The sequence below is a fragment of the Hibiscus syriacus genome, unplaced genomic scaffold (genome assembly GCF_006381635.1).
Source record: "Hibiscus syriacus cultivar Baekdansim isolate YM2019G1 unplaced genomic scaffold, ASM638163v2 tig00111835_pilon, whole genome shotgun sequence".
NCBI classification, from domain to species: domain Eukaryota; kingdom Viridiplantae; phylum Streptophyta; class Magnoliopsida; order Malvales; family Malvaceae; genus Hibiscus; species Hibiscus syriacus.
Genome location: NW_024063193.1, coordinates 608,735 through 752,913, shown reverse-complemented (window position 1 = coordinate 752,913; position 144,179 = coordinate 608,735). Strand labels below are relative to the sequence as shown.

The 144,179-nt window shown below is 34.8% G+C and overlaps 5 protein-coding genes and 4 pseudogenes across 6 annotated transcripts; 2 read left to right on the top strand and 7 right to left on the bottom strand.

The window, feature by feature from the left end:
- Positions 1–9,962: 9,962 nt before the first annotated feature.
- LOC120171731 (AP-1 complex subunit sigma-2-like) lies at positions 9,963–17,685 on the top strand. Of its 2 annotated transcripts, XM_039179384.1 has the most exons (7): positions 9,963–10,014; positions 15,873–15,959; positions 16,150–16,241; positions 16,335–16,443; positions 16,527–16,562; positions 17,262–17,348; positions 17,441–17,685. In XM_039179384.1, exons 1-7 carry the CDS (start codon positions 10,012–10,014, stop codon positions 17,444–17,446), a joined length of 420 nt encoding a protein of 139 aa, XP_039035315.1. In that variant the 5' UTR covers positions 9,963–10,011; the 3' UTR covers positions 17,447–17,685. The 2 variants fall into 2 exon arrangements, with proteins under 2 accessions (XP_039035315.1, XP_039035314.1); XM_039179383.1 differs by lacking the exons at positions 17,262–17,348; positions 17,441–17,685 and having other exon boundaries at positions 16,527–16,886.
- Positions 17,686–43,283: 25,598 nt separating this feature from the next.
- On the top strand, positions 43,284–45,441 carry LOC120171728. The gene is made up of 8 exons (XM_039179381.1): positions 43,284–43,701; positions 43,784–43,871; positions 43,968–44,053; positions 44,288–44,366; positions 44,661–44,720; positions 44,817–44,938; positions 45,023–45,094; positions 45,203–45,441. Exons 1-8 carry the CDS (start codon positions 43,358–43,360, stop codon positions 45,303–45,305), a joined length of 954 nt encoding a protein of 317 aa, XP_039035312.1. The 5' UTR covers positions 43,284–43,357; the 3' UTR covers positions 45,306–45,441.
- A 484-nt stretch (positions 45,442–45,925) lies between these two features.
- Positions 45,926–46,775, bottom strand: LOC120171700. Its single transcript, XM_039179367.1, has 4 exons — positions 46,647–46,775; positions 46,348–46,433; positions 46,116–46,207; positions 45,926–46,002 (listed from the first exon to the last, which is right to left on the bottom strand). Exons 1-4 carry the CDS (start codon positions 46,737–46,739, stop codon positions 45,926–45,928), a joined length of 348 nt encoding a protein of 115 aa, XP_039035298.1. The 5' UTR covers positions 46,740–46,775.
- Positions 46,776–54,569: 7,794 nt separating this feature from the next.
- LOC120171681 lies at positions 54,570–68,104 on the bottom strand (annotated as a pseudogene).
- Positions 68,105–82,535: 14,431 nt separating this feature from the next.
- On the bottom strand, positions 82,536–85,136 carry LOC120171732 (annotated as a pseudogene).
- A 2,998-nt stretch (positions 85,137–88,134) lies between these two features.
- Positions 88,135–119,329, bottom strand: LOC120171724 (annotated as a pseudogene).
- Positions 119,330–120,053: 724 nt separating this feature from the next.
- LOC120171699 lies at positions 120,054–121,348 on the bottom strand (annotated as a pseudogene).
- A 43-nt stretch (positions 121,349–121,391) lies between these two features.
- LOC120171698 lies at positions 121,392–127,903 on the bottom strand. Its single transcript, XM_039179366.1, has 7 exons — positions 127,873–127,903; positions 126,168–126,724; positions 125,949–126,047; positions 125,176–125,353; positions 124,763–124,860; positions 121,672–121,733; positions 121,392–121,539 (listed from the first exon to the last, which is right to left on the bottom strand). Exons 1-7 carry the CDS (start codon positions 127,901–127,903, stop codon positions 121,416–121,418), a joined length of 1,149 nt encoding a protein of 382 aa, XP_039035297.1. The 3' UTR covers positions 121,392–121,415.
- Positions 127,904–128,855: 952 nt separating this feature from the next.
- On the bottom strand, positions 128,856–129,667 carry LOC120171697 (succinate--CoA ligase [ADP-forming] subunit beta, mitochondrial-like; the record flags this gene model as incomplete). Its single annotated transcript, XM_039179364.1, has 4 exons — positions 128,856–128,864; positions 128,958–129,119; positions 129,256–129,390; positions 129,521–129,667. Coding segments are annotated over 4 exons (453 nt in total), but the record flags the coding sequence as incomplete, so codon positions are not given.
- Between the last annotated feature and the right edge of the window lie 14,512 nt (positions 129,668–144,179).

The window sequence follows — 144,179 nt, the reverse complement described above, 5'->3', positions numbered from 1 at the left end:
CCTATCTTGTCAACCATAGTAGTACTTGCAACGTTAGTACAACTACCACTATCAATAATCATAACACATACCTTATCATTTACAAGACATCTTGTATGAAAGATGTTCTCTCGTTGTTGCTCATCTTGAATCTATTATGCATTCAAACTTCTCTTAATCACAAGTGCTTCACTTGTTGCACAAGTCTGTAATTGGTCATTATCTTCATAATCATCCACTAAAGGGGTGTCTTGCTCATCATCTTCAGATTCAGACTCTATATCCCCATTCACATGCATCAACATTGTCTTTCGGTTAGGACACTAACTTGTAACATGCCCTCTGCCAAGGCATTTGAAACATTGGACATCTCTTGTGCGTTCTGGTTGCATATGTTCCTTTCCATGTCTAACTTCAAAAATGGGAGGCTTTGGACTACTTGCTTATGTTCTTTCCTTAATCTTAAGCGGTGTTTGCTTCCTGGCAATGTTAGGAGTGAATAATGGATTAGAGAAAACTTTAGAATGAGTATTACCTCGGTAAGAAGATTTTCTACGTTGCTGCCTTTCTATTTTGATCGCCATATGCACCATGTCATCCAACTCGACATAATGCTGCAACTCAACAACGTTAGTAACTTTAAAATTCAAACCTGCAAGAAAACATGCCATAGTTGCTTCTCTATCTTCCTCAATATTTGCACGCATCATGGCCATTTCCATCTCCTTGAAGTAATATTCAACACTTCGATTACCCTGTTTCAAGTTTTGTAACTTGTGAAATAAATCACGATGATAATAAGATGGAACAAATCGTTTTCTCATGACTCACTTTATTTCTTCCCACGTGTTCACTAGACCCTCACTGGTTCTTCGTCTACTAATCAACAATTGATCCCACCAAATGAGAGCGTAATCAACAAACTCCATGGCTGCCAAACAAACCTTCTTTTGTTCTAAGTAATTATAACACTCAAAAACGTGATCAACTTTACTCTCCCATGCCAAATATACATCAGGATCTATTTGTCCCTGAAAAGATAATATTACAACTTTTATGTTAGCCAAATTATCATCAAATGCACGCCCATGTCTCTGATTCAGTCTCAAAGGCTGATCAATTTCATTTTCATCATTAATCTATTCATTATGATGAGATTGTGATCCTCCATCGATTTTATCAATTCTAGAATGTAAAGCCTCAAGTTCTCCCTTAACATCCTCTGTATCTCACGGATAATGGCTTGCATTTGCAAGTTTGGTGGGTGATCACTCGGGTTGTTATCACTAGAACCTGTCATATTAGTAAAAAACAAGACAACACAAAATAATTAATGTATATAGGACCTCACAACACACACAGACAAAGATTCTCACAATTTCACTCCAAAGAATCAGAATTGGCACTAAATCACTCAACACTCGTGTTTCACTCGGGAGAAACTTTTAATGGCTCTTTTTTGTCTCCCATTCTGATCTCACATGCTCAATATGCCTTTTCCACTCGTTCCCTCATAATCAGTTCTTTTACGAACTAATTTCAATCTTTCAGAATCTGTCAAATGTGTCAGCTAAAGGAAACAAAAAAGGTTAATGGAAATTGGAAAATAATGAAAGGAAAGGCTAAAATTTAAAGGAAAAAACAAAGAAAGAATGGATGAAAAAGAAATCAGTAAAACTTACTACAAAGAAAAGCTTACAACGAGACTGTCAACAAAATAATCAAAGATGTTGCATTTTGGGTTGAATCAAAGCATTTCAATTTTGAAGAAGACAAGATCATTGCACTTTTCTTCATCTTTTCATTTCTCAAAATCAGAACTTTTCTTTTCTTTTAAATTTTCAGAATTTTGTTTTTTTAATTTTTGGATTTTTTTTTACTTTCAAGATGAATTTCTTACTTGGTTCTAACCTTTTCTCTGATACCACATGATTCGAGGCAGCCTATTGATTGAGGACCTCTTCGATTGTAATGGATATAGAACGAAGTAAGTAATTCATTTGAAGCAAACTTACTAAAACTAAGGATGATGGTGTTGGTGGTTTAGATAAGGCTATGGACGAAAATGTCTAAGAAAGGATAAAGAAAAGAAGGAATTAGGTTGTTGGAAATTTAGAAGATTGAAAGGTGGAAGATGAGTGCTCGGAGAAGATGACAATGGTGAAAGAACAAATCTGGAAATTTTTTTTAACAAAACAAATAACAAGGAAGAACCTATACTAAAAAGTAATAACCCAAACCTTATATGTTCAATGTTCAAAGGACTTGGACCCGTTAGATAGCAATCTAAGAACCCAAAGTATCACAAGCTTGACACAACAAGATCAGACTTAAAATGTCAAGAAAATAGTTCTAAGAAGAACCAACATTAAGAGAAAACCTCACAAAAAATTTATTTATCAAAATGTGTTCTTACAAATGAAATAGGAAAGCCTAGTTATAGAGTTTTGAAGGGGTATGGCCGAATGGGTATATGGTGATTTGGCCAGCCCTTGTGTCCCTCTAAAATGAAATGATTAATTAATAAATTACATGAAAACATAGGTGTTGATTCGGTTGAATAGAGGAAGCATGTATCATGGCTGAATATTGCTTGAATCCCTTCAAGTTGGTACTAATTGGAATCACACGCCTTGCACATGGTTTGTTGGTCATATGGCACGCACATGGGTGTTCTAGAGAACCTTGTAGTGCAGTGTTGTGAACAGGATGAATTCTTGGCCATGTGCAACATCTTGGGCATGCATGGGTCTTCCTCCAAGCTTGCTTGAGTGGGTAGCTAGTTGGCAAGCAAGGGTTGGTTCGGTTGTGAGCTGTATATGTCTTCCAAATGCTCCACTATGATGTTTGTGAGTTGTATATGTCTTCCAAATGCTCCACTAAATTGTTTCAAAATGTGTGACATGCTCCAATGAGTTGTATGTGCAAGGAAAACAAGGTAATTTAATGACATTGAACTTATATGAGCTAAATACTTTGCTTTTGTGCATGATTATATTCTTGTGAGGTATGGTTGCATGTTATGAGCTACAAATATCATATAATATGTATAAGCTAATGTTTAAAGTCTAAGAGCTAAAATGAATGCATATAGCTAACAAAATGAATGATAAATATGCCATTATATAAATGTGATGAATCATTCTTAATATGAATGCAAGACTATTATAACATGCTTAACATATTTAAATAACAATGTGCACCAAATAATATAAAGATATAGATATATGTTGTATGCATGAATATCATTTAACATGGTAATCCTAATAAATAATAAATGGAAACATGTAATAATAATATCCCAAGAAATTATATCTATTCATAGCATAGATTTGAATGATATGAAAAACATGATGAACTAAACATAGGATGGTATAAATGATATGATAATTTACACTAACATGTGAATGCATGATTATGATGGAATATAATGTATAAATGATATAATATAAGATAAAGAAAGAAAGAACTCCCTTAGAATCAGCTTTGAATAACATCCATGGTGTGTTCAAGTCATGGAGATAGTTGGAGCTAGTTTGGATCGTATCATCTTCTCTTAGAAATATCTTTAATTTTGTCGTATATATCTCATGCATATAGACTAAAAATATCAAAGAAGGATTAAAAGAAGAATCTTGGATATTGGTTATGCAAGATGAATAAAATCATTTTGAGAGGAGTCAAGTATGAACATTAGTTGAAAGACCTGGTGACAAATCTACTATATATACAATATGGGTGTTTAGGAATAAATTAGATGAAAGTGGTAACTTAGTGAGGAACAAGGCTAGACTTTTTGCTCAAGGGTATACTCAAGCAGAAGGAATAGATTTTGATGAAACTATGCTCTGATAGCTATGACGAAGGCAATTACGATGTTATTAGCATTTGCATGCTTTCATGGTTTTAGTTTTTATCAAATGGATGTTAAAAGTGATTTTTTAAGCGAATTTATAAAATAAGAAGTGTATGTGGAAAACCTCCTAGTTTTGAAGATTCAAAATTTCCAAATCATGTTTTCAAGTTAAAAAAGCTTTGTATTGTTTAAAACAAGCTCCTAGAGCTTGATAAGAAATGTTGTCAAATTTTCTTGTTGAAAAAAGGTTTTTAAAAGGGAAGGTTGACACTACTTTATTTATAAAAAGAAAATGTTAGGATTTGTTAGTAGTACAAGTTTATGTTGATGACATTATTTTTGAATCTACTAATAATAATCTTTTCCAAGAATTTGTTAATTTACTGCAAGGTGAGTTTGAGATGAGTATGATGGGGGAGCTCTTATTTTTCTTGGGACTCCAAATCAAGCAAATGAAAGATGTCATATTCATCAATCAAGCAAAGTACATCAAAGATATGCTCAAGAAGTTTGGATTAGAGGATGTGAAACCTCAAGCCACTCCTATGAGCTCATCTACAAATCTTGAAAAGAATGAGGAAAGTAAGTGTGTGGATGTTAAAATTTATAGGTCTATGATTGGATCATTACCTTATCTTACCTCAAGTAGACTGGACATTATGTTTAGTGTTTTCTTATGTGCTAGATTTCAATCATGTCTTAAGGAATCACATTTACAAGACACTAAGAGAATTTTTAGATACCTTAGAGACACTCCCAGTATAGGCCTTTGGTATCTTAGAGAATCTAACTATAGCTTGTATGCCTTCTCGGATGTGGATTATGGAGGTTGTAAATTAGATAGGAAAAGCACCTCCAGTACTTGCCAATTCCTAGGTAGTATGTTGATTTCATGGTTTTCAAAGAAACAATATAGTGTAGCATTATCAACCACCAAGGCGGAATACATTTCGGTTGATAGTTGTTGTGCTCAAGTTTTATGGATGAAACAACAACTAATAGAGTATGGAATTGATGTAGGTATTATTCCTATCAAGTGTGACAAGACCAGTTCTATTTGCCTCACCAAAAATCTCATCTAACACTCTAGAACTAAGTATATTGAAATTAAATACCATTTCATTAGAGATCCTATCTTAAAGAAATATATAGTTATAGAGTATTTAGACACTTTGCATCAAGTAGTGAGTATCTTTACAAAGATAAGTAAAACATTCGGGCACTTAGAAGAGAATTAGGTTTGACAAATATACCTTGACTTTGTGTTTAAATATTTTATGCACTTTTATGTTTTTATGAAACAATATGTTAAATGACTTCTTTCTTGCCTACTATGCAATTAGTTAGGGGGAATTTAGGATTTTAAATTAAAATTGATAAAGTGTTCAAAGTATGCTTAAATATTTATTTGTTTGATTGAACATGTTTTCCTTGTCAATTCAGAGTTACCAATACCATTTTTAATGGCCTAAAGTATGCATTATGAATTTTTACCATTTAGTGCACTTTAACTTGAATTTCATGCAACTCTATAATTCATAGGTGTCTTTTTTGTTAAATCTTGTATGAGTGAATGAATGCTTGTATCTTTGTCATAATTTTATGTCTCAAATGGTCATACATGTTGAATGTACTTGATGTATGATAAAATAGCATCTTAGGACTAATTTGCTATAATTTTTTATCATTTCGTGCATATAGTATCAATATTATTTATAAAGTAATGATATTGTTCTTCGTTAGTATCGATACTCTTCGAAAAGTATCGATACTATCATTATAGTATCATAAGAAGTATCAATACTATGATTATAGTATCGTTAGAAGTATCTATACTCTGTATTGATACTATCTATTTCTGCGTAAGAGTACCCATATTAATTTAAATGAGTACTGATACTCAGGGTTTTGAACACTCTATATCTCTCAAAATTCCCATAGTTTCTTCATTTTTTTAAACCCTAATTGTCATTCATCAAACCCCTTCTCTTCTCTATCAAATCGTCATTGATTTACTTCGCTTTTGGGGCAGTTTTGGGCGGTTTTTCACACTCATTGCATGTCTTTCATCTAAATCGAGCTACGTTGCTTCGTTTACTCCTCAAATCGTAAAATCAAGGTATTATGTTAAACCCTAACTTATCTCATTTTTAAATTTAGGCTAAATTCGTGATAGTTTAGGTTAAATCAGTGAATGAGTATTACTTATAAATCATTTTCGCATCATAATCTACCAATTTTCACTAACAATTTTCAATTTTTTAAACTTCATACTAATTATGAATTATTAAAAAAGTGTCTCATTTTTTATATTGTTTTATATATTGTTATACATACACATGTGTGTGTGTATGTAGATTTATATTGTTTACATTTTTTATGCATATATATATGCATACATACTCTTCTACATACATATATATAAATATAACACATTAAATCCTTTGCTTTTTAATTTTTAAAATACCTTGAATATTGCGAACTCTTTTGAGTTTTGGGAAGTGGTGTTAGAATATTTGTACATTTTTTGCAGGTTTCCCTATCCCGAATTTATCCTTAAAATGTCTAAACAAGCCCGTTCTTCCCGATCCAATCCTTCTCCCCGAGCACCTCTTCCTCTTAATCCTATTCCTAACCCCGTTGTTAATCCCAATGAGCTTATCATTCAAATTCATGTTTTAATGAACATGGTCACCAAAACATTTTGCATTGATACTCTGAGTATTTTGAGACCTTACCCCTTATAAGTGAGAACATGCCCTCTCTCTGCCATGACCAAGCTTAATTTCAAATACCTTTCGTAATTATTCTCTTGAAAGCTAGACAATACCTTTAAGATCAAATTGGTTATCTTTCAACAACTTATTCATATTTTCTACTCTAATGTTGTTTGTGTTGTTGACGACGCTCTCAATTTCACTGTTAGTATTCACTCTTATCTCATGAGGCAATTCATCCAAATTGATGTCGCTTATATAGCTAGAGATTTAGGGCTAGAGGTTAAGGGTATAGATAGCGAATGTGATTTTGTTAAACGTCAGGAGGTAAATTTTCCACCCTAGATATTCATGATCCCTTCCTACACCTCATTATCACCCTAGACATTCATGAGCACTTCCTACACCTCATTATCACTTGGTGGTTTTGACCATTAGGAGGTAAATTTTCCACCTTTCGTACTGTAGATATTTGGTGGATCCATTGATTTCAAACCTCTAAAAAATCAACTTTCCCCAAATCATCTTTGACGAGCTTTTCGATGTTATAAATAACTTTCAATCTAAGAAATTTGATACCCTTATTTATGGTTGCTTTCTTAGCCATATCTTTACCAAAGTCGGTATAAAAGTCTCTCTAGATCCTGCTATTCCTCTATCCTCCTACATTGATGTTAAATCTCTTGAGAATTCGGGATGGGAAAAGATTATAACCACGTAGACAAGAAAAGGGAAGCAAACCTAGGCTCTACCTCTGCTACTGCTCCGCCTCCAAATGATGATCCGATTTGTGACGTCGATGATCCAGTGAACCACAATCCTTTCGATCCCTCTCAAGTTGGCGATGACAATGCAAGTGTGATTTCGTCGTACTTTTAGTCATTCATGGAATCGATGGATATAAGGTTTGCCACCATAGAGTCTCACTTCATAGCTTTGGGGACTCGGATTTCTGAGATTGGTGCTAGATAGTTATCCTTGGAGACAATGTATGTGGAGTCCCAACGTGACTTTCATGCAAGATTCAACACCGTTACGGATGGGATCGACGCTCTTTCTCACGATTTTGCTTTCTTTCACTCTCCGTCTTCGGATTACAATCCTCCTCCGTCAGATGCCTGATCGCTTGTCCTTGTTTGATTGTTGCTATTTGCTCATGTTCGACCTTGTAATTTGGCTATTTGGTTTATTTTGGAATTCGGATGTTATTTTACTTTGCTTGTGTTTTTTGCTATTTTATGCACATGAATGCTTTTATTTCATATTTATGTTAGTTTGGATGCTTATTATGATTTTAATGTGATATTTGAGACATTTTACTTTATGATCATTATAATGTTTAAGCATATTATTTATGTTTACTAACCTTGTTTGGTGTAATTGATCATCACAACTTCTCTTTTATATCTTTTTTAAGGCTTTTTGACTTAATATAAAAGGGGAGAAATGTTAGATTAATGGGAGTATCAAAATAAATCTTAAAAGTTTTCAAAAAGATTTGTTATATCAAAAAGGAGATATTGTTGAATCATGCTTTGAGATTTTGATATAACAAAATAATTTTAAAGAAATTTCAAGATTAATTTTAATACAATTTTCAAGTTTATATTCGATTCAACCATTCGAATATAAAATTTTCTTTTAAAGTCAAAAACTCCATTTTTACTTTTTACTATTTTGAAAAACTCAAGTCATTTAATGAAAATAATTTTCAAAGTTTTGTACAAAGAGTTTTGAATCATAATCGAGTCAAAAATCATTTTTTCATAATAGAGTATCGATATTGCAAGAACAGTACCAATATTATTCATGTAGTACCGATACGGGTACCGATACGGGTACTGATACGGGTACCGATACTAATGTGTAAAAATACACTGCAGTACTAATAGTCCCTTTACATTTTTGACAAAACAAATTACAGTATGCTATTTTCGTATCGATTCTCTATTAGAATCAAGACGGGTATCGATACTCTAGGTGTAGTACTGATACTTTGCTATTCTCAACGGTTAGAATTTTGTAATTAATGTAGGAAGTATTGATACTCAAAGTCCGAGTACCGCTACTCAAGGCGTATGGGTTGTATTTATTGAGGAAAAAATTCATCCCAACGGCTCTATTAACTCCCACAATAACCCAAACGGCTATAATTGAATAAAGGAGTATAAAACAAGATTTCAAGTCATATGTGAAGAAAAGAGAATAGAGAAAGTCAAAGCATAGACTTCATTGAGGAAGTTGAACCACTCTAAAATTGCTTGTTTCCAATTTTTCATTTTCTTGCAAAAAGTTTCCAACAATTTTTTATTCGTCAATTCACCCCCTCTTGGATATTCAATTGGTTTGATTGACTCAACAAATTACTTCATTCAAGCTCCTCAAATGGTAAGTATCTTAAAGGCAAACCACAGGTAGGATCCTAACATCTTAAAGGCAAAAAGCTTATTCTTCATGATGTGTGATCGTTCTCATGTGTACGGTTCGGTATGGATTCTAGGGCATTTTCCTGATTATGCTGAAAGTGTGGTAAGGTTGGGTGATGGACATGTCTGTAATATTGCTGTATGCTTGTTGGGATATTGCTATTTAGCTGCATTTTCGGATCATCTTTAGAGAAATAAGAGCAGTTTTGTCCAATCCAGATTAACAGGCAGTTTATGGCTTATTCTGGCTAAGGCGCATGTTTGGTTATTGCATTTGATGAAGGGATCAACTGAATTGGGTTTCATTTCTTTGGTCTGATGGTTCCCTGCATCGTATAGGTTGTTGCAGAAAGTTGGATAGTGCTGGTTCTACTCTTTGGTTAGGTTGCAACTGTCCTCTCGAATATCTGAGGTGGGTTAATTCTATGTGTTTTTGTTCGATGTGCAGCAGCTTGAGTTTCAGAGGTCGGTTAATGGGTTCTTGTCTACATCTTTCCTTCTCATTTTATCAGAGTATCACTGTGTAGTCCAGTTGTACATATTTGGCGCATTCGTCGTGTAATCTCGGTTTCAGCAGCGGTACGAGCACTCTTTTTCCTCTATTTACGTTTCTTTATTAAAAAGAATTGATTTATTTAGGTAGAAATACGTAGACTAAATTAAATAATTTTTTAAATTTTATAAAATTTATATATTTTTATTTTAAATTTAAAAAAAAATTATATACTAATTAAACTAAAAATAAATAAATTCAAGCACTTAAATAAAAAAAACCCATAAACGTTAAATTGAATCAAAAGTCATGTTATTTTAACCCCAAAAAAATCCTATTTGAACAAAGTAATTTAGGTATCAAATTGAACATTTAAGTGTAGTCTTCTACTAAATATATATATTTACCCTTTCTTAATGACGGAATAAAATAAAATTGTTCAAATATAAATACAAAATCGCAGCGCAGCAGCACCAGAAATTCGAATCTGGGAGAATCCAGATTTGCATTTTTGACATTTTCTTTTGGCTATTATCAAGGATGGTAACTAACTAACGCTGTTTAGGCTTTTGATTCTATGAATCAGGAATTTTATTACTATTTTATGATCTTGATATTTCTCTTCATGCCCTTGTTGATTGAATTTAAACTTTGCGCCTTCTCGTTTCTCTTCGGATCTGCGACTTGATTCTGCCGAGATTTTGTTTTTGTTTCTTTTAATATCATTTTTTTTGGATAAGTAAATTATATTCCATCCAAAAAAAAGAATGCAGCTCAGCTGCAACAATACAAAGCAAGTATCAGCACTATAACAGACCCCAACTTATGCACATACGCCTATTAACATCATCGATCCTATGTATGCAATGACTATACAATTTGGTTTTAACAGACTCTCTGATTCTATTTATAATACTATCAACAGAACGAGAAAAACCTCTGAAACTTCTGTAGTTGCGTTCCTCCCAAATATAATACAGGTAGTCAGTCCAAGCAAGTTTGAGAATCCGCACACGGAGGGAATTGCCCCTCAAGTTATCAATCAGCCAGTTGAGGCGATCATCCCAGTTAAACAAGTCAGATCGCAGTCCACAAGAAATAAGAACAGCATTCCATACATCCCTGACAAAAGGACAGTCTGCAAACAAATGGTCTCGGGACTCCAAACCAGTCCCACACACAACACATCCAGCTTCCATAGTCAAACCAAACTGAACCAGCCTATCCTTGGTAGGCAGTCTATCAAGGATGGCCATCCAGGAAATGAGAGAAAATTTAGAAATATGGATAGGGAACCAAATAATCCTGTGCCATCTGACATTTTCCTTGCAAATCCGAACCCTTTCCCAAATCCACTTGCCTCTAACCAGGCTCAAGTCGGAAAAAGGCAAAAACATACTCTTAGCTACCTCTCTAAGCTTCAAAAGCTTCTTTAAAATCCAACTAAAGTGGGCTCAAATTTCAACCTCCCAAAAGCTCATTATTTTAAAACAGTATTCCTGGATCCAGGCAATCCAAAGAGAACCTTCGTTTGCCAAAATGTTTCTAATGAGCAACAGGTTTTACTCCACAGGGCAAGGTCCCTAAGACGAAGGCCACCCTCGGATTTTAAAGAACAAACCTGATTCCAGCCTACACGAGCACCTCTAGCAGGGGCATCACAGCCTTTCCAAAAAAATCTCATGCAAAGTCTCTCAATGTCATTGATGATACCCTTAGGGAGGATGAGTTGTCTGCTCCAATAGTTAAAAATGCTAAATAAAACAGTTTTAACCAATTGCAGCCTACCCCCAAAACTTAAATTCTTGCTAGATCATTATCTCAATTTGCCTTTAACCCTCTCCAACAAGGCAAAACAGTCCCTCCCTGTCAGCTTACGAGTAACAAGGGGTACCCCAAGGTACCTGACAGGGAGATGAGCCAGCCTAAACCCAGTAGCTGACTGAATCAGATCCAGAGCATTATCCTTCAAGCCACAGGCAAAAAACTCAGTTTTCATAGCATTCAGCTTGAGTCCTGATATATCATAGAAGAGCTCTAAAGTACTTAGCACACCCAGCATAGAGTCAAGAGACCCATGGCAGAAAACTAATAAGTCATCAGAAAAACTAAGATGAGTGAAGGGGATTCTTTTACATTTAGGGTGATATCTGAAGATCCCATGCCTGGCAGCAGCATTCAGCAGAGAAGATAACACATTCATCACAATGACAAAAAGGTAAGGGGATAGGGGATCCCCCTGCCTAATCCCCCTAGCCCCCCTAAAATTCCCCACCAAACTACCATTCAGACAAACAGAAAACATGGGAGTAGTGACACAGGCCTTAACCCAATTACAACAAATATCAGGAATCCCCATAGCCCCAAGCATAGAAAGCAGAAATTCCCAATTAACTGAATCAAAGGCCTTCTGTAAATCAATTTTGACTGCACATCTAAGAGAAAGGATCTTCCTAGAGTAACCTTTCACAATCTCCTGGGCTAAGAGTGTTATCAACAATATTCCTCCCCTTAACAAAAGCATACTGATTATGGGAAATCATATCAGGGAAGTAAGGAGTAAGCCTATTAACCAGTACTCTAGTGATAGTTTTGTAGACTACTGAACAGCAGAAAATAGGTCTAAATTCCTTGGCAAAGCAAGCATTAAGGGACTTAGGGATCAAGACCAAGGCAGTGGCATTAAAGGCAGACAGTAAACAAGAGGAGTGAAAGAAATACCTCACATCTGAAGTGAAATCACTGCCAATAATGTCCCAGGCAACTTTGAAGAAACCAGCAGTGAAACCATTAGGACCAGGGCTCTTGTCCTTCCCTTTCCTAAGAAGGGCATCTTTGATCTCCTTATCACTTACCTTCTTAGTGAGAGAGGAGGCAACACCATCAGGGAGGGTGTAATTTAGCAAATCCCTCAAAGTTTCAACAGAACAGCCTTTAACAAAAGGATCAGGGGAACCAATGAGACTAGTAAAAAATCCTACTCGTTCAGCTGAAATTCCTTCGAAAGATTCATGAATCTGTCCATCCTCACCTCTAATGACCCTTATAGTGTTCTTCTTTTTATTAGCTTATAACTTTTGATAGAAGAACTTGGTGTTCAAGTCATCCTCTCTAAGCCAGGACACCTTAGCATGCTGCCTATAAAAATCAGATTCTACAACTTCCAAGTCAATAAGCTCAGCATGGATCCTTCTCTCATCATCAATCCTCCTCTGGCTTGAATGAGCGAGGTTAAAAATCTGAATATACTCCAGTTCAGCCCTTTTAAGTCTTACTCTACCAGAAATGTCAGAGAAAAACAGCCTATTAAATCCCCTAAGCAAAGGCTTAAGCCTCTTTATCTTATTGAACAAGCAGTTCATTGCAGAACCTCCACACTACTGCTGCCATGAATCCCTAACAGTAGCCAAGAAGTGTTCATAATTAGTCCAGCAGTTGAAGAACTTAAAAGGCTTGGGTTTCCTAGTCATAGCAAGCTTATGAGTCCACATCAGTCCAAGGCAGTGATCAGATTCCCCCTATGCTTTGAATTCCACGAAAGAATATGGAAAATCCAGAAGCCATTAGTCATTTACTAAGATTCTATCAAGCTTCTTGGCCAGGTAAGAGACTTCTTGTTTATTTGACCAGGTGAATAAGGGACCAAAAAAAGGGTGATCCATGAGATCAAGCCCCTCCAAACAATCCTGGAAGTCCTTCATATCAGATGTGCAATGAATACCCAAGATGTCAAAATCAGAACTCTCCTCAGACTTGGCAATGATATTGAAATCCCCACTAACCAACCAAGAGGAGGGACCAATATCCTTCCCAACAGTACTTAAATGCTCCCATAAACCCCTTCTAACAACACCATTGTTACTGCCATAAATACCAGTAATGGCAATACTATGACCATCAGCAGCCCCATTAATAGTAATAACTTGATCAAAACTTCTAAAAATATAAAACATCAGATGATTCCTCCAAAAGATCCAAATTCTTCCACCTTCAACAAACTCATAATTCTCAGCAAACTTCCAATCATCAGACAAGGCAACAATGAATATGTCAGAATTATCACTTTTAATTCGAGTTTACATCAAACATATGACATCAGTACCACAAGAGATAAGTCTCCTAAATACCTTCAACTATTTAAGGGGATTGTTGATCCCCCTAACATTCCAGAAAAAGACTAGCATCACAAAGAGGGGAGAGGGGAAGCACTACTGCCTGTGCTCAAACCAACGACATTACCTCTAGCTTTATCGAGATGATCCTTCTTTTTAGATTTCATTTCATTGAGAATCATAGCCACACCCATGGAAGTCACACGAGCTTTCCTCGGACCATCAGCCACAGTCTCCAATTTACTATAGGAACCAACAACATCTTTTTTCCTACCCTTCGGTTTCTTCTTCAAAGAGTCTTGAATAGATGGGAAATCCCCATGAACAGCTACCTGAGGACAAGCAGTAGTTGTATCATCCTGGATCACAACAGTAGCACGATCCTGGGAAGAATTAGAAGTAGCAAGAGCCTGAGGGGAACTATCAGAGAAACTCTTAACATCCTCCATATTAGGCACAGAGGGTTCTTGCAAATCTAGAACTGTTGTCATCGTAGCCGAGCCAACTTGTAAGTCCAGCCTTTAATCTTAACAGAATTGATAAAAGGGAGATTGTAGCTCGTGTCCTTGGATGGGTTAGCAGGATCAGCCAGCCCCAAGAAAACAGAGGCAGTTTTTGGCAGAGGGTTTTTACTAACAGAAGCTACAATATTACTATCTTTTTTCCTCCAAACTTGCACCTCTTTATGTTTCTGAGCAGGAAGCCTAGCCTCAGAACAAGCATGAACATGGTGCCCAAATGTCTTGCACTTATCACAGCATTTGGGAGTCCAAGGCACATACACCTTAATAGCCACAGTGGAACCATCCTTTAAAACAACATGGACAAAATTTGGAATAACAGTTCCAGCTTCAACTTCTACGTAAATTTTAGCAAATTCCAATCGCTCTCTTCAAGCCGTAGTAGAGTCCATGTACAAATGGCAACCTAAGGCATTAGAAATGTAGCTCAAACCCTTCTGAGAGTAGAGTTCTAATGGAACATTATAAAATTAAACCCAAATTGGCATAAAGGACAGATCGAAGCTAAGCTTATGCATACCAGGCGTCCAGATCCTCAGCACTAATGGTTTGTTATAAACATGCCAAGGTCCATAATCCAAGACCCAATCCCTCAACCCAACATCAAGAAATGTAAACACAAAGAGATTAAGGTCGGCAAGACTGACCTTGACTCGCGAAGAATTCCCCTAAATTGTTTCAACAATGCGTTGCATAGATCCAAAATTTGGGGCTCAGCCAATGAACTGACCCATTAAAGCGAGGTTCCAATCGGCAATTCCTTCATCAATCACCTCGGTTGGGGGAATGACAATAGTCACTCCATCGCGGAGCTCAGGGGGAAAGAAGTCAAGAGAATGCTTCTTTGAACCCACAAAGAGCTTCTTCCAGTCCAGATTCAAGGAGTCAGGATCCATACAAAAAACGAGAGAACAACCTAGATAAACTCCAGAAAGAAAAGACGAGAAGAAATCAGAAGCAAGGAAGAAGAAATGAGAGAACATTAGACCCGCTAACGTGCGCCCAGAGAACCTCCATTGCCCAACAATGATACGAGGATGCTTATTTTGATAGTTATATTTACCATAAATGATTCATTTTGATAGTTCCTCTGATGTATTGTTAGATCCAATTTTCTTCTGATTTTTTATCATATTTCGTCATACTTAAACATTTTTATTTAATGCTTATTTTTCATTTTGGAATATTTGAGTTTGACTACATAATTTTGGTGATTTTTATAATTTTATGTCTAATAAAACCTTGTTGTTTTAATGGTTTCACTTTCTCAGTGAGTCATTTATCGTATTGTTTCTCCTTGGGTGGAAATTTTAAGGTTCTTGTTGATATGGAGGAAATGCCATTCCTTATACTTAAGCTGTTGAATTTTTTCCATGAAGAAGCATGCTAACAGGATGGCCAAAATGACATGTTACTAGTTGTGTGATATAACTAGAAATTCACATAGATAACATTAGGTGCTTGAAGTTTTGGCTTCTTGAGGATCAACTTTGCCTGCAAGGATCTAATGTTAATTTATCTTACACTTTATATAAACTGACTCTTGGCCCTCATAGTGGGAGCAAAGAAAAGAATTTGTGTTAATTTTTGGATCTGATTATCACAGTGATATATATATATATATATATATATACATATTTTGTTCTAGCTTTACTCTGCTATAATAGATTGATTTCACTTTAGAAACCTAAAAGCGAGCTTCATTTTCAGGTTGTTGACTTATTTTATTGCTTGTATATGTAGCATATGAGTCTCTTTTGTGATTCAGATTCACTTTGTACTTTTAATTAGCCGACAAGGGAAAGTTAGGTTGACAAAATGGTATTCTCCTCATTCTCAGAAGGAAAGAACAAAGGTATGACCTGACTATCACATTTGATTATCTGCAATGGTTATTTTTGTAAAGTTTGCACTTAACGCAAAAAATCTTTGTAATTATAAGATTCTGGTTCATTTTTCCTTATCTTTAATACTTTATTGGTGCTCTTTTTGAAGTCGGTCTTGCCTTCATTATATTAAGGCTTTATGGAATCTGTTTTGAGAAGGTTATCCGTGAGCTTGGTGGAGTAATTCTCAGAAGAGGGCCCAAACTCTGTAATTTTGTGGATTGGAGAGGATTTAAAGTTGTTTACAAAAGGTAATACTTCCATAAGTTAGTGAGACCTTTTTTATTAGGAATCTATTTTACCATTTCAGACATTTATCAACTTTGTTGGGATAAATTACGCAGATATGCTAGTCTTTACTTCTGCATGTGCATTGACCAGGATGACAATGAGTTAGAGGTTCTAGAGATCATTCATCACTTTGTTGAGATACTTGATCGATACTTTGGCAGTGTGAGTGAACTTAAACTTTTCTCTTCATTGAATTATTGATGTTCTATTGTGTTTTATCTGATTGTGAATTAATTTATATCCAGGTCTGTGAATTGGACTTGATCTTCAACTTCCATAAGGTACAACTGTTATGCTTGTCATGCACGTGTTGTTTGGGTTCTGTTTCCTGTTCTTTTCAGAGCAGTTTACATCTAAATCCTTGTGTTTTATGTAAACTGTGCTCTCATTCATTTAATCATTAGCAACAGTTATCCTCCAACTCTATAACCAATCCATTCTTCTCATTCCTTAACATACCATCCATATCCTCCTTTTGTATTTATTTGAATTATAAACTTTAAATCTCCATGCTTCCATACCAGTGTGTCCCTTGATTTTGTCTAGTCTCAACTCAAGTATCATTAAGAAGCACTTAGCGTTCATCGTCTGAAATGATGCCAGTCAATTGAGAGATGTGCTTTCTTCCCGTATGAATCATAATTGTTTTTTCTACTTTCCATATAAATCCCCAAACAGTGTTAAATCTTGTGGTGGGATGTTAACGATGTTGTTGAGGAAAGGAATTATATAGTTGAGAATTGATGAAAATCAGATCTCTAAGAAAAGCTTTTCTTCCCCCAAAATTTTAGTACTTCTCAAATTATGAAATCTCATGATTCAAAGGCCTAGCATTTACATAAGAGTTCTTTTGGTTTTCTATGGAAGGTGCTCATTCCAAAGGTATTTGGACGTAAATAGCATTGTTGTCAAAGATTATAAATCATTTATCATAATAAAGGGTCTTTTCTTTAGCTCTTTGCTGCTATTTGACATTGAAGGCCTATTATGAATTGGATGAACTCTTGCTTGCTGGTGACCTTCAAGAATCGAGCAAGAAAACTGTTGCACGTTTAATAGCTGCACAGGTAGAATTTTTACCTTGCATCGTTAAAAAATTCTTGCAAGTTGTGTGTCATAATTTCCAATTTTCTGAGAGAACTGCTTCGTTGAGCCGTAGGATTAACTGGTGGAGACGGCGAAAGAGCAGACTAGTTCCATTAGCAACATAATTGCACAGGCCACAAAGTAGTTTATGACCAGATCCATTGCGGATTTGCCATTTGTGTTCGGGTTGATTTTGGCGTGTCATCTGTTCTAAACTCTTTATTCTTTCTTTCTGAATTTTAGAACTTAATTGCCATGTTTATGAATGTAGATTTTGGGTCTTTGTAGAATTGATGTCATATAATCATGTATTATGTATACGGTCATGTATCTGGGCTATTACCGTTCATTTGTTGGCTATAACCTGCAACAGGCATCTTTAATATTTTTAAGGTAAAGTACACAAACAACACTAAATTATGTTGAAATGATTTATTTGATCACTGAAATTTTAGAAATTACAAAATGTATGATAATATAGTGTAACCCCTAGACCTGGCCTATACGAAACGATAAGATCTAGCGGATTACAAATAAAAAAATATTTTCAAAACATTTTCAACACTTTAAGAAAAAAATCAAAACCTCTTTCAAAACATACTTATAATCGAAAAACCCAAAACAAGTAATATAAAATATGAAATATCACTCGTGAACCAAATTACCCATAACCAGTGACAAGATTAACACATCTATCAGAGGTGATAGGAAAATAGGCCATAAAATAAGTGTATCAAAATAATAGGCTCATGTCTCCAATAAAGGCAGTTCGGAAGATTAAAATATTACAACAAAATATAATGTATGAAATGTGTTGATCCTCCAAATGTCGATCTGGGTGACTGTCCAAAATATTTGAAAAGGGAAAGATGGGGAGTGAGCTAGAGAGCTCAGTGTGTTCCAACAGTGCAATGTAAAACATACGAATAATTTTTTAAAAAAAATAATTTAGCAGAGTATCATAAGAATACTAGTGAGGTTTTTATTTCAAAAACAGATAATTACCCTCCAACCGAACACCAAATACAGTCCCACATAATTGCATTCATAAGGACTTACCTTAGGCCCAAAAGAACTAAGAGTCAACCTAAGGGAACACCTTGGATCCATAAGGACTTACCCTAGGCGAAGCGTAGGAACCACCTGATGGGAGAGCCCTAAGGTCCATAAGGACTTACCACAATGCACAAAGCAAATGAGCCACGCTATGGAAGTGTCATAGGATCCATAAGGTCTTACCACTAGGTCCATTGGGACCCATGAGCCCACCCAAGGATCGTCTTAGGTTCATAAAGAATTATCAGCTTAATCGAAGTTGAACCAACAAAGTTTCCATTGTTCATCCCGAAATTCCAGTGAAAACGATTTCATACAGTACGAATAAATCAGGATAATCATAGGCCAGACATATCTCAGTAAACAATAACCAGAGAACATGTATCAGTCAATTCGGAATTTAAAACCAGTAAAAAGGATATCAGGGAATCCATGAAATCAGTAAACTAGAATCAGGCTTTTCAATTATTTAAATAGGTTATATTTCAATTCAGTTAAAATATTCATGTGCACATGACAATTCAGACATGTAGTTAAAAACAAATATGTAGCACACCAAGAACACACCTCGCAAAATGGGTCGGTTTGAGAGATCTATTGAACACTGGTCTCACTATGAACAAAAACAGTACACGATCCTGAATCGGATTAGATCAGTGCTATTATCAGAATAATATACTGAACAGAGTATTTAACAGTGTTACGGAATTACACGAGTAATCACGACTCACGCGGTCAGGCGGAACGAGAGGAGATAGGTCGAGCAAACAACATGTCAGGAGAATCACAAGTACCTAACATAACCAAAGTCATAAACCAGTCCTTGCCTTTTCCTTATTTTTCCCTAAACAACTTAATAAAATTAATTATGTCAGCTCGAGTTTGGAGGTTAATTTAGAAGTTTTTGGGGTAAAATTTGGTAAAACGAACATCGGATTCAAACTCAAGATGCAAATAAAAAAAAAATAATTTTTCAAAAATTTTAATTTTTTTATCAAAGTAAACGATCAACGAGTCTGGTCAACAATCCAGGTCAACAGATTGAGTCGATCGAGTTGACTCATTCCAAAAACTTCAACAAGAAACAATACCCACGTGCGATGGTGTCGCGTGTAGCGGGTGACGGGGACGAGGATGATGGCCAATTAGTCCCGCAGCAGCCAAGCCGAGACTCATCCTTCACGGAGGTCGACGGAGGCGATGCTTGTGAGATGAAAAAACCGACTGGGGTTTGATCGAAAATGTCTGATGAACCTAACGGCATCTGCTGTAAGGTTAGCAAGGGTCGAGATCGATGCGAAAACGACAAAACAGTGATGGCGATGAGGGTTCTTTGACGAAGCTTCGTCGATTGATTTGTGAGGAACGACAACCCCAAATATGACGGGCTGATTGGGTTTTGCTCGGCGTGGGACGATGGTCACGTTGGTGATGCGACGCGACGCGACCTGTGTTCACCCGTGGCAGACGGAATTGCAAGGAGAACAATGGTGGGTTTTAGGTTTTTCGACGAAACTTCACCGGGTTCTCCATGTCGATCGATGTCGATTTACGGGGAATTAACAGAGGGGTTTTGACCAGGAGACGAGGGGGAATGACGAGGGGGCGGTGATGCACACCACCGCTGGTCGAAAGTAGTCGAACGTGGACAGGTGAGATTAGGTCGGGTTTTGCTCAGAATTTTGGAAGCTTTTGTAAAAAGGATTCTAAGTTGGGAAATTAAAATTGGGAATTAAGGGAAATGGGTAATTTCTCATTTTAAGTCCTTGAACAAAAGAAAGTTTGTAGAACATATCTCAAATCTCTAAAATTTCACAAATTGATACCTCGAAAGAAAGGTAAAAATTATCAGTCCAAAATTTTCAAGCTGTACATTAGAGATTTTATAGGAAATTTTGACTAAAAATATTCAACTGCCAGCTCATATAAACCATATATTTGTCGTTAAGGCAAATGCAATCAATTTTTTTTCACTTCTCGAATTGATTTTCAAAACATTTACTTAAAATTAATAAATTCTATTCAAAATATTTTATTGTTAAGTAAAAGTGACAAATGGACATTTTATAAATTAAAATAAATACATAACATAAAAATACAATACACAAAAGCATGTGATGGTTAAAAAACATATATAAATGTATATACATACATATAACACAAAATAATATACATTCATGAAGTATAAAAACATAATGCGAAAATCAAACACCATATTAAAGTTTATAAAAAAAACTAAATAATTACAAAATGCTTAATAGATACATTAATATTTAATATACATATATGTAAATTAGAACAATGGCTAATGTATACGAAGTGGGAATTAAAAATTCAAACTAAACACATATCTCGCATTAATCTTAAAGGACTAAAATGAAGAGTAAAATAAATACACTGACATATATGCGAAATTAACAAAATCAAAATAAGGATCGGATAGAGAATTAATAAATACAGAGTGATTGATAAAAATAACCTAAACCATGATTAAGATTAACAATCCAAAAACTAGATACTCAAATCGAAAATATCGACAAAATAATGAAATAAAACCAATTTAGGACTAAGTCATAAGAACAACAATCTCACTAACACAAATGTAAACATAGCAAAACCCATGGTGCAGCATGCAAATCTTATACAGTATGAGCATTAGAAACACAATAAATCCATAAATAGCATTTGGGACTAAAATGGTATATGTCAGAAATATGGAGGGATAATTACAAGATTTATCAAAATGCATCCATATAAGAAGTGACCGAAATAAAAAAAACGTAAACTTCATGGTCAGAATAAAAAATAAGCAAACATAGTATAATCTATCAAAATGGTGACTTAAACGTGAACATTTAAAGATAAAGGCTCAAAATGAGATAATATAACTTTTCATTTAATGACTAAAACAGAATGATACAAATACACGGGGACCTATAGTGCTATTAGACCTTTTTTACATAACACGCAGCCCCTTCTTTCTACCAAACAGCGTCGTTTTGGGTCTATTATAACACAAAATAAGGGTTTCGAAACCCTTGCTTTTCTCATTCTCAGCCGCATCCCAAAACCAAAGAGGAGAGAACTCTCTTCCTCCCAAACTGTTCTTCCCGTTTCCTCTTCTCCTTTTCTTCTCTTCTCACCGACGAAGAACACGCAACCCCGGCCATCGTAGATCGGTGGCCATGGGGGTTTCACACACCACACAGCCTCACCTAAAACCCAACCTAAAAAACTAGACCCTCTTCACCACAACCAAAAATTAAAAACCCCAAGCCCCAAAGATAAGAACCTTACCTCCTAAAATAGAGTCCAACCGCTCCGATGAAGCAGCTGTGGCCGGATCAGTTAAGGGTAAATCTCTTCCTTCTTTCTCTATTTTCTTTTAGTTTTCTGTTTTTTTTTAATTTGGGGCTCGAATCGTTCACCCTCCCTCTCTTGATTTTTTTCCAATGTTCTTCTCTCGGTTTCCCCCTATTTTTCTCTCGTTTTTCCTTGAAAACCCAAATGGTTCCCAACGGTTCTCTCTGCCTTCTTTTTATCTTATTTATAATTGATTTGGTGATAATGATGAACTCCACATGGTAGGGGCATGGCTCTCTGACTTGGTAGGATTAAATCCCGATTTTTTTGGGATTTAATTTGGTTTTTTAAATGGGTTTTTATATTTGATGGATTTGCTCTGATTTGGTTGCTGTTTTCTGTTGCTTGTCATTGTTGGATTGATTTGTTCAAATCGGCTCTGACGGCGGCGAGGGGAAGCTCGACTGGGAAGCTGGTGTTAACGGCGGCGTCTGGGAGCTGGAAGACCAAGCGGCTGAACTTTGGTTTAGGGTTTTAAAAACCCTAAAATTGTTGGGTTGTCACATGCTGGGCTCGGGTCGGATCACTGCTAGTGGTGGGTTGGCTTAGTTGGATTAGCCTGGCGTTGGGCTTGTAATCTGGGTTCCTGTTTTGTGGGCTGCCAGTGGGTCTCAGTTGGGCCTCGGGTTGTAAAGCCTGTAAAACAAAATATGTAAAATTAATTAATAATAATAATATCAATATAGATAATAATAAATAATAATTAATACTTTTTTGATCCGAGTGTCTAAGATGACAGTAAACTTTTGAAGTGTCACGTGCCTTTATAAAAGGAAATGAAAGATCTTTCCTTGTAACAAGGTAATTTGGTCAATAAAATTTGCATATAGGAAGCAGCCATACGTTGGTAAATTCAAATATTCCCAAACAGTGAGTTAAATGTGCAACTTTGAAAAATATGTATTTTTATGGGTTTAATAATTGTGCTATAAATTGAAGTGAGATATTTGATTTATTATTACTTTACTTTGCTCGCATGCACATATTTGAACTTTGGGTTCATCAGTTATGTTTCGAGAATTAATTTATTAAATTTTCGTTGTTTAATAGAAATTGATTCTGTTTTGGGTTTTATTCCCACTGCCCAACAAAATTTGTTTTTTTTTTCGGATTTTAGTTTTAAATCCTGACATTTAACGGATTCAACAAAATAGTGTTGATTGTATATTTCTGTTTCGAGTTTTAGTTTTACTAAATTCTCGATGTTTAACATAAATTACTTAATTGTTGGATTTTAGTTTTGACTAAAATTTGTTGCGATAAATAAGGTACCGAACGGAATTATGATATGTTTGTAAACAAAAATCGGGCTTATAATTCTGTTTCAAAGTTTTAATCATGTTGTTCAACAAAATTTATTTTATTTACTGTTGATAACAAAAATCGGGCTTATAATTCTGTTTCAAAGTTTTAATCATGTTGTTCAACAAAATTTATTTTATTTACTGTTGATAACAAAAATCGTTTGGAGGTAACAACATTGTTATAAGTTTTGTTTTAGAATTTTAATTTCTAATTAAATTTTGTTGTTTAACATAAACAAATGGTAAAATAAATTGAATTAACTTTCAATTTATTGTTAGAATATTTACAAATTATGGTTACTTGTTTTAAACGAAACAAAGGTAACCCCACTGATTCACCTAACTCATGATTTGAAATGTTGATTCCTACTTTGAATAAAATTCAATGATGCCAGTGGTCATGAGCCACAACGAAAAGCATGTGAAATTCATGGATAGAATTTCAAGACATAACGATATAAGATGTTATATTTAATCATGTTGAATATGGTCAGATATAGAATGATCTTCCTATTCATAGAGAGGATGAGATAGACATTGTTGTCATTAAAGCTTAAAAGCATTCTAAGTTTCTATTAGAATTACATCATGAATGGATTGTCAGATACACTATATGAAGTGTATAATGTCCATAAAATTGCTAAAGAATTATGAATCACATTTGGCCATGTTCTGAGTTGTCACAGAACATGTGGAGGAAGCTATTTTATAAGCAAATTACCTTTAAATAATATAACTTACAAGAAAATAGATGAGACACCATATGAGTTATGGAAATGTAAAAAATTTTCCTACAACTACATCAAAGTGTGGGGGTGCCTTGTATAAGTATAATGGTAAGTCGAGACACATACGTCGTCGACATAATATCATTAAACAATTGATCTCAACTAGAGTTATCTATATTGATTTTGTAAGATCAAAAGATAACATTGTGGATTCGCTAAACAATGAGTTGAATCGAGATCAAGTTGATAAACATCGCAAGGAATATGACTAAATCTCATTAATATTTAAGGCGCTATGTGAAGGAAAACCCAACTTAGTTGACTGGAGATACCAAGATTTAAGTTCAATGGGACAACCTACTTGCATAGACCTTGTGAGGTCACTGTGGGGGTTCTTATCCCCAAGTTCATTCCTATGATGAAAACAATGACTAAAATGTGGAAAATGTTAACCAATGCTTTTAATGACCACTATGTGTTTCGGTGAGCCGAACAACATAAGTCACCTATGTGATAGTGAAGTGGAGCCGCTTCAAAGAGACTATTGGGGCATAGTTCTCTAAACTCTTGCAAAATCAGGGGATGTCCACGATTATATGGGCATAACCATGAGAACCAAATTCTTTTCAGTGAGATATTGGTGTGAGGTATGTCATCGCTTACACTAATGACAGGACAGTTCAAGGACATCACATCTACTGGACATCCAGTAAGGTAAACATATTTTCACAAGGGAAGGTTCAAAGGGGGACACCTACCTATTCTATACAAATATCGAACGTAGAATCTATCACCATATCGAGTCAGTGTTTGAATCATCAAGTTCATTAATGTGGGGGATTATTGGAAAAATTTGAATGAACTGATGTTATTTATAACTAATTAATTATAAGTCATGTCACTTGGTGAATGAACTTAATTTTTAATTTAAAGTTGCATATATTCAATCATACCTATTCAACAATTCTCTTCATGAAAAGATTAAATTCTTTTATGAAATGGTTAAGCCCTTTCATCAAAAGGAGAAGTTTTTTAATCAAAAGGTTTAGTCCTTTCATAGAAAGGTTTTAACTTCTCAATCCATTTCCTCTCCCTATATATAGTCTAATTTAGGCACAATAACACACAAGTTACAAGTTACACAAGTTTAGAACTTTGGAATAGGAAAAACACTTAGAAAATTCCTTCCAAACTCATTATTTCCAGTGATAGAGAAAGACAAGATTGTGTTCGACTGATCACTACGGTTGTGCTTACTGTTGTGATCGTTTGTTGTTGTATCTTAGGAGACCGGCGTCCAAAGTTACTCAAAGCACCGATGAGATGACGAATCTATCTTAAGGAAACTGTTCATACTGGCCTCAACAAAATTCTTCTTTAATTTATGTTACTTTACTCATTCGATTCAGTGTCTAAATATGAGTAAACCAATTTCTTGCCTCTACTTTAAGTTTTATTTATTTTGTTTCAATTTATAATTATTATTATTTTATCTCAAATTAACATTATTCTAACAATCTTAAGAAATATTCTTTTCTATTTTTTAATCCGAGATGAAGTCAGTATTTTTCTAATTAAAATCATACGAAAATGGAGGTTGAATTTTACAACTCATTCTGAATTGTTGTATACAAGCCTTATAAAGTGAACCAATTTTTGAGAACTAAGGGAAGTATGACTCCTACTGAAATGCTTTCCCTCCCTCAAAAGTGCACAGTCCATGAAGCAATTGCGTACGTCATGTACAATACAAAATTATGGCAGTAACCTTTTGAAGCGTCACATGCCTTTACAAAAGGAAATAAAAGATATTTCTTTTAACAAGGTAATTTGGTCAATAAAATTTGCATATGGGAAGCAGTTATACGTTGGTAATTTCAAATATTCCCGAACGGAGAGTTAAATGCGCAAGTTTGAAAAATATGTATTTTTTATGGGTTTACTAATTGTGCTAGAAATTGAAGTGAGACATTTGATTATTATTACTTTACTTTGCTCACCTGCACATATTTGAACTTTGGGTTTATCGGTTATGTTTCGAGAATTAATTTATTAAATTCTCGTCGTTTAACAGAAATTGATTCTGTTTTGGGTTTTATTCCCGTTGTCCAAAAGAAGTTGGTTTTATTTCGGATTTTAGTTTTAAATCCTGACATTTAACGGATTCAACAAAATAGTGTTGATTGTACATTTTTGTTTCGGGTTTTAGTTTTACTAAATTCCCGCCGGTTAACAAAAATTACTTAATTGTTGGATTTTAGTTTTGACTAAAATTCGTTGCGATAAATAAGGTACCGAATGGAATTATAATATGTCTATAAATAAAAATTGGGCATATAATTCTGTTTCAGGGTTTTAATACTGTTGTTCAATAAAAAGTATTTTATTTACTGTCGATAACATAAATCGTTTGGAGGTAACAAAATTATTACAAATTTTGTTTTAGAATTTTAATTTCTAATTAAATTTTGTTGTTTAACATAAACAAATGGTAAAATGAATTAAATTAACTTTTAATTTATTGTTGGAATATTTACAAATTTTGGTTACGTGTTTTAAACGAAACAATGGTAACCCCATTGATTCACCTAACTCGTGATTTGAAATGTTGATTCTTATTTAGACTTTGAATAAAATTCAACGATGTCGGTGATCGTGAGCCACAATGAGAAACATGTGAAATCCATGGATAGAATTTCAAGACATAACGACATAAGATGGTATATTTAGTTATGCTGAATATGGTCAAATATAGAATGATCCTCCTATTCATTGAGAGGATTAGATAGATATTGTTTTCATTAAAGCTTTAAAGCATTCTAAGTTTCTATGCCAGAATTACATCTTGAATGGATTGTCAGATACACTATATGAAGTGTATAATGTCCATAAGATTGCTAAAGAGTTATGAATGACATTTGGCCATGTTCTGAGTTGTCAACGAACATATGGAGGAATCTATTTTATTAGAAAATTACCTTTAAATAAGGTAACTTACAAGAAAATAAGTGAGACACCATATGAGTTATGGAAATGTAGAAAATGTTCCTACAACTACATCAAAGTGTGGGGTACCTTGTATAAGTATAATGGTAAGTTGAGACATATACGTCGTCGACTTAATATCATTAAACAATTGATCTCAACTAGAGTTATCTATATTGATTTTGTAAGATCAAAAGATAACATTGTGGATCCGCTAAACAATGAGTTGAATCGAGATCAAGTTGATAAACATCAAAAGGAATGTGACTAAAGCCCATTAATATTTAAGGCGCTATGTGAAGAAAAATCCAACATAGTTGACTGGAGATCCCAATATTTAAGTTCAATGGGACAACCTACTTACATACACCTTGTGAGATCACTGTGGGGGTTCTTATCCCTAAGTCTATTCCTACGATGAAAACAGTGACTAAAATGTGGAAAAGGTTAAGCAATGCTTTTAATGACCACTATGTGTTTCGGTGAGCCGAACAACATAAGTCACCTATGTGAGAGTGAAGTGAAGTTGCTTCAAAGAGATTATTAGGGCATAGTTCTCTAAACTGTTGTAGAACCAGGAGATGTCCATGGTTATATGGACATAACCATGATAACCAAATTCTTTTCAGTGAGATATTTGTGTGAGGTATGTCATCGCTTACACTAACGACAGGACAGTTCAAGGACATCACGACTACTGGACAACCAGTAAGGTAAACATATTTTCACAAGGGAAGGTTCAAAGGGGAATGCCTACCTATCCTATGCAAATATCGAACGTTGAATCTATCTCCATATCGAGTTAGTGTTTGAATCATCAAGTTCATTCATGTGGGGGATTATTGGAAAAATTGAATGAATTGATGATATTTATAACTAATTAATTATAAGTCATGTCACTTGGTGAATGAACTTAATTTTTTGTTTAAAGTTGCATCCATTCAATCATACATATTCAATAATTCTCTTCATGAAAAGATTAATTCCTTTTATGCAATGGTTAAGTCCTTTCATCAAAAGGAGAAGACTTTTAATCAAAAGGTTATGTCCTTTCATCGAAAGGTCTTAACCTCTCAGTCCATTTCGTCTCCCTATATATAGTCTAGTTTAGGCACAATAACACACAAGTTACAAGTTACACAAGTTTAGAACTTTGGAATAGGAAAAACACTTAGAAAATTCCTTCCAAATTTGTTCTTTCCGGTGATATAGAATGGCAAGATTGTGTTCGACTGATCACTACGGTTGTACTTACTGTTGTGATCATTTATTGTTGTATTCTGGGAGACCGACGTCCAACGTTACTCAAAGCATCGAGGAGATTACGAATTTGTCTTAAGGAAACTGTTCATACAGGCCTCAACAAAATTCTTCTTCGATTTATGTTACTCTACTCATCCGATTCAGTGTCTAAATATGAGTAAATCAATTTATTGCCTCTACTTTAAGTTTTATTTATTTTGTTTCGTTCAATTATATAATAATATTTATAATTATTATTATTTTATCTCGTATTAACATTTATTCTAACAATTGGTTGAAATGATAAGTAACTTGATATTGCTTAAGCAAGGTCTTGAGTTCGAGTCGTTGTGTATGCAGAAAATCTCTGTTGGGAGACTCACCCACCAAAACTAGGAGCTTGTTATCTTTTCATGGGACAAACATTTTTTCTAACATTTTTTTTCTAAAAAAATGTAGCGGTCTTATATCAAGTAAAATCATAACGACCCTTTAACTATCCTATATCATGTTGAACATGTTAGTGAATGTGATAATTATATTGGACAATGATAACACGTGACGAAGGTACCACGAGATCGTAAGAAAATATCATATTTTAGATCAAAGTCATTCCAGACATTTTCGGGACCCAAGAAACTAAAAATATATCTTTATACAATGAAAGTATATTTAAATACTTTGAACAATTAATTTAACATTACATAAATAAATCATTGAAAAATGATTAATTATTGTGAAAATATATTATTTTTGTCATTTTATTAAGAAAACACCTTAAATACAACTAAAAGAGAATAAATATAAATAATGAGTGCATGTATGGTACATAGTTTGATTTTGAAGAAGACTAAATATTAAAGAATATTTGATGAATTGAAGACTAAGATTTGAAAAAAAAGAGAAAAAATTAAATTTAATTCAAAATTGAAAATAAGAAAAATGAAAAAGGAGGGTAAAAACTAAATATTTTATAAAATTATAAAGATTAGTGCTCTCATTATAAATATAAAAAGATTAGTTAAGTTTAATTCAAAATTAGATGAATTAATAAAAGAAATAAAAAAAGTGAAAAAAATAAAAAATTATGAAATAATAAAAATTAAAGGTCCTAATTATATATAAAAAAATTGAGAATCATAATTATAAAAAAAATTGAGAATCATAATTATAAATAAAAAAATTAAATACTCTGAGCGAATACTCAGGATACTCCCTTAGAGCCGATCTTTTCTTAGATAGATGAGAGGCATATCTCACATAAAACTAAAAGGATATATATAGAATTTACAAACGATAATGTTATACATCCCACTAAATATATCTTTTGAGAAGAAATAATCACATAATTTATATATTAAATCATTATTATAATCATACAAGAGTATACTAATAAATAAAAAAAGTATATTAATAAATAAATAATGATACATTATAAAAATTAAGATAGGAGGTTTTGGCCTAATATGGCACACGAGTTTTTTATTTAGCTCATTAGGGCACAGTTTTTTTATTTTTTAGAATACGACAAATGTTACAGTGATGTTGGAACTCGTTATCTCGAGGTGACGAGTTCGATGAGATATAATATTTTAATGAATCTGGATTATGGATGGCAACGAGCTAGATATGGATCGGATCCAGCTAGATCGAGACCCATACCTATTTTCACATATTTAATACAGATCCGCCCCGGGTCCATGAGTTTAGAAAATTGGGAACCATATCCATATCAAACGAATCTCACGGATCCGGGTCAAAAACAGATCCAAAACGGGTCTATTAGATAAACGACCATTCGATCTATTTTTAACATAATAAAACTGTTACTGACTAATTTCACAACATATCTCCAATGGAAGAAAGATTAATTTTAATACAACTAGTAACATAATAAAAAACGATAAATTAAAGTATCAAAAAAACTCCCAACACAATTACACAAATGTCTTTTGAATAACGTAAACATTAAAAAATGTAGATAAGGAAACATTCTATTGTTGCAAGCCAAGAACCACACTTCTACCTCCTTAGAGTGCTACTCTTCATCACTACTTAAATCTTCGTGTAGACAGTGTGCTTCCTCGGTCAATCTTCGTTATGTTTCTCACGCAAATCAATTTTATGAAGCATGTCCATATCTCATATTTACGTACAAATCGGTTGATCAGACGTAAACTGTCGTAACACTCTATCAACAGCATACATCTCAACAATCGAAAATGTAATACAGGAGTCATGACACACCATAAATTAGACCCATCAAAAAATCTCGGTGGCAATAATCGATAGATCTCTTCGTCGCAATACGGAAGCCAAAAAAACTATAAATATTAATTATAAAAGTTAGTATATATAAAGTTAAACAATTTCAAAAAAAATAATAAAAGAACTAATATTTACCGTATATCGACCAACGATGTCGATCCTCGTCCGTTTATCATTTTTAGTAGAACCTGACAACTTCGTATCGATTATTTTATGGTTCCATCTAAAGCATATAAAAATAAAAATAAATGATTAAAAACAGATAAAAAAATAATCAAATAAATATATTAAAAAATAGTTAAAAAAGTAAAGTTAAAAAATTATATTCCAGTTAGAGAAAACTCAATCGAGGTTGTTGTTATTGACGTAAAAAAATGTTAACTGATACCAAGCCCATGACTGTAGCAATATTAGACAACCTACTACATCGAGTTTTCGACCCCAATAGAATGATTGCAACATTGCAAAGATGTAACACCCCAACCCGTACCCGACCCGGATACGAATCTGAGGTGTCACATTGACTTTTCAAAACATTTACTTGTACAAAATAGTGAATAATTTTAAAGCTTTCACTAAAAACAACTGAATAATTTACATAAAATACAATTATATGATTTTACAAAACCGATTAGAGCATATCAGATTCAAATCTTTATTTACATGCCAACCATAATCAGTATTACAAAATACATACTATTAAATTCTTTTCTGATCTGATCTTTGGAAAGGAGAAACTGACCTGTCTTGCTTAACTTTACTCATTCTTCTTCTCTGAACCTACGTGTGAAACAATCACACGCTAAATCGTTGACTTAGTGAGGCATATAAAGCATATAATAGAAACCATAAAACATTTCATATAACAAAATGCATACATGCACATATGCCATCATTATCAACATCATTATCATGATCTTTATCATTATCATTAACCCATTTAAAATATATCATCTAGTACTTAACCTTTGTAACATGTCATCTTGTACTTAACATTTGTAACATACCATATAATACATTTCACCAAGCAATACCCACAGTATCGCATATAAATCTTAATATATTTCACATAACAAAGCATATACATCACATTCAGTGTATTTATATTATCTCTTTAATAGTATATGTACTAGCCCATGTACACTTGTGAGAACTAAAGATATGTGAGTGCATTGAGGTTGTGCATAAATGCTGTCAACACAGCTCGTATAAATTGCACTGAGTGCCATGTAAAATATCCCGAAGGATCTCTTGTATATGTCCCAAAGGACAACTCCTTAAGAATCACATATATATTCCAAATGACCAAATATGTGTCCCGAAGAACCGCATATATGTTCCAAAGGATTACATATATATATCCCGAAGGACCACATAGAACTCTTTACTCTTGTTTATCCCGAAGGACCTCGCATATGTCCCGAAGAACGACATGTATGTCTCGAATGACCTCGTATATGTCCCAAATGACAACTAGTATGTCCCGAATGACCACTCCTTAAGAATCACATATATATTCCAAAGGACCAAATATGTGTCCCGAAGAACCGCATACATGTTCCAAAAGATTACATATATATCCCGAAGGACCACATAGAACCCCTGACACTTGGCAGGCCAACTATACCCCTAGCTCTCATATCACATAACATGGGCATTATCATTTATTACTGTTCACATCACTTGTATCATTATTGTATGATCTCATAGATCATTGTATAACATTCTTGTATGATCACATAGATCCTTGTCATATGACCCATATCACATAGGTTCATATCATATAATATATATCACATGTGCAGGTAATCATGTAGTTCATTTTCACACATCTTGTCACATATAAATGTATTCACACCAATCATGATCACATAGAATAACATGTGACACATATTGTCATTTTCATGTACTCATGCATACATAAGAATCATATAAATCATATGCTTGTACTTATGAAATTGATAAGATGCATATTAACCATACATTCTATTATATTTTCCTCATATTTGAATAACTAAAATTGCTTAAATAATGGATTTTGATTATATTTCGTATTTTGTGGATTAGATTGAAGATTTGGATTAAACAAGTTCAAAATCCAATGAATAGAATGATCTTCACGAAATCCCCAAATTAAGGAGGAAAAATCAAAATTCAAGAAGTTGGCAAGACCAAAAGGGGTTTTCGCATAAGGCGTCGGTACGGCTTATTCATTGTGAGCTATCGCAAAAGAGGTCTTCAATTAAGGCGTGGGCACGCCTTACTAGTCAATATAAAACATTTTAGGAGTCACTTCTTACCATAGTAACTCTGTCACTGGCTCAACACAAGCCAATGTTTGTTCTATAACATAAATACAAATTAAACTTGCACTCACCTTGACACTTTATAATCCAAAACATGTTCTTCACTATAATCGACAACAACCTTTTTATACTTGACTTGTCTTGTCTTATTCACAAATCAATCACGATCTGTACAAATCACAATTTCATAACAATACATATATTAGTATTGTACTAACATAAACACATCTCCAAAATAAAATCCATAATATACTTGAAACTCATTTTCTATCAAAATACTTAACACTTAATAATTCCTTTTAATATTGGCACCAACTTTTCCAATTTACTCAAAATGGTCTTTCACCATTTTATCACTTAAATTTTAAATACCAAAAATTTCAATACTGAAATTATTACCAACCACTTACTTTTACAAAGGTACAATTACATTTAAGCAACCCAACTATGTAAATTTTGCACTTAAATCACCAATCATTTCAAACTTCCAAAATGGTCATATTTCACATCTAAATGCCCATTTCAATTCCAAAACAACAATTTCCAACATAATACTTCAACTTTTAAACAATTATAGAACCATTCATCACTTTTCCAAAATTATTAAATTGGTCCCCTAACTTTTCAAAAATTACAAAATGGTCCCTGAATTTTCTAAGGCTTTTAGAATACTTCCTACATCATTTCCATACCTTATATAATTTTCCATAATTTTGCTCACTCTAATAACCCATGGTCGAATACTTTAACACTTAAAACCATGTTTTCTTGATTTTGCTCGATTTTGATTCGATTCAAGCATGAAATCAACTTTCATTCAACCTTATAACATCTCTACAATCAAATCCCTAACCAACTCTCATCAGAACACAAAGTTCTACAATTTCCTCTTTTGGCCGAATTTAAAGAATAATTTCTAGAGAGATTGAACATGTTTTAACCATAATGAATCTACAACCTCTAAATCATCAAGATTTATCATCAATTTCATGAATCCTATAATGAACATAAACCCTTATATTTGGGATCTTTGAATTCCAGCAAGATTTGAAAGAAATATTGGTTCTAAATGATAGCGTTTTTCGCGTAGATCACTTTCCTATTTCACGACATAACTCGAATTCCAAAGGAATTGGCTCAAAAATTGAAAACAAAATGTTTTTTACCTTTAGAAGAAACTCACGGCAATGAAGAAGAGATGAACAACTTTGGAATGAAATTTCAGATATTTTTCATGCTTATCTACCTTTCAATTATCATTTAATGAATATTAAATTCATTAAATTGGGAAAATATTAATTTACCCTTAATAAAACTTCATAATTACCTTTAAACCTATACACCTCAACCTTATCATCTTCCAAAAAGAGACATCTAATCCTTATCATCTTCCAATAGTCAAAGATGAACAAAATATTTTCCCACTTTACCATTTTGCCCTTGAAATTTCTAAAAATTACAATCATGCCACTTTAATCCAAAGGTCCAAATTAAACATGAAATTAAACCAATAAATATTATTTTCTAACATTTTAAAAATGTGAAAACAATATATTTATTTTCTTATTTTCGAAACCAATTGTAATTTTTTAAATTATCATTTTGGTCCCTAAAATTTTCTAAAGTTTATACTTTGATCACCAAACTTTAAAATATATAATTTGGTCACTCACTAAATCCATTTATGGAATAAAATTCTTTTTGGGAAAATTACCTATTAATTCCTTAAACCTTTCCCAATTTTTCTAAATTGAACACAAAGTTTCAAAATCTTACAATTTGATCATTAACCTGATTTTTGGGATGTTACAAATCTCCCCCTTAAGAAAATTCATCCTCGAATTTTCACTACACAAAGAGATGGGAAACTGTCTACTCATATCTTATTTGAATTTCCCTATTATACTATAGATCCACATCTTTTAAAGATCTCATAAGGTCCAATGAATGTATGTCCAACGAAAAAAATCTTTTTTTTCCAAGGCGATACTTTAAGAAAAACTTTATCGTCTTCATGAAAATCAATCTCTTTCCGCTTCAAGTCTACATAATACTTCTACTGATAAGATGTCATCTTGGGATTATCTTGAATTATCTTTATTTTATCCTCAACCTCTTTTAATAAATACTAACAAAAAAAAAATTCGGTCTTTTACCTTGAACCAAATAATGGTGTTCGGCATTTTCTCCCATATAACACTTCATACAAAGTCATCTTAATGCTCGATTGATAGTTGTTATTGTAAACAAATTCTATTAAAGGCAAATACTTTTCCCATGATTCCTTGAACTCAATTATACATATCCTTTTTAAAGCCTGAATAATCTGTTTAAACTCACTATCTATCTATGCAAAGATATCAATACTACAATTAATTTGAATTCCTGAGACTTTTTTTTAAAGATTTCCACAACTTTGAGGTTCCCTAAAATCTTCATCAGATATAACTGAGATATATACTTCACAAAATCAAACAATCTTTTCATATAACCGTACTTACTTATCCAAGAAATATTTATCTCATTATGATAAAGGATGTTAACTTAATCAATTTCTTCATAAACATCCAAATTTAGTCTCCACATAAATTCTGATATAAAATTCATATCAACTCTTTATCGTTTCCACTTAGAATTGAAAATTTCTTACTTCTATACCAAACTTATACTTTATACCTCATCATAACCCTTGTCGTACTTAAGCTTTTAAACTCCATCATTTAATTTCCTTAGCTCTTTATTCCTTCACAAATCAAAATCTCCTTGCAACCTATGTCATATCTTTTTCTTCATATTTCATTACTATTCTCATATCAATATGAGAAACATCATCATAACACTTATACTCATATTTGATTACAAAAAAAATATCACTTCTTCATATCCTTGATAGTCAATACTACTTGCACATAACTTTATTCTTTATCATTTCTTATACTTGCATTATTTCCACTTGATTCATCAAGTATCAGATTCAAATACTCACCTAATCTATTTACAATACTTTCTCTACTTCAATTTACATCACGCAATCGAACAATCTCTCTAATATACAGTTCAACATATTTTTCCATAGAAATCAGCTCGAACAAAAATGAAATGTACTGACTTAATCAATCGATCAACTATCACCCAAATCGAATCTCTTTTATTCGGAGTTAGAGGTAACCCCGTCACAAAGTCCATCATTACATTCTCTCATTTCCATTGAGGAATAGAGATTGGTTGCAACAATCCTGAAGGAACTTGACGTTCAGCTTTAACTTGCTGACATGTCCAACATTTAGACACAAATTCTGTAATGTCTCTTTTTATTCCCGGCCACCAATACCGACTCTTAAGATCCAGATACATCTTGTTCTCACTTGTATTCATAGTCAACGGACTACAATGGCCTTCCGTTAACAAATCATTTTTCAATTCCTCATCCTCAAGAATCACAAGTCTTCCTTTATAATACAGATTTCCATCAGGCTTAACCTCAAAAGCTTTACTTTCTTTACTCTTTACTTGCTCCATTTTCTTCAAACATTTTCCATCTTTGCCCTGCAACTCTTTGATTCGATCCAACAACATGGACTTAATTTTTAATTCTGCACATAAAGCTCCATCTCCCTTCAATGACAATTTTGCATCTAAAGCTGGTAAGACTGAGAATGTTTTCCTACTTAGTGCATCAGCTACCACATTTGTTTTTCCAGGATGGAAATCAATTATCACATCGTAATTCTTTAGGAATTCAACCCATCTTCTCTGCCTCAAATTTAACTCTTTCTGAGTCATTAAATACTTTAAACCCTTATGATCCGTATAAATGTAACAACGTTCACCATATAAATAATGACGCCATATCTTAAGAGAAAATACTATTGCAGTCAATTCCAAATCATGAGTCGGATAATTCTTTTCATACGGCTTTAATTGCCTCGAAGCATATGCCACTACTTTACCTTCTTGCATCAACACACATCCCAATCCATTATGAGACACATCATTGTAAACCACGTAGTTCTTACCAGATTCAGGTTGAACCAATATTGGAGCTTCTATCAAAATTCTCTTTAATGCTTCAAAACTCTCTTGACATCCAAAAGTCCAAACAAATGGTAATTTTTTCCTCACTAACTTAGTCAAAGGCAAAGCTCTCATCGAAAAGTTATTAACAAACCTTCTATAATAACTCGCAAGACCCAGAAAACTCTACACTTCAGACACATTCATTGGAGTTTCCCATTCTAAAATGGCTTTTATCTTTTGGGGATCAACTTGAATTCCCTCTGCAGAAATCACATGCCCAAGAAATGTCACTTTATTTAACCAAAAATCAAATTTAGACAATTTGGCATATAGCTTCTTATCTCTTAGAGTTTGCAAAACTACCCTCAAATGTGCACTATGTTCTTCATTGGACTTTGAATACACTAATATATCATCAATGAAAACGACTACGAACATATCCAAATAGGTTGAAATATTTTATTCATCATATCCATAAATGCAGTAGGTGCATTCGTTACCCCTAACGACATAACAATGAACTCATAATGACAATATCTCGTTTTAAAAGCCGTTTTCAAAATATCTTTTTTTCCTAAACCTTCAATTGATGATAACCAGAGCACAAATTGATCTTAGAAAAGACCAAAGCTCCCTTTAACTGATCAAATAAATCATCAATTCTCAGAAGTGGATATTTATTCTTTATCAATTAAACATTTTTAACTCCTTATTTAATCTTCCATCACCAGAAATTACTAACTGAGTTTGTCTGACTCTCATTGGATTGGATTTTTTGGCAGAGAATGCAACTAATTCATATATTGTATAAAGTTGAAAACCAGAATCTCTACTTCTCTTTGACGGTGCTGAACTTTATGAAGCACTAATTCTCTTAATCATCTAAGATTTTGCTCTCCAAACCTTTCATTCTGAGCTCTCTCTAGAGCTTGAGCGCGATTAATCATTTCTTAAAACGAGAACAAATTCAAAACCAAAAACACTCTTTTAATTTAAGGCATAAGCCCTAAACATCCAATCACATGAATTCTTTTCAATCGAAATTAACTCAACAGCAAATCTGCTTAGCTTATTAAACTTACATTCATACCCATACAAGGTATAATTCCCTTGTTTCAAACTCATATATTCTAGCTTCATTTGTCTTATAAACTGGTTATCAATGTACTTATTCTTGAACTCTTCTACAAATAATAACCAATTCACTAGACTTTTAACATTATCATGGTGACATTTGTCCACCATACTCTATCTTGCCCACTTAGTAACGAAACTACTCAATTTAACTTCTCCACTTTAGAGAAATAAAAACCTTCTAACATTATCTGCATATCATTTAACCAAAGGTCTGTAACAATAGAACCTTCTTCAAATTCACCCTTGAACTTGGGTGCTCTTAACCCTTTTAACTCTTTCGATACTTTTATATTATGAATTAAAGGATCAGAAGATCGAAAACACATCAGAATATCATTCAACATCAAGAAAAACATTCCCTAATCTTATATAGGCACTCCCTGAGGTGTTCACTCTTCACCCTTCCTGGCCATGGTAGGTGAATTACTATTACCTTCAGGTCTATCGCCTTCCGCTTCACTTTGGAAGCTCTCATGATCAAACATTTAATATAACATAGCAATTTAACTATATTAACAAGACAACACACTCCTTACACTATCAGATCATAAATTTTTTCACATTGTGTTGACATGTATACTTTTTAAAACACTTTTAACTTTGGTTTAAGCCTAGAATCGGCTAAACCATAGCTCTGATACCATTACATGTAACACCCCTAACCCGTACCCGACCCAGATATGAATTTGATGTGTCACATTGACTTTTCAAAATATTTACTTGTACACAATAGTGAATAATTTTAAAACTTTCACTAAATACAACTGAATAATTTACATAAAATACAATTATATGATTTTACAAAACTGATTAGAGCATATCGGATTCAAATCTTTACTTACATGCCAACCACAATCAGTATTACAAAATACATACTATTAAATTCTTTTCTGATTTGATCTTTGGAAAGGAGAAACTGACCTGTCTTGCTTAACTTTACTCCTTCTTCTTTGAACCAACTTGTGAAACAATCACACGCTAAGTCCTTGACTTAGTGAGACATATAAAGCATATAATAGAAACCATAAAACATTACATACAACAAAATGCATACATGCACATATGCCATCATTATCAACATCAACATCAACATCATTATCATGCCATCTTGTACTTAACATTTGTAACATATCATATAATACATTTCACCAAGTAATACCTATAGTATCACATATAAATCTTATAATATATTTCACATAACAAAGCATATACATCACATGCAGTGTATTTATATTATCTCTTTAATAACCCATATACTAGCCCATGTACACTTGTGGGAACTAAAGATATGTGAGTGCATTGAGGTTGTGCACAAATGTTGTCACCACAGCTCGTATAAATTGCACTGAGTGCCATGTAAAATATCTCGAAGGATCTCTTGTATATGTCCCAAATGACCACTCCTTAAGAATCACATATATATTCCAAATGACCAAATATGTGTCCCGAAGAACCGCATATATATTCCAAAGAATTACATATATATCCCGAAGGACCACATAGAACACTTTACTCTTGTATGTCCCGAAAGACCTCGTATATGTCCCGAAGGACGACATGTATGTCCCGAAGGACCTCGTATATGTCCCAAAGGACCACTTGTATGTCTCGAAGAACCACTTGTATATCCCGAATGACCACTCCTTAAGGATCACATATATATATTCCAAATGACCAAATATGTGTCCCGAAGAATCGCATATATGTTCCAAAAGATTACATATATATTCTGAAGGACCACATAGAACCAACGACTCTTGGCATGCCAACTATACCCCTAGCTCTCATATCATAGAACATGGGCATTATCATTTATTACTGTTCACATCACTTGTATCATTCTTGTATGATCTCATAGATCATAGTATAACATTCTTGTATGATCTCATAGATTCTTGTCATATAACCCATATCACATAGGTTTATATCATATAACATATATCACATGTGTATGTAATCATGTAGTTCATTTTCACATATCTTGTCACATATGAATGTATTCATACCAATCATGATCACATAGAATAACATGTGACACGTATTCTCATTTTAATGTACTCAAGCATACATAAGAATCATATCAATCATATGTTTGTACTTATGAAATTGATAAGATGCATATTAGCCATACATTTTATTATATTTTCCTCATATTTGAATAACTAAAATTGTTTAAATCATGGATTTTGATTATATTTCATATTTTGTGGATTAGGTTGAAGATTTGGATTAAACAAGGTCAAAATCCAATGAATAGAATGATCTTCACAAAATCCCCAAATTAAGGAGGAAAATCCAGAATTCAAGAAGTTGGCAAGACCATAAGAGTTTTTAGCATAAGGCGTGGGCACGACATATTCATTCTGAGCTATCGCAGAAGAGGCCTCCAGTTAAGGCGTGGGCACGCCTTACTAGTCCGTATAAAATATTTTAGGAGTCACTTCTTACCATAATAACTCCGTCACTGGCTCATCGCAAGCCAATGTTTGTTCTATAATATAAGTACAAATTAAACTTGCACTCACATTGACACTTTATATATCCAAAACATGTTCTTCACTATAAGCCACAACAACCCTTTTATACTTGACTTGTCTTAGTCACAAATCAATCACGATCTGTACAAATCACAATTTCATAACAATACATATATTAGTATTGTACTAACATAAACACATCTCCAAAACAAAATCCATAATATACTTGAAACTCATTTTCTATCAAAATACTTAACACTTAATAATTCCTTTTAATATTGGCACCAATTTTTCCAATTTACTCAAAATGGTCATTCACCATTTTATCACTTAAATTTTAAATACCAAAAATTTCAATACTGAAGTTATTACCAACCACTTACTTTTACAAAGGTACAATTGCATTTAAGCAACCCAACTATGTAAATTTTGCACTTAAATCACCAATCTTTTCAAACTTCTAAAATGGTCATATTTCACATCTAAACGTTCATTTCAATTCTAAAACAGTAATTTACAGCATAATACTTCAAATTTTAAACAATTATACAACCATTCATAACTTTTCCAAAATTATTGAATTGGTCCCCCAACTTTTCAAAAATTATAAAATGGTCCCTAAATTTTTCTAAGGCTTTTAGAATACTTCCTACATCATTTCCAGACCTTATATAATTTTCCCACAAAGTTCTCACTCCATGGCCGAATACTTTAACACTTAAAACCATGTTTTCTTGTTTTTACTCGATTTTGATTCGATTCAAGCATGAAATCAACTTTCAATCAACCTTATAACATCTCTACAATCAAATCCCTAATCAACTCTCATCAGAACACAAAGTTCTACAATTTCCTCTTTTGGTCGAATTTAAAGAATAATTTCTAGAAAGATTAAACATGTTTTGACCATAAATCAAGCTTGAAAATGAATCTACAACCTCTAAATCATCAAGATTTATCATCAATTTCATGAATCCTATCATGAACATAAACCCTTAGATTTGAGATCTTTGAATTCCAGCAATATTAGAAAGAAATATTGGTACCAAATGATAGCGTTTTTCACGTAGATCACTTTCCTATTTCACGACATAACTCGAATTCCAAAGGAACTGGCTCAAAAATTGAAAACAAAATGTTTTCTTACCTTTGGAAGAAACTCACGGAAATGAAGAAGATATGCACAACATTGGAATGAAATTTCAGATAGTTTTCATGCTTATCTACCTTTAAATTATCATTTAATGAATATTAAATTCATTAAATTGGGAAAATACTAATTTACCCTTAATAAAACTTCATAATTACCTTTAAACCTATACACCTCAACCTTATCATCTTCCAAAAAGAGACATCTCAGCCTTATCATCTTTCAATAGTCAAATATGAACAAAATATTTTTCCACTTTACCATTTTTCCTTGAAATTTCCAAAAATTACAATCCTGCCACTTTAATCCAAAGGTCCAAATTAAACATGAAATTAAACCATTAAATATTATTTTCCAACATTTTAAATTGTGAAAATAATATATTTATTTTCTTATTTTTGAAACCAATTATATTTTTTTTAAATTACCATTTTGGTCCCTAAACATTTCCAAAGTTTATACTTTGATCATTAAACTTTAAAATTTATAATTTGGTCACTCACTAAATCCATTTATGGAATAAAATTCTTTTTGGGAAAATTATCACTTAATTCCTTAAACCTTTTCCAATTTTTCTAAATTAAACACAAAGTTTCAAAATCTTACAATTTGGTCACTAACCTGATTTTTGGGATGTTACAAAAGCTCCCAGTACAAAGAGACTGAAATCATTGATCCCTAACTGGTTTTACGATAATCATTGAAATTATTTAATATAGGCAAATATTGAGTGTGCGTCAAATTACTGGATTTATCCGGTAACAATATCCCTCAGATCAGTTGGAGAATATATGCTCGGGATGCAAAAATAACTTGCTCCTCGGTAGAGTCATCCGTCACTTGAAATTTGGACTCCAACCATGTCATTTGTATCCAATAACTGTCCATGACCTCGGATGGTGGCAGCCTTCCCAAAACTTTATGGACCTTAGCGATGGGGTTGTCATCGTTCTGCCTAACGATGATGGCACAATTCAGAAGAAGATCGAGTTGGTAAATATCATCTTCCAAAGTAATCGTCGCTTCACCACTCGATAAATGGAAAGTGTGTGTCTCGATCCTCCAACGTTCAATCAAAATTGAAATCAATGTTGGGTACACCTTAAAGTCATGTACAAATATGGATTGATATAGACCGAATTGCTAAAGATATATCATCATTCGCTTATGCGGATATCTTGATGTCATACTGCGCTGAGGAATGCTCCGTTCTTCTTCTGGGTGGAGTTCGATCGACGAAATATGAACATTATCGAGATGTAACATTTCATCTCGGGAAGCCATTTTTCGAGATTTCTTTAAGAAGTATGATTTTTGCTCAAATTTGTTCAAAACAAAGTATGGTAAAAAACCTAAACCCCAAACCCTTATTTATAGTACCAATCCCAACAACTATAATTCAAAAATCCGGCGGAACTCGTCACCTCGATGTGATGAATTCCATAGGGACCGTTACCCAAGTGACCATTGTTGTTGCCCCTTGACCAACGACTATAAACAACTACTTTTTTTTTAATTCAAAGGTGTCGAGTTATGATATTTTTTTATTTTAAGTTTTATATTTAAATTATTTTTACAAATTTTTTAAAAATATTTTTTAAATGGACTCATCACCTCTATGTGACGAGTCGTATTAATTACAATAAATTAAATGGCCCATGTGAGGTCCACTCATCACAGTCCATTAAAATATTATATCTCATCGAACTTATCACCTCGATGTGATAAGTTCCAGCATCACTGTAGTATTTTTCGTATTCTCAAAAATTAAAAACTGGGTGCCTTAATGGGCTATATAAAAAACCCAAGTGCCCTATTGGGCTCAAAAAAGGGGTTCGTCTTGGGCTTTAAGTCTATGTATAAATGGAATGTTATATGAAAGCCCGAAAAACTTTCCATTATCCTCGACTCGAATGATCAAACACAGAGGGAAAGCAACGGTGAATGAAAGATAATCATGGCGGTGAAAGGATTTTCTTGCAATCCAAATGCAAGTATAACTGAAACCCATCATCTTCTTTTTCGCCAGAATTTACCAGTAGCATCCAGGCAGCTATTTCCCAATCCTTTTTTTGCTTCATATCCGATTCTAAACAGCAACCACAACAAAAAGAAGACACCGATTCTACGAATCCGAGCTGCAGCTGCAGCTGAAGAAAGCAATTCGACTGTTAATGTTTCTAGCACAAGCGATGTTAAAGGGTCAGGGACGACAGCCAGAGGGAGGAGACTTCTCAAGATACGTGAGGAGAAAAGGAAGCGAGAATTCGACAGGCTTCACAATTATCCGTCATGGGCCAAGTACTTAACTATCGACTATACTTCTTCTTTGTATGTGTACCATGCGTTCTACCTGTTCGACTTATTGCCTCTTTGAAAACAGAGTCCTAGAAGACGCCTGCAAAGACGATGAGGAGCTACGAGCGGTTCTTGGCGATAGCATTGGCGATCCTGAGCAAATGAGGAAACGAGTCCGTTAACACCCTTTTTTCTATTTCCTTACCTGAAATCAACTTTATAGCTCATAATCTGGTATTCCAACGAGTTTTTTTCATAATGCTTTGTAGATTGAAGAGCGTGTTCGTAAAAAGGGCAGAGATTTTAACAAGAAAAAGACTGGCTCTGTGCTTTCTTTTAAAGTCAGCTTCCGAGAGTACGGCTTCTATTCCCTCAATCAAAAACTAGTAATACAATTAGTCGTCCATGGTAGTAATTGGTTGCCATGTTTAGTATTGAGGGTAACACTGTTACCTTTACTGAACAAGAAGCGAACTTTTGCTGCATGACGAAACTAATTTATCAACCCCTTGGTTTTATAGTTGTATGAAGTAGCTGATGTTTCTCGAGCTTTCAACTTTTATAATCTTTGTTTATTTTGTCTGTCCAGTTTTAATCCACTTGATTCCTACATATGGTTCGAGTTATATGGATCGCCTTCTGATCGAGAAGTCAATCTCATTGGAAGTGTATGTAGTCTCACCTTCCTTCCGATTCCTTCTGTTAGCAATTTGGTGCTGATGTTGGAGAACCCTTTTCTTATTTGCTCTCGTTTTCTTGAAAAAGAGCAATCATTTCTAGTTTCATCTTCCATTTTCGAGTGAAATTGAAAGTACTGTGTAACTTGGGGGTGACGTCGGTCGTTTTCTGATTACAACGACTAGGGCTAAATCGCATTTTATTATTACTTGTCAGTGCAAACTTCCTGTTTTGCAGTAGAAATTATCCTACATTTATATTCATTCAATTCGATATATGTGCAGGTTATTCAGTCCTGGTATGTCATGGGAAGATTGGGAGCCTTTAATTCATCTAATTTGCAGGTTTGTTCATGGTTCTTTTTGCTCCATTTTCTTAGCCTTTATCAGTGGATCTTGCTGTGAAAGGAAAATAAGCTTATTAATTCATATTGATGACAGTTGGCAACTGCCTCAATGGAGTATGATCCCCTCTATGATGCAGATAAGGGTTTTAATGTGATGCCATCATCTTTTCACGATATTAGTGATGTCGAGTTTCAGGACAACTGGGGCCGTGTTTGGTATGATCTGCAGTTTTCATTTTGGTGCCACATTAGTCTGTTTTCTAATTACTCTCTCTGGAATATAAATGTTGACATTTATAGGGTAGATCTTGGTACTTCGGATTTTTTCCCCATTGATGTCCTTCTCAACTGCATGACAGTATTAAGTGCAGATTAAGTTTTAACTGATTCTAATATGTTAAAAAAAAAGAACAAAAATAGAAACAACTGTGTCATCGAATTTCATGGTGGATACATTTACATTGTTCCTTTTTTTGCCAGTTATTTGGGCATTCAACAGATAGTTTTTGGTGGTCGCCGGATGGGTGATTGGGAAGAAGGTATGACAAACCCCGACTATGGCTACAAATACTTCAAAATCTGAACCAAACGTCGATCCAGATGCAACTGCAATCTAGAAGGTTAGTTAGGTCGCAACTTGTGTATACAACTGATGGACTCTAGAGATGGCCCATCAATGGGGATCCTTACTGTTCCTTATCTGAATTTGAAAGTTCGGATTCCTACTTTTTGTTCCCTACTTTTTCAAACTTTTAAAGTGATTCCACATGAAACTCAGACTGCTGCTATCAGTGAACGATTGTAGATCGATAGAAAGCTATTACAATCGATAGAAAGGTATTGTTCAACTTCGACCGCAATGTTCTTCACCTAAACGGAAACCAAAGACCAAAGACCATTGTTACTGAACCAAGACTAGTGGTTAAACAAAACTGTAAAGCAGACTTTATTGTTATAAAAAAAAGCCTAAAATGCAGATGACTGCCAATTCTTAATCAACCTCGGTTGAAGTAAAGTTTTATATGCAAACCCTTCCCTTATTCTGAAACCGTTGTGACCATGACCTCGGGTTAACGTCAGTTATTTTGCGGCTGGCGAGATATAAAGAAGTCAAAATCATGGTTCTGGAATTGAAGTTGTCTCAACCAGGAAACAGCATCAGTTTGTTGGCATATAATGGTGTCCTTTTCTGATGTTTCGGGGTTAATCCATAATATTCAAAACATCTTGTAAGCAACCGCTGCAAAAGGAGGGAGCGAAACCTCTTCTTTCTTTGCTGCCTGCCCAAATGAAAAATGTCACAGCATACAAGATTGAGTTTACCATAACATTGGATTGTGATGGAATGGCTGTAAAAGTTATATATAATTTATACCAGTTGCTTTGATTATACCTTGAGGTAGAAATGGCAATGGATGGTAGGTGAGGAAACATGCCGACAGTTCTTTCACTTCCCTTGCCAGTGGGATTTGATAGACAGGATACCTAATAAAATATTAATGGACCATCTTCAGACTTGAAAAATACCTTATTTTTATATTAATATTTGTCTAAATATATGACGGACGTGGTTGCTTTCAGATAACATGTATAGAAAATGATGATATTAATGAAATAAGACATACCAAGCTATTGCCATCCAACTATAAGGTGAAACATCTGCGCTGCCGAGGTCAAATAAACAAGGATAATGCTTGCTCAACTCATTAATCTGTTCAAAACAAGCTCACATTAAGCCAACATATACGAAACTCTTAATTCTATCAAAAAATTCAATTTCTTTTTTGGAAAAGAACACGAAATCGTGAAAAAAAAATGCTAGGATAATTAAAAACACATTTTATATAGTGTCTAAATTGATAGCTGAACCACGAAATATGAACTAGAAAATGGTTATTGATTGATAAAGAAACTTTTAACTGACCTTTTCTAGAAGGGGAACTCGATCGTAAGGACTAGCCGTCTCATTGTATTGGTAGTACAAGTAGCCACATTGATCAATTGTTTGAGTAAACATAGTAGAATCATCGTCCCAAGTGATCTCCGAACTCAAACATGAATTGTAAAGTCAAGGGGGCACCGCCTAATGCACAAACAAATTCAACCAACAATTGTTGAAATTGTTGATGATTAAATGCATTTAATCAGTGGGCAATTTGGAAGAAGATCCATTCGGTGCAATTGTCAAAAATTGGGTGCATAAAATGTTGATTTTTGGAAATGGTTAAATCATACATTTAGCCATTGTATTTTAGGGTAATTACAAGATTAGTCCCTAAGTTTCAACTATAAATACCCTAGCCCATTTAGCTTTAAAATCATCCCAAAATCTTCCAGTTCTCTCTCAAGTTTGTTTTGTAAACACCTGTAATTTTTTCTCTTTAGTAAAAGATCTGCAGCAGTCTGGAGACGTAACCATAATTGACTGAACTCCGTTATCAATTTTTCGGGTATTATTTTTTCCGCTTTTATTTTGTATTTTCACTAATCTGGCTATAGGGAAATTACTTGTTACTCGTTTATTTCCCAACAACTGGTAATTAGAGCTTTTGGGTTGTGAATTTTGTCAATTTTTTGCGAGGTTACTATTCATTACTATTAACGTGAATAGTAAATTTCGTGAATAGTGAAATTTTGTCGGCGATACAAATTTTTCGACGGAGGTGTTATAATACACGGTGGTTCGCACAAATTGTCAGAAACGATCCGAAGAAGCCAGATTCGAGAGGGAACGATGGCTGTAGACGAAGGGAATGTGAAAATTGAAAAGTTTGATGGTGCGGACTTTGGCTTTTGGAAGATGCAGATCGAAGATTTTCTGTACCAGAAAAATCTATATCAACCCCTCTCAGGAAAGCAACCAGAGGGCATGAAGAATGAAGACTGGGCTCTTCTCGACCAACAAGCCCTCGGAGTTATCCGACTGACGTTATCCCGAAATGTTGCTTTCAACATAGCAAAGGAAAAGACCACGGCGGGTCTTATGGCGGCTCTCTCCAGTATGTATGAGAAGCCATCGGCCTCAAACAAAGTTCATTTGATGAGGCGATTATTCAATTTGCGAATGACGGAATGGGCATCAGTGGCTCAACACCTGAATGAACTCAACACAATCACAACCCAGTTGAGTTCTGTGGAAATTGAATTCGATGATGAAGTTCGAGATTTAATTCTCTTATCATCTCTACCAGACAGTTAGAATACTATTGTTACAGTAGTTAGCAGCTCGTCGGGAAATAGTAAATTGAAATTCGACGATATTCGAGATCTGGTACTGAGCGAAGAAATTTGACGGAGAGAATCGGGTGAAGCATCAACCTCCTCAGCCTTGAACACGGAGTCCAGAGGGAGAACTTCAGAAAGAAATTCAAATCGTGGCAGATCAAAATCCAGACGGGGAAAATCAAGAACGGGAAAGAAAGATTTTACCTGTTATAATTGTGGCAAGAAGGGTCACTTTAAAAGGGATTGCCGAGCATTGAAGAAAGATACCGGCGTACAGGAATCTGCAAACATGACAGAGGAGACAGGTGATGCCATGATTCTAAGCTTCAACAGTCTGATTGAATCCTGGATCTTGGATTCAGGGGCATCTTTCCACTCCACCCCATGCTGAGAAATCATGGAGAACTATGTCAGTGGTAATTTTGGGAAAGTTTATCTAGCCGATGATGAAACCTTAAAGATCGTCGGAAAAGGAGACATCCGATTAAAGTTGCCAAACCAGACCACCTGGACGCTGAAAGGAGTGAGACATATTCCTGGCCTCAAAAGAAATTTGATTTCTGTAGGACAGCTTTATGGTGAAGGATTTAGCACAACCTTTTCAGGCTGTGAATGAAATATTACTAAAGGAGCACTCGTCATTGCTCGTGGTAAGAAAACTGGTACTCTCTATATAACCTCAAATTTAGAGAATATCATTGCAGTAGCAGATGCTGATTGAAAATCAAACCTATGGCACCAAAGGCTTGGTCATATGAGCGAGAAAGGGATGAAGACACTTTTGTCAAAGGGGAAGTTGCTGGATCTAAAGAATGTAGATGTCGGACTATGCGAGGATTGCATCTTTGGAAAACAAAAGAAAGTCAGCTTTGCAAAGATTGGCAAGACTCCCAAGGCAGAAAGGTTAGAATTGGTTCATACTGATGTATGGGGACCATCCCCAGTTCCATCTCTTGCAGGCTCACTATATTATGTCACCTTCATCGATGATTCAACAAGGAAGGTGTGAGTTTATTTTCTGAAGAAGAAATCAGAAGTCTTTGATACCTTCAGAAAATGGAAGGCCATGGTGGAAAATGAGACTGGTCTGAAAGTCAAGCGGTTGAGGTCTGACAATGGAGGAGAGTACAAAAATAGGAGATTCAGAGATTTCTGTGCAAGCAATGGGATAAAGATGGAGACAACAGTTCCCATGACACCGTAGCATAATGGCGTAGCAGAGCGCATGAGCAGAACTCTGAATGAACGTGCCAGAAGCATGAGGATACATGCCAGATTACCCAAATTTCTATGGACTGAAGCTATCAACACTGCAGCTTACCTGATCAACCGTGGGCCCTCAGTTCCTTTGGATGGCAGAATATCAGAGGAAGTTTGGAGCAAGAAAGAAATAAACCTTTCACACTTAAGAGTGTTTGGTTGTATTTCTTATGTACACATAGACTCTGCTGAAAGAAGTAAACTTGATGCTAAGTCCAACAAATGTGCCTTTGTTGGTTATGGCGGTGATGAGTTCGGTTACCAGTTTTGGGACTATGAAAATCGAAAGATCATCAGAAACAGAGATGTCATTTTCAATGAGAATGTGATGTATAAAGACAGGTTAACTGTAGAATCAAGTAGCTCAAATACCAAAGCTGAAACAAAGAAATTTGCTGAGTTCGAGGAGATTTCTAGAAATGATGTTCAGATCAATCCTGAAGCAGTTCAAGAAGAACCAGGCACACCGGAATTAAGACGCTCCTCCAGAATTCCTAAACCAACCCAACGGTATTCTCCTTCTTTGCACTACTTGTTGCTAACTGACAATGGTGAACCAGAGTACTATGATAAAGCAATGCAAGTGGAGGATTCAGTCAAGTGGGAGTCTTCCATGAAAGATGAGATGGACTCGCTTATGTCAAATCAAACGTGAGAATTAGTTGAATTACCACCAGGCAAGAAAGCGCTTCACAACAAGTGGATTTACAGGATCAAAGAAGAGCACGATGGGAGCAAACGTTACAAAGCGAGATTGGTTGTCAGAGGTTTTCAGCAAAAAGAAGGTATTGACTACAATGAAATTTTCTCTCCAGTCGTGAAACTGCCTACTATCAGACTGGTGTTGAAAATTGTAGCTGCAGAGAATTTACATCTTGAGCAGTTAGATGTAAAGACAACTTTCCTTCATGGTGATTTGGAGGAAGAAATCTATATGAGGCAGCCAGAAGGCTTCATAGAGGCAGGCAAGAAAAACCTGGTATGCAGGTTGAAGAAGAGCTTGTATGGTTTAAAACAAGCTCCTAGACAATGGTACAAGAAGTTTGATAGCTTCATGAGTAGCAGTGGTTTTACCAGATGCCAAGAAGATCATTGTTGCTACATCAAAAGGTTCGACAACAGCTTCATTATTTTATTATTGTACGTTGATGACATGCTCGTTGCAGGCTCAGACATGCAAGAGATTATAAACTTGAAGCAAAAATTGTCGAAGCAGTTTGCTATGAAGGATCTGGGTGCTGCAAAGCAGATTCTTGGGATGAGGATCAAGAGAGACACAAAGTCGGGGACTTTGATGTTATCACAGGCTGAGTACATCAACAAAGTACTCTCCAGGTTAACATGCAAGATGCTAAACCAGTAACTACACCTTTAGGTGTTCATTTCAGACTCTCCAAAGAACAGTCACCAAAGACGGAGGAAGAACGAGCACACATGGTTAAGGTGCCGTATGCCTCAGCAATTGGAAGTCTTATGTATGCCATGGTTTGTACTAGACCAGATATTGCTCATGCAGTGGGAGCTGTTAGCAGGTACATGAATAATCCAGGCAAGGTACATTGGAAGCAGTCAAATGGATCCTCAGATATCTGCGGGGTACCACAAACAAAGCACTTTGTTTCAAAGGTGGAGATACGATACTAACAGGCTATGTAGATGCTAACTTAGCTGGAAATGTCGACATCAGAAGAAGCACTACAGGGTATGTCTATACTCTCGGAAGAATTGCAGTGAGTTGGGTTTCTAAACTACAGAAGATAGTTGCTCTCTCCACAACTAAAGCAGAATATGTCGCTATTACGGAAGCCAGCAAGGAGATGGTTTGGCTCCAAAGTTTCTTGGAAGAGTTAGGCAAGAAACATGAAAACAATGTCTTGTATTGCGACAGTCAAAGTGCTATCCATCTAGCAAAGAATCCGTCTTTTCATTCCAGGACGAAGCACATACAATTACGGTATCATTTTATCTGGTTTCTTCTAGAAGATGGGATTTTGAAGCTTGAAAAGATTAGTGGAGCTCAAAATCCAGCAGACATGTTGTCAAAGACGGTAACCACGGGCAAAATGAAGTTGTGTTCAGCTTCAGTTGGCATGCTAGAGTAACAAGACCAGAAATACTGCTGCATTGATCGAGGTGTGAAGACAGATTAAAATCAGTCTTCAAGTGGGAGATTGTAAAGTCGAGGGGGCACCGCCTAATGCACAAACAAATTCAGCCAACAATTGTTGAAATTGTTGATGATTAAATGCATTTAATCAGTGGGCAATTTGGAAGAAGATCCATTCGGTGCAATTGTCAAAAATTGGGTGCAGAAAATGTTGATTTTTGGAAATGGTTAAATCACACATTTAGCCATTGTATTTTAGGGTAATTACAAGATTAGTCCCTAAGTTTCAACTATAAATACCCTAGCCCATTTAGCTTTAAAATCATCCCAAAATCTTCCAGTTCTCTCTCAAGTGTGTTTTGTAAACACCTGTAATTTTTTCTCTCTCAAGTGTGTTTTGTAAACACCTGTAATTTTTTCTCTTTAGTAAAAGATCTGCTGCAGTCCGGAGACGTAAGCACAATTGGCTGAACTCCGTTATCAATTTTTCGGGTATTATTTTTTCTGCTTTTATTTTGTATTCTCACTAATCTGACTATAGGAAAATTACTTGTTACTCGTTTATTTCCAAACATAAACATAGTAGAATCATCGTCCCAAGTGATCTCCGAACTCAAACATGAGCCATTGCTTGAAGAAGAAGAAGAGGTGCAAATTTCGTGACTGCTGCCATGATCATTACTACAAGAGCCGATTTCAGGGTTTTCCATGCTTCCCAATGGACTACAGTCAGCTAAAAGTGACAATAACCCAAATTAGAGAAAGGGAAAATAAAAATAACAGAAATTACAAAAAAAAATCTATCTACTGTACAATTTAATTTGATCATGTTTTCTCCTGTGTTTTTTTTTCAAAATGTGTATTTTCAATAGGAAGTCCAACCCTTTTTATGATTTGATTATACAAAAAATATCAAAATATATATGTTATGTTATCATATGGAGTATATTTTTTTTAAAAGAAACATGTCCAATCATTCGATAGGATCAATACAAAAATTTAGTCTCGTACCTGAAAAAACACTTTTCACAAAATTAAAATTAGAAGGAACAAAGAGATTGAAGTAATCAAAAGCATATAATACATGGACCACCTATAAAATTTAACCGGAAAACAGAGAGACCTGAATGAGGAAGAAAAGGGCTTGTTTGTATATATTTGCAAAGCTGATAAGGAAGGTGAATAATGATGCACGACGGCGCTGCCATTGTTCAACACAATAGGGACAGCAACGCCATAAGCACTCCACTCGGTATAAGAGTGCCGCAGATCACCCAAAGTGATGCCTTCGATAGTATCATTATCCTTCTCAATATTTTGCGAGTATCCATTTGAAATTTGATTAAATTCCTGTCGATTACAAAAATATAGATTATTTTTTGGATAAATGCATAAAAAATATGGAGTATATCATATGCATTAAAACTCACCTCCCTACTTAGCATCAATATTGTAAAAGACAGCGTTAATGAATGAAACGATCAAATTATGCACTTTCGATTCAATTGATTAAACTGTCAGCTTAATTATATAATATTAGCAATTAAAAAAACAGCATAAATTCTGAATTTTAGGTAATGAATAAGGGACAAAATCACACACAAAAATCAAGTAGAAACTAAAAATATATCTTAAAACCGATTAAAATTGGTTTTAGCCAAAAGAAAATCTGATTTTTTTCTAGTTCGATCTAATTCTGAATTTACTAAATAATATACCAAAAAAATCTGAAAAATAAATCAAACGTTGTTTAAAAGGGTTTTTTATAAAGCAAAAAGGTCGTTATTATATTTTTTTTCTTGAACTCAGTAGAAATCAAATTACATGAATTGTGAAATCTTTAAATCGTACAAAGGAGGAAATGAGACAACAATAAATGGAAATGAAAAGTATTACCTTTGGCAGCAATCTGAAAGGAACAACGGGAGTAACGCAACGAAGAAAGCATTGAAGATTCGAGTGATTTGAAGCAGACGGCATCGGCAAATCCCTGGGAGAGAACACCGACACTATCGAATCGACGATGATATGCACTAGCTTACTTATAGCAAATAGCAGGTACGTTATTGCAGAACACCAGCTGTTTGTATAAATGGCGACTCGTTATATCATCTTTTATAATACTATAACATCTCAATTCATATCAACATCCGTGAAGATGATAATCATGAAAAATACATAAAAACCAATCTGATACTTTTGAATTTAAGATATCCATATCCATTCACATATATATAATCTCCATCTTTAAAAATTAAAGAAAAAACCCTCATCATAATCAATTGTCATTGTCTCTAGGTGTTTGGATCAAGCTGGTATCGAAGCTTTAATGGATGCAAACAAAATTGAGCTATAAGAGGCGACTCGAAACCTACTCTGTTTTAGAATTTTGCAATCGGACGAACTCACTGTTAAATTGTTAGTATATTAAGAAAATAGTATAACATTTTCAGAAAGAAAAAAAGTAATTTAAAAGGGAAAAAATAAATTTATTAAATTGTTTATTTGAATTAAGAACAAATTGTTAAATTGTATAAACTCCGACATTGAAACTGTTATTATATTAGACCTCATTATTTGATCTAATATTTAATTACCAATGATATATTTATAATAATTAAGTTACTTGGGCATATTTAACCCCTTCTGTAATTAAGGATTTTTAGGGTGTTTATTTTTTATCGAATTTACCAACCAAATAAAATTAATTCAGTCAATGAACAATTTATATTTTTATAATATACAATTAACGATTAATTAGGTTCAAAACCAATTAACTGAAAAAATTAGCTGAAATTAATTAACAAAGTTAACGATTAAATATTAAATATATTATGTATATTAAATGCATATTTAAGCTCAAACCCATTAAGAATTAAAACCCAATTATTTTTTAACCACACTAGACTCATTAAATTATCAATACCTAATTAAATTTTAACCCAAATAAAAAAAATACTTCTAATTATATTCAAATTAATCTAATTAAAAAATAATTAAAAAACTTCAGTTAATTCAATTAACCAACCAAAATAACCTAACTCTAATAGGTTTGGTTAAAATATTTTAAAAATTGATTAATTCAATTAATAAAAATTCAATTCGATCTTAACACCCCTATTAAGGATAAGATATACACAAAGCATTTACTCTAATTAAGCAAAACAAGTAACAACCCAACTTCTGCTGCACCAATAGAAGCTTTCAATTTGCTCCATTTCAGGTTTCTCAATATGAATTCACATCACCCAAATATCACCAGTCCCATCTTTTGGACACGTGTATATTCATATATAAAATATATATATATTTTACATACGAGCCCAAAGGTACAATTTAATGTTCAACATATTGGGTTAGTGTGTAGCAATAAGTGGTTGGCAAAGATATCATCTTGAATAAACTTACTAAAAACCAACACAATTAGCCTTCACGTCTTTCACTCATCAAATCAATGCAAGTAGAATCAGCTTACCGGTTAAGAGATCTCCACTCAGGCCTAGAATTAAAATATGTACAAGATGCAGCATTTCGACTTGGCAGGACGATATGCATCGAACTAGTCGTTGCTGCTCAACCGGCGTGTAAGTGCCGAATCATGCTCTCACCAGGGGTAACGTACAGAATTTGATCATTAAAAAGCATGGAATAAGTTAGTGCATACAATTGGTACGTTGATTTCAATCACGATACTTCTTGTAGTGCGAGGTTCAATTCCTGGGCGGATTTCGAAGCCGACCCCCCTCTTCTATTGGGAAAAAGAAAAGGAATTAGAACAGTTGCATATGATTGAACCCTGCAGTGATTATACAGGTTTATATGGCCACCATAATCACCTGGTAAGAGAGGGCAGACAGCGTTTTACTTTCTCGAGTTCTATAAAGCAGAGGTTGCAACGCTCAAACCTAGGACAATCAGAAGAATGAAATTCTGGATAATAGTCTGATAATTGAATATTTGAATGTTATATATGAAGCTACGAAGCAAGAGAAGACACCTTTGCTCTGCCTCGATGTCTACGCCAACGGGTGTTGAAGCTGATATGGTTGAATATATCATGGAGCCGAATATCCTCACCAGCTTAAGCAGCATGTCTAGACAGATGCTCAAATGCCTGCAAAAAACTAGCAGTTAAACTTTATCGGTAGATGCAACTAAACCAAACAGATCCTAAGTGCTTCAATACCGTATCACATTAACCACCTTAAGCTTATCAAAGTTTGAAATTCACCAAGAATGTAAGGCAAATAACTACCGAAACCAATTGATCTTTCCATAACAAAAGGAGAACAACAATCCAAGCCTAATCACTACAAAAATGCAAGATTATGAACACTGTACTTACCTATCCATGTCACTTCCAAGGAGACCAGACAGGAGTGGCAGAAGACAAGTGCAAATGTCCAATGTGACGATGTCCATTTTCTCAAAAACAATGCTCATGACATCAGCAAGCACCTAAAATTTCCATCATGAAATGAAAAAAAAAAACAGAAGCGACTTAAATATGTTCGATTTACACGGATGTTCAAACTGTGATGGGTGTGTTAACAAACATAAACTGCTTACAGCATAATCAGCCATCTTTTCGATTGCAGATATTGCCCCCTTGATGTCATTTCTTTCCCAATACCGATGAACAGCCTATAACCAATAAAAGCAAGGCTCAGCAATCTTCTAAGAAAGCTTGGACATTGTAGACGTTTTATTATTAAGCGAACAACAAAAGCATCCCAAAAAAACTCGTTTCTGTCAGTCACCTGTAACTTGGCAAAACGAGATTGCATGGAACTAATAAATTGGTCATGCTGCTCCAGCAAATCTGCAACAGCATCCTCATCACTGGCAGAAGGCATTTCTTTTTCCACAGATGCAGAGTATCCTCTTTGTTTATACTTCAAAAGATAACAGCATGCATACATAAATTAGCACTGATAACGACTTGATAACATATTAGAAAAGGGAAAACAGTTAACACAATATGGAACCAAAGTGAATACAAGATTCTGTTTATACCGCATTGAAGGAGGACATGTTTGCCATTGATACATTCCTCGGAGAGATACTCATAGTTGGTCCATCAAAATTAGAAGATCTCCCCCTTTTCTCCAAATTTAAGACTACAGAACGTGTTCTTCCTGAAGAATTGACCAAGTACAATGAGTTCAGACCTTCATAGAGTAGTTTATCATACTAGCAGCTATCAAGAGCTATACCTCCTCCTAGGCTTTCTAAAGGATTTGCATCTCTATGTATTTTTTTTTTTTTTTTTGCACTTGTGCATCTGAGAGAGATCCCTCTTAAATGGTAAAGTCTTTAATCAAAATCATTCGGCTGGAACTTCTAAAACATCACCTAATGGTTACTTTACATATTAAATTTTCTTATTCTCCTTCACTGGCAGCTCACTGTTCTTACCATCTCACTCATTAGTTGGTTCTCATAAATCTTAAGAAAACTGATGATTGCTATTTGAGCAAAGCCCTTAACTAAGAGCATTTCAATAGAAATATTTCCAGTCATAATCTAAATGACAGACTATTGATAAAATTGTCAAGGTCAGAATCAAACACTACAGAAAATCATGAGTTCAAGAATAATACGATTTTCATCCCGGTAGCTAGAAGGCAACTCTACCACTGAATTTGGATCACTCTTGCCAGAGCCAATGCACCTATCTTCCCTCATATTCCTTTCGGCAGCAGACATTCCTTGAATATGGCCTTTAACAACAACAAAATTACTCCTGTCCAGGACACTGTTGAATTCAGCAGCCTTAGAACCTGTAGTTTCAGATGTAGCAGAGATATCTGGCCTGTCCATGTCTTCCTTGAAATTTTGGAACTTTCGGAAACTACTTGTCTTTGACTGCAAAGCAAATGGCATGGTTCTTCCAACAATACCAAGTTCTTTTCTAGAATCAGCTCCCTGCTCCAAAGTTCTTCCAATTATCCCAGCTTCTTTCCTTGATTCAGCAGCCGGCAGGCTTGGCTCCAAACTTCTCCCAGCGATTCCAATTTCTTTTCTTGACTCGGCAACCTGTTCCAAATTTCTCCCAGATATTCCAACTTCTTTTCTTGATTCAGCGGCCTGCTCCAAACTTCTCCCAGATGTTACAACTTCCTTCCTTGATTCAGCGGCTTGCTCCGACCTCAGATCATTTCTAGGCACAATCACAGGAATGACCTCCGACTTGCTAAAACTTGGAACACTGATGCCTGAACTAGCCCTTGTAGAACTCCTTTTTGGAGCTGCTACAGTAGGAACTGTTACGGAATTTGGTGGTGTTGTCTTTGGAACCATATTTATATTGGCCCTCTGGGGGTAACCAGGTACATTTTCTGGGGCTTTAACCATAATGCAGAAATAAGAATAAGAGCCATAAATACATAAGAGTTACAGGTGCCCCCCACTATACTTCCAGATGTTTCGTAACATTTTAAAGTACTATGTTAATTAAATGGCTGAAAATATATGCTTATTAATAATTATCAATTAATCATTTTCAGAAATTTTATTTTTCTTTTAAACATATTGACCTAATACTTCTGCCTGCATTTGAGAAGTAATACCATAACGTCCATCACTTTTAAACAAAAAACATTGAGGACACAACACAAGTAGAAGAGAAAATTTGAGCATTTCAACTATATAAGTGCTATGCGTCAACTCACTTGTCTTTTTTGTTTTATTGATCAAAAAGAGATAAATAAAAGTGATGGATTTAATTCGTCTCTCCTGAAACCTTTTTAACATATTTCTCTCATGAAAACTAATTCACTATGAATAGTATACTTAACGATACAGCTCCTAAGAATTTTTTATAATCAATAAAGAGAGAGTAAAGCAAAGATGCAAAACTCCAACAAATTAAAGTAAAATGTAACATACATGCCATATTTTTGGACTCCTTGGCAGGATCCGAGTTTTGTGAAATGGACAACCTTCCAAGGGATTTTGTTTCCTTCACTAAAGTATCTGGATTTTGTGAAAGAGAGAATTTTCCCATGCTAGGTTTTACAGTGTTTTCATTCAGTACAGAGTGGTTTCCACCTGAACTAGTTTTGGGATCAGCATGACCACTCACGCGATTACCAGTACCGATAGCATATGGCTCTATGCGCTGTATCAAGGACCAAATTTAATATTAAAATATTGACATAAAGACCGCCAATTAAGAAAGATTACTGATTAAAAAAGTTGAAGTGTAGAAAATGAAGCAGTACCGAGATATCTACAACCCATATTCCAACACAGCTTTGATTATATGAGCAGCCAAGAAGCTTTCCTTCATGAATATTAAGATCTGACAATCTAGACCATCCCACATCCACACCATCATGACATCTTATAGGTTCCCAAGAGAAAACCTATGTGTTGCAAAGAACAATGAAGTGCAAACTGAAATAAGATGGAGCTTTACCTAGTAAATCATTTTATAATGATGAAAGTCAAACTTATAAAAGACCTCACCTTCAGACTTTCATGTAATCCACAGAGAATAGTCCTCCCATCAGGATTGAAGGTCAAGCAACGAACTCCAGTAGTCTACAGTATATAGGAAGAAAATCATGCATTCATTTGTTCTATAAAAATAGAAGATAAAAGATCTATGATCTCAAAATAGAAATAGAAATATCTTATGATCTCGATTCTATTAAGAGACTCAACAACTGTACAGAAGACCAATAAAAGTACCTCAGGTCCAGCAGAACCAATAAGTTCAAAGGTTTCAAGGTCCCAAAATTTAACAGTCCGATCAGCTGAACCTGTGAAGGCAGGAGGATATATACTGAAAATCAGAGCAAAGAAGGATTTACATTTTGCAACCTTCATAGACAACATAAAAGATCTTACGATAAGAATTACATTTTAGGATGGCATATCATGATACTAGGAAGCACGGGGACGCCATAGTTGTGTCGTTTCAAGTACCTGGTACGTCCCCGGCACGGGGACGACTGGGGTACGTTCTTGGGACGTGCCACGGTGGCAGGGTACGGCTGAACGATGTCAAGGACGTTTCACCGAGACCTGAGGACGTTTTGGGGACGGCACATGACTTTCACATGCGTCCCTAGGATCTTTTCGTCATTTTACATTTAAAAAAAACTCACAGCATAACCTAATATCACAGCTTTTCAATGGCCTCTATTGGAGCTTTCGGCAACAAGAGTTTTATTTGGGTGGTGAAATTGGATTTGATACAACTTCTGCTTTGTTTACCAAGTACACTGCTGGGATAAACTTGAACAAGCCAGTTTTCTTTGCTGCTCTTTTGCTGTAAGTATTTCAAGATCATCTAGTTGTATCTTTTTTGTGCCAATATCTTCAAGCTTCAGTTGGGTTCTCAAGTGTTGCATCATGAGCTATTTATAACTTCTTGTTAACATTTTAGAAAATCTAAAGTGGGATTAAGATGATCCTAAATGTTGTTCGCAAGTATTATGGTCCTAGCCATTAAATAAAGGTTTCAGGTAAGCCTAGAATACTTGAGATTTGGGTAGTCTGCCAATAGTCATTGGGCTTTTCAAAAAATATTCTTGATCTCTGAACTTTGATTTCTACCAACCAGCTCTACAAACTTTATTCGTAATAAAATCCAGTATTTTCAAGTTTCACCTTATGTTTCAGTAAAGACTGACAGTTGTCACATAACTCTTTAAGGCAAAATTTTGTTTCTTGGTTGAATCTATAATATCCCACCCCCTCTTTTAGTTTCTGCTCACTTTGGTTTGATTAATTGTGATCGAGTCTGCTAGCTCATACCATTAATCATTGCAAACTTTTCAAAGAATCACAATTGAGCAAAATGTCTATTTTACATGAGTATTTTTTGCTAAGATGTTTGTGTGACCTGTATAGATTTGGGTGTTGGGAAATAAACGAATAACAAGTAATTTCCCTATAGCCAGATTAGTGAGAATACAAAATAAAAGCGGACAAAATAATACCCGAAAAATTGATAACGGAGTTCAGCCAATTGTGCTTAAGTCTCCGAACTGCTACATATCTTTTACTAAAGAGAAAAAATTACAGGTGTTTACAAAACACACTTGAGAGAGAACTGGAAGATTTTGGGATGATTTTGAAGCTAAATGAGCTAAGGTATTTATAGTTGAAGCTTAGGGACTAATCTTTGAAAATACCCTAAAGTTCAATAACTAATTTTGAGATATACCCTTCTCACTTTCAAAAATAGCCGCACCAAAAATTGAAAATTTTCTGTGCATTTAATTTGCACTTTCGGCAGCCCCCTTTCTATGACTTTGCAGCCTCTTTCTTCACATAGGCAGTGCCCACCCTTTTGACTTTTCTTCCAACAATCTCCCACTTGAAGACTGATTTTAATCTGTCTTCACACCTTGTTCAATGCAGCAGCATTTCTGGTCATGTTATTCTAGCATGCCAACTGAAGCTGAACACAACTTCAGTTTGTCCGTAGTCACCGTCTTTGTCAACATGTCTGCCGGATTTTGAGCTCCACTAATCTTTTCAAGTTTCAAAATCTCATCTTCCAAAAGAGACCGGATAAAATGATATCTCAATTGTATATGCTTTGTTCTGTAATGAAAAGACAGATTTTTCGCTAGATGAATAGCACTTTGACTGTCGCAATACAAGACATTGTTTTCTTGTTTCTTGCCAAACTCTTCCAAGAAACTTTGGAGCCAAACCATCTCCTTGTTGGCTTCTGTAAAAACGACATATTCTGCTTCAGTTGTGAAGAGAGCAACTATCTTCTGTAGTTGAGAAACCCAACTCACTGCGGTTCCTCCTAGAGTATAGACATACCCTGTAGTGCTTCTTCTGATGTCAAGATTTCCGGCTAAGTCAGCATCTACATAGCCTGTCAGTATCGTATCTCCACCTTTGAAACAAAGTTCTTTGTTTGTGGTATCCCGCAGATATCTGAGGATCCATTTGACTGCTTCCCAGTGTACCTTGCCTGGATTATTCATGTACCTGCTAACAGCTCCCACTGCATGAGCAATATCTGGTCTGGTACAAACCATGGCATACATTAGACTTCCAATTGCTGAGGCATACGGCACCTTCACCATGTGTGCACGTTCTTCCTCCGTCTTTGGTGACTGTGTTTTGGAGTCTAAAATGAGCACCTAAAGGTGTGCTTACAGGTTTAGCATCTTACATGTTGAACCTGGAGAGTACTTTGTTGATGTACTCAGCCTGTGATAACATCAAAGTCCCCGACTTTGTGTCTCTCTTGATCCTCATCCCAAGAATCTGCTTTACAGTGCCCAGATCCTTCATAGCAAACTGCTTCGATAATTTTTGCTTTAAGTTTATAATCTCTTGCATGTCTAAGCCTGCAACGAGCATGTCATCAACGTACAATAATAAAATAATGAAGCTATTGTCGAATCTCTTGATGTAGAAACAATGATCTGCTTGGCATCTTGTAAAATTACTTCTACTCATGAAACTATCGAACTTTTTGTACCACTGTCTAGGAGCTTGTTTTAAACCATACAAGCTCTTCTTCAACCTGCATACCAGGTTTTTCTTGTTTGCCTCTATGAAGCCTTCTGGCTGCCTCATATAGATTTCTTCCTCCAAATCACCATGAAAGAAAGCTGTCTTTACATCTAACTGCTCAAGATGTAAATTCTCAGCAGCTACAATTTTCAACACCAATCTGATTGTAGACAGTTTTATGACTGGAGAGAAAATTTCATTGTAGTCAATACCTTCTTTTTGCTGAAAGCCTTTGACAACCAATCTTGCTTTGTAGCGTTTGCTCCCATCGTGCTCTTCTTTGATCTTGTAAATCCACTTGTTGTGGAGCGCTTTCTTGCCTGGTGATAATTCAACTAATTCCCATGTTTGATTTGACATAAGCGAGTCCATCTCATCTTTCATGGAAGACTCCCACTTAATTGAATCCTCCACTTGCATTGCTTCATCATAGCACTCTGGTTCACCATTGTCAGTCAGCAACAAGTAGTGCAAAGGAGAATACCGCTGGGTTGGTTTAGGAATTCTGGAGGAGCGTCTTAGTTCCGGTGTGCCTGGTTCTTCTTGAACTGCTTCAAGACTAATCTGAACATCATTTCCAGAAATCTCCTCAAACTCAACAAATTCGTTTGTTTCAGCTTCGGTGTTGGAGCTACTTGATTCCATGGTTGACCTGTTTTTATACATCACATTTTCATTGAAAATGACATCTCTGCTTCTGATGATATTCCGATTTTCATAGTCCAAAAATCGGTAATCGAACTCATCACTACCATAACCAACAAAAACACATTTATTGGACTTAGCATCAAGTTTACTTCTTTCAGCAGAGTCTATGTGTACATAAGAAATACAACCAAACACTCTTAAGTGTGAAAGGTTTATTTCTATCTTGCTCCAAACTTCTTCTGGTATTCTGTCATCCAAAGAAGCTGAGGGCCCACGGTTGATCAGGTAAGCTGCAGTGTTGATAGCTTCAGCCCATAGAAATTTGGGCAAATAGACATGTATCCTCATGCTTCTGGCACGTTCATTCAAAGTTCTGTTCATGCGTTCTGCTACGCCATTCTGCTGCGGTGTCATGGGAACTGTTGTCTCCATCTTGATCTTATTGTTTGCGCAGAAATCTCTGAATCTTCTGTTTTTGTACTCTCCTCTATTGTTAGACCTCAGCCGCTTGACTTTCAGACCAGTATCGTTTTCCACAATGGCCTTCTATTTTTTGAAGGTATCAAAGACTTCTGATTTCTTTTTCAAAAAATAAACCCACACCTTCTTTGTAGAATCATCGATGAAAGTGACATAATATAATGAGTCTGCAAGAGATGGAACTGGAGATGATCCCCATACATCAATATGAACCAACTCTAACTTTTCAGCCTTGGATGTCTTACTTATCTTTGCAAAGCTGACTTTCTTTTGTTTGCCAAAGATGCAATCTTCGCATAGTCCGACATCTACATTCTTTAGATCCGACAGCTTTCCTTTTGACAAAAGTGTCTTCATCCCTTTCTCGCTCATATGACCAAGCCTTTGATGCCATAGGTTTGATTTTCCATCAGTATCTGCTGCAGCAATGATATTTTCTAAATTTGAGGTTACATAGAAAGTACCAGTCTTCTTACCACGAGCAATGACGAGTGCTCCTTTGGTAATCTTCCATTCACAGCTTGAAAAGGTTGTACTATAACCTTCTCCATCAAGTTATTCTATAGAAATCAGATTTCTTTTGAGGGCAGGAATATGTCTCTCTCCTGTCAGCTTCCAAATGGTCTGGTTTGGCAGTTTTAGTCGGATGTCTCCTTTTCCGACGATCTTCAAGGTTTCATCATCAGCTAGATGAACCTTCCCAAAATCACCACTGACATAGTTCTCCATGATTTCTCGGCATGGGGTAGAGTGGAAAGATGCCCTTGAATCCAAGATTCATGATTCAATCGGACTGTTGACGCTTAAAATCATGGAATCACATGTCTCCTCCGTCATGTTGGCAGATTCCTGTGCGCCAGTATTTTTCTTCGGTGCTCGGCAATCTCTTTTGAAGTGACCCTTCTTGTCGCAATTATAACAGGTAAAATATTTATTTCCTGTTCTTGATTTTCCCCGTCTGGATTTGGATCTACCACGATTTGAATTTCTTTCTGAAGTTCTCCCTCTAGACTCCGTGAGCAAGGCTGAGGAGGTTGATGCTTCACCCGCTTCTTTCCGTCGAATTTCTTCACTCAATACCAGATCCCGAACATCGTCGAATTTTAATTTGCTGTTTCCCGACGAGCTGCTTACTGCTGTAACAGTAACATTTCAACTATCTGGTAGAGATGATAAGAGAATTAAAGCTCGAACTTCATCATCGAATTCAATTTCCACTGAACTCAACTGGGTTGTAATTGTGTTGAGTTCATTTAGGTGCTGAGCCACTGATGTCCCTTCCGTCATCCGCAAATTAAATAATCTACTCATCAAATGAACTTTATTTGAGGCCGATGGCTTCTTATACATACTGGAGAGAGCCGCTATAAGACCTACCGTGGACTTTTCCTTTGCTATGTTGAAAGCAATATTTCGAGACAACGTCAGTCGGATAACTCCGAGGGCTTGTCGGTCGAGAAGAGCCCAGTCTTTATTCTTCATGCCCTCTGGTTGCTTTCCTGAGAGGGGTTGATATAGATTTTTTTGGTACAGAAAATCTTCGATCTGCATCTTCCAAAAGCTAAAGTTCGCACCATTGAACTTTTCAATTTTCACCTTCTATTCGTCTGCAACCATCGCTCTCACTCGAATCTGGCTTCTTCGGATCGTTTCTGACAATTTGTGCGAACCACCGTGTATTATAACACCTCCGTCGACAAATTCGTATCGCCGACAAAATTTCACTATTCACGAAATTTACTCTTCACGTGAATAGTAATGAATAGTAACCTCGCAAAAAATTGACAAAATTCACAACCCAAAAACTCTGATACTAGTTGTTGGGAAATAAACGAGTAACAAGTAATTTCTCTATAGCCAGATTAGTGAGAATACAAAATAAAAGCGGAAAAATTGATAACGGAATTCAACCAATTGTGCTTAAGTCTCCGAACTGCTACATATCTTTTACTAAAGAGAAAAAATTACAGGTGTTTACAAAACACACTTGAGAGAGAACTGGAAGATTTTGGGATGATTTTGAAGCTAAATGTGCTAGGGTATTTTTAGTTGAAGCTTAGGGACTAATCTTTGAAAATACCCTAAAGTTCAATGACTAATTTTGAGATATACCCTTCTCACTTTCAAATAGCTGCACCGAAAATTGAAAATTTTCTGTGCATTTAATTTGCACTTTTGGCAACCCCCTTTCTATGACTTTGCAGCCTCTTTCTTCACATAGGCAGTGCCCACCCCTTTGACTTTTCTTCCAACATTGGGGAGGTAGAGATAATTAAGGGGAGAGCAGTTAATTAAGGGGCTGCTGGAGTTAGGAACATTGATTAGTAAGAAAGAAAAAGGGTGATCCTATCTCCAATATATTTTGGCTTCTTAAAATCAAATGTCAATTATCAAGAGTTTACTTGCAGGATCTACATGTAAGTTACTACACTGATTTGCATTGAAGAATAGAGGAAAGGAAATAATATCCTACTATTCATTAGCATTGAGTTGAATGCTGATATGCTTGCCATATCAGCACCGTGTTTCCCTTTGTAATGCAGTTACTCATTCCTTGCATTTTGAAAATTTCAGTGACCTAATATTTTTAAATTGAATCCTAATGATTCAGACAAGACTTTGAAACTTAGTGAGCACTACAATCCCCTTTTAGATGCCTTTGAAGTTGATCTTTTGTGTTATTGTTTTATTTTCTGCATCATGGAGAAAGTGTAATAACTCCATTTCATTGGTTGAGTCTTGATATTTGACTTTATTAATGATTTTAATATTTTGGTTTGTTTATGGATTTTAATGTTCTAAACTTAATATTATTGTTTGAGTCTTGATATTTGACTTTATTTATGATTTTTTATATATATTTATAATTTTAAAATTATTTTATATGTCGTACCCTTGTCGTTCCCGTACCTTGTAATTTTAAAAATTGTCGTTTCCCGTCCCCGTCCCCGTAACGGTCCCCGTATCCGTATCGGTGCAACATAGTCATGATAAAAGGAGTTTTCAGGTCAATGAGCCATAAGCAACAACTATTGTAATAGAGGGTAAGAACAAACCTGTAGCCAATAGAAACTCATGGGGATGAAAATCTAAGCACTGAATTTGGCCTTCGTGATACTTGAAATCATGCAATAATTTTCCAGCAGTCAAATCCCACACCTATTGATATACAGAACATAACAATGATTGGTATAGATGGTATCCAGAAATGTTAACATTAAAGTATTGTGCATATAGAAATTGCCTATACATCATTTAAATATTTTTCTAGGGTAACTTTTTATCAAGGAGTACTGACTACTAACAGCCGGCAATTTTTATGCCATGCTGATCATACACGATTTCAATCATTGAAAGAGCCTTCAGATGCCAAATCCTAATGTCAGAGTGCCAAAGAACTGCAACAAGGGATCCATTAATAGCCATGTAACAGTAACCCTGCACTATTTTCAGACATCAAATTTTTGAAGTTGGCTGAGTTAGTGAATCAAAATCAGTGTGTGAAACAAGATAGTTTATCCGACACCCTCAGCACCACATAGCATCAATCCAAACTCCACAGTTTCAAATCCACTACCCAGAAAATGAGAGCATAGCAATGAACCAGATTGCCATTAGAAGGAATGAAATACTTCTATGTTTATTCACCCTACCTTGCCCACATAATCCCAAAACAAAAAGAAATATTGAAGAGCAATATGTGTACCAATAAAATAATCATGTTGGTAAAATAATTTTATTATCGTGAACTCAAGTATAGCAATCTGACCTTCACAATGTTGTCCTCGCCACCGGACACAACCCATCGGCCATCTGGTGTAAACCTGATTGTATTGACTCCTCGAGTGTGGCCCTTGTAAGTGTGGATACACCCTTTCTTTCTGATATCCCATATTTTGAGATTTGTATCGAGAGAGCCAGATGCAAAGAACTCACCAAATGGGTGGAAATCCACAGAGATGCAATTGGATCTATGACCAATCAGAGTCCGAACAACTATAAAAGCGTCAGATTGCAACAAAAAATCAATGTACTACATATTTTAAGCCAAAGATTTAACATAAAGCAAAAGGTCTAAGGACTTGGATAACCATACTTTTTGCCTCCTCCAAATCCCAAAGTTTGATGGTACCATTTGCAGCACCTGCAGCCACCAATACTTCCAAAGAATCAAAGGTTACAGAATCTATTCCACTTGTATGTCCTGATAAACTCTGTCATAATGGTTCAAATACATGTACAGAGTAAGAATTCACATGCCACCAAAATGAAACTATCGAAGTAAGATTACTTTAATCATATCAGTTGTGCGTATTATTACCCCCATCCCACCCAAGTTCCTAATGAGCATATAACAAATTGCAGAAAACAAATGATAGTGAAAACAGTACTAGTGTTGTTATCACATGAAAAAAAATGCAAATAAAAGGGAATATGAAACGAATGTAACAATTTTTAATAATTTGCATTGAGCAAATGCTGAGAGAGAACTGACCAGTATGGCATTCGGTTTGCCAATAGCCCAAAGATTAACCTTGTGATCTTCCCCTCCAGTTACAAGAATCCTAGACGATTTCCTTCCAATCTTCAGGCAATTCACAGCAGAAGAATGTGCCACAAATTCCTCTGTTCATTATAACTGTTAAGGCTACTCCAAGTAAAATCACTGACAAAAAAAATAAAAAGCAAAGAACATAAAGAGATCTATTTAAGGTAATCAGTACAATTGTTACGGAAAACCCAGATCAAGTATAGCAATCTGAAATACAACTAGAAAAAAAAACCTAAAAAAAGGATACGTAGTTTGTAAGCGCGTTTAGTGGTCATGGCGGAAACGAAACAGAAGAAAAAACCCTTGCAATGGCTATAGCACTCATTCAAATAAAAAATCTGACAAATGAAGCCGTAGATCTCATCATCATTTCATTAATTTAACCATTTCCCACGACTGCAAAATCGAGAATTTTTCACAGTTAGATCGGAAACATTAGAGTACATAAAAAAGATGCGTTCAAGAAAATGAAGGGGAAAAAAGAGTAAACGACATTTTACCAGAAACAAAATACTTACAGAGAAGACAACAGCTGTAGAGATCGCTTCATTGTTTAATCATCTTTCTTGGGCTTCCTCCAAAAACTTATATTAATTTATACCAAACAAAAGAAAAAAGTAAAGAAGCAGTAGTTGTACAAAACAAGAAATAACATATATATAATATATACAGAAATAGAAAAAAAATGAAAAGAAGTAGAAATTGGTTTGCTTTGCTTTGTGAGTGAAGTTCTTCAAAACCCAGATTTCATAGAACTTTCAAAGTAAAACCCAAATCCGAAACTTAAAGCCAAACGCCTCTATCAAATCAGATTTTCCAGATTTAAAAATGCTGAAAGAGAAGAAACAAGGAATGGGGCCGCTTTCAAGTTTCGGTTTCACTGTTGCTGCTGTTTTTCTCTTTCACCTCTAGCGTGAATTGATTTTTTTTTTTACTGAATCAACAGGTTTTGAATTTTCTTTAATTTCAAAATTAATCTAGAAGGGGGAATGGGAGGGAAATAAATCTAAATCCAAAAATAAATCGGGACGGGATAAAATAGGTTGGTTAAATTGTGGTTGTGGTCCCTCTTCTGTGTAAACTTTAAATTTTAATATATATTTACTTTCATTTGACCTAACTCCTTCCTTATATTATTATTCTTCAAACATTTAATTGATTTAAACATCACATGTAAAAGATGGGCAATCATAACAAAGGATAAAGAAGTTGACGTCGAAGCTGCATGACTAGCGTGATCATGCGTCGAGCGGTGCACGGTCTAGATATAAACATGGACATGCGATCTCATAGAGATTGAGTTTCAGCAAGGATCAATCGCACACTCGCAAGATCAATTTCAGAATTGTTACACGACAGTTGACGAATCATAATGTGAGAAAAGTGTTAACTCAGTAGCAATACGAACACCACACTTATAGTCCGAACTTCAAATAAACCTGCATCTCAGGGACCTTGAATTGGAAAAGTACAACCATTTATAATTAAACTGTGCTCATCGTGAGTGGTTGGAGAACCCAAAATCAATGGATAAGTGCTGTCAACGTTAATCTTGAAGGCATTAGGAGAGGGTTCAGACCAACGCTCTACCTACAAAGGAAAGATGATGAAACAGACTCGGGAGGTTAATAAACTTATTGAATCACATCCAATTCAAAATGTTAAATATTTTCTTCATTATAATTTTTATATGAGTGAACAGTATTATAATGATTAAAATATCAAATAAAACATGCAAAAAAAATGTTATACTGTTTTAGAACCTTATTAAATTATATATATATATATATATATATAATTGATCATAAAATTAAGAGGGATATATTATTGCAAGTCTATGAGAAGAGATAAAACAAGTTGGATCTAGATTCGAACTCGATACATCCTTCAAAAATTTCGGTAAAAATCCATTCTCTCGCTCGATTATCAAGGACTGAAACTAGAATTTGACCAATAGGGTAAAGTGAGTCCAGTCATGCATTAAACTTTAGGAAAAATTACATGTTTTAGTACCTAAACTATTAATTTTAGTCCATTTTGGTACTAAACTTTTAATATTTTCAAAATCATACCTAACATTTAGTTTTTGTTTCATTTTAGTACCCCTATAAAACCTTAAGTTTTGACAATTTTTTTTAAAGTTTATGAAACAAAAAACTAAGCGTTGGGTATGATTTTTATTTTTTTTTGAAAGTTTAAGTACTAAAACAGACTAAAATGTATATTTAAGGTACTAAACACGTAATTAACCCTAAAATTTAATTCATGATTAAATCCGAATGTAGCCTCTCTAATTACATTCTCTTAAAGGTGGCAATACTTATTATTTAGGTTAACGGATGAAACTAAAATGGAGCTCGGTTTGGCTTGAAAACTCGCAAGCTTGAAAACTCGCAAGATTAAAATTTTCTAGCTTGACTCGAACTCAAAACCATGAATTAAAGCTCATAAAAGCTAAAAAAAACTCGAAATGAAAAAAATCTTAAATTTAACTCAATTGAAGCTCAAACTCAAACTCGAACCTTAAATACACGAAAATCTTATACTACATTTTTTTAAAGAAAAATCAACGCATAAATGTTAATATTATTAATAATTTTTTGCTAAAAAAAACTCGAAATGAAAAAAATCTTAAATTTAACTCAATGAAGCTCAACTCAAACTCGAACCTTAAATACACGAAAATCTTATACTACATTTTTTTAAAGAAAAATCAACGCATAAATGTTAATATTATTAATAATTTATTTTTCTAAAACATGAAATCTTAATATATTATATTTTTGAGTTGTTCGTAAGTTTTTTGAGTCGAGTATCAAGTAATTCGTTTCAGTTTGTTAAAAACTCTAGTGGAGTTCAAGCTCGATTTGAGCCCATTCAAATTGAGTATTTATCAAGCTTTAACTAAATCAATATCAAGTAACTCATGTCTAGTCTCATTTACAACCCTAATGATGGTTTCTCGTCTTTGAATTCTATTGCTTTCATGTGCATCACGTTTGTTTTCGTTGCACACCGCCACCTCTCACCACCTCAAAATGCCTGTGAAATTCTTTAATAGTAAAAATTATTAATTTCTTTTTCCACCTCAAACCTTTTATTTAATTTTGAAACTGTTTAATTCTACACCAATAAAATAAAATGATTGATATCAACAACTAATTAATTTAATGAGACAAGGGATTAAATTCATGAAGTAATGTCACAATTTGAAACATAATGTTTTAAACAAATAAAATTAAGTTGAAAATCTCATCCCATAATAAACTTAATTTGGGAATAATTAGTGAATAAATCATATGCAGATAATTAAACTAAAAATTGATATTTAATCAATAATGAAATTAAATAGTTTTGAAGAATAAGATGGTAATTGTATATTAGTGAAATTATTGGGGTGTGCTGGTGAAGAATCGATGTTGTAATGGATGGGATGAGATGCCATCTCCATGTGCAAAAACACAAGTCACATAATTGAGATGGCCAGATAGGATATAAATAATTCTAACTAAACCATGCAATATTTTTTAATTCCAAACTCAACCATTAAGAACACCCATGCTAATAAAACTCGAGAGTTGGTGATTCATATTATGTAAATTTTATAATATTTGATGTTATTTTTAATAAAAATATAATTTTCAATGATGTAATATATTTTATGGAGATAATTGTGTATGATATCCTCAAACTATGACTTATATTCTAAAACTATTTGTAAACCTTAAAATATCTTTAAACTATGACTCACCTTTTAATCGATCCTTACACTGTAAATGTTTTATATCAAGCCTCAAACTATTAATATTGGTTTATTTTTATCGTTCTTTTAGCATGTTGTTAATTGTACTGGTTAAAAAAATTATTTTTGAAGACCCTAGGAGCTGGACCCATTGCTTTCTAATAAATCCTCAGGACCTTCGAAAATAAGTTATTGTTTTATGAGGTCACGAGTCCAAATCTCGTAACTTTAAAAATTCACTAGAGTTAACGACGTGTTAAGAGAACAATCAAAATAAAATGATTATGATAATTTAAAGATGATACGGAGAAGGGGTATAACTCATATGGTAGAGTAGTCGCTTTGCATCGAGAAGCACACGATTTGTTTCCCCGCACAATCCCTTTTCCTATTTTTTTTGTCCAAAAAAATGATATTAAAATATTTTAAAGTTTAAGGACCGATTTGAAAAGAGGGTTATAGTTTAAGGACAAATATATACAACATTTTTAAAGTTTAAATACCGGTTTGGAATGGGGATCATGTTTAGGGATCTTCTGTGCAATTAGCTCTATTTTATGTAGTGTTTTTCATCTGATTTGGGCAATGAGTGGAGAGTATATATGTGGAGCCAGCAATCCATTTGATTGGGAGGGGGAATTTTAGAGTTAAGAAAGAAGAAGGATGGAATGCCATTTCTGTTCAACCATCAATGTTTCACCAACTCAATAATTTAAACCCAATCATTGCTAAACTCCAAGCCCCTTCATATCTTTTTTTCCCTTTAAAGATTCATAACCCACTGAGTTCAATGGCCAGTAGCCTTTGTCGAGTATTATAATCCTCCTGTTTCTTTCATCTGACACCTCAAAGAACACACAATATATGACAAGGTTCATGCCTTTTACCAATGCACAAGATTCAAACAGCATGGCATGAGCAAAGAGTGGAACACTGGAACTTAATGACATTTACGCAGGTAAGCTTCAATTTTGTTTCCTACCTTACTTGACAATGTCCCTAGCACCAATGCCAAATTGTTCATGTGTCGCAGAAGCATATATAATACACATTTCCATTGTTGTATGACACTGAACTAAGATTTCTATTGTTTGATGATCCACTTCAAGACAACAGTAACAGCAATGTCCAGACCAAATACAGCAGAGTCAAATCAGGCTTTACCTTGTTACGAGTCTCATAATATGCACAGTTCAACAGATGTAAAATCGGTTGCAATAGCATATGCTCAAAGAACCACATTCAAACTAGGCAATAACCAAATCAACTTGAGAATATGCTATTCACCTTAAGAAGTCTGAAGTCCGAAAGAGCCGTGAATAAAGGTTGGTTTTAAAAGCAACAGCAGTGCTTCCTTTTCTTCATTCAAGATAAAATTCTCCTCTAGCAAACTAAAGAAATGCCTAATCAAGCTTTTACTAAATATCCGGTTCTGTTAAACAGAAATATTCTGAATAAGAGTTCATAGCCATAGAAAAGCAATCAATCACATTTGATTGCATTCCATGAAATATAATACAAGGTCAAGATAACTTGTCTGGTTTAGTCTTAAATAGGAGTGCAGTCTCTGATGCTTGTTACTGCTCTAGCAGAGTCAAACGAAATCAACAGCATGAGATTTAGCTCCCCACAACATCGAATAGCCATGTCAAATAACATGCAACAGGAAGGATCTATTTCATCAAGCCATGCCTTATAGCTGATTAAAAAGATGATGACCAAGAAATGTGCCAGTATAATAAAAAAAACTTGATGATCAAAGTGATACAGTTTGAAATGATTGCACAAAGAAAACAGGGTATGGAACAGGAAGAAAGGAAATTACCATGACATCCGTTCCATAATAGCAATGACAGTATTTGATAACACTCAGTTTTAGAAACTATCTAATGAGAGTAGACATTATCATTTATCACCAATAATAGCTATAATAAGCACCATAAAATATGGAAACTTCAGCAGGAACCTAAATGGAGAACCATGTAACATTTTCAAACAAGAAAATGCTAAATTTTGAATTTGGTTTCCATATTTCAAGTTAATCCCTAATCACCATGTGAAGCAGAGCAGTTAGAGCAACGAAGCATCGACACAAAAGAAAAACAATAGTAATCCATTCATATAAATTAATATATGGTCACCCTCACCTATATTTTGAAGGCAATAACTGCCAAGTAACTAAAATTTGCCCTGTTGTCTAATAGGGTATTGTCCTAGCCAAAAAAAAAATAGACATTTCTTTATCAGCTAGGCAAACAATTAAGTGGTTCAACAAGTAGAGTCATTTCTTTAATTCATCATTTCCTTAAAATGTCAAACATCAACTAACCATCTAAAACATCAACTAACTTTATTTAGTAGGTCATGTACCACTACATATTCTTCTAGATCATTATACGATAGGATCAACTTTCACACAGAAATGTGTTATGATACTGCAAGAGAAGAAGAGTAATCGAAGAAAATAGAGGAAATGGAGATTAAAGAAGAGAAGAAAGGGAATTCAAGAAAACTAAGATTTCATTCATTTCAATCATAAGGTAAGACCTACCCAGTACATTGCTTTATATCTTTACACTGTACCAACCCTATCCCATTTACCAACTGGCAATACAACTGTATCTAACATTTTGATTCCCTTGCACGTGCTGCTGGCATGACTCCCTTCACTGCTGGCAGTACCAATCTTCTCATTTGAAATCACTAACCCTATTTCCAATTTCCCCAATTCTCCTCATGAGGACATCGACCAAAGTGAGTAGGGGAGGATGTCGGGGCATCTCATTTCCATGAGATTACCTCGACCGTAACCCGATGGTGGGCCGAGTAGTTGCAACTGTGAGACAAGAAAAAGCTTGAAGAATGAAGATTGAGGGCCTGTCAAGGTAATGGCCTCAGTTTAGACATTCCAATATGTATAGGTGTCATAGCTGGTAAGTTTATTTAGCTCTTTAGGGGGAAGTGATCGGGTGTTGGGTCTCCCCATCCCCTCACCCTGAGCTAGCATGTGGAGCTACCATGGTGTAATTTACCTTCTCCTAGGTTCATGTGGAACCTAGGTGTACGGGCATCGGGACCAAGTTGATGGTACGATGTCTCTCTAGGATGATACCTAGGGACGGTTTGGGGTCAGTGGGCCCTATATCACGCTCTTGGTTGAGGAGTGGGATTACAACCTAGTATTCGCTAGGCCCCGTGGGATCTCCTTTCCAAGAGTACTTGTGACTTTGGGAATTATATTATGGACGGGGACTAATGTGTGGCTTGTCTGTTTGGACAGGATACAATGGGATCGACTAATAAACTGAGGGATGATTCTTAACCAATATGACTTGGTTTCATGACGAGTTAATTCAAGGCATGGATCTATGTTGGGAAAGGCTAATTTGTTTGGGAGTTGTCCCATTCAAGTGCCGCACGGTATAACAACAAGACCGAGACGTTATGTCCATGACACTTGTTATCAGTGGCAAAATGGTTTGGTTTTTGCAGAGGATTTGAGTTTTTTCGTTTCTATTTCACGTCAAGCTCTTCGACATGTTGAGTAGGCAAGGTGGACAGTGTTCATGCCAAGCGCTTCAATACGTGGAGTAGGCAGGATGACCTAACCATATGCCAAGCGCTCTAGCGTGTGGAGTAGGTAGAGTGAAATAGTGTGGAAAATGCACGGAAATGCCTGCTTAAAGATTGATGCGCAGAGGTGCTAAATCTTTTTTTAATGCACAGAGGTGTCAGTTCAAAGATTGATGCACAGAGGTGCTCAATCATCTCTTTAATGCACAGAGGTGCCAGTTCAAAGATTGATGTACAGAGGTACTCAATCATTTCTTTAATGCATAGAGATGTCAGATCCTAGATTGAAGCACATAGGTCCTCAATTATCCCAAAGCAAAGAGGTGCCAGATCCTAGACTGAAACACTGAGGTGCTCATTCATTTTTAACTGCACAGAGGTGTTAGTTGTCAATTAAAGCACAGAGGTTCTCAATCTTTAATTCAAGCACAGAGGTGCTATGAATTTAGCACAGTGGTGCTCTTCTTTTTAGGCACAATAATTCCTCATTTGTGTTGCAGGTATAGAGGTGTCGACGAACAAGTGGGATTGGTTTATATGCGTAATGATGGGTCAATAAGCTCTCATAGAGGTGAGGAGCAAGGATTTATAGTGCCTCTTATATATGAGGCGGGTGAACGAGGCGAGTCAATGAGACTCAAGAGGAATTGATGGAGTTAATTTTGAGTTAATCGATTGACTAATGTGGCCAAGAGGGGGTGAATTGGCAATTAAAATTTTGGTGGAAGCTTTTGCAGAAAATTGAAAGTAATTGCACAACGATTTAGAGTGGTTCGACTTTCTCAACTAAAGTCTACGTCCACTTCCTTAGCTATCCACACTAAGGATTTTCCACAAATTCACTAATTTGTCTTTCTTTTGAGGACAAAGAGTAACCTTACAAATCCCTCAAGAATTATACCCCAAATTCTTGAGAACACTCTCTCCCAAAGAGAACAATACAAATTTTGCAAACTTACAAGAAAATCCTCACAAGGCAAGATGTTTGCACAATTCTAGAACAAAGAAAGAACACTCAAGAATAATACAATTGAGCACAATAAGCGTTCTTGAAAGCAAAAATGAATATTGAATGAAATAGGCTTGAAAATGCTCAAACTTGAGGTTTGATGCTTTCTCTTTGATTCTCTCTTGATTCATGTTTCTTGTTTTTTCTTCTTATTGATTAATGGCTTCTAAACTTGTTTAAATACTCCTTCAATTGATTGTGAACGTTGGGGATGATTAGTGGAGTCAATAGAGCCGTTTAAGTGTGAAAAACAATTAATAAAACAGTTGGGAGCGTCAGTGCATCGATGCATACACAAGGTGCATCGGTGCATCGGTGCATCAAGTGTAAAATTCAAATATTTTGACCGTTGGACCCTTAGTGCATCGGTGCACTAAGAGTGCATCGATGCATGAAGTGCATTTGATGTTTCAAAATAGCCTGAGTGCATCGATGCATAAACTGCATTCGATGTTCAATTTATTCATTGGTGCATCGATGCATGGATTGGTGCATCCCTTTGAAAAATTGATTTTAGGCTTGATTTTGGTTCAAAATACTTTGTGAAAATTGTTTCAAAAATATATTAAGTATAAAACACAATTTTACACATTTAGTAAGGTTTGAAATTGATCTTGAAAAACTTGGAGTAATAATTTGATATTCGAGTAATTAAATCGAATATACTCAGAAAATCATTTGTAAAATCTTAAAATTCATTTAACTTAATTTGTTATATCGAAACATAAAAAATGTTTTCAACAATCTCCCCCTTTTTGATATAACAAAACATTTGTGTAATTTTAAGATTTTCTTTGAAAATAAATTTTGAAATCAAGTTTGAAATTACTCCCCCTTACTCTAACACTTCCCCCCTTTAACATTTTTACACTTCTCCCCCTTTTTGTTAAATAAAAAAGACTTTAAAATGATTTAATCAAGGATTTTGAAAAGCATAGCCATTTGATTATTAATAAATATAGCTTAATCTGCTAAGATCAAAGATCAAGAGAAAGGTTAGCCATTAGTTTTTCATAAACAATATTAATAAACATGTAATGGATAATTGGTCATAATGCAACTAATATGTAAATGATGCAAAAATAAACATTAAACTCAAATTGAATGTTAAAACCAAACCAAATATATATAATAAGTTCAAATATCCACACATATAAATCATAAAGCCAAACAACTTCAAACATTTAACAACCAAAGAAAACAATCCCAAAGCATTCAAAATGTTTTAACAAGAAAAGTTCGAAGTTGATCCAAAATAAAACAAGGTCTACTCTTCCATAGAATGATCGAGAGGAGGAGGAGGAAATCTTGCTTGCATCTCAAGAGAGAGCATCCATACATGCAAGCATCTACCGTTGAAACTCCATTTGTTGAGATTCCAAAGTGTCTAAGCAATGATTTACCGTTTCGTTGTTAGCATTCAAATGAGATTTGATGGAAGCAAATCGTAGATCAAATGTATGGAGGCACTTGATCCTCTTGTTGTGCTGGTTCCGGTGCATTGTCGAGATCGTCAATATCTTGAAATAGCCCTTGAAGCTCGGGATCATCGTCTGCAGCCGGTGCCGGAGGAGGAGCACGAGAGGAGATAGGAACAGCTCGTGAAGAACTAGCTCCCGGAGTTGGCTTATTGGGTCGAAAGACCCATAGACCAGTTTGTTCGTCCTGTTTCCAATCTGCTTTCTTCAACGAGGTGAGATTGATTTGGTTTTGGAGAGGAATGGGATTGTCAAGAGAAACGTTAAGACCAATTTTGATAAAAATATTACTAAGAAGACATCCATAAACTAATGTTTCGACATGTTTTGAAGGAATAATGTTTATGGTGTCCACTAGCTCACTAAATATAATGTGTGGCAATTTTATTTTGTTCTTATTATTGATACAGTGCATCCACCGTAAATCCCTAGTATGAAGAGTGGAGTACCTACCTCCGGATGGTCTAAACCACCAAGAGATCATCAAATGAAGAAGACGATCATGATGAGATCATAGAGTACTGACACTAGCATTTGGAACATAGGGATATTCCACAGTTTCTTTCTCATTATATAAACCATCGTCATCTAGCCCAAAATGTGAAGCTATAGTCTCGGAGTCAATATTAATATATTATCCTAAAAGGTAGGATCTGATTGCTATAGTCCTACATTGAGTCTGGTTTTGAATACATACCACATTAGAGTAGAAAATGTGGACTAACTGATGATAGACGATAGGTTTGAGGTGAAACATTTTATCAAACTTCCATGTTTTGAGAATCGGAAGGTATTCGAAGTCAATATCAATCATGGCCTGAACAGAAGGAATACGCTCTTCCCGGATTCTATAAGATTGGAAAGAATTCATGTACCTATGGTACAAGTCGTCTCTACGACGTTCAGGTATATTAAAACAGGATCCTATAAGATTTGTAGGTGGAGGAGGAATAGGATTAGGAGGTCGGGTAGAGCAACTAGAAGAGGTCCTAGGGCGTTTAGGATTTGACATGGTTTAAGGAATCGGAATAAGGAATGTAACCTGCAATTTGAAAAATACATGTATGCAATTTAATCAATCCCAAAACTCAATTGAGTCCGTAATAATTCAAGGTTCTCTAAACTAAATCCTAATGGGCAAGGTTTTGAAAACTATTTGAAAATAATTTTTGAAAAATCATAACATGTATAGTTTTCATGAGAAACAACATAATTGAGTCAAAAACATCTAAATAAATCAAAAGATTTTCAATTTTTTTAATTTCAAATAAAATTTTGAAATATTGTGTGTTTTTGATGAAATTTGTTGTAAAATCTAGTTTCTAATCACCAAACAATCAACGACCGATATAATGTTCATCCTAGAACTAATCTAAACTAGTTCTAAAATTAAAATATGATAAAATAGAGGTTTTTAGAAAAATACCTTGAAAATTTCGGATTGATGAGAATGAGAAGTTGTGTTGCACGATTTAATGATAGTAGCAGGACTTGAGATGAAATGAGAATGAATTCCAATAAAAAAATGTTGATTTTGTAGTAAGAATGGAGATTTTGGATGAGGGAGGGACGAACGGCAAGTGTTTGGAAGCTTAGGGGTTTGAAAGAATGAGAAAATAGAGTTTTAATACCCAAAACCCGACGTATGCATAGATGCATGTCCTTGTGCATCGATGCACATTCAAGGAGTGCATCAGTGCACCTTCATGGTGTATCGATGCACATTCAAAGGGATGCATCGATGCACTGTTAAGTGATCAATGCATTAAGCACAAAAATGTCAAAAATCCGTTTTAAATACTCAAAATGATAAATTAATTAGCTCTAGTGGTATTGGCAACTCATATATTGAAAATTAATCATGTTCAATCAATCAGTTTAATCCTTAAACTACATTTGAACATTAATTTTCACCAAAGAACATAAACTCCCCCTAACTATTAGCAAAGAATGCAATCAAAAATTATTATTATAAGCATTTTTCATTTATTCTTAAAACTGCTAAAATTATTTTAAACACTATGTGAAGATAGGTCAGTTAAACCTAATTCTCTCCTAAGTGTCCAAAATCTTTCTTTGTCTAAAGGTTTTGTAAAGATATCCGCTAATTGGTACAAAGTATTAACAAATTCTAGAACTACATCTTCCTTAGCGACATAGTCTCTAATGAAGTGATGTCTTATTTCAATATGCTTAGTTCTAGATGTTGGATGAGATTTTTAGTGAGACAAATAACACTAGTATTGTCACACTTGATAGGAATGATACCTACTTCAATTCCATAATCAAAAAGTTGTTGTTTCATTCATAAAACTTGTGCACAACAACTACCAGCCGAAATGTATTATGCTTCAGTGGTAGATAATGCAACACAATTTTGTTTCTTTGAAAACTAGAAAATCAACATATTTCCAAGGAATTGGCAAGTACCGGAGGTGTTTTTCCTATCTAATTTGCATCATCCATAATCCGCATCAAAGAAGGCATGCAAGATAAAACTAGAGTCTCTAGGATACCAAAGTCCTAAACTAGGAGTGTCCTTAAGGTATCTAAAGATTCTCTTAACAGCTAGTAAATGTGATTCCTTAGGGCATGATTGAAATCTAGCACATAAGAAAACACTAAACATAATTTCCGGTCTACTTGTAGTTAGATAAAGCAAAGAGCCAATCATTGACCTATATAATTTAACATCCACACATTTACCTCATTCATCTATGTCAAGCTTTGTTGATGAGTTCATTGGAGTGTCATGAGGTTTCCCATTTTTCAGTCCAAACTTCTTGAGCATATCTTTGACGTACTTAGCTTGATTGATGAAGATGTCATCTTTTCTTTGCTTGATTTGGAGTCCCAAGAAAAATGAGAGCTCCCCCATCATGCTCATCTCGAATTCACTTTGCATTAGCTTAGAAAATTCTTAGCAAAGAACATCATTAGTAGAACCAAATATTATATCATCAATATAAATTTGAACTACTAATAAATCTTTACCTTTATGCTTTAAAAACAATGTAGTGTCAACCTTCCCTTTTGAAAAACCATTTTCAATTAAAAAATTTGACAATCTTTCATACCAAGCTCTAGGAGCTTGTTTTAAACCATAAAACGCTTTTGTCAATTTAAGAACATGATCCAGAAATTTTGAATCTTCAAAACCTGGAGGTTGTTCCACATACACTTCTTCTTTTATAAAACCATTTAGAAATGCACTTTTAACATCCATTTAATATAATTTAAATTCATGAAAACATGCAAATGCTAATAACATTCTAATTGCTTCCATCCTAGCTATGGGAGCGTATGTTTCATAATAGTCTATGCCTTCTTCTTGAATATAGCATTGAGTAACAAGTCTAGCCTTATTTCTCACTATATTACCACTTTCATCAAGCTTATTCTTAAATACTCATCTAGTACCTACAGTAGATTTATTACTAGGTCTTTCAACTAATGTCCAAACTTTACTCCTCTCAAATTGATTTAACTCTTCTTGCATAGCCATAATCCAATGTTCATCATTTAATGCTTCTTTAATATTCCTTAGGCTCTATGCATGAGATAAATGCAACATAATTACAAATGTTTCTAAGAGAGGATCGAGTTGTTACCCCTTTGTATGGATCACCTATTATTTCACCATCCTTGACATAGTTGTACTCTCTTGGGTAAGATACTTCCCTTTCTTCAATGGTTGGATTCTCGAGAGGATCATGAGTTTCCTCATCTTTCGTTTCTTCCTTTGATGATGGTTCTCCAATGTCATGTCTAACATCATTTTTGTTTATAATACCTACATCATCAATCAAACAAGAATCCTTCCTTGGAAGGGGATTATCATTGAAAACAACATGTATGGACTCTTCTACAACTAAAGTTATTTTATTAAATACTCGATAAGCTTTAGAATTTAAAGAATAACCCAGAAAAATTCCTTCATCACTTTTAGCATCAAATTTGCCAAGATTGTCTTTATCGTTGTTTAAAACAAAATAATTACATCCAAAATGATGAAAATAGCTAATGTTAGACTTTTTTTATTTTTAAATAGTTCATATGGAGTTTCTTCAAAATAGGCCTAATCATTACACGATTAATAACATAACAAGCGGTATTTGTGGCTTCCACCCAAAAATATTTTGGCAAATTATTTTCACAAATCATGGTTCTAGCCATTTCTTCGAAAGTTTGATTTTTCCTCTCAACAACTCCATTTTGTTGAGGGGTTCTAAGTACTGAAAAATTATGGCTAATACCATTACAAAATCCAGTAAATCCGAGAGTAAAGCCTCATGCGAAGTGCCTTTTTTTCGGATGAGTCCTACAGAGCTGGCTAAGTTAGAAAAGTAGTTGGATGGGTTGCTTTATGCATGATTATTTTGACCCTCGAAGTCACCTTTCGAGCGCCTGTGTTGTCCAAAAGAAATATGATGGGAGTTTGAGATTGTGCGTGGATTATAGGGCATTAATAAAGTAACTATCATGAATAAATAACCCATTCTTCTAATTGTCGATTTGTTTGACCAACTGAATAGTGCCAAGTATTTCACGAATTTGATCTCACGTCGGGATACCATCAGCTGAGGGTGGCCAAAGGGGATGAATCGAAAATGACTTGTGTGACTCGGTGTTCCATGGGTGCCTTGACAAGTTCATAGTCATCTACTTGGATGATATAATCATGTTTAGCACTTTCATAGAAGAGAAACATGAGCTTCTTCTGTTGTTTGTGAAGAATGCGAAGATCGAGGCACGTGTGGGTGCATTGAGTGTATAATGATTGACACTTTTAGATCAATACTAAACGAGCCACACACCACTTATACAGTTCACATATGGTACAGTGATTAAGAGCAAAAACAGTCCAAATCAAACCATATCAATTGCGAGAGAGCATACACAACAATTAAATCATATATAAACCGCCCACCCTAGCCATTCAGAAGGGCTGGATAGATAATCAGGTGTGGTATAGTGGCAAGTTCCTGATGGCATTTTAAGTGTAATTCATGAAAGAGACTCCATTTTTGCCAAGATTCCCAGGAAGGAAAAGCATCAAACGGCTGTTGAAGTTCGTACTTATTCTATAAAGTAACGCTCTTCACACCCGATATATTTTCTTGAAAATATTTGAGCAAAAGACATTAAAAATATTAGCAAATAAGAGGAGCACTTTGTAATTTTTCAAAAATATTGATTCTAAAAAACAAAATATATCGTATTAGCATACCACAATATACACAAATAAGCAATTAACTAGTCAGCAGGCTTTAAAAATGGTATCTTTTGAAGGTAAGTTGGTAACCCATGGATACGGAAACTTCAATGCTAACAATTAATAAAAAAAAAAGCCATTCCCAGGTAGAAATGAAAGGTAAATGTAAAAATTACATACAACACTGGGCAATTTAGGGTGTTTTATGGTTATAGGATAGAAAGTATTATGCCTGACATACACAGAAAAGAATCAGGATTCTAATCAAGGAATTCCAATTCATCCTCCTTAAGATGGGCAACGAACTTAACAGGTCCTCGTCCTTCAATCTCAGTGACGAATTCCACCTTGTAGGGAAGATTAGGTGAAATCCTTTTCCCTTTCCAGATCCCCACGAAGAGAAAATAACCTCAGTGACCAAAAATCCCAGATAATATACGATTTTGACCAATTTTTTTTTGGATTTGCGAAAATGACCAACAAAATCGTAATGCGATCTCTAATTCTCATTACGATCTCCACTATCGCAAATTCGCGTTGCATTTCGCGTTGCGATAGTTGAAAATCGCGTTGAGATAGTCTACAGTTGTCGTTGCGATTTTCCAAATTCGTTGCGATAGTCTACAGTTGTTGTTGCGATAGTTTACAAATTCGTTGCGATAGTCTACAGTTGTCGTTGCGATTTTCCAAATTCGTTGTGATAGTTAAAAAAAAGATTTTGTTTCTTAAGAATTTTCTCTAAAAAGATAGTATCCGCGCGGACGTGTCAAAGACACGTATGACCACGACCACGACCACGACCACGGCCACGATCCGAGACGAGACGGCGGCGGCGGCGCGCGAGAGTCCCCTTTGTTCTCTTCCACTCAACAAGGAAGTAGGAAATTCAAGCCTTAAATATCATTCCCAATAGTGTTTCCAATACTATGTGGGATTGAGCATTACCAACACCATAGAATCTTAGTTCCCGACCACATATCAAAACCGTTTGATAGTCATTTTAAATATAGAGTAATTAAAATGTTTATAATAATAATATAGAGTTTTCCTGACACAACTTAAAATTAATAGTCATTTTAAATAGAGTAAATTTTGTAAAAAAAAAGAAATGGATGCAGATGAGGCAAGGTAAATGTTTTATGCTTAAATACTTTCTTTGAACAATTAGTAAGCGTTAGAAATAATTAGTGAAAATCAAATTAGGGTGGAGATGAATGCACCTTTAGTTTACAAAATTTTAAAACAATGCATCCACAGTTGAAACATATCAATTATAAAGTGAAGTTACAATTGACAATATCTAGACGTCTCATTCTATCACCTCCCCAAATTACATATGAATCAATAATGCATCAATTATTGTAAAGTTATCAGCATGTCGCTGCCATTGACAATATGGACCGTTTTGTTTTTCATTCAATCAAAATTATGCCAACATACAATTTTCTCTATGTATTGATTGTAACCACCCTATTGGTTGAACAAATTAATATTCTCTATGTTTTTATGCTTCCACTCAACAGATGCTTATGTATGCAATTTAACAGTCCCTTCATATTTCGATCTCTTTGATTAGTAAAGTGGTGGTCGGGAACTAAGATTTTATGGTGTTGGTAATGTTCAATCCCACATATTATTGGAAACACTATTGGGAATGGTATTTAAGGCTTGAATTTCCCACTTCCTTGTTGAGTGGAAGAGAACAAGGGGGACTCTCGCGCGCCGCTGCTGCCGCCGTCTCGTCTCGGGTCGTGGTCGTGGTCGTGGTAATACGTGTCTTCGACACGTACGTACGGATACTATCTTTTTAGAGAAAATTCTTAAGAAACAAATTTTTTTTTTTAACTATCACAACGAATTTGAAAAATCGCAACGACAACTGTAGACTATCGCAACGCGAAATGAAAAATCGCAATGCGATTTTCAACTATCGCAACGCGAAATGCAACGCGAATTTGCGATAGTGGAGATCGCAATGCGAATTAGAGATCGCATTACGATTTTGTTAGTCATTTTCGCAAATCCAAAAAAAATTGATCAAAATCGTATATTATCTGAGATTTTTGGTCACTGAGATTATTTTCTCCCCACGAATTGTTTGATCACTCCTTCCATGCCGTTCAGATCCAACTCCGGGACTCGATTCACATGATAAACTTTGAGAGGCACTTTTACTCTAACCTTGGCCCCAACTTTAGCCACCTCCTCCGGGGCCTCCCTCCGACCCTGAAACCGACGCGTATTTCTCGTCCTTGTCGATGGAAGCGGTGGAGACAGCTTGGCAGGGGAAAACCCTTTTCCTCGCCTTTATAGAAACATTGACGGCGGTTGCAGTGGATTGAAACGACGCCAGTTTTAACGTAATCATCGAGGTTTTGGCATCCGGAGATGATTTCCCATTAGAGCATTTGATTAAACGTGGACCGGGCGTTGCCGAATAAAGGGATAAATTGGCTGTAATTGTACTCATCTCTGTTCTAGCTTTTCAAGCTACAAATTGTTTCTTTTCCCTAACAAAAACCCAGATTTCAACGATCGAATCCTTTAAAAATCTGGGGGTTTCAATCGGATTCAGAAAAGTTTTACTTTTAGTGGCTCAACCCAAGCAAAGAATCGAAACCGCAGCTAAGCTAACCGTTTGATAGAGGAAAGAGAAGGAGCGGAAGCGTGGAGTCTTTTATTACCAGTCTTTTGGTATGTTGGGGTGTATATGGTAATATAATTGTATTTAAGATATTTACATAATATATTTTAGGGTAAACTACTTCAAATACAATTTACTTTTAAGTCCGAGTTCGTTTATGTTACGTTTTCATTTTATTAATTTTAATACCGATGTTTAAGTTTAAATGTAATTATGTCACCCTATCGTTAGTGGTTTAACGGTACGATGACATGCATCTCCTACGCTGACATAGGTAACATGTCTCCCTCACCAAAATGATATTGTTTTGGCACAACTATTTTGATATTAAAAAGTCCAAAACGTGGATCCCGACGACGATCGATACAATAGAACTAACGAAATGGTCATTCTACAAGACTTTTATATTCGAGTTCATCACCACTCTGCTCTTCCATTACATCATCGATTCACTGTCTCCACCATAATCGACTACAAAAGCCATGATAATTTTTCCACCGATCCTTGTGCTGGTGTCGGTATTCTCCGCATTGCTTGGACCTTCGGCGTCATGATATTCGTTCTCGTTTACTGCACTGCTAGTATTTTCGTTAAGTTTGCAATAGTCTATGGAGATTAATTTACTGGTTTTAGTACTTCGATGGTATTAGGGGGTCATATTAACCCATCAATGATGTTTGATCCGTTGGGGTATGGAGATAAAGAAGAGGGTGAGAGAGAGGAAAATATGAAAAAATTTAGGTTTAGTCCCTATGTTATTTTAAAATATCAGAATTAATCTTAACTAAAAGTTTACATTTTTAGAATATTTATAAAAATATAACAAAAATTAAAGTTGGCTTAATGGTTAGGCTTTAACTTTTCTTGCAAGGGATTAAAGTTCGAATTCCCCTAAGCATGTTATTTCATATTTTTCATTCTTAAGTAAAACGACGTTCTTTTGGGTTATTTTAACATCAAAATAGTCGTGCCAAAACAACGTCGTTTTGATGAGGAAGTCAGTTACCAACTTCACAGCACGGAGATACCATGTCATCGTGTCGTTAAGCCATTAAAGCAGGGTGGTATAATTGCAGTTAAACTAAAACGTCAATGTTAAAATTAATTAAAAAAAATTAAACCGTTAATGACATATACGAGTCCGAACTTAAAGGTGATAGTATTTGAAATAGTGTACCTATATTTTATTTATTAATAACAACTAATTTTATTAAATATTTTTGAAATAATTTTTATATAAACTTTAAGATATTTAAATAATAAGAATCCAAACATAACAATAATTGGTTAATTGTTATTAAAATATTTGTATTAGCATGTGATTAATGTTTAAATTTTTTTATGTGAGGTTTGTATCTTTACTTTTTCAATGTGTGACAGTTTCTTTTGTTGACACTACTGTTACATTATTACCAGCGTTGTTTATCATATTTACCTCATACATTGGAGTATTCAATGTAAAATCAAATAGTTAAAAGATCACTCTAATTACGGGTCATTATTCTTTTTATATAAAATACCTGTCTAATAAAATTCATAATTTTATTGTTTTTTATGTGAAATTAATGTCTCTATTTTCCTAAAACTTGTCTATTAATACTTATCACTTCATTGTTGAGGTTAATTTTAATTAAATGTAATAATTGTATTTTAAATTAATTATATATGAAATGTTAATTATAATTATATAAAATCTTTTGAGTGATTTAAATGTTAAATACAATATGTGCATTGTCAAATGATTAAAAAATATTTTGAACATGTATTATCTTATAATCATCCCAAATTATTTAAAATATTTATTTATACAATTTTTCATCCAAACACTTATATCATATTATGTATTGAATTATATGAATCGAATGAAAACAATTACTTTATATTTTTTAAAATATAGTGAATAAATAAGTAGCTAATTAAAAATAATTGAATAAAATATAAAATTCACAACAATAGTTGAGATTGAAAATGATGTTTGGGCACGGAATTAATTTGGGTGCTAACAGGGATAGGGGATTAAGAATGGGAGGTGGAGAAGGCAACCGCCCCAATCCTTATGGATAACGGATTCCAATTATTCTGAGTTAAACCATTTGTATTACTCGTATTCGGATGAGAGTGTATAAATACCGGATATTATATTATTTTCTTAAATCGTTTTCATATTTCTAAAAGATGCTTAAAAACTTATATTTTCTCAAAATTAAACTAAATTTAAAATTATTGAAATTATAATAATTATAATTAAAAAAACATATAATAATATGATGGATCAAGATAGTTTCTAGGTTGACTCAAATTCAATCTGATACTAAAACAACAAAATTCGAATATAATTTAAGTTTTTTTTAAAAATTATCCATCTCAAATTTACTTTAAACTCTATTTAAAAATCTAATTAATAAATTACCAAAAAAATCTAATAATTAATAATATATAAATACATGATTATCTCAAATGAGAATAACACTGTGTTTTACCAATAAAATCATTTAATGAGTTTGTTTGAATATATATATATATATATATATATATATATAACTTAATATAAAAATAAGTGATTAAATTACATCTATAATTGACTTTTGGTGTCTAAAGATTTTTTTTGTTAAAAATAGAAGTATAATATTTTTTTCCGTTACACTATTAGATGCCTACAGTTAAAAAAACGTTAAGTGATACATATTACGTTTATATTTTTTATTTTTTAAAATAAAATATTTAAAAAATATCTGAACATGATATGTGTCACTTAACGGTTTTTTAACGGTAGTCATTTAAAAGTGTAATGAAAAAAATATCATACACCTATTTTTAACGAAAAATTCTTTAAACATCAAAAATTAATTTTGAGTATAATTTAGACACTTTTATATATATATATATATATATATATATATTATATATATATAATGCATATGCAAATGCGTGTGAGAGCATTATATTAAAACTACCACTGGGATTACATTTGTGGGTGTATTAATGTTGCATTGCATTCTGGAGCTTGAACAATCTTGAATAGTCCCTCGGATACTGATACCAATGTGGAGTGAGAACCAGTCTCAACAATCTCCTTTATCCATTACAACGATCGAATCCGAGTTCATTATCGTCAACAATCTATTCGTCACCGTAATCTGCGTGATCCTACACGTACCGTTCTGATTCATCGATTCCATGGCATTCACGATGGCTCTTTCAGACTCGCCATCGAGTACACTAGGTTCTTCATCCATAAGCAATACTGCAGGCCTCTAAGTAAAGTTCGAGCAATAGAGATCCTCTGCTTTTGTCCACCCAAAAGTTGACACCCTTTTTCGCCAACGACCGTGTCGTAACCATCGGACAAGTTGCTAACGAATTCGTGTATGTTTGCTTGTCTCGATACCTCGATGATTTCGGTTTCGGAGGCTTGTTCGGTTCCGTAACATATGTTGTCTCTAATGGATGAACTGAACAGAAGGGCTCTTGTTGGACTAATCCGATTTGTCTCCTCAACATCTTTAGATTGTATTCCTCTATGTTCTTGTCATCAATGAGAACTTTTCCTTCTAATGGAACGTAAAACATTAGCAAAATGGCTAGCACCGAGGATTTACCAGCTCCACTTGGTCCAACAAGGGCTACTTTGGTTCCGGATTCGATTCGTAAACTGAAGTTGTTAAGGACAGTCACCTCTGGCCTTAGAGGATAGTTGAGTTTAACATTATCAAACTCGATTTTGCCTTTGATCCTCTCGAGTTGTGAATCTTTGGGTTTTTCCAGTTCGATTTCGGTTTTACAATCGATTGTTTCGAATGCTGGTGTTAGTACATTGATTGCTGAAATGACTGAAGGGATCAATGTCCATAGTTCAGTGATTGATGGTACTGTGAGGGAGAAAATCTGGTATGATCTGATGCCGTTTTCGAAACTTGCTTGTCGTCGATCTACCAAGATCGTTGTGTACCATAAAGCAACAGCATGAGCAATGTTCCATAAACAGAGGGAAAACCCTTGAATGATGCCATATTTGATGCTTTCTTTCCTGCTCCTTTTCATTGGCTTTTCCATGGCAATTCTGGCTTTCCTTAGTATGTGTTCTTCTTGGAAAAACGATGCGATTGTTCGTATGTTGGCTGCGGATTCAGAAACAAGGGCAACGACTTCACGGTGTATAGCAGCCGAGTCACCTGCGAATCCTTTGGCAGACTTGGCCTGAATGAGTCCACCAATGAAGTGGCAAGGCATCACTGCCCAAGCTACCAGTCCCATTCTCCAGTTAACAACCATGCTTACGATTAATATCGAAGAAATACACTGGATGATAACGGACATCCGATCGAAGATTATGGTTTTGACGATCGAAGTATCATTGATGTAAGTGAGCCAACATTGTTCTCTGGTTTCTCGATCCAAGGAACTTCATTACGTAGTACACCTGAAATAGTTTAATGCTGCAGGTGTTAAGTATGTTCCTAAGATAAGATCCCGATTTCGAACAACACATTTGGACGCAATAGATTAGTACCTGAATATAGAGCTTTCCTGAGGTTTGCCATCGCCGTTTCTCTAACCACTCCATAGAAGTAATGCTGCAGGGTGTGCAGGAATAAAGCAAGCAATCCTATAACAGCAAATATGATCGAATACTTTCCCACTAGCTGCTTTGCATCTTTCTCGTAGTATCCGACTCCCACAGTAATGATGAAGAATCCGAAAAAAGGCTTCGAAACACCAACAAATGCTGCAGCTATAGAACCAGTAGCAATTTTCGCAACATCACGTTTGCTTAAGCCAAACCAAATTCTGAAAAAGGTAATCGTTTTTTTCATCCTTTGATGTTCAATTTGCTCAAAAGATTCAGTAAGATGTCGACCGAGTTCTCTTGTTTCCTCCTTTTGCTCAATATCTAGAGATGAAATGTGTTTATCAGTAGTAACAGATTCTTCAGTAATTTCAGTAGCCCTGCCATATTTCCACATTCCAAGCAAGTTAGAGTTATGCATTAATTTACCTTAGGTATTGGCGGGAAATTTGTTCGAACCTACCTTGACTCGTGAATTCACCCGATGTTCTGAATACTGAACAGTTTGTTGTAGAAATTGCTTGAGGCTAACAAGCAAGAGGGAGTTCATGTTTCTGTAACTTGTCCGTTCTCCACAACTGCAATTTTATCGGCATTGACGATGGTTGACATCCGGTGTCCGATTAGGATAACGGTTCTCCCTTGCATGGCCTTCTCCAGAGCATCTTGAACCAGTTTCTCCGACTCCGTATCGAGAGCACTTGTCGCTTCATTGAGTAAAAGAATCAGAGGATTCTTTAGAACAGCTCTTGCTATGGCAATTCTTTGTTTCTGCCCTCCTGATAGTTGCAGTCCTCTTTGGCCTACCTGCATTCCATTTCAACTACAAATGATCATTTATTGGTTGATTCACGCATGGCATGGTAGAAACTTAACAAGATCTGTCGAGCGAGTGATCGGAGACTAGGCAGATGACCTCGGTTAAGTACTGATTCAGAAGTTGGGAGACGAAAGTATGTGCATTCGCCATCGTTGTGGCAGCCCGGATCTGTTGATCACTTGCATCAATATTTCCTACTTTTATATTATCTTCGATGGTGCTCGAAAAGAGCGACGGTTCTTGCGATACCGCTCTGATATTCTTCCTAAGGAACTTCAAATCCAGATCCATGACAATGAGAATCTCCCCTGAATTATACAGTACATATTTTTTTTTGTAGATACCCATTTTTGTTCAGTTTATTATTATTATTATTATTATTATTATCATTATTTATTAATATTATTTTTATTTTCAGATTACAAATTACAAGCCCAAGTTGGGCCCCAATTACAAAGGGTCATCAGACCCAAACCCTGCCCCAAGTGACTAAGCGGGCCTAGATCAAAGTTCAACTCCTAGGCCCAAACCGAAACCCAGACCCGGGTCCAAATTGATCCAAACCCGGGCCTATTTCAAAAAGCTAACCAGTTAGGGTTTCTAACCCTAGTCTTTTGCCGTCGCCTCCACTACCAAGGGAAATGAAGGATGTGTCACCACCATTAGCCGAAGCCATACGAGTCGTCGTCGATCACTCCCCATGTCGCCATCATCAACAACAGACCGAACAGTGGCAAAAAACAACCATGTCAGTCAGATATCTAATCCAAATCTAATAACCCATTAAAAAACTAATCAAAATCCAAAAAAATTGGGAATGAAATGATCGGTTCTAGGGGAAATCATTCCCCTACCATCTGTCATCAACATACGTAGAGGGAGGCCATAAAAATCAACAGGCAACAACAAAATTAGGGGGCAATAAAAACCAGAGAGGGTCTCGGTGGAGAGAGGGGGAAATTATTTTGTATTTGGGTATCAAAAACCCATAGAGAAATGTATGAGAGGGAGACTATTTCGAGGGGGATAACAGTGTGTAAAGCAGGGGTCTCTCCCCATTTGAAAAAAACTTGGAAAAAAAGGGAGCTCAACCCTCTTTGGAGCAAAGCAATACAAGAAGAAATATTTTGAGAGCAATATTTTTTTATTTTCGAAATACAAGTCCTTTTTTAACAACGTAAAACAATAGAAGAAGAAAGGAAATTATACCTTCGTTCAGAGGCTTCGTCGGCGTTCGGGGCCTCCATTACCGAATCCGAACGGTGAGGAGAAGCATATGGAGAAGGGGAACATCATACTTAAATCTTTGGTCGATCCAACAATGGAAAAGGTAGATTGGAGAACGAAAAGCCGAAGGATTCTCGACCCTTTTTGTGGAGTTGAGGGTCGAATCTTACAAATGAAGTCCTGATCTGACCTCACGGCGACAGGGCGAATAAATCCCTAAAGTTTGGTAGCCAACGACAATCGGAGACGGTGGCGGCCGGTGCCCGACGCGGTAGTTGGCGATGGCGTTTGTCGCCAGTTTCTGGAGAAATGTAGAGAGAAGCAAGAGAGTCTGAGGAATGAGAGAGAGTGAATAAGGGAAAATGAGGAAAAAAAGAACAAAAAATGGGTATATATAACACAAAACAAACGGCGTCGTTTTGGGCTATAACCGTGCGTTTCGACCCCAATGGTTTAGTCTCTTCCGCGGTCCTCTCAAGTTTCAAAAACTTGCATTTTGGTCACTATCATGAGATCTTTTCAAATTAATTGTCCTTACTTTGTTATTTTCCCTTTTCATTTCTTAGTATTAACATTTTGGTTTATTTTCTTACAGGTCCCTTTACTTTATGTGAATTTTTCCATTTCAGTTACTTGTCCTCTATTTTTTTTATTTCTTTAATTTTGTGCTATAATTTGTGTTTATTTCAATTTAGTCATTTTTTATTATTGTCATTTATTCGAATTTATTCACTAATTTTTACTTTTATTCATTTTAGCCACTGTTTGGGGTATGTTTATTATTTTATTATAATTTAGATGTGATATCTTCAATTTATGCATTTTAGTCACTGATGGTTTATGATTTGGATATTATTTTTATTTATATTTCATTTTATTCACATTTCACTTGTTATCTTATTTTTAGGAATTTTTTAATTTGAGTGCCTTACTTTAATAATTTCCATTTTAGTCATGAATGATCAAATTTGGTTTATTTACGATTGCATCGCCTACTCTGTGAAAATTTTGCAATGGTTGCCCTAATTTCTTGTTGGTTGTATATCTTAATCCCTAAAGTTAACATTTTTATTATTTTGGTCCATCATTTATATATTTGTTAATTTCCCGCTAGTTGTAATATTTTCAAATATTATTTTACATGGGGAATTTATAAAAATGCGCCTTAATTGACAATGAGTGTGTTTCCAAGAATTGTTCGAACAAAATAATACATTTTATATTCGAATGAATTTGTTTTTTAATGTAATTAATGTATGTATGTTATCTAAAAATTTGGGCAATATTCTTTTGTATGGGGAATCTATGGAAATGCCCCCTTAACTGAAAAGGAAGGTATTTTCGAGAATTGTTCGTGCAAAATAATACCCTTTATATTTTTCTAAAAAATGATCATAATTTAAATGTATATTCGAATTTGCCAATTTCAATATTTAGATGACGTATAATCACTTAGGTACCGATTTCGGGCGTTGTGGGGTTGACAATCATTCCCCACATGCAATCGACTCCCGAAGCCTTTTCAAAACAAATTTCCAGTTAAACACATATAATTTTTTTATCTTTTAAAATTATTTTAAAAGGTATTTTTAGGTATTCGACTTACCTAACCCAATGGTCGATGGCGACTCCAAAACTATTTATTTGTTCTTTATTTTAAAACTCAATCTTTGCCAATATTAAGTTGGATCTCTCCCCGCCGTAGCCCTAAAAAGCTTAAGGATCATTCTGACAGCTTGGTGACTCCGCTGAGGACGTTAGAAAGTCAGGCCTTAATTGATTATACATAATCTTTTTAGTTGAAAAATGGTAAATTCGAATGATATTTGAATTTTTATCCTCATGTTTTGGTTGCATCACATTGTACATCTTTTATTTATTAGTTGTATTAACATGTGATTTACATGTTTTAGATTTTTTACTTTTGTTTTGGTCTTTCTATTTTTGGATCGAGGTGAAGGATTGTGAGTTCCCCCCCCACTCACACTATAACCATTCGATACTTAGAGCCTTCTAACTGTGCTCTGTCCCTTTAGGTAGGGGTGAATGTTACGCTTGCGTGCGAAAAATTATTTTTCTTTGTATGGGCTTTAATAAGTAACCTCTGAGGTACATATGCCTCGTGTTTATGAGCGAAACATTAAGTTTTCTCGCATGGACATAGGGAAATGCATCCTCTCGAATTGAACTCGACCCATTTAAGCCTATAATGGGTGAGGATCGAGGTTCTGGTAGGCCCAAGGGCGCACCAGCAAAGGACAATTCGAGTACCCTATTAGTAATACCAAAACTCTACATGTTTCATACTGAATTTTTGTCTGTGGTTCTTCAAAAGTCACAAAAAGGGAAACTCACTCTAACCTTTTCCTCGAATTTATTTATTTATTTTGCAAACAACATGAGAATTAGAAGAGTATGTTGTTAGGTTTTTTTTTCAAAACAAGCATGCGAACTAGATGGCATGAGGTTAGGATATATATGTTGAACAAAGCATGAGGGTAGAAAAATATGTTGGGTAGAATTGTTATAAAAGCATGTCAGGGTAGATACCATGTTTGGTTGGATATTTTCCTTTCATACATATTTATTATACTTTTTGGTTAAGTGGTACTAACAAATTTTTTTTGTTTTATCTTATTTTAATATGCCTTATGTTTGCATTTGCATTTTCACATCATAACCAAACAAGGTGTAAATTCATAAGTGATTGATCAAATTAGAAGGCTTTCATATCAACATAAGAGTTCCATAACTAGATAGTCAACTCCGTAAAGACGACAACTTACAAACAAAGTTGATAGATGAGAGAAGAGCTCAAAGATTGATCGAAGATGCCCATTAAAAAATAATCAATATGGTATCAAATATCAATATGATAGTTGAGTCAAGAGTGAGAATATCCTTCGCGAGATATCAAGGCCGCTTTACTCTTGGAGAATCCCACGAAAATGGAAGTATAGAGATCCCATAATGATAATGGGTGAATTAAAATGAAGAAAGGTGGTCAACACTTTGAGGAGTCCAACAACAACTACAAAGATAACATCAAATCGTGAGAAAGTCCTAGATCGGGTACATGAAGAAAATGAAGCTCGTCTGTCTAGTGTAAGGAGCACTTATGTCTGATGAAGGTTATTCTACGGTGATTGCTTTTAGAATTAACACCTTGTGCATTCGCATTTGCATTCTTGTTTTGCAATAGCTTATTAATTTATTTTGATTGCTTTTACAATAATTCTTGTCATTTTGTGCTAATGTGTTTTTATGTTGCTTTTCCTTTTACTTGCATTGCATGATCATGACATAATCAAGATGTTGATTCGTGAGTGGTCATCAGAGTAAAAGGTTTTCATGATGGACAAAGGGTTTTACGGTCAAGTAAACTATAAAGTCGCTAGGGAATGACATCATGAGGAAACTCCGAGAATAGTGGAGAACTATGTGCCCAAAGATCGTGTGTCTGACGAAGAGAAAAATGAGATAAGATAGCAAATATCCAAGATGATGAATAGAATAGCTTCTTTGGCCAAAGGAAAAAGACTTCTACAAAAGAAAGAAAAGAGCTCGATGAAAACAATCCTGTGGTGTCAAATACACAATGGATTACTTTAGAACAAGTTGATTTTAGAGTCATCAATCATATCAACAAGTCGTCTGGAGACCCCAAGGAAATGGTGACAACTGTAAAAATTCAGAAAGATAAAAAGAAGCCCTGCAATCAGAACTCGTGGTCATTTAAGAGTCTGCTCCCAACGTCAGGAGAAATAAACCTGAAGACTCTAGTTCAATCCAAGTCGAGAGGAGCTCAAGGAAAAAGGAACAACTTTGTTTACTGCTCCTAGAATTGTCACAGAATATTAAGGAAAAAGATGATGTCATGCAAGAAGTTGTTGTCCAAGCAAGCAATGTGGCTCACAAATTGGTTTATTTAGCTAGATTTGCAAGAGAATTGAAAAAGATTGACAACTCAACACCTGAGCATGAGTGTAAGTTAACTCGACTTATAAGAGAAATAGAAAGTTAGGAGTTAAGGTTATCCCTTATATGTAAAGTTTGTTTGACATATCGAAATCCTTGTGTTAAATGAAAATTGTTTTAAGATGGTCACTCTGGAATGACACATTTTGTATATATGCTTTTGCATCACACATTTTGCATTCTTATTTCTATATTTTTGCATTCGTATGTGCATTTTTGCATCTTTACATTCACATATATACGTTATACATTGCATAATATATTGCATCTGAGCGTGCATTAATCACGGATCCTGGTAGTAAATCGCGGAGAATCTTGTAATAGAAATATTGAAGGTAAATTAAGGTCACCTTGTTCGCACCTAGAAAAGATTTGAGAGCTAAATATGAAGTTTGGGGCAGGCCACTAAGAATTATAGGGCTCCAAAGAGCAAGTTACAAAATTTGATCATTTATGGGCATGGTTTTTATGAGCCAGTGGGGCATTTGATTATGACAACTGTCAAAACGGTCTTTTCCCGAAGGGGAAAAGGAAGGGGTCCCCGTTTTGAAAATGATTCTTTGGATCGATCGGTTTGTGATAAAAACATGGTTTGAGGAGTCGCAACCAATCTTTGATTAGGGTGTGATTGGGCACCCAAAATGTATTTGCCATTTTAATAAAATATTAATTTTAATTAAAACAACAAACTAACTGTCTGTGTTACCAAAATTTGAGTTGGGGAGTCGGTTACGTGTGGGGAAGGATTAACACCCCCACAACGCCCTAAATCGGTACCTAGTCGATTAATTAATTGTCTTTGCAATAAAATGTACAAGTTCGAGTCTAATTTAATTTAAGATCCCCTAAAATAATGCTCTATGAATTTTTAGATGAAACGTAATAATATTTAATTATTTCCTATCGAGAATAATTAATCTCTCATACCTTGAAGCAATTGGTTTTTACTCCAATCGAAATAAAGAAATATTAAAATTCCATTCTAAAGTTCACTATTATTTCAAAATAATAACATCGAAAATAATTTTAAAAGTAAAAACGATAATATCTAATTATTTCCAATAGAGAATAAATGACTTTTTGTGCATTAAAACAATCATTTATTTCCCCAATTGAAATAAAGGGATATGACTATTTCGCCTTAAAATTATAAAGCGATTCGAATGAAAACGATAATATCTAATGATTTCTAATCGAGAATAAATGAGCTCTCATACCTTAAAGCAGTCATTTATTACTCGGAACGAAATGAAAAGATATTACTATTCTCAAGTCGATTTGAATGTTATTGTTTTGAAAATCTACAGGAAAACACATGCAAAAATAAAACAAATAAAAAGTACGACAAACAAGGAATTAATTATTTACTTTACCAATATTTAATGAGAAGAAGGATGTTCAATTATTTAAATATCTCGAGATAAGACCTTAGATTCTTTTTAACAATCTTTTCTCGATGAATTTAATTAAAATAACATTGTTTTTTTTCTCAATTCCCGAAATTTAAAAATGAAATTGATTCAATTCGTGTCACTAAATAGGATAGACTTTTATTTTAAAATTATCGAAAGTAACTTTCTAATACGTTAAGACAGTTACTTTACGACAATATTAAAATAATAGAATATTACCCTTAGTCAATTTATTTCGATTCGAGTCATGCTTATTAGGATATCATGCAAAATTAATTTAAAACAAAACCTAAAGTTATATGTACAAACAAAATACATTTACATACATATTATTGGAAAGCATATAAAAATCACACAATTATCATCAACAAACAAAATAATATAAAATATATGTATATAACATGCAACACTCGTACAACAAAGTAAGACATTTTTATTTCATTTAGATCTACAACTCTAGGACCCTACCTTTGGCAAAAACGACCTTAAACACCCCTAAAAAAACCCCAAAGGTCCCCGACCGTTCGGCTTCTTCCTTCCCCGACGACGATGAAACGACCCCGGTTCGTCTATCTCTTAAAGGTAATAGATCCAACCTTTTCTTTCATTTTTATTACATGCAAATTTGATTTTTATTTCATTATTTTTTCTTTTGAAACTTACTGTAAAAATACAAACAAATAAAATCGAAAAAATACCTTTAAACTTTGATGCTTTATTCATTTGTTTTCTCTCGAAAAATCCAAAAGAAGAACCCCGTTTACATTTTGGTTTGGGGTATTTATAGAACCCCGATTTATATTTTTTGATTTTTGTTTTATGCTTTTTCTCTGAAACCAAGTGAGTTCCACTGAAAAGTTGTTTTTGCATATTACGATTTGTTTGATTTGTTCTGATCTATGCTTCTGACACTTGCAGGGCCTTCGATTGGTGGCAGAGGCGGTGTCCTGGGAGTGGATGAAACGGTGATGGTTTGGGATTGGTTTTTGTGGCGACGACAACAAGTTTAGGCTGAGCATGGGCTGCTGTAATCGGGTCCGAGTTAGGTTGTAACCGGGTTGATTGGGCTCCGGGTTTGGGTTACTATCGGGTTCCGGGTTTGGGTCAGATGACCCTTTGTAATTGGGCCCAGTTTGGGCTTGTTGTAAAGCCTGCAAGAGAAATAAAAATATTAATAGTAATTAATAATAATAATAATAATAATAATAACATAAAAACGAGACGAAAAATGAGTGTCAACAGCTGCCCCTCTTTGCCCATTCTTGTGTAAACAAGAATAGGGCAAAGACGAAGAGACAATGTGTTTTTGATCCAGTCAACTTCAAGGTTTGAGATATGATAAGGGATATGTTCCGCTGCCACTAAGGGATATCAGATCTTGGAATAGAGGGATTTGTAATGCTTCTTTGAAAGGGAATATCAAATATGGGGGAGTTGATCCATTCAATCGGGTAGACTTATTCCGCTGTCACTCAGAGAATATCAAATCTTAGAAGAGAGGGATTTATTCGCTTCTTTAAAAGGGAATATCAGATCTGGGGGAGTTAATATATTGAATCGGGGTAGACTTGTTCCACTGTCACTCAGGGAATATCAAATCCTGGAAGAGAGATCTGTTCCGCTTCTTTGAAAGGGAATATCATATCTGGGGGAGTTGATCCATTGAATCGGGGAAGACTTGTTCCGCTGTCACTCAGGGAATATCAAATCTTGGAAGAGAGTGATCTGTTCTGCTTCTTTGAAAGGGAATATTAGATATAGGGGAGTTGATCCATTGAATCGGGGCAGACTTGTTCCGCTTTCACTCAAAGAATATCAAATCTTAGAAGAGAGGGATTTGTTCCGCTTCTTTGAAAGGGAATATCAGTTCTTGGGGAGTTGATTCATTGAATTGGGGCAGACTTGTTCCGCTGTCACTCAGGGAATATCAAATCTTGGAAGAGAGATAGAGATCTGTTTTTCTTCTTTGAAAGAGAATATCAGATCTGGGGGAGTTGATCCATTGAATCGGGGTAGACTTGTTCCGCTGTCACTTAGGGAATATCAATCTTGTATGTTCCGTTTCTTCTAAGGGAATATCAGATCTGGGGGAGTTGATCCATTGAATCGAGACAGACTTGTTCCACTTCTTCTAAGGGAATATCAAATCTGCAAATTAAACATTACCAATTGTTAGTATAAGTTCAAAAATTTGAAAGATCATACTTAAAGATTTGGATTTCAAGATAATCTTCGAAAATTGATTTTTCTTGTGCAAATTTGTCTCGCAACCATCGAATATGGGAGTCTGCCTCCCTGAATGTGATTCCTTATATTTGAGGTTTGAGTTCCAGCTTCCACTTGTTGGGATTTTAATACCATGAATCTTTTTTCCATTTGAAGATATGTAAAAACCAAATGTTTATGTGTGAAATGTAAATGCAATGCAATGTATTTTCTTTTATGCAAATGATGTTCTCATGCATGCACAAATGTTGATTCAATTTTCCTTTAATTCCAAAGTGGAGAACCATGACTTCTTCCTCTTGATCATTCTTCTCTAGGGTTTGCTCAGATATCGGTGTAGCAGCTTGCAACTTCTGAAGTTCTGCCCAATCATCTTGTCTTTGTGTCCTCTTTTCTTCTCATCGACATTATAATCTTAGAAGAAATGTTTCAATTATTGTTGCGGTCAATAATATGATCTTGACGCCCCTTTCTTTCTTTGGCTCAAATGCGCTTTCAGAGTTGTTTTTCGGGACTCTACAGTTAATTGATGCTTGGCTGGTTTGCTTTACAAGGTAAGCTCTACTCAAATTCATGTTTTGCTTATGACACTCCAAATTGCATGGCTTGTTCTCAATGTCTTCTTGGTCTGAATCTTGATATGGGTTTCTGGTTATGCCCTAGGGTGGGTACTTTCATGGCACCTCCCCACTTGGGTGCCAAAATTCATCTTTGACTGGTTGCATTCTTGCATTTTCTCTATGCACTGGGATATGTGCCCCTTTTAAACAGGGTGATCATCTGCCTCTTGATGGGTTACCGACAACGTCACGAGGAAGTGCTATAAGTTCTATCCTCTAGTCCTTCTGGTCTCTTGTACTATTTGCTTTCGAGATTGGGGAATGATTCATTACTTTGGCATCACCTATTCTTTTTCTCTAAGATGTAAAATAAGCCTCAATAGCTTCTAAGATCTCTATCATTTAAGAAATTAGCTTGTTTATATTCCCCGATCCAAATATCCTAGAGAGACTTCTTTGATAGGGATCAAATAGCTATCCCCACGTGGTTACGTACATGAATTCAGCTCACATACCGTTCCTGGGCATACACCCTTTAACAAATGAACATGAGTGTCAAGGTTTTGGACTACTTCAGATTTTATGCACTTTAAAAGATCAATTTAAAGTAATATTAAAAAAACTTTTGTTTTCTTTTGAACTATGTTAATCTACTTATAAGACATTTGTAAATGAACAAAATTATGTTTGAAAGGATGAAATTAGAATTTTTACAAAGTCATGGCAATCATGGAAATGATAAAAATCAAGAAATAAAGTCAAATGCCTCAAGCATCAATAACATGAATGTTCTTGAACCAATTAACTTGATATAATTTGGAGCACTAGGTAAGCTTCTGTCTAGAAGAATGCAAATGTTGCCAAAATATCTGTAGATATGAAGCTTCTCTCAAAATATCAGACTCTTGTGGGTGTTTTACTTGCATGGTGCCTATTAAAATGTATTCGAGCTCTGCACTTTCGGATTTTCACCTCAAATCCTTCATTCGTCTTTAAAACGATCTTGGTGGATCCTTGTCTTGAGCCCCTTTTCAATTTTCCTTATTCTTTTTCTTATATATTCTTCCTTTTTTTCTTATTTCTTATTTCTTTTTCTTTTTTCTTTCTTTATTTTTTCTTTTTCTTTTTCCTTTTTTTGTGATATTTCTAAACTAGATACAAAATTATTGGATTACTCAATAACACTTCTCTAGAAAAGGCGTTATTGATAACATGTGGTCTTTGCTCCCTTAGGCACCTATTTCTCATAGAAATCCTTATGAATTGGCAAGATCTTTTCAATCACCAGATCACCCTCTCAAAATTGAAAAGCTCACTTCGTTTGATTCTAACACATCAGTCCCAGGCAGATAACTTCTGACCTCTTTTCTTCAATGAGGTTGAAATGATCGTGTTGAGCTTGGGCTCATTCAGCTTGGTCTTATATTTATCTTTGTCAGAACTTAAAGTAACAAAATCTTAATCACAGTGAGCAAGGCTAAATAGAAACAAAATTATACCTTGTTCGAGTACATGCATACATGATGAAAGACAATTTCTTATGAAAACTCTCATTATCCTCCCCAATTAATTTCAACTATTTTATTTATATGGTCGTTCTTATCCTCATAGTGTAAACCTTGAATTCTATCATACTGTCAGTGCTAAAGAAATCTCATATGCTGGTAAGAGGATAGTAGACGATTTTTTGGAGAAGCTAGCACTGTCCCAATTCCTCGTCCTGAAGCATTGAATGCCTCATTAGAATAAAGACTTCAAGATTTGTCATTTGATTCAATTTCTTCCATAGTGGATATGCACAACAGGGACTCATAATCATCAGACACTCTACTAGTCAGAAAATCTACTTTGGAAACTTCTTTCAATGCTTTTCAGACTCACTTATATAGTGTCAAACAATATTTTCCATCGCCAAATTGTCTGTCAAAGTCGGTGACTTCATCAAACACTTTAGAGGAAAAGGTTTGGATATTAACCAAGTAGTATGGAAATATGTACTGTCTGAGCCTTCGAGCACATCATGACTTTTGGGATCAACAATTATCGGGTCTTGTAATTTATGAGCTTCTTGCACCAGTACTAGATGAGTCTCCACTTCTCCCCGGACTTGTTATGTTGTCCCCAGCGCACATTTCAATAAATTTTCGAGGGATGTAAAAGAGAGGATCAATGATAAATCAGGAACACATGTACTACAATCTCTATATTCAATCCTGATATGCTTGATAAGACCAGAAAAAGATGATTTTGACAACTTGAAGCAACTCCACCGATTCTTGATAAAGTATTACAAATATTTTAACTATCTATTTTCCCATTTGTTGTTCTCAGACTCGGAATCCCGACTTCTTGTCTGTGAGATAAGACCTGATTACCTTAATTTTCCATTAGCCTCAATAATTTGTTAGAAACCTCATATTCTACCTTATTTTTGCACTCATATGTTTCTACTAAACACAGGCCGCTCGAAATTTATCTCATGATTAGAATTCAGAAACATTCATGCTATTAACGATTGAGACACCTGCAAAGAAAATTTGGAACAAATATATACATTCGGAAAAATAATAGACGTTTGTATGGGATAAACAAAAGAATACTAATAATAATATAAGTGTCAAAAATGATAAAGAATTTAAAGAATGAAAAAAATATATAAAAATGATTGCCACTTGAGAAATGAACACAAGCATCTTTAATCGCAGAAAAGTACAATTAACATAGTAGCCCTCACAAAAAATTCCTTAATGCTCGCGGGCAAAAGCATAAGGGTTAATTCCGAATATTACTCTAAACTTCATCTAAAAACTACGAGAAGATCCTTTATAGTCTGATTGTTCGATGGGAAACAAGGTCAGATACTAATCACAAATTTTCATTCCCGTCATCTTTAAGCATCTTGCAGCTGTAGATCCTCAATTGGATCTTCTTCCTAAGTTACATCCACCAACTGTGGTTCAGTATTAAAAACCCCAAACTAAAAAGTATTCTTCATATGCTCTAAAATACTACCCTCTCCTTTCTTGTTGTTCTTTTCCTCTTCTTCAGCCTTTTCTTCCATGGTTGGAAATTGGGCCCAAATTTATATCCAAAACAATTCTCCTTGGTGACGATAGTTTTCGCCCGATTCTGAGCATTTATTACAACTGTGATTGGTAGAGTATTCGTCAGACTCTCTAAACTATCCAAAGCCCCACTTGTCATCAAGAAATCTGATATAGGTGTTTGAGGAGTTTATAGGGTTACATCTGCCCAAATCGTTCTTAAACCTGTGGGCCAATCTTAGATTACATCCATTGGAGCCCTTTTGTTTTGATTTTCTTTCCCATCTTCGCCATGTGTCCTTCACCGAACTTGGCTGCATTAATCTTTGTTGGGGCAACGCTTTCCGAGCATTGAACCTTAACCCTTTTCTATTCTACCCTGAACAATCTAGGGTTCTAGTCTGGTTTATCCAATGAACCTCCTTATAGATCCACTTCTCATTCGGAGGCCACTGTGGCTTGGCATATCGCGGTGTAATCAATCCAGATGTGAGCATTTTTTAATATAATTCTTCACACGAAAAGTGGAAGAGAGGGATCTGAAAACCCTGCACTTTCTTTCCTTCTCATCTACTTCTCTTGTCGAGAGGCTACTTACGGATGTCTTTAGAGATAGAACTTGGTTGACTTGACTGGATGATTGTGAAGGTTAGAACATTTAATCATGAGAGATTGATCATTCTTAGATTTCTTGATCAGTATTCGATCCTCTTCTATGCCCCTCCTCTTTGAGTAACGATTATCTTATTCATTCATTGTTGGTCCCTCTACGACCACATCTAATTTTTGGAGCTAGCATGAGATATCTTGCACCTTAACAGGTTCTTGATCACATGTCACTTTCATTTCAGCTCCACCACTGGTATTCATAATCCCATTTAAAGCCTTTACAATAGGATCCTCTAGTGGTTTTTCTCCATGGATCACAACATTCACCATCTCCATTAATTTGGCCATTTATTCTCTTGATTCATTCTGGAAGCTTTTTGCTTGATCGATCATCTCCTGTTGGGTCTTTACGAGTTGCTCCTGAATTCTCTCGATCCTACCAATACGTGTTAATATATCATTCCTTGCTTTCTATATTTCTAGAAACACACCCCGGGGTAACTTCAATTTGCTTTCAACGTTTCAGTCACAATATCTTTCATGAGTTATTCTCACATTTTCATGATTGATGCATGTAAAAATGCTAAAATTAAAGCAATGCGAATGCAAATGTGGATGCCAAATACAAATGCAAAAGGTGTTAATTCCAAAAGTGACCATCATAGAACAACCTTTATTTAGACAACAAGATTTCATTGCACCATGTAGTCAAAATACAATTGTGATTCTTCTTTTCTTCATTTCCTTGAGCCGTACTCTTTATGGAATCCAACATTGCACCCAAATTTTTCACCGTATTTTATTACCTTTGATGACACCGGATGTCCTTAAATTAAATCTTGAGATCTCCATTTTTACTTTCAATACAAAGTGGTTTTCATGTCTTTATGAAGGGTTTTCTCGTCCTTCGTATGATTGTATTTATCTTCTGAGGGAACATCTTGGCATTTGCTCCTTTAAAGGAAGTATTCGATCAGCTTTATAATTCTTCATTCATCGGTTGTCCTTCTTCATGGATCGTTTGAACATCTTTGGATCTCCCAGTTTTAACTACATGGTTAAGTATTTCTTGTCTCATTATGACCATATTTACGGTACTTATTATGACCATCATTCTTATTAGTCAATCACTTGTGAATTAACACCTTTGAATGACATGAAGATGGAATGCAATAAAATCAAAATAAAATAGACATATAACAAAAATGGGTTAGTGCACATAAGATAAATAACAAGATAATAAGTACCGTAAACATCAAATAAAACTTACCCTCACATGTTGGCTACTAAATAATGCTTTAGAAGATCCTACTCAAACATGATATCTACCTCCATGCTTTGTTATTCACAAAAAAACCTAACTGCATGATATCTAATTTGCATGCTTGTTCGGGTAAAATGAACCTAGCAGCATGATTTCTAGTTCGCATACATTTATTTGAAAAGCGAAATTTAATAACTCAAAAAGCTTTTCCTTGTGTACCCTCCTCATGGGACTCTTAAAGGTTGGGTTATGCTCTACCTAGATTAGGGTTCTAAGTTCCATATATATTGGGTTCGGTTCTAAAGTAAGAGGTCCTCGAATTGTCCTTGTTGGGGGCTCATTAGGCTGTCGAACCCTCAATCCTGACCCATTACAGGCTTTCAGATTGAGTTCAATTCAAGGGGACACACCTACTTATATCCATACGGAGGTGAAAACCATCACGAAGATCATAAGGCATGAGCCCAAGGGTTAACCACTATCCCGTACAGAGGTGAAAACCATACGAGGGAGTAGCTTCTTACTCCTACTTAAATAGGACGGAGCGGGGTTTTAGCTCATGTTATGCAAATGTAGCTGTGTAGTGTGTGAGGAAAAGCGAAAACAAAGTAAACAATATTGGACATAAAGCTCAAAACCATAAACAATTATTTACTCTGAAAACACCAACAAACAAGTCAATACAACTATTTAGTGGTTAATCAAATCATAAACACTTATTTAAACCAGACAGGTCATCAGAAACCAAATTAGAGGGAACTTGTAATTTTTATTTGCAAAGACAATTAATTAGTCGACTAATGACCTGACTCTCTAAAAAATGTCCCCAGCAGAGTCGCCAAGCTGTCAAAATGGTATTTTTCCTAGAGGGGAAAAGGAAGGGGGTCTCGTTTCGAAAATGATTCTTTGTATCGAACAGTTTGTGATAAAAATGTGGTTCGAGGAGTCGGCACGATTGGGCACCCAAAATGTATTTGTCATTTTAATAAAATATTAATTTTAATTAAAATGGCAAACTAACAGTCTATGTTACCAAAATTGAGTTCGAGAGTTGGTTACGTGTGGGGAAGGATTAGCACCCCCACAATGCCCTAAATCGATATCTAGTCAATTAATTAATTATCTTTGCAGTAAAATTTACAAGTTCGATTCTAATTTAAATTTAAGATCCCCTAAAATAATGCTCTATGAATTTTTGGATGAAACATAATAATATTTAATTAATTCCTATCGAGAATAATCGATCTCTCATACCTTGAAGCAATCGATTTTTACTCCAATCGAAATAAAAAAATATTAAAATTTCATTCTAAAGTTCACTATTATTTCAAAATAATAACATCCAAAATAATTTTAAGAGTGAAACGGTAATATCTAATTATTTCCAATCAAGAATAAATGACCTTTTGTGCATTAAAACAATCATTTATTTCCCCAATTGAAATAAAGGGATATCACTATTTCACCTTAAAATTACAAAGCGATTTGAATGAAAACAATAATATCTAATTATTTCCAATCGAGAATAAATGAGCTCTCGTACCTTAAAGCAATCATTTATTACTCGAACCGAAATGAAAAGATATTACTATTCTCAATGTCGATTTGAATGTTATTGTTTTGAAAATCTACCGGAAAACACATAAAAAAATAAAACAAATAAAAAGTATGACAAACAAGGAATTAATTATTTACTTTACCGATATTTAATGAGAAGAATGATGTTCTTTTAATTTAATTCATCAAGAAAAGACTGTTAGAAGGAATCTAAGGTCTCGCCTCGAGATATTTAAATAATTAAACATCATTCTTCTCATTAAATATCGGTAAAGTAAATAATTAATTCCTTGTTTGTCATACTTTTTATTTGTTTTATTTTTGCATGTGTTTTCCGATAGATTTTCAAAACAATAACATTCAAATCGACATTGAGAATAGTAATATCTTTTCATTTTGTTCTGAGTAATAAATGACTGCTTTAAGGTACGAGAGCTCATTTATTCTCGATTGGAAATCATTAGATATTATCATTTTCATTCGAATCGCTTTGTAATTTTAAGGCGAAATAATGATATCCCTTTATTTCAATTGGAGAAAAAAATGATTGTTTTAATGCACAAAATGTCATTTATTCTCGATTGGAAATAATTAGATATTATCGTTTTAACTCTTAAAATTATTTTGGATGTTATTATTTTGAAATAATAGTGAACTTTAGAATGTAATTTTAATATTTCTTTATTTCAATTGAAGTAAAAACCAATTTCTTCAAGGTATGAGAGGTCGATTATTCTCGATAGGAAATAATTAAATATTATTATGTTTCATCCAAAAATTCATAGAGCGTTATTTTAGGGGATCTTAAATTAAATTAGACTCAAACTTGTAAATTTTATTGGAAAGACAATTAATTAATTGACTAGGTACCGATTTAAGGCGTTGTGGGGTCCTAATCCTTCCCCACACGTAACCGACTCCCGAACTCAAATTTTGGTAACGCAGATTGTTAGTTTGTCATTTTAATTAAAATTAATATTTTATTAAAATGGAAAATACATTTTGGGTGCCCAAGCACACCCTAATTAAATATTGGTGGTGACTCCTCGAACCACGTTTTTATCACAAACCGATTAATCCAAAGAATCATTTTCGAAATGGGACCCCCTTCCTTTTCCCTCTCTGAGAAAAGACCATTTCAAAAACAACCCTAAAGATCCAATCGAGCGCCCAAATGTCTGATGAGTAATGGGGCATCCTAATTAGGAAGAAATCGTGTCATCCCTCGTGAGGTTTTATTCCATTTGCATCATCTTGTTTGAATTTGTTTTTTGTCATTTCTCAATTTTTTTGTAAGGATATTTAAATAAACTTATGCTACTTTAAAGATAATGAGCATTAAATCAAATTTGCAATCTTCAAATTCTTTGAATATCAAATGAATTAAAAACTCTTTAAATGATTAGAGTTATAAATCTTTGACAAAGTGACAAGATTGAAAACTGATAAAACAAGGACTCATGACCTTGCCCCAGAAGATACACTAGAACACCATACCCTTCTCTTGCAGGAACCAAACTAGCATTCTCTCTACATGAAGAGACAATTAAGGGCTTGGCATTCATGTATTTAATGATGTGGGCAAAATGAGGCATCTTGCGCTTAGGATTGCAAAGTTGATTGGTTTCTAATTTTGTTGATGACGTTTAATGATGATCATGATCTTCACATATGGAATAGTCAAGTAGGTGAATCTAGTTTAGGTCAGTTGCTTGGAAATTAAACTTTAAAGATGATATTTTTTATCTTTCAACAACACCTAGACTATAACAGGTTCTTCTTGAAAAGCTTAAGAAATTGAATTCGTATACCCATAATGCAATTATATATGTATACAATAAAGCTTGAGCTATCCCTCTAGAGCAATTGGTTAAATGCCCTGACTTAATGGATAAGATTCAGCTAGCCCGATAAAGGCAATTATAATATATATACAATAAAGTTGAATTCAGCTAGCCAAACAATGGTAAATTAAATCAAATTTATCTAAATAAGGAGTTTCAGTAAAGATGGACTAAGGGAGTTAAGGAACACCTGTTATAGTCAATTTCACAAGAGCACTCGGGAATTTCATTTTTAGACCGATATTTCTATACCGCCTTTGTTAGAGGAGTCTACAAAGCTTGAACAAGTGAAAGATTTTAGAGAACTAAAATGGAAGTGTTCCAAAAAGTCTAGCAATTGAATATGCTAGTTGCTTCATTTTGTCTACATCCAATTAATATGCCAAGCTGAGAAAGAAGGACATGTCACAAGGTTCACATGGGCATATAAACAAATGAAGACATTTCAATGGCTGAAACCATAGAAAATAATAAAGCCAACCCATCAATGTTGATATTTGTCAAAGAGCTATAATTCTGAAAATATTAAAGAGATGTTGATTCTTTTGATATTCTGTGAACTCATGTTTATGTTTTGATTCGATTGTAAGCCTAAATTAAGGGATAATACTTTTCAAAATTCTTATATTCTTTGATTTCTAAAATAAAAGAAAGAAGAAAAACATTTTCAAACAGGGCAGTCTCAAATGCGAAAAGTCCTTGGAGCAGGTGATGCCCTTTCTGCCTCTATTGGAGAGAGAGAATAAGCGATGCCAGAACATGAAGCACTCCACATTCTTGAAAGCAAATGGTCTGAGAGATCAGAAAGACTAGAGAATAGAACTTGTAACACTTCCTTGTGATGATGTTAGTAATCAATTAAGAAGCAGACGATTACCTTATTTGAAAGGGGCACATTTCCCAACTCATGGCAGAATGCAAAAGTGAGACCAATCAAGGATGAAATTTTGGCACTCAATTAAGAAGGGAGTCATGAAAATACCAACTTTAGGGCATGACCAAAAACCCATATCATGTTGGGATAACAAGGTTCAGACCAAAAAGACATTGAGAATGAGCCTCACAACTTGGAGTGTCAGGGATAGACCATGAATTTAGGAAGAGCATGCCTTGTAGAGCAAATAAGTCAAGCATCAATTAACTGTAGGGTCATGGAAAAACAAATCTGATAGCACAACTGAGTCAGGGACAGAAAGGGGCATCAAGGTCATAATTTTGACTGTAGCAAGAATTCAAGAAATGAAACATCTCTTTTGAGACTTTAATTCAAACGGGAGGCAAATAAGACACAAAGACATAAGTTGATCATATATCTCTTCAAACAATACAAGCTTGAAATTATAAGTTGCTACACTGATATCTGAAGTAAACCTTGGAGAGGAGTGATCAAGTGGAAGAAGACCTGGTTCCCCACTTTGGAGTCAAAAGAAATTTGAACCAACATTTAGGAATGCATGAGAACATCATTGGCATAAAAGAAAATGTATTACATTAAAACATTTAATTGCAATCGTGTTTAAAACATAAATGCATTGGTTTTACAAACCTTCAAGTGAAAAGAGAAGATTTATGATGTCAAAATCATAGCAAGTGGAAAGTAGAATTCAAACCTCAAATACAAGGAATCATAATTAAAGAGGCAGAACCTGAAGAACATGAGGCTGATCCACAAAAGAATCATTACTTTGAAGTGGGGCATGTTACCCAACCATTAAGTTATTTTGAAAAGTGAGAAAATGATTTTCAAAGTTTCCCATTTAAATCTTTTCTGAAAATGAAATTTTTGAAAAGTAAGAAAATAATTTTCAAAGTTTCTTACTTAATGGGTCCTTCAGGCCATCAGTAAGTCTTTCGAGCATGATGATTAAATTCTTCGGGTCATCTATAAGTCTTTCGAGCAAGTTGATAAGTCCTTTGGGCCATCTGTAAGACCTTCGGGTATGATGTTTTCACATGAATTTGAAAAATGAGAAAGTGATTTCCAAAGTTTCTTATTTAGTATTTTCAGAAAATGAAATTTTTGAAAAGTTAGAAAGCGATTTCCAAAGTTTCTTACCTAGTAAACTATTTCCCAAATTGGTAAGTCCTTCGGGCCATCAGTAAGTCTTTCGAGCATGATGATTAAATCCTTTGGGTCATCTGTAAGTCTTTCGAGCAAGATGATAAGTCCTTTGGGCCATCTATAAGACCTTCGGCATGATGTTTTCCCATGATTTTTGAAAAATGAGAAAGCGATTTCCAAAGTTTTTCATTTAGTATTTTCAGAAAATGAAATTTTTGAAAAGTAAGAAAACGATTTCCAAAGTTTCTTACCCAGTAAATTATTTCCAAAATTAGTAAGTCATTCGGGCCATCAGTAAGTCTTCGAGCATGATGATTAAATCCTTCGGGTCATTTGTAAGTCTTTAGAGCGAGATGATAAGTCTTTCGAGCCATCTATAAGACCATCGGGCAAGATGTTTCCACATGATTTTCGAAAAATGAGAAAGCGATTTCCAAAGTTTCTTATTTAATGTTTTCAGAAAATGAAATTTTTGAAAGGTAAGAAAGCGATTTCCAAAGTTTCTTACCCAGTAAATTATTTCCAAAATTAGTAAGTCCTTCAGGCCATCAGTAAGTCTTTTGAGCATTTAAATCCTTCGGGTTATCTTTTGGTCTCACTTGAGACAGCGTCAGGATGGAACCAAACAAAAGCGTATAGTCTTTTTATCTTTGCCCTATTCTTGTTAACATAAGCATGGGCAAAGAGGGGCAGTTGTAGATACTCGTTTCTGTCCGGGTTATTATTATTATTTATTGATATTATTTTTATTTTCAAATTACAAATTACAAGCCCAAGTTGGCCCAAATCACAAAGGGTCATCAGACCCAAACCCTGCCCCAAGTGACTAGGCGGGCCCAGGTCGAAGCCTAACTCCCAAGCCCAAACAGAAACCCATACCTGGGTCCAAATTGATCCAAACCTGGGCCTATTTCAAACCCTAACCAATTAAGGTTTCTAACCCTAGTCTTCTGCCGCTGCCTCCACTGCCAAGAGAAAGGAAATATACACCGCCACCATCAGCCGAAGCCACGCCATCGTCAGCAACAGACCGAACAGTGACAAAAAACAACCTTGTCAATTAGATATCTAATCCAAATATAATAAATCATTAAAAACTAATCAAAATCCCGAAAAATCGTGAATGAAATGATCGGTTCTAGGGGAAATTATTCCTCTACCATCTGTCATAATCAAACGCAGATGGAGGCCATAAAAATCAACAGGAAAAAAAAGTAGGGGCAATAAAAAATAGAGAGGGTCTCGGTGGAGAGAGAAAGGAAATTATTTTGTATTTGGGTATAAAAAACCCATAGAGAAATGTATAGGAGGGGGTTATTTCGAGGGGGATAGCAGTGTGTAAAACCGGGGTCTATCCCCATTCGAAAAAACTTGTAAAAATAGAGAGCTCAACCCTCTTTGGATCAAAGCAATACAAGAAGAAATATTTTGAGAGCAATATTTTTTTATTTTCAAAATACAAGTCATTTTTTAACAACGTAAAACAATAGAAGAAGAAAGGAAATTATATCTTCGTTCAGAGGCTTCACCGGTGTTCAGAGTCTCCATCACTGAATCTGAACGGTGAGGAGAAGCATATGGAGAAGAGGAACATCATACTTTAATCTTGGGTCGATCCAACGACGGAAAAGGTAGATCGGAGCACGGGAAGCTGAAGGCTTCTCAATCATTTTTGTGGAGTTGAGGGCTGAATCTTATAAAACGAAGCCCTGATCCGAGCTCACGGTGCCAGGGCGAATAAATCCCTTAAGTTTGGTGGCTAATGGCCACCGAAGGCGGCAGAGGACGGTGGCTGACGCGGCTGTTGGCGAAGACGCTCGTCGCCAATTTCTGGAGAAATGTAGAGAGAAGCGAGAAAGTCTGAGGAATGAGAGAGAGTGAAGAAGGGAAAATAAGGGGGAAAAGAACAAAAAAATGGTATATATAACACAAATCAAAAGGCATCGTTTTGGGCTATAACCGTGCGTTTTGGCCCCAATGGTTTAATCTCTTCCGCGATCCTCTCAAGTTTTTAAAACTTGCATTTTGGTCACTGTCATGTAATCTTTTCAAATTAATTGCCCTTATTTTGTTATTTTACCTTTTCATTTCTTAGTATTAATATTTTGGTTTATTTTCTTACAGACCCCTCTATTTTACGCACATTTTTCCATTTCAATCACTGGTAATCTATTTATTTTATTTCTTTAATTCTATGCTATAATTTGTATTTATTTCAATTTAGTCAGATTTATTATTGTCATTTATTCAAATTTATTCACTGATTTTTACTTTTATTTGTTTTAGCTACTGTTTGGGGTATGTTTATTATTTTATTATAATTTAGATACGATATCTTCAATTTATGCATTTTAGTCACTGATGGTTTATGATTTGGATATTATTTTTATTTATATTTCATTTTAGTCCTATTTCACTTGTTATCTTATTTTTAGGAATATTTTAATTTGAGTTCCTTACTTTAATAATTTCCATTTTGGTCTTGAATTATTAAATTTGGTTTATTTACGATTGTAACTCCTAATCTGTGAAATATTTGCAATGGTTGCTCTGATTTCTTGTTGGTTACTTAGCATAATCCCTAAAGTTAACATTTTTATTATTTTGGTCCATCATTTATATATTTCTTAATTTCCTGCTAGTTGTAATATTTTCAAATATTATTTTACACGAGGAATTTATAGAAACGCGCCTTAACTGGCAAGGAGTGTGTTTCCAAAAATTGTTCGAACAAAATAATATATTTATATTCTAATTAATTTGTTTTTTTAATGTAATTAATGTAAGTATTTTATCTAAAAATTTGGGCAATATTCTTTTGTATGGGGAATCCGTGGAAATGCCCAATTAACTGACAATGAAGGTATTTTCGAGAATTGTTCGTGCAAAATAATATCCCTTATACTTTTCTAAAAAATGATCATAATTTAAATGTATATTCAAATTTGCCAATTTTAATATTTAGATGACATATAATCGCTTAGGTACTGATTTCGAGCGTTGTGGGGTGCTAATCCTTCCCCACACGTAATCGACTCCCGAATCCTTTTCAAAATGAATTTCCGATTAAACGTAGATCATTTTTTTATCTTTTAAAATTATTTATCTTAAAATTATTTTAAAATGTATTTTTAGGTAGTCGACTTACCCAACTCAAATGTCGATGGCGACTCCAAAACTATTTGCTTGTTCTTTATTTTAAAACTCAATCTTTTCCAATATTAAGTTGGATCGATCCCCGCCAATAGCCCTAAAAAGCTTAAGGACTGTTTAGACAATTTTCTTGTTAAAATCAAAATCAGTACAACTTGTAACACACGTAAACACCGGGAAGAAGCTAATAAACCTTTGTGGAGATCATAGAACCTCTGAACCAATGCAATAACGGTACTCTTTCCGCAGCCGCTGCTTCCAACTAAAACAACCATATTTCCGGCTAGAATCGACAATGAAAATCCTTGAAGGATCGACTTTTCCGGCCGAAAAGGGTAAGCAAAGTGTACATCATGTATATCTATGTCGCCGCTAATCTTCTCGACTTCCTTTCCTTGTGAATCATAACTTATGGTTGTCTTTCTTTGGATCATCTTGAAGACATCATGTCCTACAGCCTTATTTGTATGTCTGGTGCAGCAAAAGTAAGTGATCCGCAAGTTAAAACAATCTGGTGTTACATACATGTCGAGACTCGGTTGAATGATTTTGTTCAGTTCAAGGACGATGTCGTTTCTTACACAGATCCGAAGAAAATGCTCATCACCGCAGCGATAACATCACCACCTTTCGCTTTCCTGGAACTCACGGCAACGGCTCTAATCCATATGATCAGTGCCCAAGCACAAAAGGTCATAGTTTGGAACATGACAGTTCCTACATCTTTAATCAGTGCTTCTCCTTTACTTATGAGAACAATTTATCCAAGAATTCCGAGAACAATTTAATCGCAAAACTCTCTTCGAAGAATGCGAATATTGTTTTGATTTGAGAGACGGTCTGCAACACGGTAAACCTCGGATGTTCATAACTGGAGTAACTTGTACTACTTATCATCTTGGAAATTAAAGATATGAAATGTTACTGATGTTATACCTGTTCAACCATGGATGTAGCTTCTGATATATAGACCATCTTAACAGCCGAAACAACATTCAATTTTTTTCGTGTAGGTAGCTCCAATCACGGGAATCGTAGGAGCGACGACGACGGTAAGCAGGGAAACTTCCGAACAGCATATAGCAGCAATAAGTATTCCATAAAATAGTGTTGCAAGGCTTGCAAGGAAATGGCCTAGATGGGAACCATAAGTTATGTTAGCAGTATGTCAAAATTTCGAGAAATCGAGACGAATGGAGTCGAATGCAAGGTTTATGTACCTTCCCCCTATTGCATCTTGTATGATACTCGTGTGATAACTCATCCCACTAATGATATTCCCACTCATTATATTTGTATCAAAGGCTCCGATCTCCTAGCCGAGCATCAAATGTAATACCCAAAAAATTTTAAATTTTGTTAGTGACTAAAATGTATGTTTTGAAAGTTTGATGGATAAAGTATAAACTTTGTAAAAGTTCATGGACTAAAAATGTTATTTTGGAAATTTTATATATTTTAGTCTGTAAATGATCAGTTTGGCCTAAAACAAAAATTTTCATGGGAATCAGATTTTTTTGTACGAGATTTGTGTTAAAAACTATAAATCGATAAAGTTTGGTATATAAATCGGATAATCAGATCGAACCGGAATTTCACAAAAATTTGAATGATGATGGATAATGGTTGGAAATATTATTTCCATATTTTAGATAAGATAAATTCAACTCAGAACAATGTAATTTTCAGATTTGGCCGAACGGTGGAATTTTTAAGTGACTAAAATTCAATTTTCAAAAATTTCATGGCCAAAGTGGAAAGTTAAAACCAAGCGATTATTCTTTGACCAAAGAATATTTTAATGGAGAATATGGCAATGACATTTGGTAAATTTTAAGATTCATTAGTGGCAAAAATGAAAATTCTCAAGAATTGAATTTTAAATTCAATTAAATTGGTTAAATTGCCATGTGTATTAGAAAATTACTAGAAAAATTTAAAATTCTTCTTCCTCCATCATATGCTTCCATGAACCCCCTTCAAGGTAAGAAAAAATTTTCTTTTCATTTTTGAGCTATTTTAGTAAGATTTTGGAAAAAGTTGTGAAATAGAAAAATGGTCTACATCAAATTCTCTATCATTTGGTGTAAGAAACGCATGCTAAACATGCATGGATGTTGTGATTTGGTGATTAGGGTTTATGGATTTTGAAGATTTAATGAAAGATTTTTATGTTTTTGATGTTAGTAATTAATCCTAAGGCATGCATGATGATTAAAATTAATTGCACATGCTTATATGATATTTGGTCATGCTAGGGTTTTAGAGAGTGATTGGATTTTGATGTAATTTGATGTTATTGTGATTAGAATAGCATGAATTTGATGCTAGGAAGTTGAATTCATGCTTGAAATTGAATGGAAATCAAGTTTATTTGTTCTTGGGGTATTCAGCCATATGAAGAAATTAGGGGAAAATTTTGGAAAACTTTCCTATGGTCTAGAAATGATATTAGAAGTATTCTATGAGACCTGAAGATCAATTTGGAAGCTTGAAATAGAAAAGGGTTAATTTCCAAGTTTTGAGAATTTTGGAATAGTATTGCATAAATGTGATAGTTGGAGTGTTAATGCTGAATTTTAATATTAGAAATGCTAGAATTTTTAAGTTTAAAAGTTGGTTGGAGCCAAATTGCAAGTTTGTAAAGTTTAAGGTGGAAATTTGAAAAGTCCCAAAATTTTAAGGGCTTGTTAGTGACTTTGAAAACATATTGGTATTATTTTGAATGAGAAATAGCAATGCCAGAAATTTCATTAGTATACTGATTTTTGAGTTTAAATATTGAGTTGGGATCAAATTTCAAGTTTATAAAGATGGATGATTGAAATCAAAGAATCTAAGAAAGTTTTGGATGAAATTGCAAGTTTTTTAATGTTAAAGAATTGGTTTAAGAATTTTATTAAGGTGTTAGAAATTTTAAAAATTAAAATGCAATGATCATAATGGTGAAGGATCATTGTAATTGGCAAAAGTTGAAGGATTGATAATGGAAATAAATATTTATGGAATTTAAGTAAATATTTTGAGAAGTTTGAAATTACAATGGAAGTACGATTTAGTTTTATATTGATTTAAGTATCGATTTTATTTCTATAAAATTGTATAGTTTTATATCGATATAAGTATCGATTTTATTTCTATAAAATTTTATATTTACGCTTAGAATATGTTAGTTCAATACTAACATATACTTTGAATATTTATGTTATTATATGACATCGTCAGACCTCAATAAATATAGTGATCCAAGTAACTTGAAAAAGAAGGGAAAAGTGCATAAATTGAGAAGATTATCGAGGAGAATGTTAGTCAGGAAGGCAAAGGTGAGTGCATTTAATTTGTGTTTGTGCTATCGTACAAACATTGGCTTGCGATGAGCTAGTGTATGCGAATTGTAATTCTTGCCTAAAGGTTCATTTATTAAGCTTATAGAATTATGGAAATAAGTTAAGATGCTATTTAAGGAAAGTTGTGTAGAAATTTATAATTCGAACAATAAGTTTAGAAATTTACCATAAATTATATAGAAATTATTACGGGATGAATTTTATGTCGTTGATTTGAATATTAGTCTAGTTTTGTCTAAAGAAAATTGTTATCGATTTCAAATTGTATATAAAAAATATGAATTTTTAATCGAGGATATGCTAGAAAATAGGACAACCGATTCTACCCAAAACAGCTTCTGTCAGTCAACTTCGAAAATTCATTATTAATCGTACAAGTTGAACTAGAAGAAGTTTTTATATGGTTAGATTCATAATTAAGTCTAGTTTTCAGTGTTATTAACATAATAATTTTTAAGTATGTATATTAATACAAAATAATACTTCTTTGGAAGTAGTGCGAACTACTTGAATATGAAATTTTGATAAAATTGAAAAGTTTAAGCATTTAAGAACAAGTAATTCGTCCTAAAGCTCAGTGAGACTTATATTTTGATTTATTAATAAAGTGTCAAAGTGAATGCAATTTATTTATTTAGTTATTTTGATTGAGGACGACTTGTGATAAGTTAGCCTCATATTATTTAAAATATGCTTTCTAACTTAAGTACATATTATTATTTTCATAATGTTTATATATGTCTTATGAATGTTAAGGTGCGAACTACCCAAGTATGGTTTTATTTATAAGAATTATTGGAAAATGATTTTGAGTTGAATTATTGATTATGGAACGAATAATATATAAGCTAAAAGCCCATTGTATGTTGCATTGAGAGTCGTAGGCACATTTGGCATGCCATTCAGTGAGTACTTATCAGTTATCAACAGAGTTAGTGCACAGGTTATTATTGCACTGAAGTACATCATATCTCAGTTTCAGTTATGATTGACACTGTGTTGTGCCTAGTGCGCTTTTCAATTCTACTCATGTACCTTGTATTCTCTTACATATACATTGGGCTATATAGATAAATATGAAAGTTATGATATAATATGAACATGAATATAAATATAAAAGTTATGAATGACTTCCAATTAACAGAAATCATGATTTGATGATTTTATCTGATATTATTTATCAGAATCTTTATGAGATTATGAGTTAAAATGACAGAAATATGAATTGTTTATGACAGTTATTATTGACTTACATGATTTTTGATGAAATCATGAGAGAATGAATTTCAGGTTTCAAGGGAAAATCAACTTGAACAACTCGGTTCGAAAGTGTTAAATGTTTTTATTTAAATTACAGTTTCATATTATAATACTTTACGAAATTCATATTTTATAACATTTTGGTTATGTTGTTGTCTCACTAAGTTTTACTTATCGCTTGATGATTTTCATGCGTAGGTTCGAATATAGTAGTAGATGGCGTGAAGAGAGGAGCTTACGAGCATCTTCTAGATATCAAACCTACTGACAATATCACTAAAACATCCTAACTTTGACTTATTAGTGGCATGTACATTATATCCGTTGGGTTGCTTTATCAGATTTATTTTAAAAAGAGTCTGTAATAGTAATTTTAGGACTGTTTTAATTTTGGTTAATTTTAGTTATAATCGTATTTATGAATGAATATTATGAATAGTTTTTAAATGGTTTTAAAATCAAACAATATTAAAAAATTGTATATAAATAAGAAACCGCATAGAACTGCCTAATTGCTGCATAAAATCAACCTATTTTGGAATGATAAATTATTATTTTACGAATATCAATGCTAAATGAAGCAATATAAAATTGATAAAGGGATGTTTTAAAATGAAACAAAATTTTTAGCATTTGTTTTCAGTGAACGTTCCTAAGTTGACGTGATATTTTTAGTTCGTATTTCGAGATGTATTCGGGCTATGCTAGTCGGAGTCTAGCCATCTGTCTTTCGCTCGCATACATCCAGCATCCGATCTCTGCAGAACTCAGAACCGTCATATAACATAATACACGAAGGTTAAACTGTTATATAAGCTTGTTAATGTACCTAGTACACCGGCAGGGAACGTAGCAAAGGCCATGTACCATACAAAAGGAATAACCTGCACAACAAGCAAAGACAAAGAGATCATAAAACCGAATAGGTGAATAGTGAATACAAGACTCGATCGAATATTCAACCCAGACTATCTTCTTGAGTGCTGTAACCATGGCATCAATGTTATCCCCAAATGCATTGAGGGCTTTCCCTAGCAAAAGGTACCCTACAGGTTGAGCCATGGCATGGACGATAGACCCCAATACCCCCAACGCCATTAGAGTCCAGTCCAGTGCATCTGCATAGCTCAAAAGCATATAAAATGAAAATGCTTCATTATCAGCGTCTTCTTTCTTCTTCTCTCCTCCTGTTACGTCCAGGTTTTCGGATTCGTCGTGTGTTCTGGGAGCCATTGTCACTTTACTAGTCTTTGATTCTTGAAGATGCTATTTCGTTATGTATATGTATATATACATGTATATATATAATAATATTAGAATATTCGAAAAGGAATATATCGTGGATATGCCTGAGAGATTAAAATATAAGGCGATAAGTGAGTTTTTTCTCTTTGGAATAATCCCAATTGTGTTATCTGCATGTCATGGCCGTTGTGACAGCAGAAACAGTACATGCAGAATAATACATTTCTGCAATGCCAGCAACCCAATCAGCATAAATATTTAAGTCAGGCAAAGGTCAAATTATGGTTTCAGTCACTACTATATTCGAATTCGGGATTTGATCCTTCACTTAAACTTTACATGATTTAGATTTTAACACCAACTGTCTACATATTAAACTTTACATGGAACCTTTGGAATGGTTCGTTAAAGACAATTTTGTTGGTCCTAGTAGTTTAAGAGAATTTTGTTCATCTTTAGTGATACAAATTTGAATAAGATAGTCTATACGTGTACGTAAATTTAAATATACATCTTTTCAAAGATAAAAAAAAGTGCATTGATATTTTTACATAAATAATCAACGATAGAATTATATCAAGCTAAAACACGAAAACTAAATACTAAATTTGAACATTATAGAGGAATCAAAACCATAATATAAGCTACGCAAAATATTTGTATAACTTAGAGTTCATGTTTTCTTAGGGATACAATAACATTTAATATGATGCGTTCTTTTATTTATTTATTTTGGAATTTAACAACTCTTTTGTTAGGGATACAATAACTTAGAGCCAGCTCTGGATAGGCTCCAGCAGCACTCTCACCACTGAGCATGACGCAATCAGTACCATCCAGGACAGCATTGGTGACATCGGCTGCTTCAGCACGGGTGGGTCTGGGAGACTTTATCATGGACTCGGACATTAAAGTGGCAGTAACAACAGGCTTGCCTGCAAGATTACACTTGTATATCATCGTCTTTTGTGCTAAGAAGATCTTCTCAACTGGAATTTCCATTCCAAGATCACCACGGGCAACCATAAACGCATCAGTCTCACGCAAGATCTCATCGAAGTTGATGACACCCTCCTGGTTCTCAACCTAAAAGAACCACAGCCACAAGGAAACCTCACACCATTGACAATCAATTTGCATAAAGAAACCACACAGAATTTCTCATTTTTAATTGTAATCAAAAGTTGAAACAGATTAACACACCTTCGACATCAGTTGAATCTTCTTAGCATGGGAACCATGGACCTTACGGGCATTAACAAGGTCGGACCCTTTTCGTACAAAAGAAAGAGCACATCATATCAATACTGCTAGGAACTCCCCATCCCAAGATGTAGTTAGCACTTTCCCTAATAAATGAATATTTTATTTAAATGTAATTATAACAATATATACTAAATACCTACTAGTCGACTCATCTACTAAATGCCTTATGTGGTTTAATTGATTAGCGGAGAATAATCGGTTTTTCCATTTTCTTTTTACCAAAATAGAATTAACCCAATTATAATAAAAGAAAATTAATCATCTGATAAAGCTAATAGTTATTTTGTAATTTTCGAAATTCATATGATTAAGATATTATTCAAAGTAATTCAATCATCATTTATTTTACTTTAAATTATTTAGACAAAGTTTAATTAACTCATTTGATTTGATAGAACCCAAAAAGGACTGATAATTTTTTTAAATATTTGTTTATTGACCAAATTGATATGAACATATAAGTTTTAAGGACTAAAACTGTTATTATACCAATCCACGTCTGTTTCAATTTTAACGATTCGAGTAACAATTTTGAGTGACTTTTAAAAGAAGAGTAACCCATTTATTACCTAACACATAATTGAGTGACCTAGAGTGAATTTTACCTTAAAAAACTATCACAACTCTTACACTAATTGGAAATTTTCACTGTAACAGTGTACATATTGAGCTTACCATCTGAAGGACCACCAGCTCATCAAAATTTTGGACCGACAAATGAATAATCCCGGAACAACATTGCTCATCAACATTTATTGAGGCAATCCTCAAAATCTTTTCTGCACCTAATTCTCCATGAATTGCAATGCCATTATGGCATTAAGCGGCATTAGATGAAACCTCATTGGAATCTTCTGAATCCGAACCGTCGACCATCTTCTCGAGTGAATCCATATCCCCAGCTTCGGAGAAAGTGTGTAGCCGAAGTTTTTCCATGTCCTCACTGAAAAAGAGGGCGAGAACGATTAAGTAGAGAACACGAAACACATCCACTGTGGGTATTTATTTTCAGTTTCTTCCCCTCATTTTTGTGAGAACTACAATGTAGACTGGAAATTGAATAGATAAGTCTTACTCCGTAACGCCGAATATTTCCTTGACAATCAAGGAGTTATCCCTCGAGCAGAACTCTGGCAACTGCACAAAATTTTTGACAAAAACGTAATCAATTTAAGTTTGTGCATAAGGAAAAAAAAAAGAAATCATGGATTAATCCTGTGGATAAGTATAAAAACTCAAATGGATGACGAATGAAAATGAGATATGCTTGTTTGGATGAAGGTCAAAATTTTAGACTACCATCCATTTATTCGACTTCACATTATCTAAACCCTTTCATACATAATCGAAATCACTCTTGAGACCTAACTTAGTTACAATTTTGTGTTGGATATGAGTATGTACCATCCACGAGTATCCTCGATTTCCATTTTAAAAGTTTTTTCATATATTTAGTGGGTCAGCAAATGTGTCGACACGAATGTTAGACAAAGATACTTCAAGAGAAAAATGAGAAATTGAAGTAACATAGTGAAAGACAATCGATTCTAAAAGCTTTCTACTGGATAGGGCGTTAGTGAGAGAAGCTCCTCCTTCTCTCTAAAAATCAGGCGTTTTCAAAAAAAAATTCCTTCTTTTTCCCTTTTTATATCTCTTGATGTCGCGTAAGATGAGAAATTTTGCTGGGAAAAATTGCTTTATAGTGATCATTTTCAATATCCCAGAGTATCTTCATCATCAAGGTCTTAGGTTATTATTCGATAAATATGGCGATGTGGTTGATTCTTTCATCCCTATTAAAAGGCATGGGAGGAAGTATGTTTGACTTTGTTCGCTTCACCAGAGTGGAGGATGCCAGGAAGTCTATCAACTGTGCTGATAGATCTTGGTTTCAAGGTTCTAATATTAGAGTTTTCATGGCGAGATTTCAACCTCGTGAAGAATTCTGGAGAAAGAAGTTTTCTGGTCCAAAACCAGCTGAGGTCAAGAGTAAAGTGGAGGGTGATACTCATTCAGAGGCTCCCATAGTCGGTGTTGTTGACGAGGATAAGCTATTAACTCTCAGAAATATCTTGGTAGGTTGGTGCAGAAAATTTTTAAGAATGAAAGAGTTGGCTGCTCTTTTGCATAAGGATGGCGTGTTAGGTCCCAAAATTATGAGGTTAAGTGGTTTAGCAATTTTAATCATTTTTGAAAATGAAGAGAGTAGGGATTTTGCTCTTAATAATCAGATTGGGGCGTTGAGAAACTGTTTTGACAAAGTGAAAGTGTGGTCGGAAAAGCTTCAGTGCAGCAGCCGTCGAGCATGGCTTTCTTGCAAAGGAATCCCTTCGTTTGTATGGAGCCATTCCACCTTCAGAAACATTGCTGGCAAATGGGGAGAACTTATCTCCATTGAGGAAGGGTCCGTCAACCCCGGCTCATTTGATAGAGCATTGCTTCAGATAACCACGAACTGCCAAGCTCGAGTGGATGATTATTTTGATTTGAAAGTTGGGGATCAGATCTATACAATATATGTTTCTGAGTTTGAACATTGTTTCAGCCCAGAATCTGTCTGGGTAGATTCGTCCTTGATGGAAAAGGTAGCTGCCTACCCGTTATCCACGGTGGGGGAACTCGATGGTGATTCGCCAGTGAAGATTTCCGAGATGAATGAATGTGCTGAGGAAGCAGGAAGAAGCATGGACTCTTCGGAGGTCTATAATTCTAAGCGGTGTTCTGAGGAAGAAGACAATCTATTATGTTGTGTGGGGAACAAAAATAGAGGCATCATCTTGTCGGGTGAGGTTGAGGAGGAAAGGAATATAGGGGAGGAATTATTTTCAGGACTGGCAACATTTGTTGCTGGTCAGGGGATGGCTCATTCGAAAATTGAGGAAGTAGTAGAGCACAAGGATGTGCCGGTTCACGCGGAGAGAGAGGCAGAGAATGACAAAAGGAAAAGTAGTGACACTGCACGTGGTTTTGAGGGATTGAATGATTATTTTATAGAATTCCCCATGTTGGATGGTAGGGTAGAGACAAAGGTAGTGGAGGATGAGTGTTTTGTGGGCCTTAAAAATAATTCTGCATTCATAAGTTCCAAGGGTGTGGACAGGCAGAACCGGACAGCAAAGGATGGGAAGAATAATAATTTAAGCTCTCTCCATAAAGCTCTTGGGAAACATTCGGCTCAACAATGGAAGTCTAGAGAATGTCGTAGCAAGTTTTTTCAAAGTAAGGTGCATCGTGTGGAAGATGTGTCTGAACTTGATGGTAGAAGCCTTTATGATTCTGAGTTTCATGCAAGGCGGCTGAGACATAAGAAGGATGCGAAAGAATCCCTACAGATCGGGGAAGATTCGGATTTTGATTCTAAAGGCTCACGAGTGTTCTTGATTTCGGAACATTTTAGCGATGGACGTATTGAAAGATACAATATGTGGTGATTTGTTTTCAGGGACTCGAAGTTGATTTTGGATTTTGGAGCTGGAGTTTCGGTCGGTCACCGATGTCATTTCCAGTATTCGGTGCAGATTGGCGGACAGAGTTTTTTTCGAAGTTTGTTGTTTTTTATCTTATCGTGAGGAAGCTCATGGCTTTAGTAGTCGAATTTGGCTTTTATGGTTTCTGTCAACTGTTAAGTGGCTTCTTTATAGTTGTTCTGTGTTGTGCTGTGTTTCGGGTATAGTTCTGGTTGTCCTTTTGGAGTTGTTGTAGCTGAGGCGATTAGGCAGTTAATGTTGTTGTGAAGGGTTGTTTTTGGTTGTTTTCTGGTTCTTTGTCTTGGGGTGCTCTAAGTTTGTATCTTTTGTAATTTCTTTGGTTTAATGAAATCTTAAGGCATTCTTTTCCTCCTTCCTCTTATTAAGGAGCTTATTTACAAGCTTCTTCAATCAAGAAGGGGGTTTTTAATGAGGCCTTCAATTCCTATAAAAAAAAAAAAAAGACAATCGATTCTACAGACCATTTGACATCCCCTAATACTTTTATTCAACCATGTACCAGATCATCTATAAGCCTCGAGTGGCTATTATCCATTGCAAATCGAATAAAATATACAACATAGACACAAAACAATCGAGGCCTATCGTATATAATTTGAGTAAAAAATGCGCACAAAATCCACAGAAAAGGCAAGTATTAGGAACAAATAATATAAAGCTATCAGTTCAATAACACACCTTGGAGAGATATAAAACCTTCCCAAAAAGGCCTTGCACAGCAAGTTTCCTCTTAAATCCCTTTTCTGTAAACCCTGACATGTCCATGACAACTGGGCCTGAACAGTAAAGAAAACTTATCAGCAAACCACTCACAAGAAGATAAATCGTATAGAAGTTCACGGAGAGTGCGTATGGAGATTAAAAAAGACACGAATGCAACTTTGAATCTTAAAACAAACTTAATATTAGATCAGTAACATGATTATGATCAGAAATGCCGTATTGGCATTTTCAGAAATAACCTTTCGAAAAAGTATAACTACCACAATCAACTATAGTGTCTATCATTCAAGGTTAGTAGGTTCCAGACAAAAAAAGGATGTTATCTATTTCACATAACAAGTAAAGAGAGCGGCAGTGCTAAAAGTAACCTTTTTCGCGAACAACTCGTCTTGAGATTTCATTTAAAATTTCAGCAACTTGAGAATCGTCCAGCAGTGAAGCTTTCCTCAACTGGATTAAGTTAGCAACCAAATCTGCACTCCATGGTTTCTCATTCAAAGAATACCTAATGTACTTGCGCAGAATCTCCTCCACACTAAAACCTGTCTGGATAGGGATTAGCAGTTAATATTAAAACTCAAATGACATGCATATTACACATTAAAATAACAACAAAATGTCTGCATGATATGAGTATGCGTGTGTAAGCATCTCCGTCAACATATCAATTACTTCCAAGAGACCATTACACACATAAGAAAGTAAAACCAAGCTCAATAGCAAAGTCCTATTGTAATGATTCTTTGCCAATAAATGTTCTATAGAAAAAAAAATCCTATGAAAAAGGCAATAATGAATTGATCTGAACTTTTAGCATAATATATGGTATTATGGTTACTTGAAGATGGATCTTATTATCCCCTTTTCAATAAGGATATAAATTCATCTCCTGAGAGCTGAAATTGGCAGGACTCGATTAAGCACTACAAGCAAGACAGTACAGAATTTTCCATAAGGAGATATGAACAGCCGAGTATTCGACACATGAACATGTTTGACATAAACATGTTCAATTTTTATAATCTTTGGAAACTCGTATCTAGATATGGGTCAGACTAAAATATGGAACACGAATACTTAAAAGAAAATTGAAGAATTGAAACAACTAAGCGTTTGGGTGTTACCCTTTTCTATGTCTCACCTTTTGCACTAACCCCTTTAGTGCTGATTGATCAACTGCATCACTACCTTGCTGAAACAACTCATCGATTGATTTGCAAAGCATTGCATTTCTATTAACCTGAGAAAGCCAAATCCCATTCCCTATTAGTCCAAAACAATTGAAGAAGTATGAAAATTCAAATTCACTTCCAAAACCCAGAAGAAGAAAAAACTTCAAAGGAAATCAATTCCAACTAACCAACTTCTTTCTTTTGTGCCTGGGAGAAGTGAATTTCTTAACAGTCTTGACAAAAGCAATGACAAACGTGACACCAGCATACGCTAAAGGAACAGCCAGGATCCAAGGCAAAGAGCTGGTGCCAACTCTGGGTCCAGGGATGGCTTGAGTAACGGAACCGGTGAACTCAACAAGGTCCAATGCCTTCTCTTGAATCCAGGGCAGCTCCTCCTCGACCTCCACTTCCTCTTCTTCGACTACTTCCTTGTTGTTTTCTCGTGGGTTTTTCGAGGGCACCGAATTCTCTCCTCCGCCCTTGGCTGCCGCGGTGGTGAGAGAGAGGGATAAGTTTGGTGTTCTTATCGGGGTGAACGAGGGATTGATAAGGCAGAAGGAGGTAAGGGAAATGTACTGACTTTGGGTCGGTAGAGGAATTGGGAGGGAGGGAAAGAACAAGTGAAAGTAAGAGAGGAAGATGATGAAGCAGAAGCAATAATGGCCATTGAGCAAATGATGTTTTCCTTGTAGATTTTCAGAGTTTTGAGCTTGTAGTCCTTGCTTTCCAAATGGCCAAACCCCTAATTGACAAGCTTTAAATGCTTAAATATCGAACTACTCCCTAATTTGTACCGAAAATGAATTTCAATGGTAGATTAAATGAGTGTTTATTTAAAGAATTATGTTTTAAATAAATTTTTGTAAACACAATCATTATTAAATATATTAGAATTCGTTAATTTTATTGATTTTATAATTAGTGAAGATAAAATTGATTTTTTTTAAATAAACCGGGTCTATTAGATTTTGTAAAAGGTGATACTGAATTGTGTGTCCAAATTTAGGATACAAAATCTATATTTTTAATCTGACCAGAACAATAATATAATTTTCTTATATACACTTAAATATAATTGTTATAATACTTATTCTATTATTTTTTAATTAAAATTTTATTTTATTTTATAAAATAATTATATTTTATAAGTCGAATGAAATCTTTCAACACTCAAATCAGGTTCAAATAAAAAAAAAATATTTTTCAAATCAAAAGAGATTAACTAAAATTTCGATCAATCCTTACTAATTGTTGTTACTAATGATAAAATAATACATAATTGATTCAAAAAATCTAAATAATCATTAAAAATTATAAATAAATAAAAACACATTTTTTAATCGTAATGTTTTAATTTATTTCGCTTTTTAAGAGGTCTTCCTATTCGCTTACATATGGTACATATTTTAAAAAAAGACAATAGTATATACACCTATTGTGGTAATATCCAAATGATTCTGATATGGTACATATTTTAAAAAAAGATGTATGCTTGTTTATTGTTTCAAATATGATTTGATCTTTTGACATACTTAAATAAAACATTGTACTTTATATTAAAAATTCAATAAAATATAATTCTATAACAATAAAATTAATTTAATAAATTCAAAATTCAAAAGAAAATATGAAATATGTATTTTTGTTTACCGAAAATCGTTTATTGTTTTTTTTTTATATCTGGTTTTTTTTCCTTTAGTTATATATGATATTGTTATAATTTCTGAATATATATGTGTCAATTAGTATTTTTCGTGTAGATATTAATATCTTCTTTTTGCCGTAAGTTCATTATACATATTAGACATATTATTATTTATGTAATTTCTTTTTAACGATTAGTTATTTTTTACATCTAGGGTGCGTTTGATTCACGAAATATAAGATTACTAGTGAGAATAGGATTATCGGAATGTAACATTACTTAACACATTACTGGGAATGTTACATTACTGTGTTTGGTTTGTTTGACAGTAATGTAAGATTACAGTGTTTGGTTCAATGAATAAAAGATTATTGGAATGTATATTTTACCAAATTGACATTGTTCTATATTTTTAACAAGTGAAATTCTAATTATTTATATAAAAATTAATCGATAATATATTTAAATAAAAATTATTTATATAAAAATTCATCAATAATATATTTAAATAAAAATTATTTATATAAAAATTCATCGATAATATATTATTTTATTATTTAAACATATCATGTATTATTTTTAATTTTAATTAATATTAAATTTTACATAATTTATTTAAAAATATATTAAAATTTTACTTCAACATAATTTATATAAAAATATATCATGTTCAGTTTAGGGATTTTTAACTTTCACTATGATATTGAATCGACCATGACGATGATTCCGTTGGGTAATATTTTTATTGTGAATATCAATTTTTCATTAAGGAGTAAAAATTGACATTGTAAAACTTTGAGAAATATTTATAATATTCGAATAATTGAATCGAATATAATATTTAAATTTATAAAAAGTAATTAACATATTCGAAAACTAGCACATTACTTGCAAGTCCTATACTACATAACAAAAAGAAGTATAACATTAACCATCAAAAATTTATATAATATTCAGACTTACAAAAGATAATAGCCATGACATTATAAACTTAATCATATATATTGGCTATATTATATACACAAAAAAAATTCTTCAAATCAAAAGATTAATAAACATCACCAACGTAGCATCAATTGTCTGAAACTAAATTTAACATAAAGCTAACAACCCTACGACATGACAAGTGATTGCCAGAAATGCAAGAACAACAGTATAAATAACATACAGCTACGCCCAGAAGTATGATCTTTGTTGGATGAGGGTAAAAGATTAATGAATTGTCAATCTACCAGACCTAGAGAGTAAGCAGAATTGAACCAAAAAAACAAACAAATACTACATAAATTAACTGTGAAAGTATTTAATTAAAAGTAAATAACAACACTACCTGGCCTTCAGAAGCATTTCCACCTACATCAAGAAAATTAGGAGTTCCCCCATGCAACTTAATTATATCCATTGTAGCCATTGCTAACCCTGCACCATTTACCATGCAACCGATTTCTCCATCTAAGCCAATGTAATTCAAATCAGCTTTGGCAGCTGCAACCTGTAATAGGCAATAATGCAGAATCAGGGCCATGTGTACAAACATTAGATAATCATGCAACTGCTGATACTATTTCTGGAAGAAAACCAAGAATAACCATTTGATAAAAATGATAAAAGAGAATAATGTTACATACTTCTTGAGGATCCTCTTGTGACGGATCACGAAGATAAAATATCTGCTTTTGACGAAATGCAGCATTATCATCAAAGTTTAACTTCGCATCAGCAACTACTAATTGGTTGCTAGAAGTCTCAGCAAGTGGATTGATCTGTTGACAACAATAAACGATTTAGACAAAGATGAACGCAAGATAAACAGAAATCCATATAAGATGACTGGTAACACATGAGGTAGCCAGAGTAAAATATAGCCAAACAAAGAAAGAAAACCATACTCACTTCCAACAATGTGCAATCAGATTCACAGAAAACCTTATATAGCTTCTTCACTTGTTCAATAGAATCGTTTCTATCAGCAACCTTTGGAGCCAAACCATCCACGACCTTGGCAGCATCTTCATCCGCAATTCCTTTGAAAACATTAATAGGTACCTATAAAAAATAACTCATGAGTCAGTTGCATAACTATGATCACTGTGGATGGAGAGACTACCTTATTTGTTATGCCAAAACATCTAAAACGGTTATTTTAACCTTAATAATCAGTCTTGACGATGTGAACTCCACCCTTAAAACCGTTTAGGAATGTTCCCAAGCCTCTTCCACCTGCCAAAATTTGACTTTTAACAACCACCTGCATTATAATCCAAGTTCACAATACTTGTATTATATAGTCATTTTATATAAAATTGTCATAAAATAGTTTCTCAAAATTAAATTTCTCAGTGAAAACACACGCCATTAATTCCTCTGTTCTTAACAAAATCAACAAGCGTGCTATTAAACAACAAACAAATTCTGCGCATAAATTGAATAAGTTACCACATTTTGATTGGGGAATGTTGTCTTGACAGCTTCTTTAACTTCATCAAGAGAAGAAACAACAACTCCTTTTGGCACGTTAATACCGTATTTGCTCATCAACTCAGCGCCTTGGTTTTCAGATTACCAAAATCACATTTGTCACCAAGAATCTTATATGACATTTATATTTCCAAAAAGACGCATAGATCCAAAAAAACTATTATGGTAGTAAACTCGAAGATCAATTTCCATAAAAAAATCGTCAACTACATAAAATTCATTTCACAAACATGAAAATGTAAACTTTAGATCATAACTAAACCACAATTTCATATTTAAATTTTCTCAGAAATAATAAAAACTATAAACGCAAGGAATAAAATACTTAAAAGAAAAAAAGATAAGTAAATAAACCTTATATTCGTGGATGTTGAGACGGTGGAGTTGCTGTTGCTGTCACTGGCCGGCGACGGAGAGAGAGCGGGAGACGAGTTTGTTTAGTTAGTAATTTGTTTCCTCAAGAGAAAAGATTAACGATCAAACAAAGGACTGTGAACCGAGAGTGCACAGCTGGATGCTAGAGCGGTGGAGCGTGAGGAAGGAACAAGTGGCTTTGCAAAGGGATTTCAATTTTGGGAATTCCAATTTTGAGAACACAAACCCATAACCAAGTTGAAGAAGAAGAAGATTTTAGCCAGAACGAAGTACGGGGAGGATATTTTAGACAACGGGGAAGAGAATAATGAATTACCTAATGGAGATGAGGGATAGATATTTCTGGGAAAACAGAGTAAAAAATCACTGTTGGTCTTAATATTTTACTGGCACTTGGTAATGTGGCTCATCCAAACGTGGGTATATTTCTTCGGGGAAAAAACATTCCTCCCAAGAATGAATTATACCTTGAACTAAATGGGGCCTAGGTTCATCTCATGCTGTTGATAGAATGAGATTACGATAAAAGAAGTATTGATTTTTATTTGTCTAAAGTGAATACGTTTTAGATTTTTTTATATTCATTTATGTTCATCATACTATCATTAGTCGTTTATTGTTATATTTTTTTTATGATTGTGTTAAATATATTTCAAATATTATTTTAAATGACGTCTATATGGCTACTTATTTATTTTTTTAGAAATATAATGTGTTAGAATTATCAAATTGAAAATCTTTTAACTTTCAAAACTTGACATGGAATTTAAGTGGCTTTATTTCGCTATTATAACCCAGCGCGAGCAAATAACCAACCAATAAATGAACAAAGAGAGCGATAATTGAAATTTTTTCCATCTTTGCAGTGTCCCCCTTTGGTTAAAACCCTAAATTCAGGGAGAATAGCGAGAGAATTCATATTTATTCAAATTCCTTTATTGCCCCCTTTCTAAATCAAATCCCAGTAAAAGAAAAGGGATTCAAATTCCGAAACACGAGGAAGAAATCCATGGATTTGGATCAGTGGATACCAAAGGTTAAAGAAGGCCAACATCTTTTGGAAGACGAGCTTCAGCTTCTTGGCGAATACGCATTTCCCATTCCTCATCTATTTTCTGTTTTATTCCCCCTTTATACTCGTAGGATAATTGGTTTAGCTTGACATGTTTATTTTTGGTCTTGATTGGTAAAACTAGGGCTTGCGCGGTTTTGTGATTCGGAAATTGAGACGTACTTGAAAATGATTGCTCACCATTTGGAAATGAATCAAGAATTGCTATAAAAATCAAGTTCGTGTTTTGTACATGGAACTCTCACGGCATCTATGCTTTTTTTTTAATGATTTCATCTTAATTTTTTAATCGAAAAACCTTCTGTACCCGTAAAAACTTGCATTCCCCGTGATTTCAATTGTTTATTGGATCATAGGCGTATCTTTTACTGTTATATTAGTCAATGGAATCCAGTTTCTGTTTTATTCACTTTAATGGTGTAATTTGGTGGTTGCTATGTGTCAGCCTGCGGTTTTATTTTCTATGAAGGTTTATTCTCGTGTTGTTATTAATTGAACCTGATTCATTGCATACTTATGTTGTAACAATTATAGGTAAAAGAAATCCTCATTGAGGAGTTGAATGTGCAACCTGTCAACAGTCGGTAACTGTCTGTGGTGATATCCATGGCCAGTTTTATGATCTAATGAAGCTTTTCCAGACAGGAGGTCATGTGCCGGATACCAATTATATTTTTATGGAAAGTTTTGTGCAAATTCTATGTGGTTTCCGTGTCTATTATGGTGTTAATTTGAACTAATGGACAGGGAGATTTTGCCGATCGAGGTTATAATAGTCTTGAACTTTTCACTATTCTTTTGCTTCTTAAGGCAAGGTATGCCCTATGGATACATGCTTAAACATCTCTATATTTTCCTTTTGGTTATCTAACGATTTTCAATCATGTATTTCGGTGCATTATTTCTCTTTTTTGGGTTTGCTCTTGGTTTGCTATGTGATTACTAGCCCAATTCTCAGACCTGTAATGTAAAATGTACCTGGATCAAGGTGTATCCTATCATTGTTCATCAGTAACCATCATACTGTCACGGTATTAGGGGGAGAAGGGATAATTGACGGGAAGGAATTGGGAATTGACAAAGAGGGGTTAGGGATTTCACCTGATGATTTGGGGGTTTGTAACAAAGAACACGGGCACGTGAGGAGCACGGATAAAATTAAAGAAGGGAAGTCCATTTTCAGAACATGTGGAAATGGAAATCAGCCCAATCCTGGAGCCCAAGAGGAAGGAGAAGGATACCTGCACAGACCGTTAGATTTGTTATTCAAAGGACTGCCAGCTGGCTAGAATTAGGGAAACCAGTACCATGTAAAGAAACAAAACAATGCACTTCTAGGGATTACACATGATTTTGCTGAATGAAAGTTTTCTTCATCTGAAACCTATTTTCTCTTCTCCCATTCCTTTCGTCTAATCAATTATTCCCTAAGAACCATTACACATTCATGATTTTAGTTTCGTTTAGTTTTTAGGAATAAAAAAGAGTTATTATTCTTATATGATGCAGATATCATGAATTGCTTCTGCTAGCTTTTTCTACGCATTTGATAAGGGCATTATTTGTCTGATTCTGTGGCTTGCCAACGATATTCCTTGTTTGAAATAAAAGGTAACACCTCCCTTTTCTGAATCATAGGTACCCAGCTAATATCACACTCTTGCGGGGAAATCATGAAAGCAGACAGCTAACTCAGGTATTCTTGTAAAGACCTTGTAAAACATATGCAAGTTCTGTTGTGTGTGCTGTAAGTATAGGGAAGTTCTGTGGTACGGCGGTTAAAAAACGGCTAAAAAACAGCGTGACTGGCTAAACAAGTGACCGGTTAAAATCGAGACCGGTTATGTTATATCATTTAACCGGAAATATTAATTGAGTTGGTAATAAAAAAGGTAATAATCGGTTATGTTATCGTCCGGTGTAAAATGCGCAAAAAAAATATAGACGATAACATAACCTATTAATTACCGTTAACATTAGCAAGCACAATAACATATTAGGTAGCGCTTATATAACCTAATAGGTTAATTATTTAATTTGTTGTTATAACATATTAGGTAAACGCCTAAAATGTTACTAAGGATAACATAACCGGTTAATTACCGTTAATAGTATCAAGCACAATAACATATTAGATAGCGCTTATATAACGTAATAGGTAGTACTTATATAATAAAATAGATTAATTACTTAATTTGTTATTATAACATATATAGTTAAACGCCTAAAATGTTACCAAGGATAACATAATCGATTAATTACCGTTAATATTATCAAACACAATAACATATTAGGTAGCGTTTATATAACGTAATAGGTAGCACTTATATAATAAAATAGGTTAATTACTTAATTTGTTATTACAACATATTAGATAAACGCCTAAAATGTTACCAAGGATAACATAATCGGTTAATTACTGGAAACATTATCAAACATAATAATATATTAGGTAGCGCTTATATAACGTAATAGGTTGCGCATTATTAAAGCTAATTGGGCCTTAGAAATCCGAAGATAACAAAATAGGTAATTACTTAATTTGTTATTAGTTATGATAAACTTACCTTAGGAATAAATGTTAACAAAATTTAAACTGATGGAGCCAATAGGAATCCCACGATAACATAACCGGTTAATCACTTGATTTGTTATCAAGCTTTATCAACATGGTAATTGTTTACACATTGTCGAAGCCGTCTTTCGGTTGGGGCCCCGGAATTGGGCTTCGACTTGAATGAATTGGGTTAGAGTCGCCACCGACCATTTTAAAACGAATTTAGGTGGGTCGGGCACCATCTTACCTGATCTACGTTATACCAGAAATGTGTCGGGTTCGGGAGTCGGTTACGGTCAAGGAAGGATTAGCATCCTTGAACCGCCCTTTCGGTACCAATTAATTTTCCGGTTGTCTTTATTTGCGAAAATTGAAATTTAAATTAAAATTCAAAAATTCAATCCGAATTAATTACATTTGATTGATTGAAATTACTATTGAGAATGAAGAAGAAAAATGTTAGATTGAAATAAAAGAATGAATACCGAAAAGGAAAGAGAAAATATTAGTATAATAATAAAATTAAAGAAAATGGATAAAGATGAATAACAATAAATATTAAAGAAGTAAATAAAATAAGAAATCAAAAGGGTAAAATGAAGAAAGGGTTAAATTTTAAAAGCAATAAAACAATATGGAGAAAATGATGATAAAATAAAATAGAGGATTAAATTGAAATAAATGGAAAATGGACTGTAAAAGAGAGGAAAAAAAGTTAGGGGATCGATTCACAAAATATAAAAATATAAGCAGGGATCGAATTGTTTAAATTGGAAATTCAGAGGCCACGTTACAATTGGTGGTTGAATTACGAAGCGAATCAAAATACGAGGGACTGTGGAGAGGATTTAAGAATCCCATATTTTCAATCCGGTCCCTCGTATATAAATGTCCAACTAAGCCTCTTCTCACTTCATTTCCAACATTTTCCAGAAACTCTCTCTTCTCAGCCGAGAGAATGCTCTCAAACAGCCCTTCCTCGGGTGATATCCGGCCACCATATGGTGGCCCACTCAGCCGCACCACCGTCGCTCCGGCTGCCGCTTGTGGCGGCCGAGAAAACCACACTCACCTAGAAGCTTCCTATCGTCACCCCAAAGCCGAATCTGTCCTCAAAACCGCCAAAGTGCCACTAGATCGGAGTAAATCTAAGGCGAAAGGCTTTACCTTTTCGTCGTTATTTCACCGTTTCACAGTGACTGCTGGTTTTTCCTTTTGTCTTGCTTGTTGTATAGGTTTTCTTGGATTTTTCTACTGTGAGGCTTCGGCCTTTGGTTTTATATTTTTGTTGTGTATGGTTTCGTTTGTTCTCAGTTTCGTCTGTGTGGGTAGTGATCGATGGTTCTGTTATTTGTTGTTTCGGCTTTGCGTGTTTTGGTACTGAAATGTTCTCTCTCGATGATGGTTTCTGGTTGTCTCGACCTTGCTTGTTGGTTGGCTTTGAATGTTTTGTTTGGTTTTCTTGTTGTACGTGATCTTTCTGTGGGTTCTCCGTTTGGGTCTTGTTGAGGATGGTCTGTTGTGGTTTACTGCTGACCGGTCGTTCTTGTTTCTGGTGGTCGGTGGTGGTACCTCGGTATCTCCCCTTTCGCATGGCCTCACCGGGGTATTTATAACCCCTCGGTGAAGGCCGTTTCCGATGATAACGGGGTCGTTCCCCTCAACGTTCACGTGGCCGGGATTCTCGGGATGGTGCAGTCCCGATTTTCCCGGCCGACCGGTTCGGGCTTGACGTTTGGTTTCCCCCCTTGTGCGCCGCCTGTGACATGTATGACTAGGATTTTCCCGGCCGGCCGGTTCGGGCTTGACGTTCAGGCCCAGTGTTTGGACCGGACTTGGACCATATTGGACCCAAAACAAATCTTTGACTTGGACCCTGCAAAAAGCATAATATATAAGAAATAAAATAAAAATAATAATAATAATAATATATATATATATATATATATATAAATATTTTCAAAAATATAATATAAATTTCCAAATGCTTTTAAAAATATATATATACATGTTTTTAAAAACGTTTTAAAAACTTTATAATATATATTTTCAGAAACGGTTTTAAAAACTATATATTATACATGTTTTTAAAAACGTTTTAAAAATTATAATTAAAATGTTTTAAAATTCAAATATATATATATAATTTTAAAATGTTTTTTTTATATAATATTCAAAACTATATATATAAGTTTTCAAAAATGATTTTAAAAACTATATTATATAGTTTTCAAAAATGATTTTAAAAACTTTATATTATATATATTTTCTAAAATGTTTTAAAAACTATATACTATATAGTTTCAAAAAATGGACGAAAATGAGTGTCTACAGCTGCCCCTCTTTATCCTTTTTCGTGGAACGAAAAATAGGACAAAGAAAAAAAGACACAAATTTTCTTTCTTTAAAGTTGAAAAATTGACTCTGAAAGAATAACTCCCTGTCGAATCAGGTTGCGGATGACTCCTCCTTCGTGAATTCGAAATGATACAGAATTGAAACCGTAGCTCGAAGTTTGAATCGGGATGTGGCTTCTCGTTGCCCAATTGTAGTCAACCTCGGTCTTCTTCTCGGATTAAAGACCTTGGTTAAAATTCGACTGGAAAGTAGTTCCTTGACTCCACCATGTGATTGACAGGCCCTTGAGCTGAATAAAACCGAACTCGAAAGGTCCTCGTCGACATATGGCTTTTCTCGGCTTAAACTATGTTGCCGAAAAACAGTTTCTTGTCACTAAGGCACGGTTAACCAGGTCTTCTTCTCGACTTGAAAACCTTGATTGCAGCCGGACAATAGTGTGATTGAGGTATCATCGAGCTGAATAGAGTCGAACTCGATAATTTTATTGACAAATAGCCCTTCTTGCCTTGAGCTATGTTGTAAATGATATGACCTCGAAGTTGAGTGTAATCGAACCCGAGGGTCTTTGGCAGATAGCCCTTCTCGACTTAAGCTATGCTGCAAATGATGTGCCTTAGAGCTGAGCGTAGTCGAACTCGAAGGTCTTTTGGTCACAGATAACCCTTCTAGCCTTGAGTTATGCTGTAAATGATGTGCCCTCGAAGCTGAGTGTAATCGAACTCGGGGGTCTTTGGCATATAGCCCTTTTCGACTTAAGCTATGCTGCAAATGATGTGCCTTAGAGCTGAGCGTAGTCGAACTCGAAGGTCTTTGGTTGGAAGATAACCCTTCTCGACTTAAGTTATACTGCAAATGATGTGCCCTCGAAGCTGAGTGTAATCGAACTCGGGGGTCTTTGGCAGATAGCCATTCTCGACTTAAGCTATACTGCAAATGATGTGCCTTGGAGCTGAGAGTAGTCGAACTCGAAGGTCTTTGGTTGGCAGATAACCCTTCTCGACTTAAGTTATGCTGCAAATGATGTGCCCTCGAAGCTGAGTGTAATCGAACTCGGGGATCTTTGGCAGATAGCCCTTCTCGACTTAAGCTATACTGCAAATGATGTGCCTTGGAGCTGAGCGTAGTCAAACTCGAAGGTCTTTGGTTGGCAGATAACCCTTCTCGACTTAAGTTATGCTGCAAATGATGTGCCCTCGAAGCTGAGTGTAATCGAACTCGGGGGTCTTTGGCAGATAGCCCTTCTCGACCTAAGCTATACTGCAAATGATGTGCCTTAGAGCTGAGCGTAGTCGAACTCGAAGGTCTTTTGGTCACAGATAACCCTTCTAGCCTTGAGTTATGCTGTAAATAGTTTGTTTTTAAAAAAATGGCTTCCCTTAACGGGTCGAAGCTGGTCATGATTATTCAGGTGGTTCCTCTGAGCGAGAACCAAGTAAGACAATCTTTGGATGACTCCCATTTTATGGGAAAGCCCGTTGATGAATTCTGACAGCCAAATATCTTCCGTTGTGGAATTGAAATCTGGCTTGAAGACATAAACTGGAAACATGTTGCTCATTGTTGAGTTGAGCTGAACTGAATTTGATCTGAATTGGTTCTTGAACCCATCTGAAATTGGTTCTGAGATCTTTAGATATGTAAAGTCGGTTGAGGTGTAGCTTCTTGCTGCTGAGTTACACCATCGTTCTTTAAAGGTGCTTGCAAGTCCAGTAGCCTTGCTAAATGATGATGTGATGCACCTAAGTATGTCTAAGATGCATGCAACATGAATAAATTATGTGTTATTTCTTGGATGGAGTCTCGTGCTTTGTCTGCCAATCTGGTCCTTGGAATCGATCGTGCCCCATTCTCTTTTCCGGGCTTTGGCTTTACAGACCTTTCATATCTGAGATTGTCCTGTTTGAAAATATTTTTCTCCTTTTTCTTGTTTTAGGAGGGAAAAGGATGAAAATTCTGTAAATATTGTTCGTAGTTGAATCAAATTGTAAACATGAGTTCAAAGTATATCAAATGAATCAATAGCTCTTTTTATGATTTCAGGGTTACAGCTCTTTGACAAATGTTCAAAGGGATGAGTTGGCTTTAGGTTGACCTAAAGTCATTAATGAAGAGGTCATTTTTGGTTATTGCAACATGTTTTTCTTTGGCTTGGCATTTTAATTGGATGCGGACAAAATGACGCAATTAGCATAATCAATTATTACCTTCTATTTCGATTCTCCGAAATCTTCCATTGTTCAAGTTTTGTAAGCTCCTCTAACAAAGGTGGCGCAAATATCGATCTAAAAATGAAATCCTTGAGTGCTCGTGTGAAATTGACTATAACAAGTGTTCCTTAACTCCCTTAGTCCATTTTTACCGAAACTCTTTATCTAATATTGCCATTATCTGGCTAGCTAAATCCATAAAGCCGGGGCGTTTAACCAATTGCTCTAGAGGGACAACCCAATATGTAACCACCTTTATCAGGTTAGCTGAAATCTTATCCATAAAGCCGGGGCGTTTAACCAATTGCCTTAGAGGGACAGCTCAAGCTTTATTGTATAGTATAATCACCTTTATCAGGTTAGCTGAATATTATCCATAAAGCCGGGGCATTTAACCAATTGCTTTAGAGGACAACTCAAGCTTTATTGTATATATAATAGCATAATCTGGTACACGGATCCAATTTCTTAAGTTTGTAAGAAGAACCTGTTATAGTCTAGGTGTTTTTTAAAGTCAAGGAATCTCATCTTTAGATTTCAATTTCCAAGCAACTGGCCTAAACTAGATTCACCTACTCGACTATTCCATCTGTGAAGATTATTATCATCACTGAACGTCTTAAATAAAAAGCATAGTATGTCATATGCAACGATGCCCCATGTTTCCGCACCTTATGAAAGGAAAATGTTATATTGGTTAATTGCAAGAACAGGGTATGGTGTTTGAGTGTATATTCTGGGTAAGGTCAAAGTCCTCGTTTTTAAATCATGTTACTTCGTCAAAGATCTGTAACTTTAAACCATTTACAGAGTTTCTTAATTCGGATGATATTCAAAGAATTACGAGTTTTGCAAATGTGATTCATTGCTTACAATCTTTAAGTAGCATAAATTCATTCAAATCCAAAAAGTTCAAAAACAAGTCCCAAACATGAAAAAAATCAAAAACAAATTCAACAAGATGTCTCAAAATTGAATAAGACTTCATCAGGATGCCCCACTTGCCATGACTCTTTATGCTTTAGGAGTGGCATTGCTTTCATCGTAAAATTCCCTCTTTTCTTGTCCATCATTAGTTGGATCAAGGCTCTAAATTCGGCACATTCTTGTACATCATGTCCATCTTCATTGTGATAACAACAATAACTGTCACCTTTGGAATCTGATGTGCTAAGATGTGGTGCAAACCCCTCATTTATCATTTGCCTCCATACCCAAGCAAGAGACTTCACTTCGGAAACTCTGGTTTTGGCCTTTTTACCTTTTTCCTCGGTGACTGCACTTTCCTTATTCTCTTCATGATTTGGTTGGGGGTTCTGTGCAACGTGGGGTGATTCTGAATTATTAAATGAATCCAACCCCTGTTGCGCATCCTTTGGATAACCCTCTTAAAGGGGAGGCAATTTTCGATAGCATGCCCCGAAACACTGCCATGATATTCACAGTGCGCATTTTTGTCATACCACCTGGGGTATGGGGGCTTTAGAGGTGTCTCGGGATAGGGTGACACCACATGTGCGTCAAACAGTTGTTGGTAGAGCTCCTTGTATGTCATGGGAATGGGATCAAAATGCTTTTTCCTTCCTTGGTTTTTGCCTACAAAAGGGTACGACTGGAAACGACTTTGAAATGTTGATGATCTCTTTCTTTTTTCTTCAGGGGAGGCTTTCCACCCTTCTACCTCCTGGGTTAATGGTAATTTCTACCCTCGTTGTTGACCTCTTCTTCTTCAAATTTCGGAATGTGATAACCATCCGAATTATCTTGAAGTCCTGGTAAGATTCTGGGTGAGACAACCACTTGCGGGGTAGGTGGCATGGTTACCCCTTCCGATGAGCCTGCCCCAGGCACACTTGTCTGACGTAAGCCAACTAACTTGGCAACGACATGATCGATCAAGGACTCTTGGCCTTTCGTGATTGCATCTAGGGTACTCTGGCTATTCTGATTTATCTTTTCTTCTAACTCTCTCTGGAGCTTCAACATGTTCTCTTCGATTTGAGTAATTCGGGCTTCCATCTTCTTTTCGGTTGAATGAGGATGACACGTGTCCGAAGCTTGTGGATGTCCAGTGTTTGTACCCTTCCGTTATGAAAATATCTTAGTTCATGTGAATGTAGTGATAAAAAGGAAAACTATGCGAAATATGCAAGAATGCATGATGCATGAAATGTTCGAGGCATTGATCCGAAAAATGTGTCTGTTATTATAAATAATCATTATTGGGGACAAGAGTGTTTTATCTTTTAAGAGACAAAAAAAAATATTGACAACTTCTGATTTGTCGACTAGTCTTCTGCCTTTTTCACCGGTTGAATATCCTGTCAAACCATTCCGACTCCTTTGGCTAAACTTGTGCAGATGATGAGCTGCTTTCCACTAAAAGGTCTCGAAGGACTGCATCCCCGTCTTTCACTCTATGCCGAGTCTGTTCCCTAATGGCAACACCATTTGAGCCCTTCATCGATAGAGACTATCCGAAGCTTGCTTCTTGAATTCGTTAGCAATGTCATCTAGCTCAGCTAAGGTTTCATTATCTTGTTCTCGTAGTTTTCGATAGGAGCGTCCGAGTCAATAACATTTTCCTCGTCTTGCCCCTGCAACATTTGCCTCTGGGTATTCTTTGACCACGGCTGGGCTTCTGAACTTTTCATCTCTTTGTATTACAACCCCTTTGTCCATTAATGCAGATTATTCATGTTTTAACAAACACATTTTTGGGGAATCAACACCTCTTTTAAATGATGCGAATGATAAAAAAAAATGCCAAAGAACAAAAATGAAGGGAGGAAAAAAAAAGTTAATGAGATAAGGACAACAATAAAAAAATGATAAAAATGAAAAGTCCTACCCCACAGGATATCTACCCCACATGCTTATTATTCCTACCCGAACATGATCTCTATCCCGCATGCTAATTTCAAACAAATCCTAACCGTATATTTGTCTAGTTCGCATGCTTTGAGCAAAAAATAAAGTAGGAAATAAAAGCAGCCTAGGGTTTGGAATGAGGTTTTTGGGGTGGGCTCTAATTCCCCGTACTCTTCGGTTTAGGTTCTAAAAAGGTACTCGAGTTCTCCTTGTTGGTGCCCCTTGGGCTTGCCAAGCCCTTAGTCCTAAGCCCATTATAAGCTTGTGTGGACTAAGTTAAACTCGAGAGGAAACATTCCCTTATGCCCATACGGAGAATAAATTCACACGAAGGCATAAGGTATATGAATCCCGAAGGTTACTTGCTAGGCCCATACGGTGAATAAATTCACACGAAGGCGTCGCTTTCGCCCCCACTTAAAAGGGTTCGGAGCTCGGATACAGAGCCTGAGATAGAAACTTTAAAAAATCTAAAACCATTGAAAAAATGTTAGTACAACTATTTATTTGAAAAATAAGCAAAGGTAAATAATTGGAATCGAATAAATAAATAAAAATTAAAATTTACAATTTTCGCATAAAAGACAACCGGAAATTAATTCTGGCCTGACTCACTTACCTGTCCCCAGCAGAGTCGCCAAGCTGTCGAAGCCGTCTTTCGGTTGGGGCCCCGGAATTGGGCTTCGACTTGAATGAATTGGGTTAGAGTCGCCACCGACCATTTTAAAACGAATTTGGGTGGGTCGGGCACCATCTTACCTGATCTACGTTATACCAGAAATATGTCGGGTTCGGGAGTCGGTTACGGTCAAGGAAGGATTAGCATCCTTGAACCGCCCTTTCGGTACCAATTAATTTTCCAGTTGTCTTTATTTGCGAAAATTGAAATTTAAATTAAAATTCAAAAATTCAACCGAATTAATTACCTTTGATTGATTGAAATTACTATTGAGAATGAAGAAGAAAAATGTTAGATTGAAATAAAAGAATGAATACCGAAAAGGAAAGAGAAAATATTAGTATAATAATAAAATTAAAGAAAATGGATAAAGGTATAATAATAAAATTAAAGAAAATGGATAAAGATGAATAACAATAAATTAAAGAAGTAGAAAATAAGAAATCAAAAGGGTAAAATGAGAAAGGGTAAATTTTAAAAGCAATAAAACAATATGGAGAAAATGATGATAAAATAAATAGAGGATTAAATTGAAATAAATGGAAAATGGACTGTAAAGAGAGGAAAAAAAGTTAGGGGATCGATTCACAAAATATAAAAATATAAGCAGGGATCGAATTGTTTAAATTGGAAATTCAGAGGCCACGTTACAATTGGTGGTTGAATTGCGAAGCGAATCAAAATACGAGGGACTGCGGAGAGGATTTAAGAATCCCATATTTTCAATCTGGTCCCTCGTATATAAATGTCCAACTAAGCCTCTTCTCACTTCATTTCCAACATTTTCCAGAAACTCTCTCTTCTCAGCCGAGAGAATGCTCTCAAACAGCCCTTCCTCGGGTGATATCCGCCACCGTCTGGTGGCCCACTCAGCCGCACCACCGTCGCTCCGGCTGCCGCTTGTGGCGGCCGAGAAAACCACACTCACCTAGAAGCTTCCTATCGTCACCCCAAAGCCGAATCTGTCCTCAAAACCGCCAAAGAGCCACTAGATCGGAGTAAATCTAAGGCGAAAGGCTTTACCTTTTCGTCGTTATTTCACTGTTTCACAGTGACTGCTGGTTTTTCCTTTTGTCTTGCTGTATAGGTTTTCTTGGATTTTTCTACTGTGAGGCTTCGGCCTTTGGTTTTATATTTTTATTGTGTATGGTTTCGTTTGTTCTCAGTTTCGTCTGTGTGGGTAGTGACCGATGGTTCTGTTATTTGTTGTTTCGGCTTTGCATGTTTTGGTACTGAAATGTTCTCTCTCGATGATGGTTTCTGGTTGTCTCGACCTTGCTTGTTGGTTGGCTTTGAATGTTTTGTTTGGTTTTCTTGTTGTACGTGATCTTTCTGTGGGTTTTCCGTTTGGGTCTTGTTGAGGATGGTCTGTTGTGGTTTACTGCTGACCGGTCGTTCTTGTTTCTGGTGGTCGATGTGGTGGTACCTCGGTATCCCCCCTTTCGCATGGCCTCACCGGGGTATTTATAACCCCTCGGTGAAGGCCGTTTCCGATGATAACGGGGTCGTTCCCCTCAACGTTCACGTGGCCGGGATTCTCGGGATAGTGCAGTCCCGATTTTCCCGGCCGGCCGGTTCGGGCTTGACGTTTGGTTGCCCCCCTTGTGCGCCGCCTGTGACATGTATGACTAGGGTTTCCAGACCCTGAACCGTATCTTCTACTAGGCTGGTTCAGGCCCAGTGTTTGGACCGGACTTGGACCATATTGGACCCAAAACAAATCTTTGACTTGGACCCTGCAAAAGCAAATAATAATAAGAAATAAAATAAAAAATAATATAATAATAATAATATATATATATATAAATATTTTCAAAAATATGTAATATATAAATTTCCAAAATGCTTTTAAAAACTATATATTTACATGTTTTAAAAACGTTTTAAAAACTTAATAATATATTTTCAGAAACAGTTTAAAAATTATATATTATATATATTTTTAAAATGTT

What these genes read in the sequence shown, in the direction of transcription:
- LOC120171700 (XM_039179367.1), bottom strand. Translation starts at nt 46,739, where the DNA reads ATGTTTACTCAAACAATTGATCAATGTGGCTACTTGTACTACCAATAC. An exon ending in GAGTTCCCCTTCTAGAAAAG is followed by an intron (nt 46,434 to 46,646) that starts GTCAGTTAAAAG and finishes TGTTTTGAACAG; the next exon opens with ATTAATGAGTTGAGCAAGCA. An exon ending in AGTTGGATGGCAATAGCTTG is followed by an intron (nt 46,208 to 46,347) that starts GTATGTCTTATT and finishes ATATTTTATTAG; the next exon opens with GTATCCTGTCTATCAAATCC.
- LOC120171698 (XM_039179366.1), bottom strand. Translation starts at nt 127,903, where the DNA reads ATGTTACATTCCGATAATCCTATTCTCACTA. An exon ending in CGATAATCCTATTCTCACTA is followed by an intron (nt 126,725 to 127,872) that starts GTAATCTTATAT and finishes CTTGTCAATTAG; the next exon opens with GGGTTTGGCCATTTGGAAAG. An exon ending in GAAATATTCGGCGTTACGGA is followed by an intron (nt 121,540 to 121,671) that starts GTAAGACTTATC and finishes CCTCTTTTTCAG; the next exon opens with TGAGGACATGGAAAAACTTC.
- LOC120171728 (XM_039179381.1), top strand. Translation starts at nt 43,358, where the DNA reads ATGGCGGTGAAAGGATTTTCTTGCAATCCAAATGCAAGTATAACTGAA. An exon ending in AATTATCCGTCATGGGCCAA is followed by an intron (nt 43,702 to 43,783) that starts GTACTTAACTAT and finishes CTTTGAAAACAG; the next exon opens with AGTCCTAGAAGACGCCTGCA. An exon ending in TTAATTCATCTAATTTGCAG is followed by an intron (nt 44,721 to 44,816) that starts GTTTGTTCATGG and finishes TATTGATGACAG; the next exon opens with TTGGCAACTGCCTCAATGGA.
- LOC120171731 (XM_039179383.1), top strand. An exon ending in TTTAAAGTTGTTTACAAAAG is followed by an intron (nt 16,242 to 16,334) that starts GTAATACTTCCA and finishes TAAATTACGCAG; the next exon opens with ATATGCTAGTCTTTACTTCT. An exon ending in TTGATCGATACTTTGGCAGT is followed by an intron (nt 16,444 to 16,526) that starts GTGAGTGAACTT and finishes ATTTATATCCAG; the next exon opens with GTCTGTGAATTGGACTTGAT.